This window comes from Monodon monoceros, unplaced genomic scaffold (assembly GCF_005190385.1).
Source record: "Monodon monoceros isolate NGI ecotype Baffin Bay Population unplaced genomic scaffold, NGI_Narwhal_1 Super_Scaffold_12, whole genome shotgun sequence".
Lineage (NCBI taxonomy): Eukaryota > Metazoa > Chordata > Mammalia > Artiodactyla > Monodontidae > Monodon > Monodon monoceros.
In genome coordinates, this window is record NW_021703768.1 from 33,588,683 (window position 1) to 33,732,861 (window position 144,179).

At 37.5% G+C, this 144,179-nt stretch overlaps 1 long non-coding RNA gene across 1 annotated transcript; it reads right to left on the reverse strand.

The window, feature by feature from the left end:
- Positions 1-2,430: 2,430 nt before the first annotated feature.
- Positions 2,431-59,089, reverse strand: LOC114893216. The gene is made up of 3 exons (XR_003792851.1): positions 58,775-59,089; positions 7,304-7,378; positions 2,431-2,548 (listed from the first exon to the last, which is right to left on the reverse strand). It is a non-coding gene; the product is annotated as an uncharacterized LOC114893216 (long non-coding RNA).
- Positions 59,090-144,179: the final 85,090 nt, after the last annotated feature.

Here is a 144,179-nt window from a genome sequence, read left to right on the forward strand (position 1 = left end):
CAAGGAATCCAATTTGGAAAAGAAGTGAAACTGTCACTGTTTGCAGATGACATGATAGTACACATGGAGAATCTTAAAGATGCTACCAGAAAACTACTAGAGCTAATCAATGAATCTGGTAAAGTAGCAGGATACGAAATTAAGGCACAGAAATCTCTTGCATTCCTATACACTAATGATGAAGAATCTGAAAGAGAAATTAAGAAAACACTCCCATTTACCATTACAACAAAAAGAATAAAATACCTAGGAATAAACGTACCTAAGGAGACAAAAGACCTGTATGCAGAAAACTATAAGACACTGATGAAAAAATTAAAGATGATACCAACAGATGGAGAGATATACCATGTTCTTGGATTGTAAGAAACAACATTGTGAAAATGACTCTACTACCCAAAGCAATCTACAGATTCAATGCAATCTCTATCAAACTACCACTGACATTTTTCACCGAACTAGAACAAAAAATTTTACGATTTATTTGGAAACACAAAAGACCCCAAACAGCCAGAGCAATCTTGAGAAAGAAAAACGGAGCTGGAGGAATGAGGCTCCCCAACTTCTGACTATACTACAAAGCTACAGTAGTTAAGACAGTATGGTACTGGCAGAAAAACAGAAATATAGATCAATGGAACAGGATAGAAAGCCCAGAGATAAACCCATGCACATATGGTCACCTTATCTTTGAGGAGGCAAGAATTTACAATGGAGTAAAGACAGCCTCTTCAATAAATGGTGGTGGGAAAACTGGACAGCTATATGTAAAAGAATGAAATTAGAACAGTCTCTAACACCATACACAAAAATAAACTCAAAAGGGATTAAAGACCTAAATGTAAGGCCAGACACTGTAAATCTCTTAGAGGAAAATATAGGCAGAACACTCTATGACGTAAATCACCGCAAGATCCTTGTTGACCCACCTCCTAGAGAAATGGAAATAAAAACAAAAATAAACAAATGGGACCTAATGAAATGTAAAAGCTTTTGCACAGCACAGGAAACCATAAACAAGACAAAAAGGTAACCTTCAGAATAGGAGAAAATATTTGCAAATGAAACAACAGACAAATGCTTAATCTCCAAAATATACAAATAGCTCATAGAGCTTAATATCAAAAAAAGCAAACAATCCAGTTAAAAAATGGGCAGAAGTCCTAAATAGACATTTCACCAAGGAAGACATACAGATGGCCAAGAGGCACATGAAAAGATGCTCAACATCACTAATCATTAGAGATATGCAAATTAAAACTACAGTGAGGTATCACCTCACACCAGTCAAAATGGCCATCATCAAAAAACCTACAAACAATAAATGCTGGAGAGGGTGTGGAGAAAAGGGAGCCCTCTTGCACTGTTGGTGGGAATGTAAATTGATGCAGCACTATGGAGAAGAGTATGGAGTTTCCTTAAAAAACTAAAAATAGAACTACCATACGACCCAGCAATCTCACTACTGTGCATATACCCTGAGAAAACCATAATTCAAAAGGAGACACTATTTACAATAGCCATGACATGTAAGCAGCCTAACTGTACATCAACAGATGAATGGATAAAGAAGACATAGCACATATATACAATGGAATATTACTCGGCCATAGAAAGAAATGAAATTGAGTTATTTGTAGTGAGGCGGATGGACCTAGAGTCTGGCATACAAAGTGAAGTAAGTCAGAGAAAAACAAATACCATACACTAACACATATATATATATGAAATCTAAATAATAAAAAAAAAAAGGTTCTGATTAACCTAGGGGCAGGACAGGAATAAAGACACAGACATAGAGAATGGACTTGAGGACACCGGGAGTGGGAAGGGTAAGCTGCTACGAAATGAGAGAGTAGCATTGACATGTATACACTACCAAATGTAAAATAGATAGCTAGTGGGAAGCAGCCGCATAGCACAGGGAGATCAGCTCGGTGCTTTGTGTCCACCTAGAGGGGTGGGATAGGGAGGGTGGGAGGGAGACGCAAGAGAGAGGGGATATGGGGATACATGTATACCTATAGCTGATTCACTTTGTTATACAGCAGAAACTAACACACGACTGTAAAGCAATTATACTCCAATGAAGATGTGAAAATAAATAAATAAATAAAATGCAATCTGCAAATTAATTAATTAATTAATCCAAATCCAGAGGCAAAGACTATCTTCCATATTGATCAAGCTGCTCTGAATTCTTGATGGATTTTCAGAACCAAGGATTAATTCAGTGGGAATTTCCATAGGAATAGAGTACCTGTGATGGGCCACCAAAATTAAGCCCTGGATGTGACAGCATTTGAAGAACACTTTCTAATCAGGAATAAGTCGAAGAGACAACTGTAAATCATGTTGCAATAAAGACCTAATTCCTTTTGCAATAAGTACATAATTTATTGAGGTTTCATTGGCTTACCAACTATTGCACAGCATTAATATAGATGACCTTAGGGAACTCTCTGGTGGTCCAGTGTTTAGGACTCCGTGCTCTCACTGCCGAGGGCCCAAGTTTAATTCCCTGGTCGGGGAACTAAGATCCCACAAGCTTCGCGGTGCAGCCAAAAACAAAACAAAACACACACAGATGACCTTTGAGCAAAGTCTTTCAGGAAATAAACTAGACTGAACTTAAACGCAACTACTTTTCTTATTATATTTAGATATGATGATATTAATTTATAAGTGGCTATATCCATGTCAAGGAGAGTCTGTTTCACATTGTCCTGTGGTCATTTAGGATAGGATAGGATAAATGACATAAACTCTTGGATAGAAGCACAAATTTCATATTCAAAGATCAAATCAAGAATCCAGGAGTCATGACAGACCGAAAGACAAATTGTAAGGTTAAAGTTATTAAATATTAATATCAATTCTTTCTCAAACTTAAATTTTACTATACTCTATAGTTTACAAAAGTAACATTTTTCATGTTTTTTTAATTTAAGTATTACTAAACTCTATGAAGCTTTTATTATGTACACTTTATAGATCATCAAAAATCCGACTCTCATAAGGGTTGAACTGTGCAAGTTTAAGCTCCATATTTCAGTTTATTATATACTTCCTAGGTGTCTCCAGTATGCCAGTCAGCATGCTAGATGCTACAGAATCAAAGATGAGCACGACTGGATTCCTGATAAGATCTGATGAGGGAAATAGATGGTTAAATAGTTCAATTAAATATAATAAGTGCTGGAGTGGAGGTTATCACAATTAACTGATCACATATCTCTGTATAAAAGTTCTATGTCATTATGTAGGCATGTGAACTGTATTACGTACTATTTAGCCATGTGATTTGGTTGAAAGTCTGATATAATCCATATTCTGAAAAACAAACGGACTCATATGGAAGGGATATTCTTTCCAAAGAACGATCTCATATTAATAAGAGAGGATTAAAAACTATTTCTGAGAAGGATTCTTAGAATCAGAAAGTCAAGGTAGAGTCACCAGCCATCCTGGTTTTCCCAGAACTGAGGGGTTTACCAGGACATTGGACTTTCATTGCTAAAATTCAGAAAATCCTGGACAAATTAGGGTAGTTGGTCAACTTAAGTCAAGGTTAAGAAATCATTAAACAAGTTTGTTATCCCAAGAACCAAATTCATTTAGGCTCAAGCCCATGGTTGAGATCCATTTATTTTTGGATTAGGTTGGATTATAAAAACCAACAAGGAAGAGGAAGTCAAATAATTTATATTTGTAGAACATTTAAATTTATAAAAATTGTCACAATCTTTATAAATTACCCATGTGCGTTTCATGACACTGATAAGAACAAGTATCCTTATCTCCATTTTACAGATAAAGAAACAGACTCAAAGAGATAAGAAATTTGGCCAAGGACATAAAACTCTAAGGGTCAGGAAAAAACCTAGAAGCCAAGACTACGTAAGGATCCTAGATTACTTCAATGCCTGGCGGTAAAAAGTCCAATTATATAATAGCTTAGCTCACCCAGTCAAAAATGTTATTCATGAGTATTAGTATATTAGGGTTGTACTTAAAGTGCAATCCATCAACAGGAGAACAAGGAGTGACATAAACTCAAAGTCAAGTGGAAGTTTATAAATACTAGGAACACTCAACTCCTGGGGCAATTTAACCAAAAGATTTGTGCACACATAACTTCTCTGAAGTGCTCAACTTTATAACTGTCTGACTATCTTTATTGCTGTGTTGCAGCGGTGATAAACATCAACCCCAGATGGTTCTTTGGAAATCACAAAGCACTACACAGATATAATATTTTACCATTGTTTTTTAATTTATGTACCTCAGGTCAGGATCTCAGCACCTGGTGTTTTATCGCTCTTAGGCTAAAGTAATAATTCCGGTTAGTTTTTCAGCCTTGAGTAGATGAGTCAGATATTGCTCCTGCTCTCAATGTTTCTGGGGCTAAAGCCACATATGCCAGAGCTAGGGTGGCAGTATGTGCAGTAATTTCTCTGCTTTAGTAGTCTTCTCACCTACTTATCTGATCTCTAAAGCTCCTTTTGGGCGGACCAAACACACATACACTTTTGTGGTATTTCCCATTATAAATTTTGACCATAAAAAACTTTCACATTATAAATTTTACCGTAAAAAAAGGTCAGATGAACCAATGAGTTTTTAAGAATGATAAAAATAAAATACCTCAAACTGAACCTTTCACACATGCAAATTCTGTTTAGTTTCCTGTTATAACTGAAGAGGTTTACAGTTAGAAAGGAAATTGCAACTGCTTATTCAGAAATGTCCTCTGTGCTCACTTGCATTCGATTTAGGATCCATCCATATAGTTAGTTGCTCAAGGCTTGAGAAAAATTATTAAAGACCATGTTTCTAAACAAGATAAACAATTCTAACTAATTTCTCTCCTTCTGCTAGGGAGTGATTTTTCCTCATAAATGTATCATAAAAATATCTATGATCATAAAGATCTGTATGCCTCATTCCAAAATGCCAAATAGCATATGTGTTTATTTTTCACATTGAAAAATCAATATGTTGTTTTGAAAGTTTCACAGAATTGCCCAGAGAGTTATGAAATTCAAGGTCGGGGGTATAATGACATAACCAATCAGTAGTTTGCAGTCATTACATAAGTATGGCAAAGATGCTAGCCGTTCATGAAAAAATTTATGTTCCACTTTCTAGAATATGGTAGGTGTTTCTCAGAGACATCTCCCCAGGCAGTAAGTATATTCCCCGGCACCCCCTTGCATAAAGGTACAGTCACATGACCAGTTCACAACAATAAAATATGAGCAAAATGATGTGTGTTACTTCAGAGCCTGGATTTTTAAAAGAAGTGGTTGTGCCCTCTTCACTCTGTCTCCCTCCACCTTTTGGAGGCTAGTGAATGGTGGAGCCGCAAGATGGAAGGACACCGAGTCTCTGAAACACTACGTGGAAGGCCACCACCAAGCAGTAACATCCTCAATAGACTGTTCCAGGAATGAGAAAGAAAATTCTATCATGTTAAGCCACTGGAATTTTAAGGTTCATTTTTTTCAATATCCTAATTGAATACTCTAGGCAAATAAATTCCCACCACTAGTATCCACTCGTTGTTCTGTCCAGGAAAATATGATGCTTGAAAAAGCCAGTTCTTAACTGGGTGTAGACATAATAGGCCTTATCTACCCCTGATGTTTAACCACACTGCCTGCTGCAAGGTGCCATGCACCTGAGCTATTTTCTCAGGCCGGAAAACCTCTTACCTATCTCTACCCTTCTGATTTTAGCTATTACTACTTGTCTTTCAGATTTCTGTTTGAATATTACTTCCAACGAAAGGAGTCTTTTCTGCTTCCCACCTAAGTCACATCCCTTCTTCATGGCCTCCACAGTACCATGCATCTGTTCTTAGCACTTATTACCAATGCAATTTTACATTGACTTTTTGGAATTATTTCATTGACGTCTGCTTTCCTTACTCGACTATAAACTTTTTAACTTCAGAAATAATGCCTTTTTGTTTTGCTCAGTATTGTGTCCACCATATCTAACACAGATCCCAAAACAGAGAAGTCCCCGAATATACATTTGTTAACTGGATATAATGAATAATTAGCTCAGTGTGCTATTGTGACAGATGAAGACCAAAGAATGCAAAGAACTTGATAAAGGTACTTTTATGGAGTTCACACTTTTCTCTTTTCCTTCAGGTTAATTACTGGTCTTTTAGTATCTCAATGGAGAAAATAGTGAATTGCCCACAGATAAATTGGCATTAAGTAGAAGAGAAGTTGACTACTTACAGCAACAAATTTAAGATTTTATTCCTGACAAAAGACCATGTCTATAACCTTACTCATCGAAAGCTTCACTTTTTTTTGCCCTGCTAAGAATCATAAATCACAGTCAAAGAATCTGTGCACCTATTTTATGATATTTTGGGTGTCCAAAATATCATAGTAACAGTTACTGATTTTATAACCTGTAAAATTTCCCAGAATGTTGATCATTGTAACAAAATGTGGAAAATACAACTTCACTAAGACCCTATTTTGGTCCATTTGTGGAGTGGTTTTCCCTTAACTGCCCTCTCTGGGGAAGAGGTATGACTCTCCTAAGGGTGAAATTGAGAAAAGAGCTTGAACATATACAATTCAGCCTTTTCCCCTCTCTGCATTGTGCACCCCCTGCTTCCAAAAAGTAGGCACACCAGGGTCACTGCCTATAGGGTCAGCATTCTGGAGATATTTTTGGCTCATCTTGCTTTTTCTCTCTACTTACCTTACGAAGCTTCGTAGCTGTAAGGCTGGAATTCTGGGTAAACGCATGTTACTCCTTAGGGTGAGACACCTCTTACCTATTCACAAGTTTCCTATTTCATCTAGTTAGTCCTAAGTATCATTTAGATCTGAGCTCAATTATTAGTTCCTTACAGTAGCCTTCCTAACACCCTCCCAAGTGAATTCAAGATTTCCTCCTCCTCCCCGTAATAAGGAGACCTCAGGAGAGGCACCTGGAGTTGACCTCTGCCTAAGGCCTCAGATAAAGGAAGCTTGAATGCAGGTGCCCACCGAAACCAAGAATGCAAATATATGAAGGACGTGACTGGCCAGGGGGCCTGAGTCCTTGGCTGCAACTCCCTTCAGAGACCATAATGCATTGGCTGTACACAGATCTGGCCTGGAGAGGACAGCTTTCTCTCATCAGGTCTGCCAGGCAAAGCCTTGGAAATTACCTGTGATCAGGTCTGAAAATTACTCACGGGCTTTTAGACAGGAGCCAGATTTCTCAGTGTTTGCTTCCAAGAGGCTCCCTCACATAGCTGTGGGCAGGAAGTCCAGTTCCTTACCATGTGGATCTTGCCATGGATTGGCTGAGTGTCCTCATGACATGGCAGCAGCTGTCTTTCCTCAAAGTGAATGGTCTAAAAGAAAGAACAAGGAGGGAATAAGGGTGCCTTTTATTGACTGAGTGTCAAAAGTCACAGTCATCATGTCTGCCATATTTTCCTTTTTAGAAGCAAGTCACTGAATCTATCTACACTCAAGGGGAGAGGAAGTAGATTCCACTTTTTGAAGGGAGAAATGTCAAAGAATCCGTGCACCTATTTTTAAACAACAATGCTTGAGTAGATCATCGTAAGGTTTAGATTTAAACAAGATAAGAGAAATTCTGCTCATGGTCATACATTTAAGTCACACAGCTTAGCTGCTACTTTGACCTCCATTTTTTCAACTCCAGTTCCAAACTTAGGATAGGGAAGAAGATTTAATTAAATATCAACCTTAAGCCCAATAAGTTAGGTTTTAAATACAGTTTTTGACACTATTAACTGATTTCATTTCATCTATAAGTTTACACAATCTATCAATTCAATGGTAAAAAGATGATCAAATTATTCATGTATCAGTTGACTGATTAAGATTATGGCAGATGCAGAAGTTTGTTATAATGGTCTAAAGTGGGGTCATTTTCTCTTTTAACCAACCAATACAAAATATCCACCATAGTTAACATAGCAATTCCAACAAAGATAGAAAGGCTACGTCTAAAATATTAACCTCAGAAAACATAGTGATCACCAGCATCTTTTTCAACCACACTTTCAGATGTCAAGACCAAAAACTATAATGTTAGAATTTATTCTTCTTACTGGAATGCTAGCAAACAAGTGAACTGAGTTTAATGTATTTATTACTGAAGGAAAGATGGCAACAATCTTTGAGGATTTGGAGTTTTGTTTTATTTAATGTTAGGAAATGCTAGGGAACTGTCGTTTCCTCTCTACTTACTACTGTTGCTGTGTATTTACTGGAACAAAAATTCAGTTTATAAACTCTGCTGAGGAAATAAAAGCAACTTTACATTGGTGGTGGCATTACTTTTAACACAAGATTTCCAGAATAACATTGTGCAACAGATTGTTACTTGAGATCCTCTTCCTGTATTAGTAAGTAATCCAAACAGAATGCACCAAATCCCCTACAGATTTAGGGAAAATTACTGGCCTATGGACTGCTCAACATTTTTCTTCCAAAATGATGATTTTTTTCTTAATTCTGTGGTTCATTGTTCGAGAAATAATTTTTCTCTGTTTCTTTTAGTTGAGTAAAAATTAGAAATATTAGAAACTGACACCAATTCTCAAGTAAGAAACACAATAGCTGTGGGTCTTCATAGCTTCTCCCTGAAGACCATCTCTGTGTTTTCCAACTGCAAGTTTCATCAAAGAAAAACTGGTCTGTCTTGTTCACCATTGTCTCACCAGGATCCTGCCCCATGCCTGGGTGACTGGAGTAAATAATTGTGGAAGAAATTAGGGAAAGCTACACTTTAGAACTAAATTACTGACCTGTCATGAAAAGAAAAAAAGGTGTCTTTACTATAAACTCCCCCGTGTAGGTGGGAGGAATTTTCTCAAACTGAGCTTTGAGAAGAGGACAACTGTTTCCTAACTACTGTGTGACTTTTAATTCCTTAAACTTTCAGGACTGTTTAGATATTTATCTACTTAATGACTGCAAAGCTTTCTGAAAATGGAAAATCCCAGACACATACTGAATTTTTAAAATTTAGGTAATGAAAACTTTTTATGTAGTCAGATACTTGGTGAGTACCGGGAGGGAGGTGGGGAGATCAGTGATGAACAAGATCGACCCAGACCTTAAGAAGCTTGCATTCTAGCAATGGATAGAGATTGTTTAGTATTAAACAATTAACTACACAACCATTAGCTTAATTATAAATGCGACGGCTGAACATCAAGGAGAACAGAGGGAGTACAACAGTGTATAGGGTCTGATCTGGTATGGGGAGTTAGAGAGGACTTCCTTGACTAAATATTTGAGCTGAGTTCTAAAAGATAAATAGGAATTCATGGATAGGCAAGGGGTTCTAGAGAATAGAAGATGGGAGATTGTGAAGGGAGAAAAAAAAAAATGGTCCTGGGCTGAAAGAAGAGCAGTAGAAAAGTATCTGAGGAGAAATGGAATATGGTGTATGTATAAATTTGAAAGAAGACCATGTGACTGGAATTCAGAAAGCCTACTGATGATTTTTAATGATGCTGATAAAGGGTAAAGCAATCCAAACACATTTACTTTCTTAAAAGATTATTTTGGCTCCTGTTCTACAGCAAGATGGTATAGAATTCTTTATTCTGTGCTCCTCTATAAATACAACAAAATACCCAGGAAATTGTCCATTAGACAATGAAGAAAGAACTCCGAAAGTAAGCTGAGAAGAGTGTCAACGGCACTGGCTGGGAAGGAAGAAAGAAGGCAGACTGCTGAGAACAGAACTTGAGGACATGAGGACTGACTACGTGGTGAAATTTCCTAGATTTTCCTTTTATCTCCTGTATGCTCCTAGACTGGGCACAGGAGAGGTCTAAAGCCCAGAACCACCCACAGGCATAGGCAAAACAAAAACAACCCAAAAGAAAAGCTTGTCCTTTCCGGCCGAGGACTGGAGAAGGAAAGCATGACAGACACAGTGGACAGTCGTAATCCTCATTCTACAATCTGGACCTGGCAGTGGTTCAATCCACTGGCAGCATCAATAGCAAGAAGGCCCAACCACCCCAGTCCTCACTGCCCCACCCAGCTTCCAGTGGCAGTCCTGTCCATTGCAGGGGCAGCGTCAGCGGCTGCCTGTGTCTCCCTGCCATTCACTCAGGATCATAGGAGGGCCAGACGCAGTGGCTTCCACTCTCCTATCCCAACGCAAAAGCTGGTCGAGTGACACCAGGTGGACAAGGGGAGGGCCTTCTAGACCTGTAGGTGGCACCAGCAGGGACTAAGTTGGGGTGGCTTAAACAACAGATATTTTTTTCTTACAGTGCTGGAGGCTAAAAATCCAAGATCGAAGCACCAGCAGTATTCTGTGAAGAACACATGAGTGGTTGCTAGGGATTCAATACAGGGGAGGGGACGGGTATGGTTATAAAGGGGTAACATGAGGGAGTCTTGTGATGGTACAGTCTAGTATTTTGACCGTGGTGGTGGTTACACAAAGCTTACACATGTGATAAAATTGCGTAGAACTACACACACACACACACACACACACACACACACAACTGCGTGAATAACTGGTGAAGTCTGAATTAATTCTATGGACTATATCAATGTCAACTTCTTGTTTTTGATATTATACTCTAGTTGTGTAAGGAGTTAGCATTGAGGGAGGCTGAAGGAAGGATGCACAGGACTTCTCTGTACATTTCTCTATAAGCGCCTATGAATCTATAATCACTTCAAAATAAAAAGTTGAAAGAAAAAGATGTTTGGCTTTTATGAGAAAATTGGAACAAAAAGGGCAAGAACAAGTAGAGGAAGACCTGTAGCAGGTTGTTAGGGAAAGATGATGTGTGACGGCAGTAGAGAAGGAAGTAAGTGAATTGATAAAATATTTAAGAAGTGTCTGTATAATATCAATAAGACATAATAATGATTTAGGTATGAAGGTGATGGAGAAGAAAACACTGAGGTTTCTGACCTGTAAAGCTTGTAGAATTTGCTACCACTCGCTGAGACAAGAAATAATGAATGAAAACCCACTTAGAGTAGGTGAATATAACGAATACTATTTGAGACATGTTCATTTTGAAATACCTAGAAAGTATAGTAATGTAAATGTTATTGGTTGAATGTATGGGCCAGTGCTCAGAAGTCAGGGTTAAAATACATACACTTGAGTTGTCAGTGGAGAGATGACTAAGGGTGTGGCTATCCTAGATTGCCTAAGAAAAGAAAGTGTGGAGTGACAAGTGAAGAAGACCTAGGATACAACTTTAGGAAACTACATTGTTTTGAGTTCAAAAAGTAAAGAAAAGAAGGATGAAATTACAAAAGAAATGAGGAAAAGAGAGGTCAGTAGGATAAGATATCAGAATATATGAATTTAAGTCAGATTGAACTCAGCAAATGTAAGGTCTTAGGATGGTTGCATTACTCTTCAAATCAGGTAGAATTTGAGGAGGATTAAGGAGAAGGTGGGAAATATATCCTCAGCTGGAAAGGAATTGCCCATTCTCTTCTATTTTACTATAAGGCAGTTAGAAAAGAGGCTCTTCATGACTCAACGTGGTTGTCCTGCATTGTATTACACCCAGAAGAATGCTGCAACTAGACAGGGGAATGTCTGTGCTGCATCTCAAGGTTAGTTTGAACATTTTAAGTAGCACTGTACTGACTCTTTATTGTTTTCCAGGTCCTTCAGTAGATTCCTACTTGACTTAAGAAAAACAACAGAAAACAGGACCTTATTTGGCTATAACTCGTTTTCTTTTCTGGAAGGTCCTAAGTATTCTTTGGACTTTATTCTATAAACAAGACACATATATAAAAACTCATATATAGAAATATGCTCATAATTATATGCCAGTTCTGCAAAGAATTTAAAATATACCAGGCCATACCTAATATAAATATATTAATCAGTCTTCTCATTAGACTCTGCTATACAGAATTTTGATATTTGATATTTATTTATTTATTTGATATTTATTGCAGATAACATCTTTGAAATGTTTTAAAAATTACTATAAATGAAATCTCATTTTCCCTTATTACACATGATTACAGCAAATCATATTTCAAACTAAACAATAAATAACTAACTTTTTATGTCAGATTACAAACAGAGAAACAGAAGCTGACTTTACTCATAACCAAGGGTATTTAATGCAGGAGATTGGTTACACAGGTAATGGAAGTCCGAAGCCACCAAAGATTCCTAGGCTGGAGGTTCAACTCGAGAAGATAATGTTATTTGAATCCTAGAGCCAGAGTCACTCCATGGAATCTGGAACCCAGTGACCTTGATCAAAAGATGCTGGAGTCACAGAGCTGTATAGCAAAATACTGCACAGGCAAAATAGGAGGAAAGGAACATCTGGGTTTTTCATTTGTTCACCCTCAAATATCTGTGGGTGCCTCCTCTTGGCCAGTCCCAGCGAGAAACTAGCTGTTATGGGAGCCAGGGAATTGCAGCCTATAGGGGTCAGCTTTCCTGTGATACAGAAAGCCAAAGAAGGAAGCATCTGAAGGCTAACAGGCTGAAGATAGGCAAAAGTCATGGGAGCAAGCGCTATATTCAACCAACCATATTGTTCCATGTCATGGTATATGTGATCAAAAATTAAGTCACAGAATTCAGAAGTACATGCTTGAGAAGATTTTGGCAAGTATAAAGCAAGAGATATAAGCTTTAGAAAAAGTCAGATCAGTACTTCATCCAACAAGTGTTTTGAGTAACTTTAGTGATTCTAATTTTAGAACCTGTAAATACAACAAATAAGTAAAGAATAAATAGTAAACAGTAAACAATAAAGAGGAAACAAGACAGAGAATTTTGCTGTTTTGCAGATAGTAAAGCCTTTATGGGTATTTATTTTGATATACTCTGATTTAAATCATACATTACCCTGGAGCTGATTTCAGCTTCAACATTCAATTTATTGATCGTTAGGCTCATGTTCACAGATGCATTCCAACCAAATTGCATCCGTGGCTTGCATTTACAAAGGCAGTGAGTCGGAGAGGAAGAGAGAGCATTGACAGCTAACAGCATGGTCCTTCTGTGCCTTCTCTACGTTATTCAAAAGGTAAAGCTGTTAGCACAGCATTTCTCTTATTCTACTCTCGCCCGTAAGACTTCTCCTCACAATTTTATGACTTCTCTTTTTGGTCTGTCTTCAATGTTTATTATAATGATTCTACTCCCATAAATATTTTTTGGTACTCAGTGTATATTCTTTTGATGAATATATCATTTTGCTAAAATAGAATCATTCGTACTGTACCACTTTTTACTTACCAATATATTTTGGATATCCTTGCATGATACTTTTAAACAGATAAAGATATAGATATGTATACATAATTATATAAAAGCATATATATGTAAATATATACCATAACAATTTTGATGACTGCATAGTTTTCCATTGTATAGATGTGTTGTCATTTAATGAAATCACTGTTAAGTTTTGGTTCTAATTTTCCGAAATTTTTGGAACAATGTGATGAGCGTCTCTAATCCTGTATGTTTTCTCACTTGTTAAGTTATTGCTGAGAATAAATTCCCAGAGTTGTAACTGTTAAGTCAACGGGTTTTATTAGTCAATTTAGTCTACATTTTTCCATAATAACAAACAACCTGAAAGATGTCAGTGACTTACAACAGTTTTCTCTCTTGTTCTCGCAGACTGAGGGTAGCCTCTATCTGGGATTTGTAGGGAGAAAAGAGATTGATAACTACAAGCTGATTTGGAAAACTTCTGGTCAGAAATATCCCACATTATTACAACTCACAATTCACTGTCCAGAGCCTGTGCCAGAATAAACTGAAAAGGACAGAAAAGCAAAATCCTCCTGCAGAAATGAGCTCTAAAGTATAATCCCAGGGGAAGAGAAGCAAGAATTTTGAAGAACAATATACCAGAGGTGCCTATAACAATACATACTGCTATGATCGCTACTATTATTGTAAAAAAAAAGGGGGGGGAGCATGGATAAATAGAAAACAAAGATTCTGAAAGAGAAAGAATATCAAACGTCCCAATCAATTCCTAGCAGATAATTTAAAGCCACATTATGGAGAAGTAATATGGATGAAAGACCCTGTAGATACAAATAACACAGGATAATCATGTCCATTTCCACTTGGCAAACAAACTCTCTCCAAAATATGACCACCACATATTTCCATCCCCACCATTGGATGACCACAAGCCATAGTCACTGGCTTCTCATCCAAATTTGTTCAGAAGAGATTTGTGTGCAACAGAATTTAACCATGAAATGAGAGGCTTTGTATCAAATAAACCAAACTAACAACCTACTGATATGTTTGGATTTATAGCTTCAAGTTACGTTTTTACTCTTGAAAAGATATGGCGGTAACGTCAGAGTAAACTAGGTAAGATTGTTAAAATAACTGACAATTGATAGCCACACCTAAATGTAGGTAGAGACATCTGATCAGTAGAGGATAATTAAATTGGCTATGGTTTAACAAGCTAACCACTCTGGAGAAAGAAATTTTCCTATTTACATTTCAAAGGCTAACACAGAGATGCACAGAGAAAGAAATAGTGAAAAAGAGAGATGCGGGGATTTTAGACTTATGTTAACAACTTGGCTGTTAACCCAATATGGCCACAGTTGTCGCTGTAATAGAAGGCAGCATAAATTTTGATTAATAGGAGACGGCGTATTTTCACATTAAAGTAACCAACAGGAAAGCTCTCTTCAAGTCTGTGAAGCGTTATGTTGAGAAAGAAGTGCTTAACCAAGAACAGGTGTGTGGATGACATACTCAAGGACATCCTTTTGATTGATTGGTTTTTGCTTATAAACCATATCTAAACCCTCTGAGAGCAGATTAATACACGGCTCCCAAATCATTCTCTAGGCAGCCACTTCCAAGTATATTGCTTCCTACAGGTCAGAGGTTAGAGAAGCCTAATTTTTCACTACTTATCCCCTTTGAGTTCCAACTACTAAAGGACACATGCAAGGGTCTAAGTGAGGATTGTTTAGGTATCAACTGTCTAAAGCTGTAGCAGGAACCATGTTTTCTTGTATAGCTAGAGTGGAAAATACAGTAGGAGTTCTATTCCCCCCCCTAAATACAACTAACTCCCCAGCTGCAGTCATAGAAGCCTGAGACAGCCATAGATCTTCCAAACAGAAGGATTTAGATGGGTCAGACATCTAAATATGCCACTGTAGTTTTGTATTTGATAATTGGAAATAGAGAAAAACAGCTGATTCTGCTTGAGAGCAAGCTGGTATGTGTGTGTGTGTGTGAGAGAGAGAGAGAGAGAGGAAAGGATAAGGAGAGGAAGACACAACAGTGAAGATACAAAGGAAGCTGGAGATAATAACAAAGGGAAGAAAAGTTTTCTATTCCTGATTGAGTGATGTGGGTGAAGAGGAAGATAAGAATTTTACCCAGTACGGCTCTTCATGAGGTTGGAGAGGAAGTCTCCTTGTTAACATAGGGGAACAGGATTTTCCATAGTAGAAGTTTCAATATCCAGAATCACTTTATTCTTGAAAGAGGGAAGACGTTGTTCTAGAAAAATATTCAGTGAGAACTTAGTAGTGTCACTTGTGGAAGAGTCACTTGTATCACAGTAATATATACTAATGGCACCAGATCACAATTTCATTTCCATATCTAGGTCCAAAGAGAGCTGTTTCCACAAATGTAGGAAATTAGTATTCCAGCCAGCCCTCTCTTTCAGACCACATTAAACAGCATGTTGAAAGCTCTTTGGGAGAAGCAGAGACTGAAAATCTGACAACATAATTTGAATAAGGGAATAGTAACTGAATTATTTACTTCTTCCAATTACAATTAAAGTTTGTGAAGTAAAAGTGACACTCCATGTTCCTTGATGATTAACCACCTTGCACACCTGTTAGTTCTTTGACATCTTTATTAGGAGATCCACAAACTATTGTTACCCTGAACATAACAACACTGGGCAGAACCAGCTGAGAAATCAAAAAGTCACCACCACAGCATCATTCAAGTTGATGCTTCCAATGTGCAAGCTGTCACTAGAGGCTGGAATGAGTTAGGAATGGGGGGCCACCACTAATAGTGTCCCTCCTAAAATGCATACTTTGCCCAGGCTTGAGAAAAACCATAGTGACAGTTAAAAGTCACTGCTAACGCCATTGAACCATTTTTTTGGTTACTTAACAATGTATCCCTTAGAGACATTATAGGTCCATTTGGAGGTATATTGGGAAATTTATTTGTACCAAATCCACCATCTTTTCTTTCATCATCTGATACTTGCTAAAACTACTAGATAAAGAATTGGTACAATTTGACATGAATTTATTGAATGTTACTGAATACCTATTACTGTGTCAGGTTTTTTTGGTGATTAGAAAGCGATATAAGGGTTATTCCTGCAGAAGAAAAGACCTCTCATGGTATCAGTTATTTAAAGAAAATGTAGCTATTGGTTAGGCAGATGGATCAAGATTGTAAAAATGAGAATTGATTAGTCAGCTCCTTAGATGCCAAATAAGACCACTCTTATATGTTCTCACAAAAGCTGCAGAACAAGCTATATGGAAATCCATTACCAAATGTGCAGGAGTTTCCCTATCATTGGTGAATTTGTAAGCTATTTTACAAAAGAACAATTTCTCACCACCTCTAATCATCAATTTTCACATCTAAGTTAAAGGGAGATGCAGAGAGGTGTTTCTAGTAGGATGTCATGCCTCCAAACTCTTGTTTGTCTTAGTTCCTGGAGGAGGACGAACCCATATAACTCAAGTCACAGGAGAACTTTCACAAACCCTAACACCCAAGAGGCAAGCATCAGAAGAGACAAAGCCACATAGAAAAGTTTGAGTATACCTAGAAGAAAATAATTGAACAGCAGTTAGAAAAGGAGTATACTCATTTTTAGAAACTCCATTATAGAGTGTTCTATCAAATAATCAATGTAGTATATGCAGTGCTAGGTAGTTGAGCTCTGGAATCAGACTGCAATAGTTTAAATCTAAGCTTTATCTCCTACCATGTGTATAGTCTTAAACTAATGTTTTCTTTTGGTTGTCTTCTCTCTAAAATCAGAATAAACAATATCAAACTAGAAGATTGGCAGATTAAAAGAGTGAATCCATAGCCTGGCTATAGGAGTATAACAGCACTTAGAAATTGAATGAAATGATGATACAAATATCTTCTTGTCTAGATTGCTAGCTGCTCAATTGAAGGAACTATACCTTTTTTAATTTTTGCGTTCCAGGGTCAAGCATCACATCTATAGAGCACAGCTGGTGCTCTATAGATGTTTTTAAAATGAATGAATGATGTATTTATACAATTATATGCAATATAGGTGACAAAATACAGTGAATTCAGTGAAAATGTAAAGAAACCCAACTTACTTTATTTTTTCCATTATTAATTAACATCCTAGGACCAATCCAGGTTTTTACTTTTTATGCAATATGGTTAATTTGACATACACAGAAATTTGAAGAGAAATATAGTCAGTCAAACTCTCTGGGTAGGACATCTGATCTTAAGAGTGACTGTGGTAGGCTGAAAAGAAAAATGGCTTCTTAAAGATATATCCACTTCCTGATCCCTGAAACCCATGAATAGTATGTGACAAGAGAGTGAATATTACCTTATATGGTAGACAATGTGATTAAATTAAAGATCTTGAGATAAGGAATTTATCCTGGATTACCCAGGTGGGTTCTAAATGCCAGCACAATTATCCTTATAAGAGAGGCACAGAGTAAAGTTAAATACAAACAAAGGAGAGGCAACTGAGATGAACGAGGGGTTGGAGTGATACAACCACAAACCAGGAAATGCTGAGCACCTACTAGAAGCTAGAAGAAGCAGGACTGGGTTCTTTCCCAGAGACTCTGTAGAGGGTACAGCTCTGATAACACCCTGAGTTCAGACTTCTGGCTTCCAGAACTAAGAGAGAATACCCCAGCCCTAGTAAACCCACACACACACACACATACACACACACACACACACACACACAAAGTCCGGGGGCTCACGTTTGAAAATACTTCCTCTATATCTGATATATGGATAAAGAGGGATTCTCTAGGACTCAAGTGTTCCTGAAATGCTGCTAAGAGCTGAGAAATTCTGGATATAAAGACTGTTTATAATTTATCCCCATCCTGTTCAACCCCGGGAAGGCAGTATGGAGACTTGTCCATGGTGAACACACAGGGTTTGAGAATAATGGGAAGAAAAAAACACAAACTTTTATGGAATTTTTTAAATGTACTTAGGATTTTACAGAGGCATGTATAAAAAATCTGGAACTGATTTTCTTAGACACTGGTTCTTGACACTTAACCAAGTCACGAGTAGAGATTTTCTAAATTACACACTTAATGAATTAGAATCTCTGGGAAATGAGGCCTAGTCCTTTGTGGTTCCAGAGGTAGGACTTGGGTAAAGGAACAGTAGCTATTCCTTTGATTGTTGGAAATAATTATCTTTATATACCCTTAGCTATAGAAAGTCAACTCTAAAAGTGAGTGCCCTAGAGAAACAGGATGGAAAAGAACAAATTGTATCATGAAATTTCAGTGCCATGCCATCTACCTTTACTTGGAAACCAAATACAGGTTCAAGTACAGAATATTCCATTAGTCATCTCAAACAAAGCTGTGAGTCTCATTAATTTCCCATTTTAGTCCTTCAAAATATAGTATAACTTTCTTTCTAACCAGAGAATATGAGAAGTTACGGTTAATTGAGAAAAGAAAAATAGAAGTACCCTTAACTCATAACAAGAGCCTCTTATCTTTGACCAGACTGAATAAAAACTTCACTTTCCTTTTATTCATGATTACAAATGTAGGGGAAAAATTCTTTTGTTCATCTGCCATGTTCTATTTCAAATCAACAGATACACAATTGAGACACTTTTTGTTTTGTTGGTATTAAACAAACTGACAAAATGTATCTTCATTGTTCAGCTCTAACAATGAATTGAACAATTTAATCAGCATCTTGAGAAAATTTTCCTTTACTAAGCATCTACCCTGTACACAGTAATCTTGTACCAAAGCTTGGGCTTTGAAATCAAACAGAACTGGGTTCAAATCCTGGCCCATCCATTTGATGGATTTGTGACTTTGAGCAAGTTGCTAAGATATCTAAACTTTTATTTCTTTTCCATAAAGTGAGATTATTAAATCTCCTTTATTAAAGAAATTATGGGTATAAAGCACCTGGTGCATAATAAGCACTGAGTCAGTCTAAGCTCTTGCTCTTGTTATGAGCTAAACGAACAGAAATCTAGTCACTCTTCCAAGATGATAGTGGTGAAAACTGACAGTCACTGGAAGATAATTAGATAAGCTCAGAGAGAACCTATTCAGGCTAAGGATATTATTATTCTTAGTGTCCATTGCCAGCCTGTTGGAAGAACTGAAGTCATAAAAGTACTCAGAATGCAAGTTAAATTAAGAATCAGACTCCATAGGACACAGAATTAATATTCAGTTCTGTTGTCTTCTTGGACACCCAACAAGACTGTCACAAAATGAGACAGTGGCTTTTGACCCTAGCTGGCTACTTGAGACATATAAACCAATTTTGTTTATAGAATGAGTCACCCTCTGGAACTAGTTGATCTTTTAATCTGTAAGCATGAATCATAAAGTCATTTGTAACAATAGTGAAATCAAGACAAAATTAAAACTCAAGAAGTTCTCTCATACATATATAGAAGTCTTCTCTCTAAATAATAGCAATCCTGAAAACCACCATTCCTAACTTGAAAATATCCATTTCCTTATTGGAGAGAAAAATATCGTTATCCATCAGGTAGTAACATGAATATATCTTTCCCTTTCCCTGTAAATCTTTCCCTGCAACTTCTTGTTCCCTGTAACTTCCCTTTCCCTGTAAATGTTTTCTCAGCATGATCTCCCTTTAACCAAAAACTAAAATTGTGTTAGCTAATGCAATGAAGTTAGAAAGTACACAGTTCAAACCCCAGATGCATGCTCTTCTCCAAACTATAAAAAGAAGGAAATATGTTGGTGCTGAATTATGTACTATCTGTGCCATGAAGAATCTAGTTCTATGGGTAGATGTCCATTCTTTTATAATTTGTTGGAAATTGCAAAGATCAATGAAGAAGGCCAAGAAGGAAAGTGAACACGGATGTAGGATTTTGAGAAAGAGCCCAATGATTTAGAGACAAACAAAACTCATAACAAGAGAAGGCATTTTATAACATGAAATAGGAAATATTATACTTATATCTTTTTATTAATATAGGTAACATAATAAGGATTGTTTGACAAAACTAGCTGGTAGGTTTGGCATTAATTTTATATCTCTACATCTTTAGACTTTAAAAAACACAATTTGCTGTATATACATAGAAGTTAAGAAATCATAGCATCTCCTAGATTTTTATCATAAGATCAGTAATTCATCTGTGGATACGTCTCCAATAAAAGCTAAGCTATGTTATTCCATTACCCTCGCCAGAGACAAATAAATCTGTTATGACTAAGCATGAGAACTTTTCATAATAAGCAAGCAGACAAAAGTCAAAGTCTTTACAAATTGGGATCTGACACCATGGCTCCCACCCTTACCTCCTCACCTCTCTGCCATCATCTCCTGCGGTCCTCCTCACTCACTCTGCTCACTTTACTCCATGCACATTGGTTTCTTGGTTGCTGCTCAGACATTTGGAACACTCTACTACTTCCCAGTGCTACCGCACTTGCTGTTGTTTTCCCCTGGGCCACTTTCCTCCCAAATATCTGTATGCCTTGCTTCCTTACCTCCCTGAGGTCCTGACCCAAACACTGTATTCTTGATGTCCTGATCACCCTACGTAAAACAGCAATGCACCTTCCCAATAGTTCCTGTTCCTTCTTCTCGGCTCAATTTATCCCTCTGATCCTTATTGTCTGTAAGTTCCATGACATCAGGGATTTTAATCTGTTTTGTTTACTAGTGTATCCTCAGTGTTCAAAAAGATTTTGGCACATGGAAGCCATCAAAAATATCTGTTGGGGCTTCCCTGGTGGCGCAGCGGTTGAGAGTCCGCCTGCCGATGCAGGGGACACAAGTTTGTGCCCGGGTCTGGGAAGATCCCACAAGCCGCGGAGCAGCTGGGCCCGTGAGCCATGGCCGCTGAGCCTGTGTGTCCGGAGCCTGTGCTCCGCAGCGGGAGAGGCCACAACAGTGAGAGGCCCGCGTACTACCAAAAAAAAAAAAAAATCTGTTGAATGAAACAGGTTGCCTAGTTGTGCTTCCAAGTTCAATTGTCTGCATAAAATATCTGAGCTACTCTTACCCTAAACAACATGTAGGTACAGTGCTGAAACTCAAGGAGGCCTTCAAAGAATGCAGGACAGAGCATGTGTCAGGTACTTGCAAGCAGAGGCTGGGACTAAGAACAAATTCCATGAGCCTCTGCTGTTGCAGTAAAGATGGGCATTAGGAGCATCTGCAGCAAGCCCAAAATGGCCTGCAGAGTGTCAGCCCAGGCTCTGATGAGCCAAATATAACACATTTGCACTGGATTTCTGTAGGGCAGCAATTATGGGGTGGCAGAGAGCAGGGTGGACTGGGAGTTTGGAGACCTGGGCTTTTTCTCTGATAAGATGTGAGATTAAGGGCCAATTTCTTAAACTCCCCAGGCCTCAGTTTCCTCTGTTAAACACAGAAGTCAACCAGATGAGTGATTTTAAAACTTTTTTTAAAAGATAGGTAACCGGTACTCCTCTTCCCTGCCCCCCCCAATGAAATATACAGAAGACTGAAAGCAAAGAGAAATGAAGCTGTCTAAGGGGATTGTGGGGAGCAGTGAACTGATGAGCTGACTTTCCCCCCTCACCTCCCTTTCTCACCACAACACTGAGCCACTTCCATGCAACCCCTGGAGAACACGGGAATGGAGTCTGGAAACCCTGGCTTGGAAGTCACCTCAGACCACATCATTTCAATTGTCTTCTTCTAAAGTAAAGATAGTATTAGGTGGATGGGAAAAGAAGACAAAGAATTTATTACAAAAGCAGGCTTAGGCAAAGGTCAGAAATGTCCTTTTTAAGCTGCATTACCTCCTACATGGTATAGCTAGTAAGTTACTGCATCAGTACATTTTCTTATGACCTAGAAGTCGAATGAGCTAGGGTTGGTGAAAGATGGCATGATGAACTTGAATATCAAGACTCTCTTTTAGGGTGCTACCGCTTACTATGTGTCACGCAAGTTTCTTAATATTCTTCATTTGCACAGCCAGACAATGTCTACCTTATACAGTTGTTTTGAAAATCCAATGAGATGATATAAGAGAGTTTAGAATAGGACCTGACACACAGTCAGTGCTCAATAAATTGTTCTTATTGGTGTTATTCCTTCTAAAAATATGCTGTGCTATTGCTGGAAATACCACAATAGCCATTACTCCAACACGGCAATGAAGAGGATAGAAAAAGTTAACTACTGAACTAAAAGTTTGGTTAAATTGTGGCTCCAAAATAAGGTAAAACTTTTACTAAGATAGCAAAGAGGACCAAGAGTTAAATAAGGATTTCCACTATCAATATGTAATTCCGCTAATGTCCCTTCCTTCCTAAAATATATTTTTATTAATATACTACAGATAGACAGTTGGTTATTTTCAGATTTATTAATATATATTAGATACTTCTGAAATACAGAGCCATAGGTTTTCATATGGCAGCTCACAAAATCCTCCCATGTCTGCTCTCTAGGTAACACACACCATAAAGCTAAGAATGTCATACAGAGAAATTTTTGACTTATTTATCTAAATCCAAAGCTTTGAAATCGAGTTATACGAAATCATTCTGCATACGTAATGCTACTTCAATTCTCTCAAGTTATTTTAATCAGTAAACCTATAAGCATTTATTGCATCACTTTAAATCACTTCCGAGTATTAAAACACAGAATAAATTTGTCAGGTATAAACCTAAAAACTACTTGAAGGTGAACGCCTATAGGGTAGATTCTCTATCACATTCACCGTTGTAATCCCTCAAGATCCAGTTTTCCAACTGACTTGAAATTTGAAGAGACTCCGAAGGGAGATTGGTGGTTTCCAGGAAGGGCCTCTAAGTAGCCTCGTAATGTGGTATTTGTTCTGTCATTTCCCATATGCTAAGTCCTTGGCTTCATGGTTCAGAGCTCTGACTTTGTCAGTATAATGGGAGAGGTTCATTGCTTAAACACTGTCTTAGATGAACTAGGCTCACAAGAGATGAATGAACAAAATTAGGTTACTTAAGTATTAATCCACAATAAGTACTATAGCAATCATGGATCCAGACAACCAGGTTAGCATGACCAGTATATTCTTTCCTTCCAGGCAAACTGGAATATTAGATAGAAAGTTAAATTCTAATCAGAGGGTTGCTTTGAATGTATGGAAATCAGTTGTACATTTCAAACACGCAGCATGTAGAGGTTACCCTACATGGAGACATTGAGTAGTTGTGTAAGTTTATCCAGCCTTCGGGTGATAGAACCTTAAGTAGAGTCCACATCTGTTTAACTCCAAAGACTACGCTCTTTTTTAATGAATGTGACACTATATTTGATGTCATGAGAGATAAAAGAGAAGTATGTTGCCTGCAGAGAGCTTGTAATCTCACTGGGTAGCCAATGCTAATATTCTTGTACTATCAGAAAATAATATAAGGCAATATGTAATTGATGCCCAAGGTTTAGATGGTAATGATGGTAAGAGAAAGTACAATGAAATCCAGAAGAGTCAAGCAAATGCTTCAAAAAGAAGGCAGAACATATTTTGATGAGGACACTAAAGTTATTAAAAATTCTGGCTAGAGATCTATCAAAACCCTTTACTTTTGCTCATGTTTGAGTTCACGACCACTCACGTGAAGTCAGAGCAGGAATCAGTTTGGGAATGAAAATTCTTGAACTGTAAGTTTGTTTTTACAAAGGCTCATCTGTATACAGTAAACATTAGTAAAAATGCTATATTGGGATACTGTGGTCTTCCCCAAAATACATGGCATCTATTATCTTTAATGATTAATGAGCAGCAATCAACTTTAGTTGTCTGTATTCTGTTTTTCAATCACAAACCCAGCTGAAAAGCAAAAGGTATGTGTAGTTTTCATTGCAGCAAAGTTATCCTAAAGTAAGAGGTTCTCAGTCTGGGAGATTTTGCCCTCCAGGAGCCCTTTGGCTTTATATCTGAAGATATTTTTGTTAGTCTCTACTGGGGTGGCAGAAGATGCCACTGGAAAATAGTAGGTCCTGACACCAGGTGAATGATTTTAATTACAAGTCAGGGGGTTCGAGTCCCAGTCCATGGGCTCAAGTCCTAATCTGAGTTTTGGCTGGGTTCAAATCCCATCTGAGGTGCCAATCTGAGACCAGGTGTGCAGTTTCAATTATATTTAAAATTCACATTAAAAGAAAATGTTACCTACATTTTACAGATTTTTTAAAAATAAGGCTCAAAAATGACATGCAATCTGTTCAGTCATGAAATTAGTAATAGGCCGAGTTAGGGTTTGAACTTAGGTCTGTCTGAACCAATAATGTACAGCCTCTCCAAAGGATAATTTAGAGGGTGATGGGGGTACAGATGGCAGAGGAGATGACCACAGAGACATCATAATTGAAATGTGATCTGATAGAGGCCTTGAGGAAAGTGTCAAGAGGTCATGAAAAAAGATAACTGCAAGAGTACCATCAGCAAGGCAAGTTCTGAATCACTCTTATCTCAAACCATGATTAAAATCTTGATTTTAATGGGAAAAGCCATGAGTTCATTTCACTTGTCGAGTAGCTCAATAGTAAGAGAAGAGATCAGAAAATTAAGCTCTGGCTAAACTGTACTTTATCAGCCTAAGAAGTTGTTACTATTGTTTTTAATGCAAGGCATATAATGGGGTGACAGGGTTAAAAATGATCTGTCAGGTTTTGTAATATCATCCTGTTACTGAAACAACACTAGGCTGGTATAGACATAAGTATTTTATTAGGATCAACAGAATAATCTCAGGTAGCTAAAATAACCTAGGCCTCTTTTTTTTAATTAATTAATTTATTTATTTTTGGCTGTGTTGGGTCTTATTGCTGCGCGCAGGCTTTCTCTAGTTGCGGTGAACGGGAGCTACTCTTTGTTGCAGTGGGCGGGCTTCTCATTGTGGTGGCTTCTCTTGTTGTGGAGCACGGGCTCTAGATGCACGGGCTTCAGTAGTTGTGGCATGTGGGCTCAGTAGTTGTGGCATGTGGGCTCAGTAGTTGTGGCTCATGGGCTCTAGAGCACAGGCTCAGCAGTTGTGGTGCACAGGCCTAGTTGCTCTGCAGCATGTGGGATCTTCCTGGACCAGGGCTGGAACCTGTGTCCCCTGCATTGGCAGGCGGATTCTTAATTACTGCACCAGGGAAATCTCTAGCCCTCTTAAAAGCTGAAATTATTTTATAGTCAAAAATACCTACAGAGGCATATACTGCAAGTACCTAAGTAATTTATGAGCAAGTCGTTTTATTCAGGTTAAAAAAAACAGAACCAGAAGATCACTGGGAAATTGCCATCAGCCTTTCTGGTTCCACTGATGTTGGAGATTGTAATTAGGTATTTCTCCTGAAGAAATTGTCTTGATAAGTAGATACCTCTCAGAGATAATGTCCACGAATTTAACTTTTGAAGATGGAAAAAGAGTAAGGAAGGAAACGGCTAAGACACCTAAATATCAACAGAAGGAGAACTAAATTTACCTAAATTGTTATTTGGGAAACAAGGGCACAATCAGTGTGGACAGTGAGGAAAACCAACAGAGGGATATCACCGAAATGTCCAAAGAAAATTTCTCCCAATAACCCCGTGACTCAGCTATTCCTTAAGCCTGTCGCCAGCACTATAAATAGGTTTTTTTTTTTTTTTAATGGAGATGCTTAGTTGTAATTATTTCTGTTTCTGGAAATAGGGGAATACTGTTGGCAATGAAATTCCATGATAATGGACAACGGCAGGTGAGGAGAGACTAAAGAGAAGAAAAGACCCATCAGATCATGCCTCGGGGGAGGAATTAAAATGACATGTTTATGTCATTATCTGCACTGTATATGGAAAAGAAAGGAAAGCTTATTTGAGAGCTGAGATGCATTTTAAACTATATTTACGTTGTTTGGAGGATATAAGTTTGAAGTCCATGTAGTAAAAAAAAAATCACTCAAGAGGTTAAACACTAAATTAAAATTTACAAATGGAAAAAAGTGAATTTTCAGTTGGATTTTGGGGGTTTTTCTTTCTTTTCATTAAATAGAAATTAACTGGAGCATATACTAATGTCTGTAAGTCCAAATCAAGGCCAGCCTTAGAAATATGTGGTACAAATTAAGGAGCTTTGTAAAAATCGTCCTCAAAAGAAACTCCTCTATCTGCTTGCCACTGATACAGGAATTCCGTAATTACAGATGTCATCATTTATCTTCACAGAATCTCTAAAAGATTTCTTTTTGAAATGGGAATTTTCCTGAAAGTGACTCACATTATTACCTTTTTATCAGTCATTCACATTACAGAGAGAAAAAGATCCTAAGGAACAGCTACACGAAGGGAATGAAGCTTAGCAAAGGGACAGTATACTGCTTGGGGACAGTATAAATGGAAAAGGGGAAGAGTTGTGGGTTCAACAAGACGAGGAAAATCCTGCAGACTCTGACCAGAACACATGATTTTGCGATCATTTCTTTAAAGTTAATCCTCACTTTTTTTTGTTTGTTTTGTTTTGTTTTTTCTGGAGTCTTCTGGGATTTGTTTGCCTATTCTTCTTCTTTTCCACAACAAAACTTTCTTCCCCGGGATTCCATGTACTTGAGAAATGAGGTTCTAAGGCATAAATTTTCCCTAGATCCTCACGTCCTACAATGAACCTATAAATCCTGTCTGCGTTTGCTAGGGGTTTTTTTACCTCAAATACCTACCGGGGAAAAGACAGGTTCAGACAATATACCGTGAGGAAGTTACAGAACATAAGAGCTCTGTTATTTAATCAGGAGCCTTATCTTCACTGGAATATCACGGGCTGAGCCACACAGTATTTTAAGATTGAGACTCAGTCCTGCCCAGACCTTCAACTAATCTAGATAAACCACAAGCAACTATTTCTCAACTTTGTACCAGTAACCCACCACCTTCAATACTTTCCAAAAAGATAACTCATTGTCAACTGTAGAATCAAGGGGAAATTCCAGACCAGTACCAGGCCTCTGCTTTTCCAAACAGAATTTCACATTTAGCCACTTCCTGCCACCTTCTACTTTGTATAAAATAAATGAGAAACAGAATCTACATTCTTAGAATTAAAATGATTGCAAACTTTCTACACAGAATTGTTCTCATTCTTTTTTCTACCTTATAAACTGCATTTTAGAATAATGTAAGTTTTTTTGGTCTGTTTTTCGAGTAAAAATTAGCACACCTTGACTAGTACTGGGGACCTGGAATTTTGGAGTGGGATATGATTCCTGTGCTCTTTGGGCTTAGTTCACGATGATCTTATAAAACAAAAAGCACCCCTGCTGTTTCAAGCAAGCAGGTCTGAAGGATTTATCAAGCATTTAACAAGCCCCCCATCATTCGGCATAGGCCTGCTTTCTATTCCCTAATCAGCTCCTCTGCAGAGACCAGCCTGAACCGTGGACACATAGTAGAGAAAGAGAATGGTCACCACTGTCAATCATCAATGTCTGTAGCTTTCCTTATTTCCCTATTTCTTGGGGACTTGAGGAGAACTTTTAGGTGAAAAAAATACATAAATACATCTGGAAAGTTTATAAATCAGAAGTTTTGGTAACGAGAGTGTCATTATCCATGTAATTTCTGGGCTTAGACAAAGGTGGGATTGAAATAGAAGGTCCTGGAACCTCCACAGTGTACTGGTGTCTGCCCCCCATCCCCATCTCCAGTCTTTTCAACCGAACCCTTCTATTTTGGACCCTAGATTGAGAAATTTTTATAAGTTATGGGCTATTAGCCTCCTCCAAGTGACAATCTATACATACATACATAATTTTTGGCATTGAACGGAAAGTCATATTAGGGGTTTCCAGAACAAAGATCAATGGAGGGAGGGGGAGAAAAAAGATAGACAATAGATAAAGAAGGGAAATTTCACAGGCGAAGTGAGACTAGCTGAGTTTCACCTCTGTCCATCATAGTTTCTCTGTCAATAAAAGATGTCTACATTTACATGTAGTGGTATGCTGGATCAGTGGTATGCAGGATCTGGCTCAAACCTGCTTCCAAGAGACATGAAAGTGTGCACCTATTCCCAGTTTCCAGTTCTCTAATGTCACATTTGCAGTTTGAAATAAGGCATGGTGGGAGTATTCATACCATGGAAATCGGCAAATGTTTCAAATCAGGCTGTTTTATTTTTGGATAGCCAAATTACCAGCACACTGCAAAGTATAATTCATTACAGAGAAAAGGAAATGCAAAAGAATTCCTATCCAATACACATACAGAGCTCTTCCTGAAAGGAAGTCTGAGGAGTATTATTTTTCTGATTTCCAGCAATGTCTTATTACTGGAATGTGTGCCTTATTCCCTGGTGAATCCTTGATTAGAAGGATTAACATCACCTACAAATTCATGAATCAGAAACTCTGGATTGGAAAGCAACAGCAAAACCCTCCAGGGGAGTCTGAAGCTTGCTAAAGTTTAAGAACCTCAACCTTGTACATTGCATCTGGAGAATCCCTTTAATCTAGTGGTGTGTGTGTGTATTTGTGTGTGTGTGTGTGTGTGTGTGTGTGTATGTGTGCGTGTGGAGAGGGAACAGCACATGTCAAGGTGAATTATTTAAGGTTTGATTTTAAGGTAGAAGGGACATGAGCAGATATCAAGGCTTATTTGTGGTCTGTTTTTAAGACAGAAAAGATGCAAGCTAATGAGAAAGAAACAGTATTGCAGAAAATACAATATATATAAGAAAGGACAAGAGTAATTCAACCAACTTCCTTGAAAGGCAGAAGATGGGACCTAAAATATAGATAATGAAATTAACCATGGACATAAAACAAGGGCACATTTTTCACCAAGACATTAAGTCTCATCCTTTAGAGACTTGCCCCACTCCCACCCCCACCTATCTTTTTAAGGGTAGGATGCCTACATCACCTAAAGAAAAATAGTTTTTTTTAAGCAGATGCAAACCTATTCAGGTCTATGAACAACTTGTCTCTTGAATGCTGAGATAACACTAAAAGTTAGTTGGATTCACATGAAAGCTAGATGAAAGCTTCTTGTCATAGTCATTATTAAGCAAACTAATTTGATAAGTCATTTCTTTGATATTTGAAGTAGAACAAAATTTATAGAGGGCAAATATGAAACTTGTATAAGAGCTGTCATTTAGTAAATACTTAGTAATTGTGAGCTAGGCATATTATGTGTATTATTTTGTTTCTTCATAATACTAGTACAAGTTGGGTGTTATTAGCTATATTTTCTGAATTAACTAAGTAAAGTTCAGAGATATCGAGGTTAATCAATTGCCCATGATTGTGTCATATACTCCTTAGTGTAATGGATGGCAAAGTTTGCATACTCCACTTACTTATTTTTATTGATATTTTTGGCAGAATTGGCAATCTTAAGAAAGAAAGAAAAAAGTAGCAAGGGAAAAACAACAGATAATATACAAGGGAATCCCCATAAGGTTAACAGCTGATCTTTCAGCAGAAACTCTGCAAGGCAGAAGGGAGTGGCAGGACGTATTTAAAGTGATGAAGGAGAAAATCCTACAACCTAGATTACTCTACCCAGCAAGGATCTCATTCAGATTTGACAGAGAAATAAAAACCTTATAAACAAGCAAAAGTTAAGAGAACTGAGCACCACCACACCAGCTTTACAACAAATGCAAAAGGAACTTCTCTAGGCAGGAAACACATGAGAAGGAAAAGATGTACAATAACAAACCCAAAACAATTAAGAAAATGGTAATAGGAACACATATATCGATAATTATCTTAAATGTAAATGGATGAAATGCTCCCACCAAAAGACATAGACTGGCTGAATGGATACAAAAACAAGACCCATATATATGCTGTCTACAAGAGACACACATCATACATAGGGACACATACAGAATGAAAGTAAGGGGATGGAAAAAGATACTCCATGCACATGGAAATCAAAAGAAAGCTGGAGTAGCAATTCTCATATCAGACAAAATAGACTGTAAAACAAAGACTATTACAGGAGACAAAGAAGGACACTACATAATGATCAAGGGAACAATCCAAGAAGAAGATATAACAATTGTAAATATTTATGCACCCAACATAGGAGCACCTCAATACATAAGGCAAATACTAACAGCCATAAAAGAGGAAATTGACAGTAACACAATCACAGTAGGGGACTTTAACACCCCACTTTCACCAAAGGACAGATCATCCAAAATGAAAATAAATAAGGAAACACAACCTTTAAATGATACATTAAACAAGATGGATTTAATTGATATTTATAGGACATTCCATCCAAAAACAACAGAATACACTTTCTTCTCAAGTGCTCAGGGAACATTCTCCAGGATAGATCATATCATGGGTCACAAAGCAAGCCTTGGTAAATTTAAGAAAATTGAACTCTTATCAAGTATCTTTTCCGACCACAACGCTATGAGACTAGATATCAATTACAGGAAAAAAACTGTAAAAAATACAAACACATGGAAGCTAAACAATACACTACTTAACAACTAAGAGATCACTGAAAAAATTAAAGAAGAAATCAAAAACTACCTAGAAAAAAATGACAATGAAAACACAATGACCCAAAACCTATGGGATGCAGCAAAGGCAGCTCTAAGAGGGAATTTTATAGCAATACAATCCTACCTTAAGAAACAAGAAACATCTCAAATAAACAACTTAACCTTACACCTAAAGCAATTAGAGAAAGAAGAACAAAGAAACCCCAAAGTTAGCAGAAGGACAGAAATCATAAAGTTCAGATCAGCAATAAATGAAAAAGAAATGAAGGAAACGATAGCAAAGATCAATAAAACTAAAAGCTGGTTCTTTGAGAAGATAAACAAAATTGATAAACCATTAGCCAGACTCACCAAGAAAAAAGGGAGAATATGCAAATCAATAGAATTTGAAATGAAAAAGGAGAAGTAACAACTGACACTGCAGAATTATAAAGGATCATGAGAGATTACTACAAACAACTCTATGCCAATAAAATGGACAACCTGGAAGAAATGAACAACTTATTAGAAAAGCACAACCTTCCGATACTGAACCAGTAAGAAATAGAAAATATGAACAGACCAATCAGAAGCACTGAAATTGAAACTGTGATTTAAAATCTTCCAACAAACAAAATCCCAACACCAGACAGCTTCACAGGATAATTCTATAAAACATTTAGAGAAGCGCTAACACCTATCCTTCTCAAACTCTTCAAAAATACAGCAGAGGGAGGAACACTCCCAAACTCATTCTACAAGGCCACCATCATTTGATACCAAAAACAGAGAGAGATGTGACAAAGAAAGAAAACTACAGGCCAATATCACTGATGAAGATAGATGCAAAAATCCTCAACAAAATACTACCAAGCAGAATCCAACAGCACATTAAAAGGATCATATACCACGATCAAGTGGAGTTTAACCCAGGAATGCAAGGATTCTTCAATACACGCAAATCAATGTGATACACCATATTAACAAACTGAAGGAGAAAAACCATATGATCATCTCAATAGATGCAGAGAAAGCTTTCAACAAAATTCAACACCAATTTATGATAAAAACCCTCCAGAAAGTAGGCATAGAGGGAACTTTCCTCAACATAATAAAGGCCATATATAACAAACCCACAGCCAACATCGTCCTCAATGGTGAAAAACTGAAACCATTTCCACTAAGATCAGGAACAAGACAAGGTTGCCCACTCTCACCCTTATTATTCAACATAGTTTTGGAAGTTTTAGCCACAGCAATCAGAGAAGAAAAAGAAATAAACGGACTAAATCGGAAAAGAAGAAGTAAAGCTGTCACTGTTTGCAGATGACATGATTCTACACATAGAGAATCCTAAAGATGCAACCAGAAAACTATTAGAGCTAATCAATGAATTAGGTAAAGAGGCAGGATACAAAATTAATGAACAGAAATCTCTTGCATTCCTATACACTAATGATGAAAAATCTGTAGGTGAATTTAAGAAAACACTCCCATTTACCATTGCAACAAAAGGAATAAAATACCTAGGAATAAACCTACCTAAGGAGACAAAAGACCTGTATGCAGAAAATTATAAGACACTGATGAAATAAATTAAAGATGATACAAATAAATGGAGAGATATACCATGTTCTTGGATTGGCACAATCAACATTGTGAAAATGACTATACGACCCAAAGCAACCTACAGATTCAATGCAATCCCTATCAAACTACCCCTGGCATTTTTCACAGAACTAGAACAAAAAATTTCACACTTTTTAATGGAAACACAAAAGACCCCTAATACTGAAAACAATCTGGAGAAAGAAAAATAGAGCTGGAGGAATCAGGATCCTTGACTTCAGACTATACTACAAAGCTACAGTAATCAAGACAGTATGGTACTGGCACCAAAAGAAAAACACAAATCAATGGAAAAGGATAGAAAGCCCAGAGATAAACCCACACACATATGATCACCTTATCTTTGATAAAGGAGGCAAGAATATACAGTGGAGAAAAGACAGCCTCTTCAATAGTGGTGCTGGGAACACTGGACAGCTACATGTAAAAGAATGAAATTAGAACACTCCCTAACACCATACACAAAAATAAACTCAAAATGGATTAAAGACCTAAATGTAAGTCCAGACAGTATCAAACTCTTAGAGGAAAACATAGGCAGAACACTCTATGACATAAATCACAGGAAGATCCTTTTTGACCCACCTCCTAGAGAAATGGAAATAAAAACAAAAATAAACAAATGGGACCTAATGAAACTTAAAAGCTTTTGCAGAGCAAAGCAAACCATAAATGAGACCAAAAGACAACCCTCAGAATGGGAGAAAATATTTGCGAATGAAGCAACTGACAAAGGATTAATCTCCAAAATTTACAAGCAGCTCATGCAGCTCAATATCAAAAAAAAAACAACCCAATCCAAAAATGGGCAGAAGACATAAATAGACATTTCTCCAAAGAAGATATACAGATTACCAACAAACACATGAAAGAATACTCAACATCATTAATCGTTAGAGAAACGCAAATCAAAAGTACAATGAGATATCATCTCACACCGGTCAGAATGGCCATCATCAAAAAATCTACAAACAATAAATGCTGGAGAGGGTGTGGAGAATAGGGAACCCCCTTGCACTGTTGGTGGGAATGTAAATTGATACAGCCACTATGGAGAACAGTATGGAGCTTCCTTAAAAAACTAAAAATAGAACTACCATACAACACAGCAATCCCACTACTGGCCATATACTCTGAGAAAACCGTAATTCAAAAAGAATCATGTACCACAATGTTCATTGCAGCTCTATTTACAATAGCCAGGACATGGAAGCAACTTAAGTGTCCATCAACACATGAATGGATAAAGAAAACGTGGCACATATATAAAATGGAATATCACTTAGCCATGAAAAGAAATGAAACTGAGTTATTTGTAGTGAGGTGGATGGACTTAGAGTCTGTCATAAAGAGTGAAGTAAGTCAGAAAGATAAAAACAAATACCATACACTAACACATATACATGGAATCTAAAAAACAGAAAGGAAAATGGTCATGAAGAACCTAGGAGTAAGATGGGAATAAAGATGCAGACCTACTAGAGAATGGACTTGAGGATACGGGGAGGAGGAAGGGTAAGCTGTGACAAAGTGAGAGAGTGGCATGAACATATATACACTACCAAATATAAAATAGATAGCTAGTTGGAAGCAGCCACATAGCACAGGGAGATCAGCTTGGTGCTTTGTGATCACCTATAGGGGTGGGATAGGGTGGGTGGGAGGGAGGGAAACGCAAGAAGGAAGAGATATGGGGATATATGTATAACTGATTCACTTTGTTATAAAGCAGAAATTAACACCCCATTGTAAAGCAATTATATTCCAATGAAGATGTTAAAAAAAAAAAGAACAAATCAGAACAGAAGAAGACATAACAGAAATGAAAAATACACTACATGGAATCAACAGCAGATTGGAGGATGCATAACAGATTAGCAATCTGGAACATAGAGTAGTGGAAATCACCCAATCAGAGCAGCAAAAAGAAAGAAGAATTTAAAAGTTAAGAAAGTTTAAGGGACCTCTGTGACAACATCAATCATACCAGCATTCACATTACAGGGGTCCCAGAAGGAGAAGAGAGAAAGAAAGAGACAGAAAACCTATTTGAAGACATAATGGCTGAAAACTTCCCTAACCTGGGAAAGGAAACAGACAACAAGTCCAGGAAGCAGGGAGAGTCCAAAAAATATGAACCCAAAGAGGCCCACACCAAGATACATTATACTTAAAATGACAAAAGCTAAAGATAAGAAAGACTCATAAAGCAACAAGAGAACAACTAGTTATATACAAGGTAACCCCCATTAAGACTATAAGTGTATTCTACCAAACATAAAATAGATAGCTAGTGGGTAGCAGCTGAATTGCATGGGAAGATCAGCTCAGTGCTTTGTGACGACCTAGAGGGGTGGGATAGGGAGGGTGGGAGGGAGACACAAGAGGGAGGAGATATGGAGATATATGTGTATGTATAGCTGATTCACTTTGTTATACTGCAGAAACTAACACAACATTGTAAAGCAATTATATTCCAATAAAGATGGTAAAAATAAATAAATTATTTAATTAAAAAAAAAAAAAGACTATCAGTGTATTTTTTAGCAGAAACTTCACAGGCCAGAAGGGACTGGCAAGATACATTCAAACTACTGAAAGGTAATAACTTACAACCAAGAACCTTACAATGGAAAGGTTAACATTCATAACTGAAGGACAGATAGAGAGTTTTACAGACAAGCAAAAGCTAAAGGAGCTCATCAACACTAAACTAACCTTTCCAAAAATGTTAAAGGGACTTGTTTAAAAGGAAAACAACAGGCCTAAACTAGAAACAAGAAAATTATAAATGAAAAAAATCTCACTGCTGAAGGCAAACATATAGAAAAGGTAGTGGATCCACTAGATGATTTTACTAGTTTTGTCTTTATCCTTCATACTATCTTTATATCTAAAATAAGTAGTTGTGATACACAAAATAAAAAGATGTAAAATATGATGTCAAATCATAAAATGTGGTAGTGGTTGGGCAGTAAAAGTGCAGTATTTAGAATGTGCTTGAACTTAAGTGACCATCAATTTAAAATAGACTAGTATATAAATAGGTTGTTATATAAGAACCTCATGATAAACTACAAACCAAAAACTTAAAAAATATACAAAAAATAAAGAGAAAGTAAAACAAACATTACACTAAGAAAAAGGTCGTCAGATCACAGGGGAAGAGAACAAGAGAAGAAAGGAACAGAGAAGAACTAACCACACATTGAAAGAGGAAAGAATTAACAAAATGGCAGTAAGTACATCATTATCAATAATTACTTTAAATTTGAATGGACTAAATGTTCCAATCAAAAGACATTGAATGGATTAAAAAAAAGATTCAAGTAATGCTGCACACAAGAGACTCACTTCAGATCTAAAGACACACAGAGACTGTGTGAAAAGATGAAAAAAGATATTCCATGCATTTGAAACAAAAAGAAAGCTGGGGTAGCAATAGTTATATAAGACAAAATAAACTTTAAAACAAAGAGTATAACAAGAAGCAAAGAAGGTCATTACATAATGATAAACAAATCAATTTAACAAGAGAATAAAACAAGCAGACATGGAATATTCTCCAGGAGGGATCACATGTTAGGGATAACAACATGGCCTAACATGTGATCAATAAATTTAAGAAAATTGAAATTGTATCAAGCACCTTTTCCAACCATAATGATATAAAACTAGAAATCAACTTCAAGAAAAAAACTGAGAAAAATTTTTTAAAAAACTAAACTAAACATATGAAGGTGAAACAACATACTACTAAACAAACAAGGGTGAATGAAGAAATAAAGAAGAGAAAAAAATACCTTGAGAGAAATGAAAATGGAAACACAATGTTCCAAAATCTATGGGATGCAACAAAAGCAGTTCTAAGAAGGAAATTTGCAACATTCCATGCCTACCTCAGGAAACAAAAAATTCTTAAATAAACAATCTAACCTTATGCCTAAAGGAACTAGAAAAAGAAGAGCAAACAAAGCTCAAAGTTAGTAGAAGGAGGGAAATGATAAAGAACAGAACAGAAAGAAATAAAACAGACTAAAAAAATTTTTTTTAATCAATGAAACTAAGAATTGGTTCTTTAAAAAGATAAACAAAATTGATATACCTTTAGCCAGACTCAGCAAGAAAAAAAGAAAAAGCTCACATAAATAAAATCATAAATGAAACAGGAGAAATTACAACAGACAGCACAAAAATAGAATCGTAAGAGATCACTACAAACAATTATACCCCAAAAAATTGGACAACCTAGAAGAAATGGCTAAATTCCCAGAAATGTAAAGTTTTCTAATATTGAATAAGGAAGAAATAGAAAATCTGAACAGATAAATCACTAGCCATTAATCTGAATAAGTAATTTTAAAAACCTCCTAACAAACAAAAGTCCAGAACCAGATGGCTTCACAAGCAAATACCACAAAACATTTAAAAAAGAGTTAATCCTTCTCAAACTATTCCAAAAAATGAAAAAAGAAGAAACACTTCCAAATTCATTCTATGAATCTAGCATTACCTTGACACAAAAACCAGATAAAGACACCTGAAAAAAAAAAAAATTACAGGCCAATACCCCTGATCAACACAGATGCAAAAATCCTCAACAGATTATTAACAAACTGAATTCAACAATACATTAAAAGGGCCATACACCATGATCAACTGGGATTTATTGCAGGGATGTAAGGATAGTTCAATACCTGCAAATCAATCAATATGATATATCTCATTAACAAAACAAAGGATAAAAATCATATGATCATCTCAATAAATGCAAAAAAAAGCTTTCGACAAAATTCAACATCCATTTATAACAAAAATTCTCAACAAAGTGGGTGTAGAGGGTACATAATTCAACATAATAAAGGCCATATATGACAAATCCATAACTAACCTAATACTCAACAGTGAAAAGCTAAAAGCTTTTCCTCTAAGATCAGGAATAAGACAAGGGTGCCCAACATAATATTGGAAATTCTAGCCACAGCAATTAGACAAGAAAAAGAAATAAAAGTCAGCTAAGTTGAAAAGAAGTAAAACTGTTACTATTTGCAGATAACATGATACTATATATTAAAAAGCCTAAAAAAATTATGAAAAAACTATTAGAACTAATAAATGAATTCAGTGAAGTTGAAGGTTACAAAATCAATATACAGAAATCTGCTGTGCTTCTATACATGAATAAGGAACTACCAGAAAGAGAAAGTAAGATAACAACCCCATTTACAGTTGCATCATAAAGAATAAAATAGGAGTAAATCTAACAAGGAGGTAAAAGACCTGACTTTGAATAGTATAAGACATTGATGAAGAAATTAAAAACTACACAAATAGAAAGATATATACCTTGTTCATAGATTGGAAGAATTAATATTATTAAAATGTCCATACTACCCAAGACAATCTACTGATTCAATGTAATCCTTATCAAAATATCAATGACATTTTTCACAGGAATGGAAATAATTGTAAAATTTATATGGAACCAGAATAGCCAAAGCAATCTTGAGAAAGAACAAAGGTGGAGGTATCACTCTACCTGATTTCAAGTTATACTACAAAACCAAAGTAATTAATACAGTATTGTACTAGAACAAAAACAGACACATAGATCAGTGGAACAGAATAGAGAGCTCAGAAATAGACCCACACTTATATGGCCAATTAATGACAAAGGAGGCAAGAATACACAATAAGGAAAAGCCAGTCTTTTCAATAAATGGTGTTAGGAAAACTGAACAGTTACATGCAAAAGAATCAGACAGGACCATTTTCTCAAAAATGCACAAAAATAAAATCAAAATGGATCAAAGACACAAATGTAAGACGTGAAACCATTATTATTGTTTCTCAGAATCCTTTGCATGCTAAAGATTTTGCAGTCAAGTTGATGGAGATTTTGCAGTTTATTTCCAGTAGGAGTACAGCTGCTCACCTATCCTTTCATACTCTGACCTTATAACTGGAGCTGAAAGACTCAAGCTACATTTCCCAGATCCTTTTTCATCTGGCTTCCTGGTAATGGAAGAGTCCTGCTAATGGGAAGCACTGGTAGGAGAACACAAGGTGTGAGGAAGAGAGAAGCTTCCAGTTTCTGATACTGATAACAGTGGCAGTAGTTAGAGGTTGCTTAGCAGCAGCGGTGCTGGGTTATGTAAACTCTTGGTGCCCCAGCACTGGCAACATTTCCTGTTGGTCCAGCATTTCCAGCAGTGCAGCAGCAGGAACAGCCTCAAGAGCTCCAGCCTAGGGGGGTTAGTTGTTTCTAATGCAGGGTATCATCCCTTCTTCCCTTTTTCTCCTCCTATTCTCTCTTTTATTCCTCTAGCCCTTCCAGAACTTTGTTAGAAAGTTCCTATACAAAGTTTTCCCATTTTGAAATACTTAGCTCCCTTTCTATTTCCTTTACCGTGCCCCCACTGATATGGTACCCAAAATACTTTGTTTTCTTCCTCTCTTTTGATGACCACAATTTATCTGCCCACCACACACATCCATTACTTACCTAAGGCCCTCAAAATCTTTATTGCTATTCTTACATTCATATCATGAATTCTGAGTAATTCATTGCCACTCAGGCTTCAATGTGGTATAATGTATAAAGAAAAAATAGGCACTCAGAGTCAGTAAGAGATACTGACTTCAGTGATCATGCTTCAGTGATTTATGAAATTGTAAGAATACAGTCCTTTGGCTTTTCCTTTTAGCTACATTGGAATCTTGCTTGATACTAAATTTAGAAGAGAATACTCTGGAAATGTATAAATTAGAATTGCAAAGTAAAAATTGAATATAACAACAATAATAATAAAGCAAGTAAACAAACAGCACTAGCATTGTAACTGTAACCACTAAACTAGGCATCTTGTCATTCTAATTTAATAATAGCTGAAAATTCTGTCTGCAGTATTGTTAATGGTCCCCGTGCTCAACATGACACTCCTGTCTTTTTACTTCTAACTCATCATAAAGAATTAAGGGACCTAGATGCTTCGGCCCCCTAGGTTTCCTGCACTACTTGGATATTCTGAGCACATTTCCTGTCTCTAATGACACATACAAGTTTGATCTTTGGAAAATCATTTCTCACATTCTCCATTTACCTACAAAATGTTTCTATCTATCTTGTTCCCAAAAAGGATTTGGAGGAGAAGAAAATTACCATTAAAGTTAAAAATTACTATGACTTTAAGAAGATCAAAAATGAAGTATACTTTACTGTATACCACATTATATCATTAGACTAAAAATAATGTACATTTTTTCCTTTGTGATATTTTTTCCTTCTGTATAAGCTGTTCTTCATTCTACCTCAAACCATATTTTAAAGATCTGCTTGGCTACTCTGTAAATCTATTTAGGTCTGAAGTATAAAAGTCACAGCTCTTCTTACATTCGGTACAGTTTGTATTTTAAAAAACTTCATCAGTACTTTCCTGCCCAAAAGATGGGAGATTTTTTAATGATCCCAACTAGATTCAAACAAAGAGAGGGACTTTAAACAATGTGGTAACATACTCCTAATAAAAGGCTAACAACTCCAGGGCTGTAAGTCATAACAGAATCCGTTATTTGCATTTTCTTATTTTATTGCATGATGCTATTTCTCCTGTGAAATACTAGAATGTAGCATTTTTCATTTAAAAAGTTATGCACTTAAAGCCATTCATCATGTTTACTCCCCTCTTCTCGTTGGATTCAATTACACTTCGCACATTTACATAATGCTGAACATTTGCTCTCTAGAGCCAGGTGGACACCAATGTATTGAAACCCTTGCTGTGCACACCTTCCTATCTGTGCGACCTTGGGCAGGTAATTGAACATCTCAGTGCCCGTAATCTTGTCAGCACAATGGAGATAAGAATAGCTTAACGTTTTCAGTTTCTGAGATGCTCTAAGCTTTCTAGCACCTATAGTTACTATTTGAAAAATTAATCTCTCAGAAGAAAAGAAGAATAAGGAAATCAAGCAAATTCTGTAGTACAGTAGAAAGAGTATCAGGCTGAACAGGGGAGCCTGGTTCTAATTTGACCATTAGGGCATTGAGCTAAGCCCTTGCTCTTTAGGCCTGCAAGACAAAAGTTGGATAAAATCATCACAAAGGACTCTTCCAGGTGTAAAATCCTTTGAATATGACTAATTTCAAATACAGAAATATATTTGCCTCTTGGCCATTAACTGTAACTAGGCTTAATTCTATTCTGACACAGATACCATTTCTGCCTCTTCTCTGATTTTCCAGCTTGAAGTCCCAAAGAATCAATTTTTGACCAAATTCCCCAATGATTAGCGTGTGATTTTCTCATCTCAATATTTTACCCTTGTTTTCATCTATCAACTAAAACAGAGTATTAATATTTATAGCATGTAATACCTGTGGTCAAATTATCCATCTCTCTAATGGATTTACTATAAGCACATGCATTTATTTCCAGGAAAACATCCATTTCAAATCTTCAGAGCAGAATGTTTTTAAGGTGTGTTAATGAGACATTGCTTATTCCAGGGTTCAGTATATGGCTCTGGCCTGAACTAATGCCAATATTACTGATCCAAATGCAGACCTATGCCTGGATGGGGAATAAAATGCAGAGGAACCTAAAACCATGTGAAGTTACCATTCTACGGAATTCTGATACCTTAACCATTTTAAACTCTACCAGTAAGTAAATCCCACGATTAGAAATATTCTGAAACTAAAATAATGCTGGCTTTCACCTGACGGCTCAATTTAATTTAGTTCCCACCTCCCCATCCTTTAAAATGTTTGAAAGCTCCCTTATATCTTATTTAAGACATAAGACTAGGACTTGAGACACTGCTAACTTTACTCTGCCAAGACATGTGGATTCTACTGGTAAACCCATTTAGGTTCTCTGAAACCAGTCACTAACCAGGTGGTCGTGTCTATTCTCACGGGACACCTGCACATTCACCCTAATAGCACTCTGCCTGCACACATGACATTCAAATTATGCCCTCCAGGTCTCAGTAGCCTTGATTGATTGACTTAAATGAGACAGAACAAGACTCCTGGCTTTGTTCTCACTGATTTAATTTGATCAGGAATTCAATCAAGGCTGCAGAGATTAAACCAACTTTTGTGACTCTGTAGCCTAACAGCTTTGGGGTGGTTTTGTTGTTCTTTAGGTCTGAAGTGTTGCCAATGTAAATCAGGTGCCCTCTCACCACCACCAATCTCAGTCTCCACTAATCACTCCTCCTCTGGGTCTTCTCAGAGCCCCACAGACCTGTAGAGTTTATACTACAATGAATTTTAATTTGCTTTTTGGCAGGCCCCAAAAAGGTCTTTTAAATGTTAGTGGGATAGCTGTCTATGGCCAGCTACTCTCAAAATATGACAGTGTCAGCCGATACCTCAGATGAAATGTACTAGGACCGCTCTGCTTGCTGGGCCCTGAATCCCGGATATGTAGTTGCACTTGACCCTGGTAAGTCTAGCCTCATTTCCTTCATATGATATTACCTGTTTCATGAATCCCTGTGTCTGTGACACTGTGTGTTCTCATATTTAACCCATTAGACCCTGGCTCTGCTCTGTCTAAAGGCCCAGCTTTTTCATACTGTTCATACAACTACTAGTTACAGGGTATGTTTGTCATGAGCCATAAACTTGGATCAGCAAAAAATGTGATCTTCCTTATTTTTCTTTTCTATCTTATAAATCCTACTGTACCTGAAAACAAAAGGGTTTCCCTAGAACTTTCCAGGTATACTCAGTAACTGAAGAGATATTTCAGTCATTTCAAGTTTAAACTCAGTCAAAAATCATAATTTCCTCTCTGACATCAATTATCTCTAAATTAGAGCCCAAAACTCTGGGTCTTTTACCAAACTGAAGCACTGATAGGAGATCTGTCCACTTCATAGTCTCTGCATATTATCTGCTACTGTTACTGAGATGTTAAATAACTCCATCATGGACTTTGCTTCATGGCACGTCTAGCCCAGTGCTATCCAATAGGAATATAATATAAGCTACAGTTGTAATTTTTAATTTTCTAGGAGGCACTTTAGAAAAGGTAGTAAGTCTTTGAAATCTGGTGTATATTTTACACATGCAGTCTATCTCAATTCAAACTAGCCACATTTCAAATGTGCTAGTGGCTAAAATACTGGACAACAGTTCTAGAGTGAAGCCACTCCTCCAGGCGGCATCTGCTGGCACGTTCATTTACAATGTTCGCTGAGCCTGCCATCCAAGGCTGGGGAGAATGGGCCAGTCCCAGTGATTGAAGGGCTTGGGAGATCCCATCATAGTCCAAGTGACATGGGACACTCACATTTCTAATTAGGGAGGCAACATACCAGTATCAGGATTAAGATTTTAAGATAGTCATTGTAGGACATCGTATGTGGTTTTCAGGACTCCAACTGTCAGGGCTACAATTCTAAGCAAAAGTAAATCAATAGGAGATGCTAGGTAACTCCCTCTGCCAGTTTCTGTGGGAGCCCTGAGGCTATCACTGGGCCTTCTCTACCTCTGTTCTGCGTACAGCCTCTATATCGTTGTGGCAAAGAGCAAATGCAATGTCTTCCAGAACTACACTCAGGTACTACACCTATCTCCTCTACTCTTAAGCCCCTACATTTAAAGGTTGATATTTGGCCTCTAGCCTCCACTAGGAAACTAGGTACAAGAAGAAAGGGGCACCTACCTTCACTCAGTTTCTTTTCCTCCCCATTCCAAGCTCAGATTTTCATGTAGGGGGATGGAGAGAAGCAGAGAGGCAGAATATGTGGACAACCCTGCTTGATCAAATATTCCTCTAATCGTTTCTTCCTTATACCTGGAACAATGCCTTCTGTGGTTAAAACTCAAGATATTTGAAGTTTCTCTCCTGTATTCCTCTATGATTCTTCCCCTGTGATATTTCTAGTATCACATCTCCAGGCAAAAATGTATGGTATGTACATGTGGAGAGAATCCTGGGAGCAGAATATATACCCCTTACTACTTCACATGCAGTCCTGTCACACGTATGTCATGGTGGTTTCTCCTTCCAGGCTATGCTTCATCTTTCTCAAGGTGAGTCCTTCCCCAAGGCCCTGGATGCCTCCACTACCACGTGGCTTCCTGAGGTCTCCCAGCACATTGCAGGAGCCCATTTCTGGGTCTTCGGATCCAGGTCCACTGTTATAATCACCTAGCAACTTATGGCACAGTGTTCTTACTCCACAGGCTTAATTCTTCCAGTGAGAATGACACACTGGGCTTGACTCTTCCAGGCAATAGTATGTCTACACTGCCTTCCTCACTCAGCAGTACACTCCTCAGGGTCAGCAGCCGTCAGGTATTAAACTAAACTGAGGCTTAACAGTGAGCCTGAGGAAACTCACAGATGGGAAAGAGAGGGACACTGCAGAGAACGGATATTTTGAAGGGCACAGGAAGTCAAGTACTATGATAGAAGATGCTGAGATGTTTGAGATGCAAGATATTTACCAGGGATCAAGGCCTCTGAGAAGAAGGAAGAGGATGCAAGATTGGGCACAGGGAGAAGGTGAATTGTCATGCAGACCCTACAATCTTCAGCCAACCATATGGGGAGCTCTGGAGCAAATGCTGCTCATCAGAGTTATCCTGTTATCAGGCCAAAATGGTCAGATGGTTAATTCCCTACCTCACTGCATACAGGCTGTTCCAGGAAGGAAATGGTCTTGGATGAAGCAGCTCTGCACCGCTGAGGCTGACCTTGAAGGAGATGGCAACTGGAGGAAGCTGCTGACCACACTCCCTGCAGCTGGGTAGCAGGTCCTTTCTTAGAGGGGAATTGGGGAGGGGCATCTCCTTGCTTATCAGAGTTCTAGCCACAATTCACTTTTTGGCACATAGGTTGCTAGCTGTATGGACAAGGTAGCATGATAGAGGATTCAGGTCTTGAGGGTCAGATAAATATTACAGAAAGACTGTCCTTGGAGTTCAGGATCCCAGCTACTAGGATTGATATTTTTGAGAAGGAAAACTAACAAAACCAAGGCAGAGTAGTAGAGTGCCTGGTTGTGTGGCTGGCTTTTAGGATGTGGCTCTTGTTCTAGACAAAGGTTAGAGAACAAGGGAGACTAGAACTTAAGAGCAGAGACCAATGCAAGGCTCAGTCAAGTAGAGCAAACCAACAGCACAGGCAGGGGAGCAAGGCAGTGAGTAGAGAAGAAGACCCAGTACTGGAAATGACTGCACAGAAGAGGAGTTAATGAAGGACAGAGGTCTAGAGAACCACACCATTACTATAAGCAACAATGCTAAAGTAGGGCAAGTAATTCTTCCTAGTACTAGTAGTATTAGTAATTCTTCCTAATACTACTCAAGGAGCATCCAATTGAGTAGTATATTCTATTACTTCAATATTAAAAGGATATAAAGTCATTACTAAGATTTATCAAGTATTTATCCAAGATTTTGGTTTTTTCCAACAATCTCTCAATAAACAGACACGCTATCTCTCAATGAGTACTTGTGATTCATAAATATTTTCACATTTTGTGAAGGTTTTAATGGCACAAGAAGACTGCAGTCTTTCAAAGCATCAAAATTAATACTTTGGAGAATAGGTGCAGGTCCTGTTGCTTTAACTTAATTCTAAGAACCCTGACTTAATTTTTAAAATAGCAAAATTGGCTCTGCTTTAGGAAATACAACCAGGCATGCTTAGTCAGTTCAGCTGGCTTGGACAGTCATATAGAGGGAAAACAACATCCTGAAATTTTGATTAAAATGCTTATTTCCACCCTCACATTGCTGGGGGGAAGAAAAGACAACACTTTATTTTCAATTTTAGAGAAAACCGAACTGATACAAAACACTGAAAGCTAAAGCAATCTTTTAAAGATAAATCTGTTCATGCATGGACAAAAAGATTAACAAGAAGATTGCTGCTACTGGTAACATGCATTTTATGACCACGTGAGGGGGAAGATAGGATTTTTCTCTGCCTAGAATACTGAAGAGATCATAGCTCTCACAGGATAAGCAAACAGCTGCTGATTTTTCACAGGAAAAAAAAATCATTTGATTTTCTATGTTGTCCACCAAACTACTTATGCATTCATCTTTTAAGGAAAAGATGCTAGAGTAGACTCTTTCAAAATATGAAGCAAATACCTTTTCTTTTTGTCAAATAAAATCTCATGCACAAGAGTGTTATTATAAAAAGCTACTAAAGCAAAAACCAGGAGTAAACATCACCAGATGGTTAAAAAATAAAGACATCAATATTTTAGGAATTAAATGGCTTAAGAAATCTTGATTTTGCGACTTCCCTGGTGGTCCAGTGGTTAAGAATTGCACGTCTCTCAATTTAAATCAAAAGCTAGAAACGATTAAGCTTAGTGAGGAAGTCATGTCAAAAGCTGAAACAGGCCAAAAGCTAGGCCTGTTGCACCAGTTAGCCAAGTTGTGAATGCAAAGGAAAAGTTCTTGAAGGAAATTAAAAGTGCTGCTCCAGTGACACACAAATGATAAGAAAGCAAAACAGCATTATTGCTGATGTGGAGAAAGTTTTAGTGGCCTGTATAGAAGGTCAAACCAGCCACAACATTCCCTTAAGTCAGTGCCTAATTCAGAGCAAGGCCATAACTCTCTTCAATTCTGTGAAGGCTGAGAGAGGTGAGGAAGCTGCAGAACAAAAGTCTGAAGCTAGCAGAGGTTGGTTCATGAGGTTGAAGGAAAGAAGCCATCTCCAAAACGTAAAAGTACAGGGTGAAGCAGCAAGTGCTGATGTAGAAGCTGCAGAAAGTTACCCAGAAGGTCTAGCTAAGATAATGAATGAAGGTGGCTACACTAAACAACAGATATTCAGTGCAGATGAAACAGCCTTATCTTGGAAGAAGATACCATCCAGGACTTTCATGGCTAGGGAGGAAAAGTCAATGCCTGGCTTCAAAGCTTCAAAGGACGGGCTAACTCTGTGGTTAGGGGCTAATGCAGCTGGTGACTTGAAGTTTAAGCTAATGCTCACCATTCCAAAAACCCTACGGGGCTTCCCTGGTGGTGCAGTGGTTAAGAATCCACCTGCCAATGCAGGGCACACGCGTTCGAGCCCTGGTCCGGGAAGATCCCACATGACGCGGAGCAACTAAGCCCATGTGCCACAACTACTAAGCCTGCACTCTAGAGCCCACGAGCCACAATTAGTGAAGCCCGTGCACCTAGAGCCCACGCTCCGCAGAAAGAGAAGCCACCACAGTGAGAAGCCCGCGCACCGCAACGAAGAGTAGCCCCCGCTCGCCGCAACTAGAGAAAGCCCGCACACCACAATGAAGATCCAACGCAGACAAAAATAATTTTTTAAAAAAACCCTACAGCCTTGAGAATTATGCTGAATCTACCCTGCCTGTGCTCTATTAATGGAACAACAAAGCCCGAATGACAGCATATCTGTTGACAATAGGGTTTACTGAATATTTTAAGCCCACTGTTGAGACGTACTGCTCAGAAAAAGATTCCTTTCAAAATATTACTGCTCACTGACAATGCACCTGCTCACCCAAGAGCTCTGATGGAGATAGACAACAAAATAATGTTGTCTTCATGCCTCCCAACACAAAATCCATTCTGCAGCCCCTGGATTAAGGAATAATTTCAATTTTCAAGTCTTATTATTTAAGAAATACATTTTGTAAGGTCATAGCTATCATAGATAGTGTTTCCTCTGATGGATCTGGGCAAAGTCAGCTGAGAACTAATCGATTCACCATTCTATGTGCCATTAAGAATATTTATGACTCATGGGAAGAGGTCAAAATAACAACATTAACAGGAGTTTAGAAGAAGTTCATTCCAACCCTCATGGATGACTCTGAGGGGTTCAAGACCTCAGTGGAAAAAGTAACTGCAGATGTACAAATAGCAAGAGAAATAGAAGTGGAGCCTGAAGACGGAACTTAATTGCTGCAATTAAAACTTTAATGGATGAGAAAACGTCAACGGATGAGGAGCTACTTCTTACGGATGAGCAAAGAAAGTACTTTCTTGAGATGGAATCTACTCCTAGTGAAGATACCGTGAAGGTAGTTGAAATGACAACAAAGGATTTAGAATATTTTAGAAAGGTAGTTGATAAAGCAGTGACAGGGTTTGAGAGGACTGACTCAAATTTTAAAAGATGTTCTACTGTGGGTAAAATGCTATCAAACAGTACTGCATGCTACAGAGAAATTGTTCATTAAAAGTCAATCAAACTCAGCTGACTGCTGTCAGTCACCTCAACCTTCAGTAACTACCACCCTGATCAGTCAGCTGCCATCAACGCTGAGGTAAGACCCTTCAGTGGAGAAAAGATTACAACTCTCTGAAGGCTCAGAAGATGGTTAGCATTTTTTTAGCAATAAAGTATTTTTTAATTAATGTATCTACATTGTTTTTTAAGACATAATGCTACTGCACACTTAACAGACTACAGTATGGTGTGAACATAACTTTTATATGCACCGGAAAGCAAAAAAATTCATGTGACTCGCTTTACTGCAACATTCACTTATTGCAGTGGCCTGGAAATGAACCCACAGTATTTCTGAGGTATGCCTGTACTTGTTCAAGGTAATTAGACTTATTGGTTGATAGATTTATTATGAGGTAAATTACTTAGTACCTACTAATAAGATGTCTTTAGAGGTGATGAGACCAGATAGAAACTTCATTTGCTTTTTTTCTAGTCTGCTTACATAAATATATGTATGCATATGTGTATGTATTTTGTGTGTGTGTGTATACAAGTACAATCAAAGTTTATTTGGAATTCTTTCAGCTGGAAATCTACTGTAATCAGTGTTTTCCCCTATTTACAATACAATGGCAAATAGCATCCTCGGCAATACCAAGAAGACCAGTAAGATACCAAAGCACTGTCGGAATAATTAAAATTGATTAACTCATGGTCAATAGATTTGTAGTGTTTTGAGTGTTCTTAAATAAATTTTTTAATCCCTTAAATTAATAATACATAAATCTTTGCATATCTAAAATCTTTATTAAAATATCCCATCTCCTAACTCTAATATATGTTTATTATTTGTTAGAAAGTAAAATTGGTTAAGTATCAATTCACTTAATATTCCAAGTATATAAGACAAAAGAAATTTTTAAAAAAATTTATTTTCCCATTTTAGGTTAGACTTCTAGGAGTCTAATGGGGCTGATTAAAAAAAATATTTGTTTTGCACAACTCAGGCTGAAATCCACATATTCAGATTTGACTTTCAAAGACATACCTTGAGCCAGGAAAAAAAATCACTTGACACAAGCTATAAACATAGATCTTTAGGGAAAATGGAAATTTTATATCAGTTCTTCTTTTATTGTGTTAGAATAGAGGAAAAACAGATCTGAGGTGGGGAGTTCGTGGGTAAAGATGAAACATACAACTTCAGACAAAAATGAATGGAATTAATATTTACTGGATGCAAAAAGGGCCAGACAATGTGCTGGCTATTTTTGGTACCTTGAGTACAATTAATGGACAACTGAACTCAGTTTGAAATTCAAAATTGTAGTGCTGTGGTCATCCTAGTATTTTGCAATATAATTACTAGTTCCATCTAACACATATTTAGTAATAAATTCTAACTTTAATCATCAAATCTTATTTCCAGACTTTCTTTCTACAGGTTACTGTAAAATCATCAAAACTTGTCTTTCCCAAGTCCTACCCTCATAACTTGGCCTCAGAGTAAGACTTAAGGGACCTCAAAAGTTACAATTCTCTCAGAAAATTATCTTTGTAGAATAACAACTTTGTCTTTTGCTTATCCTTTTTATGATCTGCTATAAAATAAAAACTTGGTCACTGGATGTCCCTGGAAAAACAACAATAAAAAACTGATTAAAAGTTCCAATTCCTTTCCGCCATCACTTGGAGGTGATTTGTGGAAGGCCAAACAGAGTGTGCATTTGACTCAGGAAATGGTGACTAACTATTTTAACAGGATGTAATAGAGCTGAGTCTCATCACTTCATGACTAAACCCTTCGACTTACTAATACAGACTGCTGGACTATAAGAAGATAGTGGTTTCCCCTTAAATGGACTAAATAAAAAAGATAAGCATTAGTTGGCTATACTTATGATCCATTTTTTCCTCCAAGAAATACTCCCCTTTTCAATGAGTCATTTGATTGATCATATAAATGATCAATCTGATAAAAATAAGTATACTATTTTATTTTGTCATTTTTTTCCATCTGCTGTCAACGTATACTGAAAAATGTACTGTAATAATCCATGGGTATTATGTAAAATGGATTTCAAAAAAACGACATAGCAAACAGATCCAGAAAAGAGATAGCAAAAGGATCACAATAATGGTACAGACAGATTGATCCCCAATTTCAGCATCCTCAAAATGTGAAATGAGAGATAATAATTAAGATTTCTTATAACAAAATTTTCTATCACTGTGACTTTTCTTCATACTCCCGTGGTTTTAATTTAATATCTATTGGTCTAAACTAAAGAATATAAATTAATAAAACTAATAAAACCATAAGTATAGGTATGAGATTTATAGAGTTTCAATAGCTCCTGAAAAAATTTCAATTCAAAACTCCTAAGATCAACACCTAATCTGACCAGGCATCTTGCAGATGTAGTCTTCACCCAGGTACTTCCATGTCATGGAGGTAAATTACTACTGGTCACAAGTGTGACTGGCGGAAAAGAACTGGGATGACTCATTACAACCTATTACCACTGTAAGGAAAAGAACACACAAATGTCTTTTAAAAATAGCTTATAGGGCTTCCCTGGTGGCGCAGTGGTTGAGAGTCCTGCCGATGCAGGGGACACGGGTTCGTGCCCCGGTCCGGGAGGATCCCACATGCCGCGGAGCGGCTGGGCCCATGAGCCATGGCCGCTGAGCCTGCGCGTCCGGAGGCTGTGCTTCGCAACGGGAGAGGCCACAACAGTGAGAGGCCCACGTACAGCGAAAAAAAAAAAAAAAATAGCTTATAGAAGCTATCTGGATGAGGACTTTTTAAAGGCAGAAGCAGATAGCATGATCTTCAAATACTAACCCTCCCCCTCTCCCCGCCTCAGTTGAGGTTTAATTCAAATGAAGGGATAGGGAGGATGGTTGTTAAGGACTACGCTAACTCAAAACGCATGTAGGTTCCAGAAGGCACTGCTTGTTTGGTCAAAATATGGTTCTTGCAGGTCACCAACTATTTGTTTATTCAATAAACTTTCACTGGGTGGCCTGTAGTGCCAGTTACTGTGCCAAGTAATGGAAATACAAAGATGAATAAAACAGAGTTCTTAGCCTTAAGGAACCTTTATTCAAGTCAGGGAACCAGATTAAAAAAGACAATGACAACACAGTGAAGTGAGTGCCATGATTCACTTAAGCTGAGGGCAAAGTGAGAGGTCAAGGAAGTCTTCATTGAAAGGTAACATAGGGACCAAATTTGAAAAAATTGAGATAGAAAAAAAAAGTTACATATGAGGAAAGTACTCCAGATGAATGAAGAAGATGCTCAAAGTGTGTAAAGAAAGCCTAGCACTGGGGAGACTTTGTTCAGTTCATGATGACTGGATTGCGTAGTGAAGAGCTATATTGTCAGAGCCCTTGTAAGCCACATTAGTTCAGAAGAAGGCTTTGAGGAGCAAGTGAAAGATGTCAAGCAGGAAATATTTTTAGAAAGTTCATTCTACATTAGAGTGGAGGGAACCATAAAAGAAAAACATCTTGGAGATATAGCAAAGGCCTACTCATGATAGGGGTAAAAAGTGCTGGATGTGAAAAATATTAATGATGTCGAATTAAAATCCTGCTGCACACAGGTATGCTGTATTTCTGTCCTGGTTTCCAAAAGTGAAGCAGCTCTTACTATTTACGAACGCTTAAAGACTTCCTAAAATGACTCTTTTTGCTGCTTGCTTGGTAGTGTTCCCAGAGCATGAGTAAGCCCTGAGTGCAAGTGATACTTCTCTCTCAAACCTTCATGAGTCACAATTAATCTAAACATACAAATTATGTTAAATAACAGATTTATCTTCAGCAATGTGTGACCCAAGTAAATATTTTATTAGATACACTGTTCACATCAGGTTGTAGACTCAGAATTATAAATGCTTTGTCAGAACTCCTCAACATTCAAAATATGAATCAGCTTTGACAATATAGGATTTTTTTTCCTCTCATTTTTTTAACTACTCACTTCTGTATTCTAGATAAACAAGCATTTTTTTTTTTTTTTTTTTTTTGTGGTACATGGGCCTCCCACTTCCGTGGCCTCTCCCGTAGCGGACCACAGGCTCCAGATGCTCAGCGGCCATGGTTCACGGGTCCAGCCGCTCCGCGGCATGTGTGATCCTCCCAGACCGGGGCACAAACCCGTGTCCCCTGCATCGGCAGGCAGACTCTCAACCACTGCGCCACCAGGGAAGCCCCAAGCATATCTTTAAATGCTCTGATTTATGATTATGTCCTATCTTAATTTTTCCTTCCTGGTAGAACCTTAATCTGACATTATCTCACCCTCTCTTTCGGCTTTTGTTCACCCATCTCTTGCCTATTATTGACACCCAAACTCCGTATGTGTCCACTTCTTTCTAACTCATCTCCTCAATCACCATTCATCCGTACATACCCTAAATTGTGATATGCACACGTGTGTTAGCATATGCACATGTGTGTATAAAGACAGCCCTTGTAACCAATCAAAATCTGTTCTAGCATCCTAGACCTGAGGCTATTCATTTGCTAGCAGAGTCTGGGACTCTAAAGTGACCCTGATATTAAAATATTCACCCATGACATTAAAGCTTCTACCTATAGAGAGATACTGATATTCTACCATGTCTGATCATGGCAGGAAAGCGAAAAATCAGACTCAAAATAGTTACCACACATAGAACAAAAGATTTATCAGCACAGGATACCCTACATCCAAGTCTAACAATGCTGCCAGGGAAGATTCAACCCTTGCCTGCCATCTGATCTTCTTTCTAAAATTACCCATATGCCCCTCATCCTTTGGCTTTGTACCTGGTTACTTTTCATTTTTACCTCATCATCACTGCATCCACTCCCTTATAGTCTCTTGCCACCAAGATTGTTTTTCCTGCTTTTCCTTCCAATTTCATGCAATGTCTCTCTCAGCTTAGTTAGCACTGAGTTCTTCTAGGCATGCTTTCTGGTTAACCCCAGAGATCTATTCATTCCCTCATTCTGAGAACAGAACTCACTTTCTCCTCGTAGCCTTGTGTCATTCCGCAAGAACTGACGCACCCTGACAATCCAACAATTTTTATGTGTGCACATACAGCAAAAGTCAGTATGAGCTGCCATGATTTTTCACCTCGTAAATGGGGAATAACGTCAAGCATTGGTCATGGAGATGATTTACAGAGATTTTTTTGTTTTGCTTGGATTGTTTTGGTTTGTTTTTTTATCACAGCCTTCAAGGTCTTTGACTTTCTGCTGTTTGTCAACTCTATAATTAATTCTAGTTTGCATCAAGCTCTTAAAGAAATGTTAGAAAAATCATTTCCATAGTGTAATTCATTATTTTTCTAATAAATTAGAAGCTGCACAATAAAGAATGTTTATTTCAATAACTGTATTCTATAAAAAAGGAAATTTTCTACTCAAGTGCAATATTTTATCATCTTAATACTCCTGGAAGGTATCTGTATCTCTTTCAAGTCAAAGGACAAGAGACGTTAATGCCTGAGTTCAAGCAGATGAGCGTGCTGTTTTTGTAGTAGGCTGTGTCTTCAATGCAGTTACAGTTTTAGTCATGGTTCCACATTCACATATGGAATGCACTTCTACATCTAAACCTTGTTTGGTTACTATATGTGTGTTTATGTTATACAAGTCTCCTTGTTCCCCTAAGAAGGCAAACTAGACCAAGATCATTATCTGGTGGCAACTGTGATGAAAGGCATAGGAGACTTAATCTGAAAATAATTACTTTGGGGAATATATATTTAAAGGGAGAAATAGATTGTCCTTTTCTTTTTTCCTCTGGAGCAATTTGGTAATCCTCCATTTGCTTAATATAGCCACTAATCCCAACATTATCTGTACAGAGAACAAATTACTAATTCTATATAATTATAAATTGTAAGCAATTCAAAGTAACTGTGTCTTTAAGAGTTATTTTAATATTCTTCCTTTATTGTCCCAACCCCAGCACTCAGAGAGCAATCCCTTAGCCAGCTCTACCAGTTCCTGAATTACAAAGACTTGCTTATATCAATTAGTCAAGTAAATGACACTAGGCAAAGTTTAACTTAAAATTACATATGTTGAAAAAAATGTGTTCACCAAGATTATTTTAAGAATAACTACTTTACTTTAAAAAGGTCAGAATTTAGATTTAATATGACATTTAGCTAGCATCCCACATTATAGTCTCTCCTAACTTCCCATTAAATACTTATGACAAAATAGAAAAATAAAATTGCAGTTTTATAATCAATTGTGAATGCAAGAAAAGGATATAGCCAGCAAAATAAATGGAGATGAAGCCATCCATGTACTCTCTTTACTGTTTGTTTGTTTTTGTTTTGGCCGTGCTGCGCGGCATGTTGGATCTTAGTTGCCCAACCAGGGATTGAACCCACGCCCCCTTCAGTGGAAGCGTGGGGTCCCAACCACTGGACCACCGGGGAAGTCCCTATGGTAAGGTTTTGATGAAATATTAGGCAACTATTTAAAAGATTTAAAAGTCTTATGGAAAAACCAGTGATAGTTTCATAGCAACACAAATATTAAGTCAAAAGCAGAATATATAATAATAAAATAGCTATGTATTCATACATTAATATTCATATATGAAGTCATGCTCATAATTACACAAAATACTAGAAAGAAATCGGTCAAAATATTAGCAACTTTTTTTATGGATGATGACAGTCTACTGTTTTCTTTATCTTTTACTGTTACCTACCTTTTCTACAATGAGAATATATTAATTTTGTAATGAGCAAAATAATAGTATTTTATATGACTGTTATTTCATTTTAAAAATACTGTTTTCATGGGCTTCCCTGGTGGCGCAGTGGTTGAGAGTCCGCCTGCCAATGCAGGGGACACGGGTTCGTGCCCCAGTCCGGGAAGATCCCACATGCCGCGGAGCGGCTGGGCCCGTGAGCCATGGCCGCTGAGTCTGTGTGTCCGGAGCCTGTGCTCCGCAACGGGAGAGGCCACAACAGTGAGAGACCCGCGTACTGCAAAGAAATAAAAAATAAAAATAAAATAAAAATAAAAATACTGTTTTCAGATATTATTTTAGGCCACACACGAGCTGGTCTGCTTCCTTCTGACTCCAAGTAATCATAAGCATATGAAATTGGTAGCTTTTAGATCTAGATAAGAGCTGAGCAAAATCAGTACGAATAGCTCTAGCTAAGACAATACAAATAAATAGATTTAGTGAGCTTTGTTTGTGATGTGGTGGGATGAATCCCTGGGTAGATCATTATTTCTTTACATTCCACCTTCCAGAGCTGTCTTAGATTCTAGTATAGTGTTCCAGTATGTGTGGTCAGTAGTTACAAGGTGCCATTTGAGGGCTGCAAAGAAAAAACTCAACCAAAATATTTACTGTATTCATGTCTAAAATGTTAACAATCATTTGTTTCTATAGGTTCCTTGAAGCCAAGGACCATTTTTATCAACCTTTGAATGTTCAACACTGGCACATATTTTGGTGAATAAATGGATAAATGAAATACTAGGAAACCCCTAGCACTCACTGATCCTCTAACTGCAAGTGCTTTTCCAAGGGATAACACAGCATTCTCTAATACCTAACAATAAATAGTTTATCAGATTAACTTCCTCTGTGTTAAGAGACTGTGAAAATGTTCCCTATAGTCACTCCAGATTCAAACCTGGCATCTGCTCCACAATCTTGATGCACATTCCTCAAGATCCAGGGAGCAGGAGAGAGGGCTGGGTCTTATCAGACTATGGAATTTGATACTGAATTTATTTAAGTCAGACATGCACAGTGTGCAGGAAACTAGAGGAAATATATCATTATGACAGGAATGCTGCTTCTCACTCCAGATCCTCCATCACGATTGCCAAATTCTTTACGTACCCCAAAGTCTGGGAGGTCACATTTTCACATCTGTCAAGTTTTCATGACACTGAAAGTAACTAATGAATCCACTGAAATATAAGCAAAGCATCAGTCTGCTATGGCTGACTATAATTTGGTAGTTCTCTGTATTCAGTTACTTATTCACCCATATTATTAAACAACACTGAGTATCCACTGTCAGCTAAATCTTGCAAGGATATAAATGTGTATAAGACATGATCTCTGCTTTTCAGTATCTCCATAAAGAAGATAATTTCTCCTTCTCTTCTTGCTTTCCTCTTCCTCCTTCTCATGCTTAATATTAAAGATTTAATGACTGCCTATAATTCAACTGCACTGTTCAAATATTTCAAGTCTATGAACTCACTGAATCCTCACTATTCCCCACTTTACACATGAAAAAACTGAGTCATCCAGAGGTTAGTTAAAGAACTTGCCAAGGATTAACAGCCTATAGACAGAAGCTGAATCCAAGAAATAGGTCTTCAGAGCTTGAGCTTCTAATCATTACATAAGTGTGTGTATTATATTTATATATAAATATATGAGTAAATATATTTGGAGCTCTCACCAATGTACCACTCTATGCCAACACAGATCTCAACAGGAAGAGACAGACTTTGCAACTCTGGCAGAAAGTGACACTATTACCACCAGAAGGAAGAAGAAAGACTTTCTCCCTGCTTGGCAGCAGCTCATCCAATGAGAGACTGTCACAACTCAGCCAATGAAAAGCCACTTTGAGCTCCTAGTTTCCTCCAATGAACTTTTTGTTTCTATTAGTCCTTCCCAACTTCCCCTTCTCCTCTATAGAAGAGCATTTTCTTTTATAGGAATTTATTTCTCCTTTCCTTACAGGACTTGCATGTGGTTCATGCATAGTTGCATGTCCTGAATTTCAATTCTTTGCTGTTCCCGAATAAACCGTTTTTGCTGGTAAAATAACTGGCTGTTTTAGGTTAACTCTAGTCAAAGGGTTTCACATCCCATTTACTCCTCAGAACTACCCTATTATTCACACTGCTTTCATCCCTCAGCCTGAAGGTGATAACCTCACTTTTCAGAAGGGTCCAGAGTCTCAGTGTGGCCTTGCTCATTTCTGTGACTGTGGATCAAATATCTTTGATAACGGAGACTGGGAACATGATGATGACGCTGGTCCCTGGGCACTTATAGAAGAGACAAAGGGCTTGATTTATCTTCCTTCCCAGCAAGGGAGAAGAAGGTACTTTCCTAGTTATAGAAGCTTGCCTGGGCTAAGAGTAACTAAAAATGAAATTTGAGCACAGACTCCCCTAACTCTAATCTCAGAAGAAATTGCCCAGGGAAATTCCAGTCCTTGCCCAGAGAAATCCCATCAGGCTTTGAACAAAGGGAATAACTTCTCCCTAAATAAATTAAAGAAGCATGCATTCAAGGAGAATATTTGCATACATTATTCATCATCCCTCTTTGTGGCTGCCTTACTCTACACAGAATGATGGCCACAATTTAATACATGTATTCAGGGTTTTTCCTGAGTTTTCCCAAGAATTTCTTATAATATCATACTGTATGGGAAAAAAAAAATTTTTTTTAAATAGGGAAAATGAAAGCTAAGCATATAGGGCCCAGAGACAAGGAGATAGCACATTTTGATCCAGTAGGTCAGGAAAGTCCCCCTGGTTGAGAATAATTTCGGTTAGAAATAGAGGGTAAGAAATTAGAGGTAAGTGACTAAGTAAGGAGATGGCTACCACCGGCTAAGGAAGAAGTGTAATGATGTGACCTTGGATAGAGGTGGTGGAGATGGAGAGGAAAGTATAAGATCCAAAGATACCAGTAATATACAGTCAAATGACTAGACAACTGATTGGCATGTGGAGGGTCAGAGAGGTGAAAATATAAAGATTTCGCCCAAGTGTCTGGCCTGAGCGTTTAGAAGAGCTGATAATGCCTTAAACAGAAGTAAATTCCCTTTTTTTGAGGAGAAAAAATTTGGACTTGTTAACTTTCAGGCACTAGTCAAATATGCTTATGGGGATATCCAGTAGGTATGCACACAAAAAGTGATGAAAGGGTCAAAGCCAATAATTGCGGTGCTGGGTTTTTTTATAATGCATTAGAGTCTTCCAAGTGCTTATTTGATTTGACTCTCACAAATAACCCCATTAGGCAACCAGGAAAGCTATATTTACTCTCAATTTACACATTTCAAAATTGAGACATTGTGATAAGAAATTTTACACTGTACACGGCAGAACTGGCAACCTAAATACTCTTGGTACATTCACTACATCTATGACACATGCTACCATGTCCCAGAGTCTGAATATACCATCAGTTGAGATATTATTCAGATAAGGAGAATAGACCATTCAAAACAGAAAACCAATAACTTAGTGCTCAGTACATTTCATATAGATTATTTAAATGCAAAGTAAAATGCTGACCATTTTCTCTACAAATGGTTCTACATTATTAAATCATTTGTAACCAATGTGTTTGTCCAAACCCTTAGTATACCACTATAGTAATGACGCCTTTTATTTTCTGATGCTTTCATATCTTGGGGTCTTGCTGATTCTGGAGGGCTTCCCCTTCCCCGAGCTATCTAATTCCTGGAGATAGCAAACTACTTTCCTGGAGCATGCCTTTCAGATGCAAATCAAGCCAGACCCCATACCCCAACCACTTCCTTAATCAGTTTCTCACCTTCAGCCACTATCCACCTTCCCAATTACCCCAGGGCCAGGTAGCAGACCACTAGGGACAGCCTCAGAGCCTAGTGAAATTATTCAAACCATCCAACCTAAACCTGCTTCCCTGCTTCACCTGTTCCTTCCTTTGGAAACCACAATAAAGGCTCTTGTCAAATGCTTCCCCCCTACACACATGTACCTCTTAGCAGATCCTGTTGCTTCCCTGTGTAGTTCTCAATGGCATGGCATACCACCTTCTCTTTGGATCTGTGAGTTTAACAAACTATCATTTTAATGGTTGTGATCTCCTGACATGTTGGCCTTACCTACCTAAATAATAATAAAATCTGCATTTTAAAACAACCAGTCAGAAACTAGAACCCAAAATAATTAAGAAAACCCAAAGTGAACAGATGCCCATGTGATCGTGTTATTGAACCAAACTTGGATCAGCTCACCTGACATGCAGCAAAGCCAATCTACTGACACGGGGTTGTGGTGAAGGAAAGTACAGCATTTATTGTAGGGCACCAAGCAAAGAGAACAGGCAGCTACTGCCCAAAAGACTCACACTCTCCGATGGCTTTCAGGCAAGGTTTTACAAAGGCAACATTAGGAGTGAGGGTCACAGGGTAGTGATCAACTCACGGTTGGTTGATGGTGATGTAACATGGTAATGTTTCTGGAATCTTAATCGTCAACCTTCTGATTCCAACCAGTCTAGGTCTGCTTGCTTGTGGACAGCAGGTAGCCTCCATCCTCCACCAGGTAGGGGTCGTAGTTTCTACAGAACAACTCAGAGATATGCCTCAGATTGTTATCTGTATCCCTTCAGAAGGAACTAGGAGTCCTGTCACTGTGTTGTTCTAATCATTAACTGTTTGAGTCTGCTCTCTGAAATCTGGGGAAGGTCAAACAAGAAGTGGGGGACACAGAGGGACTTGTACCTAGGAAGGTCCCACAGCATCTTGCTCGGTTTCAATCCCCGCTTTTCTTTGATACTCCTCAATCCTGAGGAGAACAAGGGTGGGACAAGAAAAGGAATAAAGTTTTGGATAGAGAGGTTAATCCCAAACTCAGCAGGGGAACTCGCTGTTAGGGGGACTCGGTTACAAATGGTAACATGAAGAACACAGCCATCATTAAAACAACAACCAAGGGCTTCCCTGGTGGCGCAGTGGTTGAGAGTCCGCCTGCCGATGCAGGGGACACGGGTTCGTGCCCCGGTCTGGGAGGATCCCACATGCCAGCGGAGCGGCTGGGCCCGTGAGCCATGACAGCTGGGCCTGCGCGTCCGGAGCCTGTGCTCTGCAACGGGAGAGGCCACAACAGTGAGAGGCCCGCGTACAGCAAAAAACAAAACAAAACAAAACAAAACAAAACAAACAAACAAAAAAAACCAAAACGGACATGATGATACTTATAATAACTACATAAAAGAAATTATGTATATCTTATGTGACTATTATGCAGAAAAAGATTACTTCAACATTGTTTTATTCATCTAAATGCACTTATTAAAATTTTTAGTTTTTAAATTGTTTCCTAATACTAGATATTTTTTATTTTTAAATCATTTTATATTTGTACCTTGATATACATATATGTACAATATTGCAAAAGATAATTTCACCAGCAATAACCAGTGTTCACATTTTAACACTTTTCTATGTATCTTTCAGTCATATAGTTTTTATGTAATCAAATGATATTACACATACCAATATATAATGAGTTTTTCATATAATAAAATATTTCAATACAGAGAACCTTCGGAACATGGGCAAATCTGGCCTGCTGCCTATGTTTGTAGATAAAATTTAATCGGAACAAAGCCACGCTCTCTCATGCATTGTCTACAGCTATTTCATTGCTGTAATAGTAGAGTTGACTAGTTGCAACAGAGATCACAAAGCCTGCAAAGCCTAAAATATTTACTATCTGACCCTTTCCAAAAATGTTTGCCAACCCTGATATATTGTGTACATTTTTCATATTGTTTCTATTATAACATAGTATTATTTTAAATCCTACAGTAATCGATTACATGTTATAATTTCATCTATTAAATCTTAATTTTCAGATCATAATCTGGCTTCGTGATTGTCAGAGATAAACTTTTTCAATTCGATTATATACCATGAAGATTTACAGAAGTTTGAAAAGGCTACTTCTTAAATAATAGAATTATTTTTGTATTCTTAAACTTAAACCTATAATTAAAAATCAAAATATTGATTCTGTGTATTGGGGCTTAAAATCCATTGCACTTTCAGAGAATATAAAACAATAGCAGAGCCAATACTGAATATGAAGTGGAGAAACCATTTCAACACACACAGACATTCAAAATTCCCATGTTCTGAGAATCGGAACGAAGATGGCGGAGTAGAAGGACGTGCTCTCACTCCCTCTTGCGAGAACACCAGAATCACAACTAGCTGCTGGACAATCATCGACAGGAAGACACGGGAACTCACCAAAAAAGACACCCCAGATCCAAAGACAAAGGAGAAGCCACAATGAGACAGTAGGGGGGGGCGCAATCACAGCAAAATCAAATCCCATAACTGCTGGGTGGGTGACTCACAGACTGGAGGACACTTAGACCACAGGAGTCCACCCCCTGGAGTGAAGGTTCTGAGCCCCATGTCAGGCTTCCCAACCTGGGGGTCCGGCAATGGGAGGAGGAATTCCTAGAGAATCAGACTTTGAAGCCTAGTGGGAATTGATTGCAGGACTTTGACAGGACTTGGGGAAACAGAGTCTCCACTCTTGGAGGGCACACACAAAGTACTGTGTGCATCGGGACCCAGGGGAAGCAGCAGTGACCCCAGGGGAGACTGAACCAGACTTACCTGCCAGTGTTGGATGGTCTCCTTCAGAGGCCGGGGTGGCTGTGGCTCCGTGGACACTGGCAGCAGAAGTTCTGGGAAGTACTCCCTAGCATGAGCCCTCCCAGAGTCTGCAATTAGCCCCACCAAAGAGCTAGAGTGTTGGGTTGCCTCAGGTCAACCAACACAGAGGGTACCCAGCCCCACACATCAGCAGTCAAACGGATTAAAGTTTTACTGAGCTCTGCCCACCAGAGCAACAGTCAGTGCTACCTACCACCAGTCCCTCCCATCAGGAAACTTGCACAAGCCTCTTAGATAGCCTCATCCACCAGAGGGCAGACAGCAGAAGCAAGAAGAACTACAATCCTGCACCCTGTGGAACAAAAACCACATTCACAGAAACATAGACAAGATGAAAAGGCAGAGGGCTATGGACCAGATGAAGGAACAAGATAAAACCCCAGAAAAACAACTAAATGAAGGGGAGATAGGCACCCTTCCAGAAAAAGAATTCAGAATAATGATAGTGAAGATGATCCAGGACCTCGGAAAAAGAATGGAGGCAGAGATAGAGAAGATGCAAGAAATGCTTAACAAAGACTTAGAAGAATTAAAGAACAAGCAGAGATGAATAATACAATAACTGAATAGAAAACTACACTAGAAGGAATCAATAGCAGAATAACTGAGGCAGAAGAATGGATAAGTTACCTGGAAGACAGATGGTGGAATTCACTGCTGCGGCACAGAATAAAGAAGAAAGAATGAAAAGAAATGAAGACAGCCTAAGAGACCTCTGGGACAACATTAAATGCAACAACGTTCGCATTATAGGATCCCAGAAGGAGAGAGAGAGAAAGGACCAGAGAAAATATTTGAAGAGATTATAATCGAAAACTTCTCTAACATGGGAAAGGAAACAGCCACCCAAGTCAAGGAAGCACAGTGAGTCCCATACAGGATGAACCCAAGGAGAAACACGCCGAGACACATAGTGATCAAACTGGCAAAAATTAAAGACAAAGAAAAATTATTGAAAACAGCAAGGGTAAAATGACAAATAACATACAAGGGAACTCCCATAAGGTTAACAGCTGATCTCTCAGCAGAAACTCTACAAGCCAGAAGGGAGTGGCATGATATACTGAAAGTGATGAAAGGGAAGAACCTACAACCAAGATTACTCTACCTAGCAAGGATCTCATTCAGATTTGAGGGAGAAATCAAAAGCTTTACAGAGAAGCAAAAGCTAAGAGAATTCAGCACCACCAAACCATCTATACAACAAATGCTAAAGGATCTTCTCTAGGCAAGAAACACAAGAGAAGAAAAGGACCTACAAAAACAAACCCAGAACAATTAAGAAAAAGGTCATAGGAACATACATATCAATAATTACCCTAAACGTGAATGGATTAAATGATCCAACCAAAAGACACAGGCTTGCTGAATGGATACAAAAACAAGACCCATATATATGCTGTCTACAAGAGACCCACTTCAGACCTAGGGACACATACAGACTGAAAGTAAGGGGATGGAAAAAGATATTCCATGCAAATGGAAATCAAAAGAAAGCTGGAGTAGCAATACACATATCAGATAAAATAGACTTTAAAATGAACAATGCTACAAGAGACAAGGAAGGACACTACATAATGATCAAGGGATCAATCCAAGAAGATGATAAAACAATTATAAATATATATGCACCCAACATAAGAGCACCTCAATACATAAGGCAACTGCTAACAGCTCTAAAAGAGGAAATCAACAGTAACACAATAATACTGGGGGACTTTAACACCTCAATTACACCAAAGGACGGATCATCCAAACAGAAAATTAATAAGGAAACACAAGCTTTAAATGACACAATAGACCAGATAGATTTAATTGATATTTATAGGACATTCCACCCAAAAACAGCAGATTACACTTTCTTCTCAAGTGCGCATGGAACTTTCTCAAGGATAGATCACATCTTGGGTGACAAATCAAGCCACAGTAAATTTAAGAAAATTGAAATCACATCAAGTATCTTTTCAGACCACAACACTATGAGGTTAGAAATCAATTACAGGGAAAGAAACATAAAAAACACGAACACATGGAGGCTAAACAAAACGTTACTAAATAACCAAGGGATCACTGAAGAAATCAAAGGGGAAATCAAAAAATACCTAAAGAGAAATGACAATGAAAACACAACAATCCAAAACCTATGGGATGCAGCAAAAGCAGTTCTAAGAGAGAAGTTTATAGCTATACAAGCCTACCTCAAGAAACAAGAAAAATCTCAAATAAACAATATAACCTTCCACGTACAGGAATCAGAGAAAGAAGAAAAAAGAAAACCTAAAGTTAGCAGAAGTAAAGTAATCATAAAGGTCAGAGCAGAAATAAATGAAATAGAAACAAAGAAAACAATAGCAAAGATCAATAAAACTAAAAGCTGATTCTTTGAGAAAATAAAACAAAATTGATAAACCATTAGCCAGACTCATCAAGAAAAAGAGGGAGAGGACTCAAATCAATAAAATTAGAAATGAAAAAAGGGATGTTACAACAGACACCACAGAAATACAAAGCATCCTAAGAGACTACTACAAGCAACTCTATGCCAATAAAATGGACAACCTGGAAGAAATGGACAAATTCTTAGAAATGCACAACCTTCCAAGACTGAACCAGGAAGAAATAGAAAATATGAACAGACCAATCACAAGTAATGCAGTTGAAACTGTGATTAAAAATCTTCCAACAAACAAAAGTCCAGGATCAGATGGCTTCACAGGTGAATTCTATCATTTAGAGAAGAGCTAACACCCATCCTTCTCAAACTCTTCGAAAAAATTGCAGAGGAAGTAACACTCCCTAACACCATTGCCCTGATACCAAAACCGACAAAGATACTACAAAATAGAAAATTACAGACCAATATCACTAATGAATATAGATGCAAATATTCTCAACAAAATACTAGCAAACAGAATCCAACAACACATTAAAAGGATCATACCCATGATCAAATGGGATTTATTCCAGGGATGCAAGGATTCTTCAATATACACAAATCAATCAATGTAATACACCATATTAACAAATTGAAGAAGAAAAACCATAAAATCATCTCAATAGATGCAGAAAAAGCTTTTGACAAAATTCAACACCCATTTATGATAAAAACTCTCCAGAAAGTGGGCATAGAGGGAACCTACCACAACATAATAAAGCCCATATACGAAAAACCCACAGCAAACATCATTCACAAGGGTTAAAAACTGAAAGCATTTCCTCTAAGATCAGGAACAAGACAAGGATGTCCACTCTCGCCACTACTATTCAACATAGTTTTGGAAGTCCTAGCCATGGCAATCAGAGAAGAAAAAGATATAAAAGGAATACAAACTGGAAAAGAAGAAGTAAAAGTGTCACTATTTGCAGATGACATGACACTATACATAGAGAATCCTAAAGATGCTACCAGAAAACTATGGGAGCTAATCAATGAATTTGGTAAAGTGGCAGGATACGAAATTAATGCACAGAAATCTCTTGTATTCCTATACACTAATGATGAAAAACCTGAAAGAGAAATTATGGCAACACTCCCATTTACCACTGCAACAAAAAGAATAAAATACCAAGGAATAAACCTACCTAGGGAGACAAAAGACCTGTATGTAGAAAACTATAAGACACTGATGAAAGAAATTAAAGATGATACCAACAGATGGAAAGATATACCATGTTCTTGGATTGGAAGAATCAATATTGTGAAAATGACTATACTACCCAAAGCAACCTACAGATTCAGTGCAATCCCTATCAAATTACCTATGGCATATTTTACGGAACTAGAAAAAAAAATCTTAAAATTTGTACGGAGACACAAAAGACCCCAAATAGCCAAAGCAGTCTTGAGGAAAAAAAAGCGGAGCTGGAGGAATCAGACTCCCTGACTTCAGACTATACTACAAAGCTACAGTATTCAAGACAATAGGGTACTGGTACAAAAACAGAAACATAGATCAATGGAATAGGATAGAAAGCCCAGAGATAAACCCATGCACCTATGGTCAACTTATCTATGACAAAGGAGGCAAGGATATACAATGGAGAAAAGACAGTCTCTTCAATAAGTGGTGCTGGGAAAACCGTACAGCTACACATAAAGGAATGAAATTAAAACACATCCTGACACCATACACAAAAATAAACTCAAAATGGATAAAAGACCTAAATATAAGGCCAGACATTATAAAACACATAGAGGAAAATTTAGGCAGAACACTCTTTTTTTTTTTTGCGGTACGCGGGCCTCTCAGTGTTGTGGCCTCTCCCATTGTGGAGCACAGGCTCCGGATGCACAGGATCAGCGGCCATGGCTCACAGGCCTAGCCACTCCGCGGCATGTGGGATCTTCCCGGACCGGGGCACGAACCCGTGTCCCCTGCATCGGCAGGCAGACTCTCAACCACTGCGCCACCAGGGAAGCCCCGGCAGAACACTCTTTGACATAAATCACAGAAAGATCCTTTTTGGACCACCTCTTAGAGAAATGGAAATAAAAACAAACAAATGGGACCTAATGAAACTTCAAAGCTTTTGCACCGCAAAGGTAACTGTAAAGAAGAGGAAAAGACAACCCTCAGAATGGGAGAAAATATTTGCAAATGAATCAACGGACAAAGCATTAATCTCCAAAATATATAAACAGCTCATGCAGCTCAATGTTAAAAAAAGAAACAACCCACTCTAAAAATGGGCAGAAGACCTAAATAGACATTTCTCCAAAGAAGACATATAGATGGCCAAGAGGCACATGAAAAGCTGCTCAACATCACTAATTATTAGAGAAATGCAAAACAAAACTACAATGAGGTATCACCTCACACCAGTTAGCATGGGCATCATCAGAAAATCTACAAACAACAAATGCTGGAGAGGGTGTGGAGAAAAGGGACCCCTCTTGCACTGTTGTTGGGAATGTAAATTGATACAGCCACTATGGAGAACAGTATGTAGGTTCCTTAAAAAACTAAAAAGAGAATTACCATATGATCCAGCAATCCCACTACTGGGCATATAGCCAGAGAAAACCATAATTCAAGAAGACACATGCAACCCAATGTTCATTGCAGCACTGTTTAACAAATACCGTATGCTATCACATATATATGGAATCTAAGAAAAAAAAAGGTCATGAAGAACTTAGGGTTAAGACAGGAATAAAGACACAGACCTACTAGAGCATGGACTTGAGGATACAAGGCGGGGGAAGGGTAAGCTGTGACAAAGTGAGAGAGTGGCATGGACATATATACACTACCAAACTTAAAACAGATAGCTAGTGGGAAGCAGCCACATAGCACAAGGGAGATCAGCTAGGTGGTTTGTGACCACCTAGAGGGGTGGGATAGGGAGGGTGGGAGGGAGGGAGACACAAGAGGGAAGAGACATGGGAACATATGTATATGTATAACTGATTCACTTTGTTATAAAGCAGAAGCTAACACACCATTGTAAAGCAATTATACTCCAATAAAGATGTTAAAAATTAATTAATTAAAAAAAATAGCCAGGTCATGGAAGCAACCTAAATGCCCATCGACACACAAATGGATAAAGAAGATGTGGTACATATATACAATGGAATATTACTCAGCCATAAAAAGGAACAAAATTGGGTCACTTGTTGAGATGTGGATGGATCTAGAGACTGTCCTACAGAGTGAAGTAAGTCAGAAAGAGAAAAACAAATATTGTATATTAATGCATATATATGGAACCCAGAAAAATGGTACAGATGAACCAGTTTGCAGGGCAGAAATTGAGACACAGACGTGGAGAACAAATGTATGGACACCAAGGGGGGAAAGCAGCGTGTGGGGTGGGGTGGGGGGTGTGATGAATTGGGCGATTGGGATTGACATGTATACACTGATGTGTATAAAATGGATGACTAATAAGAATCTGCTGTATAAAAAAATGAATAAAATAAAATTCAAAAATTAAAAATAAATAAAAGAGATAAAAGGAAAAAAAACAAAATTCCCATGTTCTCCTAATCACAAGGTATTCTCTCCTGTTGATTTTTATCTATTTAAAGGAAGCTGATACAGCACATTAATAGTTCCCAAACTCCTCTATAAAGCTCCCTCACATTTTTGATCAATTTGATATGGTAGAATATGTTTAAGAAGGAAGAAGAGTAGGAGAAGGAGACTAATGCTCTGTACCCTAAGCAATTCTTCCTCGAAATATTCATCAACGACTCTGTTAAAAATCTAAATATGTGGGATGGCATAGGGAAGACTGGTGCTCTCACTCTGGACCCAAGTGTATTCCAAATGAAACTCTCAACTCAGCTCTACAGAATGAGGCAGGAATGTCAAAGGTAACATACAGATGGGCTGTACACCAAGAAGACATTTATACTATGATAATAGTAATAAAATATTTGGGACTGTGCTTATTTTTTAGATGAACTATAGGTAATAAATACTGAGTTTGAATATGCCATATTTGGATAAACTGACTTACTGTACTGTGGAGACTCTAACTCATGTAAAGTAACTACAGGCTCATAAAAATCATTTTACTATAAAAGTTTATCTACCTACCTATCTATCTATCTATCTATATCAAACCACACTATGTTTAAACAAAGTACTGCACCTGTGCCTCTCTCCCACATTCAGATTTTGATGAGATTCCTTGGCTTTATCATTTCTTATAAACCCTATATATCATTTTTCATGAAATTAATAGTGGAAGAGTAATATGATAAGGGTAAATAAGGGAGTCAACACTGTCATACATAGGCTGGGCAGGAAAGAGATGATCAAGGCCACTGAGCAGACAAGCTGTGAGAGATTCTGAACTGTCATCCATGTCCTTAGAGGCAAGATTATGGAATCATCCATAATCAGCAGGGCGATTAACTTAGCCTTGAGCGAATTAGTGGGTCATTGGCTCATGATTTGTATAAGTATCTACATTTTGAAAACCATAGCTTCCCAACATTGATAAATGCAAAGATAAGTAGGCATTATATGTACCTGTAAAATAAAGTTAAATAAATATAATCAACAAATGAATCAACATGTAAGAGGAGAACTAAAGCTTTCCTTTCCTTTCTCTGCCTTTTCACATTTTTTCCTTAATCTTTTTTTTAACATCACTAATATTTAGGAGACAAGGTAAATTCAGGGCGGGAATGATTCTATAAAACCATGCTTCTTGTTTATATTATAAGACATACTTCTTTAATCTGTCACAAGATGTGCTTCAAAGTGACGCAGAAAGCATTACCAAAGAGGTCAGCTGAGGTTAGACTGTTCATAAATACTTATAAACAAATGAATTGTTTACTTAGTCTGTAATGCTTGGGGACTCAATTATGCTCCAATTTTCAAAGCCCTGAAACCTCCCAACCAGTCTACCTCCAGATTCTTTTCCCTATGCAAATCACAGGTTCTTACTGTATCACACTCATAACTCACAACTAAAGATTTCAGTCCTACATATGTATGCTCTACTTATTTGCAAGAGCACACAGCAGTAATGAACTTATCAGTAAATCACTGTAATATCAGACTCCAGTTGGGTAGTAGTGCCTTGGAGAAATATATCCAGGGCTTAGCTTAGTAAATGGGTCTAGCCGTGCCATTATTTCAGCGTGTGTGAAAGAAGCCACTTAACATACGCACAGTACACAGGTAAGAGGCAGATTTCTTTCCCTTTACATAATGTATTCACTGGTATGTAAAGAGGAGCATTACTCCTATAGGTTATTTAATGTCACTTAAATACTCTCCTGACCTGAAAGAAACACAAGTCCATTTTTTCCTTAAGGATGCGAGTGAGTGAGCTTCCAAGATCAACTTGGAGATATTATGGGTAACAGTTAATATCAAAGTTCTTCTTTATTACCGAGGAGCTCCTGCAGTCGTCAGCATCTTGCCTCTAACTCCTCATAACTTTACCTTATTTACTACTGTATTCTTTTCACCCCAGATCTTACTAGATTTATGCTATTTTTAAAAATAGGTTTGCTACCTGAAAAATAATCAAAATATTACAGAAGTGAAAAAAGGAAAATAAGTTTTTCCCATGGCTCCTCCCTGCCACTGCCACCCGTGCAACAATGTCAGTCCTCAGGAGAAACCACTCAACAGACTGGTGTTAAAACACCAAGAGATTTGGGACACACACATATAACATAGATTTTTTAATATTTCAATAAAAACTATATCATCCTGTTGTATTGTTTAAATATTTACTTAAAATATTCACCATATATCATAGGTGGCACTTATGGACACACCTCATATTCTTTAACAGTAATATGCTCCTTTGTATGGCTATAATGTAATCTATTTAACTAGCCCCTCATAAAGGATTTTTTAAATTGTTTCCAATTCTTTAATTCTATAAATATGTTGCAGTGAACATCTTTGTACATATGTCAGCAGAATATTTATTAGCAATCATTTATATAGTGTTTATTATCTTCCCAGCACAACTGTCTCACTTACTCAATCCTCATAACAAGTGTTTGGATTCAGTACTATTATTATCTTGTGTTTGGAATTAGAAAAAAAGGAATCACAGAAAAAGCAATCTTCTCACATCGCTATTGAGTGACAGAGTCAGAATCCAGACTTAGGTTGTCTGTCTCCAAAACCAAAATCCTTAACCACTGTGCCACACTGCCTGTAGGTGCCTTTGATTTTGGTGAAGATCCAAAATTTTTAAATGTACCTCTGCTTTGTTCTGAGTGTGCTTAGACCCTTAATTACCAGTCCATTGTCAGGTTAAATTCTCCTCCTTGATATTAAGCTTAGATGGGCAAACCATTCCTTTGATTGTATCCCTATTCTTTATTCTCAGCCCAGGCCTTGCTCTCCTTCTCCAGAATTCCAACCTCACTTACATGATTTAAGCCCATCCATAGCCTTCACTTGGAAACAAAAGATAAATTTTATCATAGTCATCAATATGAAGAACTGTGAACAGTGTCAGTTGTGGGGAAAGCCATGAATATTTAGGACACTAAATAATATCTCTGTCACAGAATCATTGACCTGAGCCTAATATGTGGGTTTGTGACCTTGGAACTCCATTTCCTCATCCATATAATGATGGGATTTACCTAAATTACTCTGAGATTTCTTTCAGTATGAAAATTCAGTGGTAAGTCTCTAACTTTCCTGATTCAGACATCAGTTTCCCAGATTGCAGATTTCTGCTGAGCCTATGAATCTGAATCTCCTAACCATCTCAGCCATCCTAAATATCAAAACAAGAAATACACACAAGCCATCAGTTCTTTTACTGATCTGGCCGAGCAGACAGTGCAGTGTACATGCATTGGCCTTCTCCTTCCTCTACTTAAAAGGATGTTACTCAAGAGCATTCACATGAAATAAGAAAAAAAGTATCTCTGATATGGCGTTTTCAGATGATTTATAATGAGCTTCAGGGAAAGATGCATTTGGTGTATAAGTTGAAATTGCCTCCTGTATTTGTGCAAGAGATTGGGCCCCTGGGCTAAGACCAGGCGTGGAGGTGGGAGCCAGCCAGGTCTTCAGACTACAGAGCATGAAAATCAGGGAGCTGTAAAAGTTGTAGAGGAGGAAGTCAACAGTTGAGAACTAAAGAAACAGTCTACATGCAATGGCATTCCATAGAAAGAGGGTTAGGGGCTCAAGGGCAGAGACCAGAGGCTGAGCAAGTGGGTTTGGGTGGCTGGCAGGTGATAGAAAACCACGACAAGGACATTTTGTAAGGGACGTTTATAGCTTTGCCCAGGGTTCAAGATGATGTATTGGTCAGACTGGACAGAAACTATTCCTTAAGGTGACCTTCTAAATGTTATATGGCAGATGAAGTCCAAGAAAAAAAAGTAAGGATGAAAAAGATATCTTATTTAGTAGTCATTTTTCTTATTCAAATCCCAACTCATTAGTTGTGTGAGCTCAGAAAAAGCACTTAACTTCTATGACCCTCCACCTCAAGTTTATGAAAGGAAGAGATTGGTTTCTGCCTCGTAGATCTTTTTGGAGGTATTAGCTGAGTTAACATATTGTAAAGGATTTGTCAACTGTCAATATCAAGCAAGTACAGGATTTGTTATCTTGTTATCACTGGATTGCAAGTTCTCAAAGTAGAACTCCAACTGTATGAAAACTTATTGCTGGGTTTCTTTTCTACTGTCCTTGGCCTTTTGCCTTTGCTTACCGTATGCAAATGACATACTACAGCTGGCCCATAAGTAGCTACCAGAGAAAATATTACAATAAATTTTATTTGTTCCTTGGTATTCTCAACCACCTGTTCTTCTCCTAGATTTCAAGACCTGATCTTAGCTCTTTCAGTTTTCATAACCCATTCATTGAATTACTGGAACATGATCCTTGTCTTTGAACCTCCTGACAGTTTCGTTTTCTTGGAATTTTTTCCCGAGCTTTGTCACAAATAATTATAGAACAAGGGGGAGGCGAATTCCTTTAAGTTGTGAAGAAATAAAATCCAACAATTAGCAACCTAGAATTTTTTTTCTCAAGAATTGTGCAACCATTGAATGTTAGTGGTCTACAAGTCAGCAGCATTCACAGAGATTAATTAGAACAAATTTGGGCTTTAGAAACAAAGACATAAACAATGCATTTTTTTTTTGAGTAAAGGAGGATAATCACAATGATAATATACACATCAAAGCTACTTCTATCATAGTTAATCTAAGATACCTCAATAAGACGAGTGGTCCCCTGTTGCCTTTCCTGGAACCGGTACTAGGCCAGTTGCATCAAAATTATATTGGGAGCTTTGGAGAAAATGACTAAAGTCCTCAGCCTTGATGATGATGTACTGAATCATGATCTCTGGATAAGGAACTCAGGAAACTAAGTAGTGTCTGAAGTTTCTCAGGTTATTCTGAAGTTTCTCAGGTTATACCGCCAATTTGCGGTAGCATCTTTGAGTACCAGATTTGATGATGGGCATATAGCTATGGCTTTGATTCCCTAATTCTAGGTATTACAACCTCTTCACCTTAAGTAGCTGTGAAGGACAGTTTTTTCAGCCACATAGGTCCATCACATTGAACAATGTGTAGTACATGGTACTTAGTGCAGCATTCAGTGCACAAAGACTGAATTCTAATGTTTGATCCAAACATTATTGAAGAACGAAACTCAGAGTAATGTAAGAAAAGAGAGGGGAAATGAGTGACACCACTGAGGCAAGTACATCTTCCACTGCTGTTATCTAAACAACTGAATTTCTGCAGCTACTTAAACTTATCTGCTGTTTTTTTCCAGTGAAATAAAAAGTAGCTAAAAAGGAAATATCAAGATCCATGGAAAGTCATGTACAACTCTGGATGTCAGAGACAATAAAACTTTCAGACAATGTGAAAAAGGATATGGTCTGTGAATAAAGTCATTCAAAAATACATCAGGGAACAGTTAAATTATTTAATCCATATAAAATTAAAATCAAGTCCACTATTAGCCACAGTGACTGCCATAAAGTAAATTGAGTTACATAATTTCACTTAAGAAATGGTACTTTGGAGACAAATTTTCTCAAAATGCCCCATTTCTCTTTCTGGTCCTTTTGGCCATAAAAAAAAATTTACCCAGGCAAATAATTTCTAGTTTTAGGTGACTCAATTCCTCTTCCCCAATACTGGAACAATTCAATTAGGTTTCATAAATTACTGAAAGAGGGATAGAATCCAATGTACTCACGGCTCAGAATATGAAATATATGTTGGCTTTACTCATTTAAAACAGTAATTTGTTAAATATCCTATTCTTCCCATTATCTAATAGGTCAAGAAAGAAATATATATATATATTTCCAGGTCATTAGAGCAATTTCATTGCTTTTCTTCTTAGACAGCTTTTAGCATCTACCATTTCTCCAAGGTTAAACCCATTCTCTCTTAAAGAATATGTATTAGGTTTTGTAAAGTACTAATTTTATTCATGATGAGCACAAGATCTGGAACATAGTTGGTTTTAAAATAAGTTAATTAATACTTTAAGGGTTTGAACAAGTAGAGCTCCAGGAAAAAAAATTTTTTTTAGTTGAAATAATGTTATTGTAGAACCTCAGTTTCCAAGCACCAAAGAATAAAAGCAGAAAGATTCTCCAATACTCTACTGACAATGAATAATATTACCCCCCAAGACATATAACAGTCAATAGTCTCTCCTTATGAAGCATCTTTTTTTAATCATCCAGGGAAAATCCTATTATAACACTATTGCTAGATTCTATCAAAGGATTAAAATGGATCTACCTGTGAAGCAGTAGACAGAAAAGAACTGCTTTTTCAGTTTGTTTTCAGCAGTGTGGTAGATTGTAAAAATGACCATAAATTTTTCCCTTCCTACATCCACCCTTGTTATGTAACATTGCAGCAGCTCTCATCAAAAGGTGGAATCTGTATCTTACCCCTTGAGTCTGAGTTGACCAAGCAACCTCCTTTGTCCGACAAGACATGAGGAAGCCTTTTGCAAATAGAGGCATCCAAAATGCTGTACACTGGTCTTCCTTCTCTCTTGCTCATCTTGGAAACACTGAAACTGCCACCATGTGGACAAGCCTGGATGTCCTAATGGGTGATGCGAGTCATGTGGCCCAGTTCCCCTCATCCTGCTAGCTGTCATCCCAGCCAACAGAGACAGCTGCTAGACTATAAGGCCATGAACTACCACCTGAGTGCAGCAGCATGAGTGATCACAGATAAAGAATGGCCCCACTAAACCCAGCACAAATTGCAGCTACAATAGAACTGTGAGCTAAATAAATGGTGGCTGTTTCAAGCCATCAAGTTTCGGAGCAACGATTAAGCAGCAAAAACTAACTGACAAAAGAAGATAAAGTCAAATTCGTTAATAAGGAAGAGGCAGAGGAAAAAATTAAGTTCTGCTCTTGTTTGATTACTCCAGGAAAGCCTTCAGAGTCTATCAAATGGAGAGGTTATTCCAGTACACTAGACCTTGAATGGTTCTTTGTTTCTTCACAAAAGAATAAAGAAGGGAGTTAAGATTTGATGCATGTCTTCTATGTAATATAGCCATAGTTTTATATCCATTATCTCATTTAATCTTTGAAGGAACCTGTGAGTTAAGATCCAATATTGCTATTTTAAAGATGAAAAGAGTACTGCTTATAGCGATTGCCCCAAAGCGACATTCTTAGAAAGTGGCATAACTGAAATTCTAATGTAGTTCTGCCTAACTCCAAAGCCTATTAAATCATGCCATAAATGCAACCTCATCAGGAGAAGCAAACATGACTTTTTAAAATGGCAACTAAATGCCTGCCACAAATCCAGTAGAGGTTTGACTTAGCATTGGTCTCTCTGGCCACACTATTAACAGAATTAAGCTTCTGAAAGACAGAGCTGGTCTCACTGCTTTTACACGAAAGACTCCATCACTACCATGAGGTACCTACCCCTGTCTCACTTTTTCTTCTGGATGACTACTCTAGTAATTCATATCTGTCTAAAGAAAGTTTTTGAGGTTGTCCAGGGTTTACAATATACACCTTTCATTAATCACAATCCACTTTCAAATAATTTTATACTGTTTCACATGTAATATAAACACATTGTACCAGTAGACTCCCAATTCCTCTCTCCGTTCCTTTTGCTACTGTTGTCATACATTCCTACACTCACATATGTCATAAACATACAATATATTCCCACTATTTTTGCTTTAGAGGGTCAATTACCTTTTAGGACAATTGAAAATAATAAAATAATTTTTATTTCCTTTTTAAATGCCATTTACAATATTCTTCATTTCTTTGTATGAATTCAAGTTTCTGTCTGATATCATATGTCTTCTCCCTGAATAACCTTATTTTAGATCTCTTATAGTTCAGATCTGCTGATAATGAATGTTCTATGTTTCTATTTGTTTGGAAATATATTTCTTTCTACTCAATTTTTGAAAGATAATTTTTCTATGAATAAAATTCTGGGTTGACACTTTTTTTCCTTTCATCACTTGAAAAAATGTCAGTACCTTATTTTCTGGCTTGCATCATTTCTAACAAGAAGTCTGATATAATTCTTACCTTTGTTCCTCTGTATGTAATGTGTCCTATTTCTCTGGCTGACTTCAACATTTTCTTTTTTACCTTTGGTTTGAGCAGTTTGAATACAATTTGTCTAGTTGTGGTTTTTAATTAATTAATTAATTAATTAGGCATTAAGCCTGTTTGGTGCTGTCTTATCGTCTTGTATTTAGTGTTTGATGCTTTATTTTTATAAAATTTTTTGCCATTGTGCTTGCAAATATTTCTTCTGCCCAACTTTTACCTTCTTCTCCTAGGATGTCAGTTAAATATATGATAGAGTAGTTCGTATTATCCCACAGCTCTTAAATACTATGTTCTATTTTCTTCACTTTTTTTCTCTTTGTGTCAGTTTGAGTAATTTCTTTTCTTTTTTTTGTTTTTAAATAAATTTATTTATTTATTTTTGGGTCTTCGTTGCTGCGCGCAGGCTTTCTCTAGTTGCGGCGAGCGGGGGCTACTCTTCGTTGCAGTGCGCAGGCCTCTCACTGCAGTGGCTTCTCTTGTTGTGGACCACAGGCTCTAGGTGTGCGGGCTTCAGTAGTTGTGGCACGTGGGCTCAGTAGTTGTGGCTCACGAGCTCTAGAGCACAGGCTCAGTAGTTGTGGCGCACAGGCTTAGCTGCTCCACAGCACGTGGGATCTTCCTGGGCCAGGGCTCGAACCCTTGTCCCCTGCATTGGCAGGCAGATTCTTAACCACTGTGCCACCAGGGAAGCTCAGTTTGAGTAATTTCTAATGACCTTTCCTCAAGTTTATTGATTCCTTCCTCAGCAGGGTTCATCCTACTGATGAGTTCATTGAAGGCATTCCTCATCTTTGTTACCATGTTCCTATTTGATCCTTTCTTAAGAGCTTCCATATCTTTGCTGAAATTCCCCATCTAATACATTTCCATATATTAATTACAAGTATTTCAAATTCCCCATCTATAGTTCTCCACATGTGGACAGGATGATTGCTTCGCCTCTTCGCTGGGTGGTGTATCTTTCTTGCTTCTCTGTGACTTGCAGCTTTTGGTTGAAAGCTACATATTTTGTGTAGGACAGTAGAGCCTGAAGAAGATAGTGTTTACGGCTAGAAAGGGACATACTTCCTTTTCCTTGGCCCTTAGTTTGGGGAGTTGATTCAATCTAGACAGCTGATGAGCTGGATCTTGGTTTTGCTGTTTCTCAGACCACTACCAGTTTCAGATTGCTTTAGCATTACCTGTAGGTAAGGGCTGTTTTCCAGAGAGGTCTCCTCAATATTACTCTTCCACTGTCAACTTTAGGTTTTTCCCATGAGTATATACCTCAGAGAAGTTTTTTCTCCGTGTTCTAGACTCTCTCCTAGCAGTAGGCTGCTGCTGTTTGCTACTCACTGTTTGCTCTGCTGGCAGTCTGGAGTGAGGGGGCGGGGAGTGTTCTCTGTTGTCCTGGTTCACCCTAGTCTTAAGACAGATGCTGTGTCTAAGTCTTGGTTGTGGGCCTTAGTGATTCTGCCCTTCTTCCAGTGGCAGGTGATTTCTAATGATTTAGGCCTATAAGGTATTTCTACCCCACCCCCAGGAAAAGGAATTTCCGGGGTTTTCTTGTTTTCCTGCTCTCCTCCGCCGGCAGCAATAGTCTTTAACTCTGTGCCAGACAGACAGTTTGCCCTTCTCCCCTTAGTGGTTTAAGGTGTTTGTTTCATAGAGGGGTTAAGGGAAGAAGGATATGTGTGGAGCTTCATGCTTTTCCCATAGTGGCTGCTGTTCCCACACCGCTAGGCCTGTACACAAGACAGGCTTTTTCTGTACTGTACTCCCCTTTGCTCCCTCTCAGATCTTTCCTGTGATCATCCAGTGAGCATCCATGGAGAATACCCTTGAGTCTGCAGCCCCAGGAGTTCTATTCTCTCACACTAGCTCACACTCAACTTTCAATAATTCATAAAAAATTCACCCGAATTATTTTAATGTGTTTGTATGGTGTCTAGTGTCTCTTCCTTCTATGCTATGCTTCAGGTAAGCAATTGTTCGCATGTCCTTTCTCCTTGAAGACGTCTGTCTTTCCTTAGATTGCAGGCTAGTTGATTGCCCTTTGATGTTAGCTCCTAATTGGATTCAAAAAAGGTTATTATTCTGTAGATTATCTGGCTTTTTCATGTCATAAAATGAGGAGTTATACTCTTTGCAGCTTTCTACATTGTCAGTGAATTCTACCTTAGTAATTTCTACCAACATTCCCTATTTTTGCCTGCCCTATTAAAGAATGGAACATTGCAAATCTCCTATCTCCCAGAAACTTGAATAGAAAATGCCAAACTATTTTCCAAAGTGGTCGTACTAGTTTACAGTTTCAGCAGCAATGGATAGGAGTTCTCAATGCTCGTAATCCCTACCAATACTTATTATTGTCAGACTTCTAATTTTTGCCAACCTTGTATAAATCTGTATGTCATTTTGATTCTGATTTCCATTTCTCTCATCATTGACGAGGTTCAGCATGTTTCTGTTTGTTTATTGGTAATCTGAGTTTGTCTTTATGTGAAGATCCCATTCAAGTCTCATTTTCATTTTACCTTTGGACAAATGGATTGCCTCTTCTTTGGTACTGGTTGACTTTCTTTTTCTTATATAGTTTAGAAATTCTTTATATATTCTGGTTATTAAACCTTCAGTTATATGTGTTGAAAATAATGCCCCCCCATTATGGCTTATTTGTTTGTTTTTGCTTTTTATTATTACTCTGATGGAAATAAATTACTAGATTTAATATAATCAAATTTCCCAAACTTTTACTTTACTATTAGTACATCCTATGTCTTAAGAAATCCTTACCTAACCAAATCCATGAAAATATTATCCTATACACACATTATGTTTTTTCACACAAATCCTTCATCCACATAGAATTAATTTTTTTCACAGTAGTCATGTTCTCTACTGATCAGTAAGCACATACTATTTGTTATGTCCTCTTCCTACTCATTTTACAGTTCATTCTTCAAACGTTACCTCATGGTGAATCTTTCCACTAAGTCATAGATTATTGCTTCAGGCTTGTTATTTTCATAGGCAGAAGTTATCCAACAATGATTTTTTTTAGAACAAACGATGTTCTAGGCACTAAATTCTGGAGACACAAAGAATAAGTTAACAGCTACTACCTTTAGCATGTCATAGCCCACTCACAGTTTCTTTCTTTCTCTTTCTTTTTCTTTCTTTCTTTCTTTTTCTTCCTTCCTTCCTTCCTTCTTCCTTTCTTTCTTCCTTCCTTCCTTCCTTCCTTTCTCTCCCTCTCTCTTTTTTTCTCTTCCTTCCTTCCTCCCTCCCTCTCTCTCCCTCTTTCTTTCTTTCTTGGTGTCCTGGGCCCTTGGGCAGTCTGGTGACTATATGATTATGTTCTTAAAATATTATTTTTATTAATATAAAAATAAAGCAAACAATATAACAAAGGAACCTAATGTACTGGAATAGTTAGCAAAATGTTAAAAAGTATGATACAGTAATATATGTGCTTCTTAATGATCACATTAAATAACAAGATCTAGGGGCAGTTAGAGTAACTACTGTAATTCTGTAATGTTGAGCCTAAACAATATTTTGAGATATTTGCCACAATAATAATATGATATAAAATACCCTATTTATTGGTGACAAAGTCACAAGTACTGCTAATACTACAGGAGTGTGTTGCCTGCAGTCTTCATTGAAGGCAGTGCTAAATTTTAATTCAATTTTAGTAAAAATAGAGATGCCATTTTTTTCCATTCAAGTGTGTGACTCAGTTTTCTATAGCCTCAGGTTAAGGACCTCTGGTTTTCTGGAGCAATTTGAAACATTCGTGATCATGGCCTGCAGTTAGATATACATTTGACATCACAAAGAAAGAGAAAAAAATAATAAAAAACTTCAAGACTTATTCTTCGTATATGTAATGCAGTCTGTTGTCTGTTCTATTTCCGTTCATTTTTTTAAATATTTGGATAGAAACTACTAAATTATTTCACTATTTACTAATAAAATATATGAAGTTTGAAAACAGTAGTCTAGTGGAGATGATAGAGTTCAGCCTCATGTTATTCTTTAAAAAAAACAAAAGAGTTTCTTCTATATACCAGGGTTATTTTTAACAAACTCTTTTAGAATTTTTTTCTTTGTATTGTAATTATGGGTTTTCATGTCTGTTGCACTGAACCATAACGATGTATTCATTAACTGTTTTATTTTTATGACCCTTTGGACCTAATGACGAGGTACGGACCTGTTACAAAGCCTATATAATACAATATCCTCATCTCGTGTTATCAGACACATGCAGAGTAGACACATTAGCCACGCTGTCAGCTGCTTAAGTGTGATTTGGCTTATTAAATGTGCATTAGTCACACATTTTCCATAATCACCTACCACATGGAATAGAATCTCCAGCTATTCCAGGCTTGCTCCCTACTGTTAACCAACCTGAGAGAACACATATATGTAGTCTTAACAGAGGGAATTTGCATTCCCCCTGTGATCCCTTAATCCCACCAAAAACCAAAGGCTTATTATCTGTCCCTCATTGGGCTCTAGCGTCGCTTATCACAGTGGGATTATGTACGTACTAAGATTTCCAACTTTTAACTCATAGGTATTTTAAGAAAAGAGCTGCTCCAGAGACATGAAGGTGAACTGAGTCTTGCAGTGCCCATAGTCTTTTGATCCTATTCTCATCTCTTCCTCCTCTGCTTAATGGTGGCCCCCCTCCTGCTTCATAGAGCATCCTTCTTCACCACTGCTCCTTTCTCTCCTTTAGCATGTCTTTCTGACATTCTTTCACATAAATGTAAAGTATTAAAATGCAAATACTCTTACGAGAAATACAACTGTGGAATTTCAGGTATAAGTAAGCAGATAGGGAAGTTTTAGGCAAAAGGTGAATTCTTGAGTTTTTGGACAAATTCGTATCACACAACAAAAACATGACTCTCTGGTCCCATCACACATACTGAGAGCCAAGGTTTCTTATCAATGAAAGTAAATAAATCTCACAGACTTGGATATATAATAGTTTTCATAACTGAAATCAGAGCCAAGCTTTGTGGGTTAAAAGATAGCAACATGACTACATTATTATTGTGTACATTTACCTCTCTTGCCTTCAATGAGAGGTTCTATGAGAACAATCACATTTTTAAATATACTAATATGGAAGAATATTTTAGACAAGTGAAAATTTAAATTTTCAAAAACTTCAGCTTAAAAATGAAGAGACTTTCATTGTTTTGCCTTTTTCTTTCTCAGGAATGAATGTAAAAGGAAAATTGCTAAGTGATCCAAAGTTCTTTTAATTAGACTCTTTATGGCTGTATTAAAAATTCATTTATTTAATATACATTTATAAAGAGCCTACCGAATGCCAGGAATTTTTTTAAACACTGGGGAAACATCAAGGAACAAGACTGAGGGTGCTATTGTACTCGGAGAACACAGTAAATAAATATATATGCATTTCAACATATATATTTAAAATTATATATTCAGTTAGTAAGTGCGAAAGAAAAATACTGTTTTAAAACATGAGAAGATGGGGGCTTCCCTGGTGGCGCAGTGGTCGAGAGTCCGCCTGCCGATGCAGGGGACACGGGTTCATGCCCCGGTCCGGGAAGATCCCACATTCCGCGGAGCGGCCGGGCGCGTGAGCCATGGCCGCTGAGCCTGCGCGTCCGGAGCCTGTGCTCCGCATAGGGAGAGGCCACAACAGTGAGAGGCAAGCGTACCGCAAAAAAAAAAAGAAAAAAAAAAAAAAAGAGAAAATATATATTCACCAACAGACATAACCATATGAACGGGATTAAACTTTCTTGCTTCTAAAATAATTTGTATCATTTTTCTTATTATTACTATGTTCATATTATTACTAATTATGTTCATTGTAGAAAATACAACGAAATGTATTGAGAATAATAATAATATCATGGTTAACCTTTACTGAGAACTGCACCATATGCTTTTAATGTAGTATCTCATATAACCTTCATAAATGTCCAATGAAATAGATATAATTCTGATCCCCATTTTATACATGAGATAATTGGAATATGAATGAATTAACTTCCCCAAAGTCAACATATATTGGGTTGCAGCTTTGGGAATACAAACAGGGTCTGTCTGTCATCTGTCTTCAAAGCTCATGCCATTAGCCATTACACTACTTGTTGCAGTCCAGACAATTTCCTCCCCCACAAAGATGTTTCTATCGTAATCCATAGGTCCTCTGAATATGTTACGCTAAACTAGAAAAAGGACTTTGAAGATGAAATTAAGGTTGTTAATCAGTAGAATTTTAGAAAATCTTGGATTACCCAAGTGGTCCCAAACTAATCCTTCCAAGGCCTTAGAAGCAGAGAAATTTTTCTAGTTGGATTCAGAGAGAAGCCATGGGAAAAAAAAAAAAAAGGCAAAAGAGATACAAAGCACGAGAGATTTCACCCACTCTTCATCTTAGAAGATGAAGGGGGCTGTGAGCCAGAAAAAGCTGACAGTCCCTAGAAGCTGGGAATAACTACCTGTGGTGACAGCTAGCAAGGAAACGGGGGCCTTAGTCTTATAAGCACATGCAGCTGAATTCTTTCAACAAAGTGCAAGAGCCTAGAAAAGTATTTTCCTCCAGAGCCTTCAGGTAAGAGCCCTGGCTGGCAGATACCTTGATTTTGGCCTTATGGGACCCAGGGCAGAGAAATCAGCTGGGCCTACTAGACTTCTGACCTATGAAACTGTGAGATGATAAGTTCATGTAGTTTTAAGCTGCTAAATGTGTGGTAATTTGTTATACCAGCAATAAACAATGAATATGATATTCTACCTCTCAATTAACAAATAATCTCTAATCCTACCACCCAGAGATAATCACTGCAAGCATTTGAGTGTATACCTTTTTATCCTTCCTTGTAGGTATCTAGATATATTGGCATAAAGTTTAGATTATGCTGAACATACTATCTTTCAAACCTAGAATTTCATTGTGACTATCTTCTCATGTTTTTAAAACATTCTTCTAAAAGAATATTAATGGCTAATACTATGCCACTGAATAGTTATGCCACAGTTTAATGCCCTACACTTGAATATTTAAGTTGCTCTGAATATTTTACTAATATTCACATAAACTCGATATTTAATGGACCATCTTATCCCCTGAGATTCAGACTGGTTTTCTTGAAAACACTATTTCCATAGCCTGAAAGAGCGAAGATTCCAAGAAACAACCAGGAACTTGTAGTTTTAAGGTGACATCTACTTTTCCGTGCTATCTCTAGGCTACGCGGCCTTTTCCCTCAGATATGACAGTTACCTTTTCAAATTCTCCAGAATGAGTGTTCTGAGCTTAAATCATTAATGGCTAATTTAGACTTTATTAAAAATTTTATATGTGAACTTATATAGATAATAAGCTCAATTTCCCAAATTGTTCACCAGTTAACATGATCCTCCTTTCTTAAACTAAAGTCAGAGTTACAGATTAAATTTTTTCCATGTTTCACAGCATTGCGATAAATATTCTTATACATATATCTTTATACATATTATTGAGTAGATTTTTAGTTTGAAGGCCTTGATGTGGAATTACTGAATCCCAAATTATGCATGTTTAAAGCTTTTTATTCTTCTTCAGAATATCCCAGCTTCTTTTTACAGATGTCTTGAGATAAAATCAAATGCTAAAAGATTTATTGAAGCAATCTTTGCATTAAAACCCAAGAGAGCTATTTTTGACTCAGGTCTGTAAACAGTTATGTTTCTCCAATTTTCTGGCTTCATCTTTTCCTCAAGCAAAAAATGAGGGTCTTAGTTGTAATGCTTTCAAAAGCAAGCTGAGGATTTTATGTTCTAAGCAGTATGTGAAAATAATGAGTTGGGATTAAATGTATTTCTTATAACAGTTGCCAGTCTCATGTTGAATCTACTCAGGGAGAAGTAACAAATATGCCTCTGCTGAAACCTCTTATCTTATTAAAGCATATTTCCTTCACAAATGTTTACCATGCAGGAAAAAGAAAGGTTGGACCTATCAGAAAATTTTGTGCATTGCTCATTTCCCTAATTATTAATGAATATTGTTCTCCCAGATCACAAATTCATTTCTGAACTCATAATTAAATGACTAATAAAGGTAAGGTTTGTATCCGGTAAAGGAAATACCAAATAATTTCCTATATTTGATGGCATTTGGGTTTATTTAAAGCACACGACCTCATTCTTCCTGATGCCGACATCAGGGTGCCCCACAGAGAAGTGGTGGGAAGAAAGCTTGTCATTTTTTGGTTAGGATTTTAAGTATGACACCCCAAAATTTACCTTTTTGTAAAAGAAACCTTAAGAACAAAAGCCAGTTTTTCTGAACTGAAAGAGGAAGTTTCTAATCTGTTAAACAAAGAAATGTAATGACTAAACGTTAAACTTCATGGAGAAGTTTCCCAAATATAAGCTGAACTTTAATCCTTTCCCTGCTCCAGTAAATAGTTACCAGAGCTATTCCCGCCATTTACAAAGACCTAGGAATTTCTTTGTTTCTTAGTAGATTATCCTCACTGGAATATTCTCACAGATGTAGTATTTTTTCTTATAGTTTTCTTGTAGGAAAAAAAATGATCTTACCATGTGCTAGATATGTTTTCAGTTGACTGAAATTCTAGGGGTCATAAAATCCTCGTGACTTTGTAATTGTAATGGGTGAATTCCAGTTAAAACAGCACACACAGTTTGATTCTGTAATACAACCAGAGCTTTCAAGAGAATACATCTCTTTAATGTGTACAAGTTTTGAGCTTATGGGTCCTGAGTAGGAGAAGCATGTTCTAAAATAGTGGTTCTTTAGCTTTGGTCAGTATCAGAATCTCCTGGGGAACCTGGTAAAAATACAAAAGTCCAAGCCTTATTCTACCCCAATGAGTCTGGAGCTCTAACTCACCAGTTGATTCTGTTACACATCAAAATTGGAGAACCACTATTCTAGAACCTGGTTTTAAAACTGTTATTTCTTCTTTAATGTGTGTATGAAAAACCTGAGGACCCTACTAAAATGCAGGTTCTGATTCAGTAGAACTGGAGGGGGCGGGGTCTAAGAATCTGTACCTCCAACAAATACCCAGGTAATGCCTATGCTCTGTCCACAAACCACATTTTGAGTTATAAGGCAGAGTCTAGGGGCACTGTTTCAACCACTTTACATATGACATCAGCCTCAAGCCAATGTGAATAAAAATTTTCCACTTCCAGCAGCACTTGCCTAGGAGATATCAAAACTGACTATTGTGTTTTATCACAGCTGGCTCTAAACAAGTGAAGTTTCCCTGAACTTTGGGTGACCCGGATGCCAGATCTTTACTGAACCTAATTGAAGACACTTTCTGGAAAAGAGAAAAATGAGACTATTTTAACCAAGTGTACACAGACCTATGGACTTACCCTGTCAGAGTGCTTGTTTTCTATGCTTAGTGGGGTTATGAACTCTTCCTCTCTAGCATATAAAGACCCTTGATTTTCTCCTTCAGCAAATGACACAGTGAATTGAATTTCTTCACTGTTCTGTGTTCTCTTGCCTGGCAAGTTAATGGGTTAGACTTGGTCTATTGTTGTTGGTTTTGCTCTGGAGTTCTTTGTTTTATTCTTTGACGCTAGTTTTAAGACATTGTTTTTCCATAAAATCTTTGTTAAGTCCATTATGCCTTTCTAAAATCATCTGCCTAAGGAACCCCTCTTTTCACAAAAGGATTTTGCTCTGGTGTTATCACTTAGCGAAAGCTTCCATCACCTCCCGATTGGGGCAATGTGACTGACTATTCTCCTCTCTGTGCCAGCACTGGACCTCATTCTCTGCCTGAGGTGCACACCTAGCCCACAATTGGCCATTTGTGAGTTTACATCTTGTATTCTGCACTGCAAAGTGAGTATCTTGAAAGTAAGGGTCATTCTGGTTGTATTGTTTTTGTTATTGTTTTTATATCTATATCTCTGTTGAATTGAAATAGGTGGTGGTAAATAGTAGTATTGTCCTTATTACTTGGTATATCAGAATTCACAAAGTACTTTTATATAAATTATATAATATGACCTTTGTAACAGGAAAGGTTTTTTATGACATAAATTAGAAAGCAAAAACATTCGGAATATAAATTATAACCTTGGAATCCCATGTAATTAAATGTCAGAAAAAAAGGATTTAAATTCACATTGTTTTCCTCTAGATATACATTAATCCATTTTCAATCACAAGCAAAGAAACAGAACTTTTCTTACCAATTTTTATTTTTAATTTTTTATCAAGAGAGAGTGAAATAAAGTTCTGGGAGAAGATGAAAGCCAAATAAGATTTGATGGGGCATAATGTATCCCCAAGCTATCATGCACAGGGGAAGCAGACTGAGCTAGAACAGAAGCAGGTACATGGAAGAAATGGGAACTCTAACTACCCCAATATGTGTGTAAAGATTAAAACAGAGCAGGAGAGAAGAGATACCACGGTCTGCAAAGAAGTCAAGGAGAATTTTAGCCTGAGTTCCTAGCAATAGCTTCTCTGGGCTCCAGTCTACTTCCTATTATTCAATTCTACCTTGCAGCTGTAGAATTTATTTTTTCACTGATTTTTATTTGCTTGTGTGTTTTAAAGCATTTAAGACTGAGTTTTATTTAAAGCATTGTGGTAGATTATATATTTTTAAAGCATCCAACTATAGAACACTAAAAAAATGATAGAAACAATACAGCAAAGTTTCTTCTTTTGTTTTGCTTTTTTTTTTTTAAAGCCAAGTTCACAGGAAACTAAAAGACTGTCCTGTGAACAAAAAAATGCTGAAACTATAGTGGTGGACAAGCTCAGAAAAGATGGGTTTACCTAGGGAGTATTTATCAACAACAAAAACTTAGTGCTTTGTTTTGTAAAATTATTCAGGGAAAAAGGGAAAACGGTCTTGGGCCCTTTGGGTAAGCCAAAGGAAAAATTACCTGTTTCTGAGAAAAGAGAGATGGCAAAGAAACTTAATCATCTCTGCCTCAGCTCCAGGTAAAGAAAAACATCTTCCCTAAGGATTAGCTGCATCCTCATGGATTACATTACCTACTTGGTCAATGTATAACCAAAACAGGGTGGCGGGATAAATTAGGAGTTTGGGATTAACATATATACCCTACTCTATATAAAATAGGTAACCAACAAGGACCTATTGTATAGCACAGAGAACGATACTCAATATTTTGTAATAACCTATAAGGGAAAAGAAGCTGAAAAAGAATATAAATTTGTATATATGTTTGTATGTATAACTGAATCACTTTGCTGTATACCTGAAACTAGCACAACATTGTAAATCAACTATACTTGAATAAACAAAGAAAAAAAACGTGTAACCAAAAGAACTCCAAAGCAAGAAATAAGCTTCACATGATTCTGAGTTTAATATCCTGAGCATCTTGCAAAAGCAACGGTAAGTAGAATCTACGATCAAACCAAAGTTGCCAAACTATAGCAAAAAAAGTCTCAAAGAGGGAGAGCTAGCAGAAACAAAAACTAGATTTGAAAGGACTTTAGGTATTATAATTATCAGAATCAAAGTACAAAATAAATATGTTTTAAATGTTTGGGGAAACAAATGAAGAAAATAAAAACAAGCAAAACGTCAAGTAAGAAACAAAAAAAAAGCAGGTGAACTAAATGGATTAAATTTACAGGAAGATAGAATTGATGTGGTAGACTGATTACAAAACGGACTTAACACTTCATGCCTCCCTATAATTACACCCTTTTTGATGTAACTTGCAGATCTTCCCATCAAATGGTGGAGTCTATTTCCCCAGCCTTACAGTCTGGGCTTGTGCAGAAGTGATGGTGTACAGGGCTGACTTATCCATTAGGTATGGTGGTCACAATGCTGAGAGTCCACAATACTTTTAGAGGCTCACAAAAATGTTTTAATCTTTATTTCTTTTAAAAGCAGAATAAAGATAAATAGAATAACAAACATATAGTAATTAGTCCAGTCTGGATTATATTCATCTTTATGCCAAGGCAGTTGTAAAATATAATTTTTAATACTTTTGTATGGCATGCGATCCACAAAGGCAAAAGTACCTAGGGCTTTCAAAAGTAATAATGAAACCTGATAATGTGCTCATTTTAGCCTAGGCCTCAATAGGCCTTGTGTGCTTCTGTTTGTTCTATTGTAAACCTGTAACCACCACAAAAAATATTCATGGCCTAACCTGCTGGAGGAGGAGAGGCACCTGGAGCAGAGCTGACTCATTCCAGATGAGGCCCCATACATTTTGGCTGAAACCAGCAAAATCAGCAAAGCCACACAGACAACCCACAGCTGCCTATAATGTGTAAGTGAACCCAATCAAGACCAGAAGGATCAGTCTACTGACCTGGTTCATGAGCAATAACACATGCTTGCTGTTTTAAGGCACTGAGATTTGGGGTGGTTTGTTATGCAGCAGTAACAAACTGATACAATTAGTGAACTGAAATAAAATTCCTAGAACGAAGCCAAGAGACACAAAGCGAAATTATAGAACTAAAAGCATGGAAGATAAGAAGGAAGAGTTTAAAATACATCTATTGGAGTTCAACATGACAGCAGTAGGGAGACTACAGTTGAAATGATGATGACTAAATATTGGTAAAGGACTTGGATTATAAATCCAGGAAGGACAATAAATTCTAAAAAGTAGAATAAATGGAGTCCATATTTAACATGTCAAAGTGAAAAAGCAAAACATCAAAAACAAAAAACATTAAAGCAGCTAGAAAGAGAAGATTACTAAAAGGAGGCAATGTCACAAAGGTATGGCAGATAATATAAAGCTTTCTATATTCACTGTATGGGTACAAACTTCATGCAAATCACCTGCTCCATTTAATCTTCCCTCATTACCTAACATTGGGAAAGTTTTATTCTCTTCTGAGTTTTCAGGACACTCTTTGAGAACCACTTATATAGTATGTATCTCATAATTCTTAGTATCATCATTATTTGTGGACAGGTCCAAACTTTTTATTTAGTAAGGGAAATTACCTTCTTTAATTCAAAAGCATCTTGGAAAATAATAGTAATACAGTTGGCCCTCAATATTCAACCAACTGCAGATCAAAAATATTTGAAAAAAGAATCCAGAAAGTTCCAAAAAGCAAAACTTGAATTTGCTGTGTGCTTGAGCAACTGTTTACATAGAATTTATGTTGTATTTATAACTATTTGTATATCATTGCATTGTATTTACAACTATTTATATAGCATTTACATTGTACTAGGTATTATAAAATAAACTAGAAATAATTGAAAGTATACAGGAGGGTGTGCATAGCTTATATGCAAATACAACCCACTTAACATAAGGGACTTGAGCATTCAAGGATTTTGGTATCTGAAGGAAATCCTGGAACCAGTCTCCTGCAGATACCAAGAAATGACTATATTAACACACTGTTATTTGCTTTTGGATAGTCAGTCGTATCAAAATATTGTTATTTCTTCTCATATTTTTTCACAGTATTCACCTAGTCAAAACCTTAAAAGATTTAATTTGCAGGAGCCCCATGTTTTATTATATTTCTCAATAAATGTCCACATTTAAAACATATTACAATTCTAGTTAATAGCAGTACATCAATAGAAAATGCAAATAAACAGTAGAGAACATCTAGAAGGAGAGTGCCTGCTAAAGATACTGAAAAAAATCTTACTGTATAGGGTTCAATATGTCTTTAATAGAATTGTAATTTTCCCTATTATACAGACACATACTTCCTGTCTCTTCATCTTCCCAATATATTTATTTTGCAATTTGGGGATAGGTAAGTATTCACTTTCTACATTATTATGCACATGAAATGCTGTTCACAGTTCACAGCTGTGTCATGCGGTACAAGGTGATTACCTTCCTTTTTTTGCATATTTTATTTTTCTCTATAGATTATATTTGTCTTAATTTTTTAAAGAGACTTTATTTTTTAGAGCAGTTTTACATTCCCAGCAAAATTGAGTAGAATAATTGTCCTAAGTTTTCACTTCTTAAAAAGGTTTTGTATGTTTTTATAATTCAGACCCAAGGTCTCCCCAAAGCGTTTCAATACCCTCTCAAAACGTTTAAGTACATTACTCTATCATTTTTGTCATTTGGAAGAAACCTCTCTTGAACTTTTATGACTTCTCCTATCTTGATTGTCTCCTATCGTGACCAAACAATCCTCTAGATCAAGGACTGTATTTTTTTTATGTCTTTGAAGCCTTTGCCGCCAGCATAGTGACTTGCATATTGTGAGCCTTCAGTAAATTACTAAATAAATAATGACCCTACTACAAAAAGAAAGTAAATGGGAAGAGTCTGTGTGACTGAACTACTTACTCTGGAATATTCAGTCAACTGACCAGACAGAGCTTTTAGCTCCATTCTGTAGTGACAGGGGTTACCAGATCTGGAACTTTGCCTCACTGATCAGTTCAGTCTAACAACTGACAAGACCATTTGTTTAACTGACCTATTGTTTGGGTATCATATAGCTACTGCCTATAACATATTTATTTGAATTGACAACTAGATCATTCAGTATCCTTCTTGGTCTCCGAGTCTTCCATTTTATAGAAATAGATAATGAAAAACAAAACACGTAAGTACCATTGCATTATTGTGGTCTGCCGAGCATATTTCAATGTCCCTGAATATAATCAATGCAGATAAGTTGATCTCTGAAATCAAGAGAGAGAATCTCATTTCTTTCAACTTGACTGAAACTGTCCCACAACTCAAATGTACTAATAGCTGAGAAATGCAATTATATAATTCTTCTATGAATTTCATGTTTATGTTTTTCTTCCTTGATGTAGAAACTATTGTGTTTGTAAGTAGTTCAACAGAAAAAGCAACGAGCAGATCAAATTTTAAAGCTCTAAAATCCATTCATGAAAACTCGGCAAACACCTAATTTCTCTGGCTCTATTTGATCACATAAAAAATAATGATAAGAATATCCACTCTCACTTTCCAGGATTGCTTTGACTATATGGCAAAACAAAGAGTAGAATAAGGCCCACTGAAAATACTTTTATTAGATATTTAGACAAAACCATTTGTTAAAGATTCACAACATAGGGCTTCCCTGGTGGAGCAGTGGTTAAGAATCCGCCTGCCAATGCAGGGGACACAGGTTCGAGCCCTGGTCTGGGAAGATCCCACATGCCGCAGAGCAAATAAGCCCATGCATCACAACTACTGAGCCTGCGCTCTAGAGCCCACGAGCCACAACTACTGAAGCCCATGTGCCTAGAGCCCGTGCTCCACAACAAGAGAAGCCACCAAAACGTGAAGCCTGTGCACCCGCAACAAAGAGTAGCCCCTGCTCACTGCAACTAGAGAAAGCCCGCACAAAGCAAAGAAGACCCAACAGAGACAAAAATAAATAAATAAATAAAATATTTTTTTTAAAAAAGATTCACAACATACATAAGAAAATAATAAAAGACCACAGATAGTAAAATACAGTGTAGGGTAGCAGTGAAGGATCATGGTTAATGAGCATGGGATCTAGAGAAAATCAACTCTGGTTCAAATCCCAGCTTTACCACATACTATCTGAGTGACTATAGATAACTTACATATCCCTTCTTTTCTCGGTATTTTTATCTGTAAAATACGAATAATAATAGAATAATAATAATAGCATCTACCCCATAAGAATGTAAGTAAAAGAAGTATATAAAGCATGTAACCCAGTGTCTAGCATATGGTAATTATACAGTGTAGATTAGATATTTTTCATTTGTTATTATGACTGCTGAACACTAACTATAACTGGTATTAGAGTTCAATTTACCTTAATTCTCCTGCCAAAATGTACACAATTCTGTAGGACTATTTTATAGTTATAGGGAAACATACAGTTATTTCATTAAAATCACTGATGACATTATACAATAAAATCATAGAATTTTAAGTTAAAATAAAACTTTAGAGGAGATTTAATCTAACAATATTTTGCAGATAAGAAAAAATGGAGGCACAGTGAGTGCAACCACTTGATTAAAATCACACCACTTGTTAGTGGCAGAGTTTACAGTAGACTCTAGGGCCTCTGACATCTGAGTACCAAAGACTGCTGCCTTCTGTATACCTTTAGTTATTTCCAAAATTGTACCAAAAGCATAATCTTCTAAGCCGTAAGAATTACTAGTTATATATCCTGTTTTAGCAGCCAGCAGGCCTTTTCTGCACACTGCTCTTTTGTGCACTTGTTCACAAAATGTAAAAGAACAGATAGAATGTAAAAGAATATTCAAACTACTATGTATTATATGTGCATGTGTACATGTATTATTGAGATATATGCATATATGGGAAGATAGAAACTGACATTTTGCTACAGTTCCCTGTTACCACTTACTGGAAGTAGAGTTGCCTTGAGAAAGTAAACAACAACTCATAATGTATTTTCAGTTAGCTCATGCAACTTTTCATTTTCAAGCTTTAGAATACCAGCTAAATCCACTTACACTCATCTCTGGTTTGAATTATGATAATCCCCATTTGAAATGTGACTACAAAAACAGCTGGCTCTGCAAAAAAAAATAATAGCTAGCTTTGCACTTACCCTACAATCTGTTGTATACTTCAAGGTGGTCTGTTTAGTAGCACCCATATACAAAAATAATAAAATTAAATAGAATAAACAAAAGAGAGGCAATTGAATAACAGTAACCTGTAAGTAGCCTCAACGGTTTTCCAGACTTTAATAACTTCTATCTGGTCTAAAGAACCCATACAACCTCAAAACATTTCTGCCCAAATCCTGAGTTTCCCTGTGAGATAGGAGGATGACAGGTATATCCATCCTAGAATAGAGTTAACCATGACAATTGGCCCAGCACAGTCCTCTGGGGACTTAATACCAGCCACTGCTGCTAGGTGAACAAGCAGAAACTGAAGCAAGCAACCAGTGAGGAAAGCCATATCTCAACAAGCTCATCCTGCTTTCATGGGAGCTCCCTGGTGTTTGTTTCAACACGGTTTTATTTGGATACCACAGGGTGGAGACCTGAAGGAGGAAAATTCAAGAGGATTTGCACTGAGTTCCATATCTCCCTCTCTGTATTTTTTAATCTTTGAAATCCCATAGGAAAGTACAGAAAAGTAGACAGTTCATTGATAAGCAATGAAAGCAAGGCCATGGTTTTTCTAACTGTAATTTCATAAATTAATTATAATCTTGAACTGTGACTAAATTCTAAGATAATCTAGAGCAGGACTGATACTCCTTGCTATCTTCTTTCCTGACTCACTGTGGGACCTATGAGAGCCCTCAGTAAACTGGAACTGGACCTCATCCCTGTGCTGTTTCTGTTCCACCTGGACCATCTCCCGGATGCAGCAGTGTGCGCTCTCTCCTAAGCCCCAGTGCACACTGTCCTCCATGTTTTCAATGTATTACTCTTTTTGTCATAAATTCCCTTTGAGTTCAGCTAAGGTAATGGAGTCAGTTAATAGTGGTTGTGCCTCTGTATTAAGAAGGTCTTTTTCTTTATTTTCAGTATGTGGTTGGTTTCTGACAGAAGTTGCTTTACTTAGTCTATTTCTCAAAGGATAAGCTCATGCCTGTTGAATGGAAACCAAGAGTACAAAGCCCACATGTTATTTATTACACTTTGTATTACAGGAAATTTTAAGCATATATACAAAAGTGGAAAGAACACTATGACTCATTCCCATATGCCCATCACCCAGCCTCAACAATTATGAACTCAAAGCAAATCTTGTTTCATCTTCATCCATTACCTACTCATCCTCCCCATCATGATTTTGAAGAAAACACAATTGTGAAAGTATTTCAGATATTTCAAATATTAAAAGATAGGGATACTTATCAAAACATACATAATCATAATACCATTAGTCTTAAAATAATCAAGAATAATTCCCCAGTACCAGCCAATATCCAGTCAGTGAGAACCTCTGCTTGTGGCTACAACAGAGTAGCTTGTAACAGAACAGTGCAGCTCACCAAGGACTAGAAAAGACGGATGAGATACATCTCGGATGCTTGAGGTCGTCCGGGAGCCTTTGGGGCAGACAGGACTTGAAAGGTCAAGGCCCTGGGAAGAATGCTTTTTGAAGGAAGTCAACATTCTTCACGCTGCTACTTCTTTCGCAGTATACACCAGTTCTTCAGCTTCAAAAGCGAGAGATTGAGAAGTTAGGTAAAGTAGATAGAGGCCCCTGCTAAGAAGCAAACAAGCCAACAGAGACTGGCATCTCCCTGGACTGGAAAGAGAAAAGCTGGAGTTCAGATTTGCCGAAACAACCAGGACTTGAGAAGCTAAGATCCTCAAACAAAGAGAGAACAAGAAAATAAGCCAGCCCAGCCCTCTCTGTTGGTTTTCTCCTTGAGGCAGGTGCCACATCTTTAGATGTGCAGGGCAAGAAGCTAAGAACCCATGTAAAATGCAGCTGGAAAGCTGAGTAGTACTTTCAGCATTCTTACAATGCTAGGGAGAACAAAAAAAAAATGGAGTTTGGAGTCTTACCAGACTTCTGAGATTCTCAATCTGAACCCCAGAGGGCTACACCCTAGCAGGGGTAAAACAGAGGTAAACTGAATGATATGGGGTGATCTGTTCATATTTAGCCAGATAATAGGTTGTCTCCTTTTGAAAGGAAGAGTGGCAGCAACTTTTTATAAACAATGTTGGATGATATGCCAAGAAACATGACCAAACTAAAAAGAAAAGAAAAATGCTCACAGGTGTTTTAGATATTGGAATTACCAGAAACAGTTTTTTAAAATAGCTGTGATTAATACATTCACAAAAATATACAAGTGGAAAATTCGAGAACTGGAAAACATGTTTCCTTAGAAAAAGAATTATATATTCTAGAACTGAAACATGCGATAGGTAAAATTAATATCCAGTTGTATTCAGATTCCTTTGTCTTATAACTGTTTTGTGGGTCTTTTTAAAGTAACGTGTTTGTTTTTGTTTTTGTTTTGCAGTACGCGGGCCTCTCACTGTTGTGGCCTCTCCCGCCGCGGAGCACAGGCTCCGGACGTGCAGGCCCAGTGGCCATGGCCCACGGGCCCAGCCGCTCCGCGGCACGTGGGATCCTCCCGGACTGGGGCACGAAGCCGTGCCCCCTGCATCGGCTGGCGGACTCTCAACCACTGCGCCACCAGGGAAGCCCTAAAGTAATGTGTTTTAAATGGGATTTAAATAAAGTGCATAGGCTTCGCTTGCTTGATATATCTCTTAAAGGTCTTTTAAGCTATAGGTTTAAAACTATAGGCTTTAATCTATAGGTTTCCTTTTTATCTCTTTTCTTTATAAGTTTTCTTTATAAAGCCAGGTTTTTTGTTCTACAGTTTCTTCAGTTTGCATTTTGCCATTTATCTTCCCAAGGTGTATGTAGTGTGTTCCTCTGTCCTCTGTATTGCTGTGTATTGGTAGTTAGATCTGGATGTTTCATGAGATGTGGGTCCAATTTCTTTGGTGAGGCTATTTCGTATGGGGTGGTATGTGCTTCCATCAGGAGGTACATGATGAAGAATTATCTTCCGATTGACAATGTTATCAGCCGTCAGTTGGTATTGCCTAGATCCATTATTTCATTAAGAGTTGCAAAATGGTGATATTCTAATTTTGTCATTCCTTCCTTATTATTAACTAGAATACTTCAATAAAGAGAGGATTCTTATCACTACTGTTTGGCTACCCTGAGGTATATAGTTCAGACGAAAAGATAGGCTAAACAGGTGATGTTTTTCTTTATTTACAAATTTCGAAATAGTAGTTTGGTTCACTAGCATCCTTCAACAGTGGCCATTTATATTTGAAGTATCATTATGAATTAATGGATTTTAAACATTTGATATGTCTAACCCATTTTATTTATAACCTATTTTGGTGCTCCAATTAACGGAAGCCTATTCAAGTTGACTCCTGAGCCTTTTTGCTATAATCTCAGTTTTCACTGATAACTTCCCAGGCCACAGACTTTTAGTCCAAACCATTTTCAAGGAAATAGATAGAAGCATTATTAGAACATACACACGTGCATACACACATATGTTTGTGTGTACGTATATATACATATGTGTGTATATATATATATATAGTGGAAAATTATCCAGGTGAGTCACAGTTACCGACTGAAAACAAATGAAGAAAATCTAACATTAAGGATAGATTAAATCCCTTATGCCTAAGGCAGTGAAACAAAAATTTCCATCAACTACCTGCTATTTCCCCTAATTACCATATATTTTGTAGCCCAGTATATGTTCTACAACAGAACAAGAGAAGAGATGCCAATGTTATTTCTCCTTTGAGTAGTGAGAAAGAGGAAACTGTCTTAAGACACAATGAAATAACTATTTTTCAGCTCTTGCATCAAGCAGTCCGGGTTTGGTCTATGCAAAAAATTTATGTGAGTATAGGAAGGTAGGGAAAGTGGAGGAAAAACAGAATTTCTGAAGAAGATTATAGCATTGCCTTTTAAAGAAGAAAAATGTTTCTTGCATGCCTATGATGGTGTGGAGACAAACCCTCTGGAAAAAAAGAAGATAAACAGGATGATTTTTAAGCATGTGGTTCTTTCCAAACTTCTAATTTCATAGGATCAGTTCACCAAAAATAAAATTGTCATAGTTTCTTATTGTTTGTCATGTTAAGGCTGGATAATTGGCATCCTATTGTTTGTACAGGACAAAATATTACAGGAAAAAACACCATGTGACTTGGGTGCCTCTGGGTTCTCGTGGGAACGAGCAGTTTCTTAGCGAGAGGGGGAAAATATTCAAACAGTATAACCACAAGCTCACTAATGGCCATTTTCTGTTTAAATGTGGAAATTGAGGGTATTTTGCATGTTTCATTTATTTTTTCAAACATTTGAAAATACATATTTTTTTCAAAAGTAAAGCAGGAAGACTGGAATAGTTATTATAATTCTTGTCATCGTTTTTGCCTTGGTATAAGAGGCTGCAGTGTTCAGAGAAGTGTAATTAAAGCTATGCACTTTGTAATCTGTTCTGATTCAGTTTTATATATTTGCCTTACTCAGGTAAACCTTTCTCAATTATTTGTGGTTGTGAAGAATAATAATAGTAACATTTATCGAGTATTGTATTAGTTTCCTCTTACTGCTATAACAGATTACCACAAACTTAGTGGCTTAAAACAACACAGATTTATTATTGTACAGTTCTGGAGGTCAGAGGTGTACAATGGATCTCACGAGGCTAATATCCAGGTGTCAGGAGGGCTGCACTCTCGAAGGCTCTACGAGATAATCCATTTCCTTGCCTTTCACAGCTTCTAGATGCTGCCTACGTTTACTGGCTCACAGCCCTCTATCACTGTAACCTCTGCCCCCCCGGTCACGTCTCCTTCCCTGGTTCAACTCTCCAGCCTCCATCTTTCACTTATAGAGACCCTGTGGTTACACTGCGCTCAAATGGATAATTCAGGATAATCTTCCCATCTGAAGATGCTTAATCTAATCACATCTATATTTACAGGTTCCCAGGATCAGTACACAGACATCTGTGGTAGGGAGTGGTTATTCTGCCTATCACAAGTACTTTGTATATTCCGGACACTCTTATAAACTCTTCACATGTATTAATTTAGTTAATCTGCACAACAGACTGGGTAGTAAGGTAATTACTATTATTATTTCCATTTTACCAATGAGAAAATAGAGGTACAAAGGCTGCATTTCTAGGAAATGGTAGAGCTGATATACAAAATTACCTAGGCTCAAGGACCCGATCTCTTTTTTTTTTTTTAACATCTTTATTGGAGTATAATTGCTTTAGAATGGTGTGTTAGTTTCTGCTTTATAACGAAGTGAATCAGCTCTACATATACATACATCCCCATACCTCTTCCCTCTTGCATCTCCCTCCCTCCCATCCTCCCTATCCCACGCCTCTAGGTGGTCACAAGGGGACCCGATCTTTAACCTTTAAACCACACTACCTCTTTGAGAATAAAAATAGCATGGAAAATTAAATACATGGATACTCTCAAACCCCACTTTAATCACAAATGTCAAATATTCCATGCACATCTTTTACAAGACGTGCAACCAGAGCCTTGCCGTTTTAACTCTCGGTCACTCGGCTATGTTATTAAACACCCAGAATTGTGAGAGTTCACAAAATTCCGCCCTTTCCAAAATTTACTTGGAAAAACAAAATGAAAACATTCAGGAACCATTAGAAAACACTACAGAAGTATATATACTCAAATGCTAGATGGAATGATATATTCCTTCAAGTAATTTTTGGTAGAATTCAAGACACAAATAGCACCGTCAGTGTTTGAGCTCAAGTGCTCCAAAGGAAAACAAAATCTGAGAATCAGCCAGGGACTGGGCAACATAGAATGAATATCCACATCTAGGTAGTTGTAATGTTGATTCATTCTTAACTTTTGTTATAATGGAAGTTATTTCATAGTCAAATTAACCTCATTTCTAATGGTTACATGATAGAAATGCCTCAGTTTAGACAACTTGGTCAGTCATTTTCCCCCCATTGGTGTGTAATGAGGGTGTTTTCAACTACACCTTGATTGTTTTGACTGCTTCCAGACCTTATTATTTTTCAGATACACTCCTTTCCATAACAGAATTATAGAAGCATTTTATCACCATTCACCAGGAAAGGATCCTAGGGAAAAGAATATTGTGTTACCACGTTAAAAAGCAGATATTCAAGTTATTAGCAGCACATGAATTTTACAGTCTACAAGTAAGTAATAAAGGAATAGATAACCAAAAAAAAAAAACAGAAAACAACTAAACTAACTAAAAAAGAAGTAGATGGTGTATTAAGTCAGATTATGGTAATGCAACTGATTGTACAAGAGCTGAAATTCTTGGAAACTAGGGATAACTTGCCCTGAAAGTCTCAGAAATGAATTCCGTTAAGTTTGGCTTCAAAGCAGGTGATAAAACCTATTCATCTGTACACTTTGAAGTAATTATATATTCCTTATTAACACTTTTAATATTCAGGGTGAATGATGTGGGTATTTAACATGCTATTGCATTTCAGAATCACTTCTATTCTTTCTTCTTTTGGAGGGGTCTTCTTTAATTATTTCAGTCAGCTACCTTTTACTACTCTCTACCTAAACTTTATAGAGTATGTTTTCTTGAATTTTTATTGAGAAACAAAATTGTCTTCAGGTTTTATAATTTTCTCTATTATATTCTTCCTTTGAGTCTTCAGGAAACAACTCCCTTTTCCTATACTATATATATATATATATATATATATATATATATATACATATATTTTTTTTTTCCTGTTTACTCATCCTTAAACACAAAACATCCATCCAGATGTGGTATATTGAAAATGGCCATCAATTCTTTGAAATCTTTTCCCACCAAGAGGTTGGATATGTTTTCCTTCCTTTGAATCTAGGCTGGACTGTAACTGCATTGACCAAGGGATGCTATGCCAGTTCTGGGCCTAGGCTTTAAGAGGCCCAGTAGCATCCTTCTTTGTCTCCTGGAGTCCTGAGCCACCATGTAAGAAATCAAACTCTACTGAGGTGGACATGCTGTGAGGAAGCCCAAGCTAGCCATGTGGAGAGGCCTGTCAGTTTCCAGATGCTCTAGGTCCCAGACATTCAAGTTATGTTACCTGAGCCCAGCCTTCCAGCCATCCTTTCCTATGTGCCAGGCATAAGAATTAAGCTGTCTTTGACTCCAGACCAAATCAATACCAGCCAAACAGCAATGAGTGACTCCTATCTATGCATCATGAAGAAGAAGCACTTAACTAATAACTGACTGAATTCCTGACACACAACATCATGATGTAATAAATATGGTTGCTGTCGTAAACCACTAATATTTGGAATAATACATAATAGATGAACTAGATCAAACAACAGACACCAGATTTAACACTTCTCAACATACAGGATCCATAAGGAGATCCTTAACACTTCTTAATCTCTGTTAATCTCTAATGGCTAACAGAAATTATCTAATGGTGTACTATTCACAGCAGTGAAGTGCTACAATGAATCCCCGAATCTCACTGACTTAACAGAATAAAGGTTTATTTTTTCCCTCATCTCACAGTCCTGTGAAGCCCTGAGAAGCTCTCTGTTTCACAGTCTAAAGTTACTGCAGGCTATTTCCATCTAGTGGTCCATCTATTTCCCAGGGTCTTTGAATCCTTCAATGGATCTTCTGTATTTGGCCCCCAATAGAAGGGAACAGAGACTAAGGACAGGAGACAGTGCAGAAAGTTTTGTGGTTAGGCCCTTGGGTGGCTTATATTACTTTTATCCAACGTCCGTTGCCTAGAATGTAGTCATATGCAACTGTATGAGGTTAAAAAAAAAAAAAAAAGCAGTCTACTCTCTGCTTAGGATGAAAAGGAAATAGGGTTACTAAACATATAACAGTCTCTCCACATGTGTCCACATTAGCATGGAACGGCATCTTCTGATTTGACTGTCAAGTTTGCCTCTATGCAAGCAAGCCAGGCGCACAATAGGGTACTTTTTTTGTGTATGTACAGAAAATACTACATCCCCATATGCCTGCTTTCCAGGAACTTCCTGTCTCCCTGACTACAAATCCCAGGAGTGATGTTCATTATATTTTTTTCTCTCTAACATGCTACCTACTCAAATGTAACTTCTCCAAATAGGCATTAAAAGAGAACAGCTCATGTGGTCAGAATGTGAGGGGAGAACAGAGCAGGACTCTGGCCAGTTCAGAAGTCAGCTGCCTGAGTTTCCATCAGGGGTCAAAGACTGGACTTGAGCCAAAGCCATTTCATGCTATCCCTCAGGTCTATATTTTTTTCTGACTTGTTTACCTTGTCAAATCCATCAAAGCTGTAGTCTCCCAAATACCTATGAGTTGGGCCTGTGGTCTTCTCTGTAGTTTTCAGTATTGCTATCCACTTTGGTGTGAGTGTCGTGTGTGTGTGTGTGTGTGTGTGTGTGTGTGTGTGTAAGTATGTGTGACTTCATACATCTTTAGTTGGAAGTTGAGAGAATGATCATGAACTGCCCCCAAGACAACTCAAAGTCTTCCTGTCCTCTGAGTTTGAGTCGTTGTTGTCATTACTGTTTTTTGTTTTGTTTTGTTCTGTTGTTCAGTTTTCTGAATGTCACTTACACTTTAGGATTTATGTTCACTGTAAACAATATATCATGGAATCTAAGGCTAGCATTTCTTCAAGACATCTCTCTGTTCAGTGTAAACAAAATCAAAGACAAGTTTTAGAGCAGGCACAACACTTCAGACATCACTGTTTGATTCAGGTTCTATTTACCACTGAGCTCTACTGCAACCTCAAAGTCCTTCTCAACCCATCCTTTTGCGTAGCCACTACCAATCAGTGTGGGCAGGTGATATAAAGTTTGTGTGCTATCGTGGGCAGAATGATCTCAGTTTGCTTGAATGGTTTGTTCAGTTAACAAGCACTTATTAAGCATTTACTATGTGGCAGGCACTGTGATCTTTGCTGGAGATAAACAGTAAAGAAGAGCATATCCCATATCGTCAAGGAGCACTCAGCTTATTGGTGGAGACAAACAAAGTTACACACAGAGTGAAAGGTACTAGAGTAGATGTAGGCCCAGGATGCCCTAGGAGCACCTGGACCAAGCATCCATCATTGTGCTGAGGGTCAGAAATGTCCTCTTAGAGGACACAGAGACTGGAAGAATAAATGGGAGTAAATCAAGCAAAGAGAAGGGGCAGAGCCATCCAGGTATTCCTTAAGCATTTACCCCATTGCTCTATTTAACCACTTCCCTGGGAAACTCTTTCTCCCAAGGACTCCTGTGCCTCAGGTATTACATGGAAGCATGGATGCCAGAAATGTTATTATCTCATGGTGAATCACTTCTCTTTGATGATGGTGCTGAAATTGCAAAGGGATGACATCAACTCGCTGTGGTTCTTACTTGGGAAAACCTCCAAGATGCCTCTTTACTCTTCTTTCTTTTTGTAGAACTCTGCCCTCCATTTTCTCCTTTGGCGGAGGCATTCCTGGAGCCAAATTCTTCAGCCTCAGTAAACTTTTCTGAACTCCTTCACTTTGGTCTAATATGAGACACCTCTACCCACCAACATCTGCTTTTACTGGTGACTCCAAAGCAAAGAGATTTTGAGACTTTAAATCAGAAAGACAACCTCTTATCGCATCCTCATTAGTGTACATATTGATTTAGTAACCATGTGGGAAGAGATGTGCTTTGAGGGTATGTTTTTCTCTAATAGTTTCCCCATGGAAATGGCCATAAGGAGAGTTTAGAAGAGTCAACGACATACAAACATATGGAATAATGGGCACTGCAAGGATCCACTGCCCTCAAACTTCTTTTTCTCTGCATCAGCCTAGCTTTTGATTCCTTAATTCAATATCGCTACTTTTGAGTTGCCCAAATGAATGTTGCTAAAATGAATCATACCAGATCTAGTACAACCTTAGTAACATCAACTTCTATTAATATTCTAGCTTAGATGTCGCCCAGTTTTATTTTTGTTTTTTAATTAGCTACAACTGGCTGAGAAGTGGTCTTGTGAAAATAGAACCCTGGACAGAAATTGTCAAGTAGGAAGTGTTTAAAAGTATTTGAACAAAAAAACACCATCTGAGCAGAACATTTCTGGATGGGCACTCCAGTTATACTCTCCGTTAAATATTAAATATGCAATGGGGAAACAAATTGAAATTATAAATATATAATAATTATTAGGTGTTTAGAAGCCAAAAAGACACATAAATAGGTTTCATATTTGAACTAAATATCTCCTCCCCCTCTATTTTCACTGCCAGGAAATACATTAGTATATGCTATTTCAGCTTAAGCATGAGAAGAAAAGGGAAGTTAGACCAAGTAACATTTTTAAAAGATGACCTTGAATAAGTTATAGGTTGTAGCAGTTCTCTGAATCTTGGACTCAGTCTACCCTATTTAAGTGTAGCCTCTTTACGCTTACGCTTAGGTATTTTAATAAAGCATCATGTCATTTTTTGCAGTGTAATCACATGAACAAACACACTGCTTTTAACTCTCATTTAATCATCTGTGGGAAGGCTGGTTGGTGAGTCTAGGAGAGTACAGCCAAGTTATTAGCCTAAAACTGATGACGGTTTTACAGTAACTGCAAACCAGAGAGTTAAAAAATAATAAAACAGGGCTTCCCTGGTGGCGCAGTGGTTGAGAGTCCGCCTGCCGATGCAGGGGACACGGGTTCGTGCCCCGGTCCGGGAAGATCCCACATGCTGCGGAGTGGCTGGGCCTGTGAGCCATGGCCGCTGAGCCTGCGTGTCCAGAGCCTGCGCTCCGCAACGGGAGAGGCCACAGCAGTGAGAGGCCCGCGTACCACAAAACTGCATCGGCAGGCGGACTCTCAACCACTGAAAAAAATATATATATATATATATATATATATACACACACTGAGATACTAAAACCTTAATTAACTGAATCTAAACTGCTAGATCCTTCAACTATTAGCAGTAGTTTTAGTATTTAACTTTTTACAAGGGGTGGGGCATGAGAGAGTGAGAAAAACAGGCTATATTAAGAGATTCATAAACATAGCAGTTTTCAGCATAAATCCTGTGGACAAGAACACATTCAGTCTATCCTCCCAAGCTTCTGTACTATAGTGCTCTGTGCTAAATATGCAGGCTTCAAAGTCAGGAGAGTGATTAATGCATTTCAGAAACATTCTGAATAACAGTTTTAAAGCAAAAAGGGGCTTTCCACATTAGCCACAGCTGACCACAAAATACAAATTAACTATTTGCCCCACTTCCCAGCAATTCTGGTTGAAGTTTTAATGTACACGGCTAATGAAGCATTTTCCATGTTGTATCTGGAGCATCCCAACCCATTTATGGACCGCTGACTTAGAAACAACCTCAGTCTGCCCTTGCTTCTGTTGCACAAGGTCTTCTGATTATCAATTATCTAGTAGGGTGACTCACATCTCACCAGCTCAATGTGGTTTCACGCTGCCGAGAGAACACAGTGCCAGCACATGCCCAGTAGTTCACAGCATAGTCATTTCCCTGAAATCTTTATAAGGAGTGCCCCTCAATCAGGCATAAACACCCATTATTCACTCAATACACATCCTATTCACTAAATAGGGGTAATATCACCCCTACACTTCCATTTATACCCAAAACATGTCATTTGGGCAGTATTGATTTCTCTGGTTTTATACTTTGAGATCTTGCATGCATTTTATATCTTCCTTTTGAAAATTACATTTTATTAAATATTTGACCAGTGATTTAATTGTCCATTTCCTTTTCTCTCCGCTGAGTCTCTGTATCATGCTCACAGTTCAGTCACAGGTGCGCTTGGAAAGCTTAACTTTACTTCTGAGTCATGTTGCTGAGCAACTAAAATGTCCCTCCCATCCCAAGAGGCTCACTCCTCTCCAGTTCCTCTTCTCTAAGGACACCAGAATAGAATGAGTAAACTGCACTCACTGTGTTTCCAACTATGTGGGGTTTTAGTGTTATCTGCTTCCAGGAACATTTATGACAATACTTAGATTCTAGGATCCACTCTAATAGATATAATCTAGTAAAAACTGGAAGAGTCTTTAGGTGTTCATATATATATATATTTAATATATACATATATTTTATATTACATATATTTATATATTTCATTCTGATAGAAAAAAACTAGTACTCAGGTTAGGAGATCTGGGTTTAAAGTTGAGAATCTACGTGACCTTGAGTTTGGGAAAAAGAGACCTTCTGCTACTGCATCACCTGGTCTCTGGGACCAAAGGCAGTGGGAAGAGTTTGTGAATACAAACCCCAAAGAACCCCATGAAGAGAGTAAGACTACAAGAGCAACATCAAGAGGAAGAGTCCTATAGAACCAAGAAATGATACAGAAGAGATTTTGTTTATTAATTTCACCGGGATGATTTACTATATCTAGGGATCTGAGTATCTCACAGATCCGTCAATTTCTCTTCATTCCTATTGTTAGTTTCCTAATTCAAGCTATCCACATGGCCTTCCCAGATTACTGCAATGTCCTCTACATGGTCTCCCTAACTCCCAGGTCTGATCCCCTCTTATCCACTATCCACTTTATAGCCTGAGACATTTTCCTCATTATAATGCTTAAGTGGCTCCTCACTGCCCTCAAGATAAAGCCGATCTCCTTAGTATGGAAGACAAGAGCCTTCTTCCTTTGCTCCTGCCTTACTTTCCTAGCCTTACGCATTGACCACCTCCTACTGCCTTGCCATCTAATCTCCAGTCTGACTGAATTATACACACACACTCCTACTTCCAAGATCTTTGCATAATCTATGCTTTCTACCGGGGATAGCACCTCACTCCTAACACCTCCACCATTACCTAGACAAATCTTATTCATTTTCCAGATTAGATGATACTTCTTAGACGTCACTTCCCTTACATCTGAAAACTGAGTTAGGTGGCCCTCCAAAGTCCACATACCAAGATAGCAACAGGTACTGACGCACAACGCAGCTTTTCACTCTGTGAGTTCCAAACAACTCACTAAACTCTGAAGTCCATAAGGGAAGGGACTATAACAGTCAGATGAGTGTTGAGACCACATGTTCAGACCCTAAAGCTGCAACAGCTATATTTTCCTTCTCCCTTTAGAGGAGTCGAGAGATAAACTCCTGTACTCATTCAACCATCTTTAGTGAGAAGTTCTGGTGTCACAGCTTTAAATGGCTTTTTCTCAACACAAGAGATGACTTTGACAGTAAACCCACAAACTCAGGATACAAGAAATGTAACATCTTTTTCTTTTTCATGTTCATATTCCACTCTGTGGTAGAAACTTAATCTTGTCAATTCTGGGTCATCTCATTCAAGTCAGTTCCATCTTTTCCCTGGAGTTGCACCGAGCTGAAAGGGCTGATTTTGCACTTAGAAGATGGGAATAGGGGTGGAAATCTGATCCTTAGTCATCACCAGATACCCAAACATGCAGCGGCTCCTTTGGTCATTGGTCTATACCAGGGGTCCCCAACCCCCCGGGCCGTGGCCCAGTAGCGGGACACGGCCTGTTAGGAACCGGGCCGCACAGCAGAAGGTGAGCAGCGAGCGAGCGAAGCTTCATCTGCTGCTGCCCCATCGCTGTCATTACTGCCTGAACCACCCCTCACCGTCGCCCCCCGCCGTCCATGGAAAAATTGTCTTCCACAAAACCGGTCCCTGGTGCCAAAAAGGTTGGGGACTGCTGGTCTATACAGTCAGTAGCATCCTCCTTATTCCATCCCAAGGCCTCTCCGGATCTGATTCTATCTCAGTTACGTTGAAACTCTCTCAGGCATACTGAAAACAACTCGTTGTTCCCTGAACCAGCAGAGCATGGGTAAATTCTGTGAAGTTTCCTCAGGTTTGTATGCCTAAACATTCTGTAAACTATCTGACTCAAATGTTTCTATGCCATTCTGGGTATAAAAACCTCAACGAGTCTTACCAGCCCCCTGACTTTACTTAGTAAGCAAGATACAAATAGCTTTCTTGCAGGCCATCCTGAATCTAGTGAGATTTTTGTTTTGTGTGTTTCCTAGATGTTTTGTCCAACCCTGTATTCAACACAAGGCAGAAAGTTCACAGGGTCTCCTTTCAGTGACCCATCATTGTCTAGCTTACTCTCTAACTTCAATTTTCTTCTTTTTCCTAGTCAGGAAAAATTTCTCCGCTCTGGGTGCCAATCACATATTCTTCTCTAACATTTGTCTTACATCTTGAACTCAGGGGGTTTTCTTAAAAGCCATATTTAAACCCATCTATGTTCTCTGCTTTCTGCTGTGTAATTTATTCCCTGAGGCATAGGTATAGAATGTCATAGTTTTCTGGGTATGAAGAAGAGTCACAAGACACAAGGAGCTACGGGAAGGGGATATCAGTTAGTATCTGGAGATATTATTCTACCTCATAAATCACTAGATAAATGCCTAAACTTCTAAAAGCAGAGTTTTCTAGTAAGTGTTGGTAGAGTTCAGTAGGCGACGTCATGGAAACGTCCTGCTTTCTCCTTGCTCTTCCCTCCCAAATTAAAGAAGAGTTCAATTTCACCTGCTTATTTTGGGGAACGGTGTTCTGATGCAAATCCACAGAATTAGAGGGAGATGACTAAGATAAATAGCAAGAAAGAATGAATTTGTTCATGAAGCCTCTTGTGTCTACGCAGGCCCTTTTTAGACTCAGTCCTTGGCCTGTGACAGGCCAGAAGCCCAGGCCATGCTTCCACGACAAAGAGGAGAAAACAGAGAATAGATTTCTGCACAAATCTTCTGAAGAATCCATGAAGCAGAAAGGGAAAGAGGTAGAAAAGCATTGCCCCTCGAATTTCAATAACCTTTTTTCATCAAAAAGTTGAAAGAAGAAGTAAATGAATAAGTGACTCAATGAATAAATAAATCAGTGGCGGAATAAAAAAGTATAAAAGGTAGGAAAATGTAAAAGGAAAGGAAAATGAGAAAAAACTGGAATTTGGGGTTCCTAAGACATACAAACACATTTGCTTGGAAATTCCATTGGCTTTGATCAAGACTTATAAATTGTTAAACAAATATTGCTCTAAGTCTGTTTGAATACAACAAAATAATGTATTTGAAAGTATGTCATAGGCTATAAAAAGCCATAAAAGGATAGTTGTTGCTATTTTCACTAGTGTTACCATATGTTAATTCTGTTGATTTCAAAAAAGAAAGAGCTCCATCTCAACACATGAGTATTTGTGGAGTGCCTAATGTGGCTGATTTGCTACAGAACTTAGAGCATTTTCCAAACACAGGAGAACGTGGGAAAGAAGCCCATATGGGCAGTTGGTTTGTCAAGCAAGACTTTCACCAGATGAGCAAACAAGAATCCAGTCATCCAAAAGAGCAGAAATACCACAGCTGAAATTTCCAAACCAGCCATTGATGCTGAACATTTACAAATGGCTGTGCAACCGGGAATTAATTCACTCAGACTTTTTCCTGTTGTATCTAAAGAAGCAGACATGTATACAGATTAAGGCTGTGCCCAGCCACTTGTTCAGGGACACAAATGCTTGTATTTGTTTTCATTCTTTTCTGTTTCTCCTTTACTCTTTTTTTCTTTGTTTCATTCTAAAAAGGAATCTGAAATTGGTGGCCAAATGCTCAAGATACAACAAAATAGAAATAAATACATGAAGAAATCAACACAATTCAAGCCTCATTGATAGTGATATTTTGGCTCTGAGCATCTTAGCAGCCCATTGAGGCAATATGATTGTTACAAGAGCCACAATGTCTATAAGACAACCAGCCAAGTTTTCAGGAGAAACGTGTCAGATAGAAGCAGTGTTGAGACATTTGTCTTCGTCACTCTACACACTGTAGACCACTGCAGAAGAAACTTCCAGGCTTCCCTGCCACATATTAGAAACAAATCACAGCCTAATCTGAATCTTATGGACAAAATCTCTTTGCTGATGTACCATTAAACACAAGGGACATTGACAGAGAATAATTCTTAACTTGCTAAGGAATACGTCCATTACATCACTAAGTTGAAGCACCTGCTGCTTTAATAGAGGGTGGAGGTTTTTGGGTTTACTTTATTTCATTGAATGTTTTTTGCTTGTCTCATGATTTATACCCCTGTGATGAGTCTATTTTCATGCTATGACCCTGCTTTTGTGGGTGTTAACTGATGAAGTTTATTCTTGTTCAGTTTACTGTCTTCTATTCCTACCCTCTTTTATTGTCTAAATGTCAACCCTTTCTTCATCTCATCCCTTCCCAACTGTTCTCAGTACCCTTATAGGGGCCTGAGGGCTGGGGTGGGCTGAAACTGTCCCAGATCAATGAGAAGGCCAGAGGCTACTATAAACTAGGCTCCACTGAGCAGCCTTCTCATTTCAGAAAATTGGCCTTGCACTACCTGGTGGATGAGTTAGTTCCTTCTCTGGGTATGTCTTATGTTCTTTGCTGTGTGTGCTGAAATCCTTAGGGAGGTCTACCTTGCGGACACCTTAGATTCCCTAGTTCCCTCAAACACTGCTACCCTAAGGGGAATTCCACCTCTACCACTTTTAACCAGGTGCCTTGCTTTACTCCTCACTACTCTTTAAAACCTCAGGAGATTTGCCTCTCTCACTCTGTATTAATTTTCTATTGTTGCCATAACAAATTACCACAAATTTAGTAGCTTATAACAGCATCCATTTATTGTCTCACAGATCTGTGTGGAAGTATAGCACAAGCCTCACCAGGCTAAAAGCAATATGTCAACAGGGCAATGTCCTTTACGGGGGGTTCTGGGGAAGAATCCGAAGAATCTGCTTCCAAACCCACAAAGGTTGTTGGTAGAATCCAGATCTTTTCAGTTGTAGGACTGAGGCCCTATTTCCTTGCTGGCTGTCAGCTGGGGGCTACCCTCAGCTCTTGGAGGCCTCTCTCCAGTCCTCCCATGTGGGCCCTACGTCTCAAAACCAGCAAGAGCACACCAAATCCTTCTCATGCTTGGAAGCTCTCTGATTTCCCTTTCTGTCACATCTCTTTTCTGACTCCACAATAGAAAGTTCTAGGTATTTAGCGATTTATTTAAGATTGGACTCACCTCAAAAATTCCAAAATAATCCTCTATTTTAATGTCTGTAACTCATTAAATCTGCAAAGTCCCTTTTGCCATGTAAAGTAACATATTCACAGGTTCCACATGATTAGGGCATGAATATCTTCTGTGGACCATTATTCAGCCTATCACACACTGTCTCTAATCCTGTTAGAAGTCTGCAAACAATTCCTATTTAGAGTTTCTCAAACTGCCTAAACTCTCAAAAGACTTCTGTGCATTCCTGCCAGTCTGCCTGTAAGCTCCAATCAAACTAGGTAATAAAGCCATTAGCCATTTCTCAAAGTGATGTGGATTTACCTTTTTTCCTGTGTTCCTGGGAGCAGCCCCACCACCTCCCAGAAAAACATCTGCCTCCCTGCTGCACGAGGTATATTAACAAGTCTCCCCCACCCTCCTCCTTCACCAACCACCAAGCCAGCTCTTTTGACACTTGTTTTTAATAAAGAGGCTAGGAAAAGAACATACATCTTGAATTTGCCTAAGTAGCTATTATTTCCACAAAAATAAACACGTTATAGCTCATGACTTTCTACGGAACATTTTATTACAAACACCAAACCAGGTTATTCAAGCACTCCCTAACAGGAAAGGAGACAATAAATTTGAAGTCTAAGAGATCTGGAATTGTTTCTAGGCCGTGTTTGGTCAGAAAAGTTACCAAGTATCTCAAGAAATGTTGTCCATTTAGCAAGGCCAAATGTAATTTGATATAACGTGATTAGATCTAAATGGCCCAAATCTACACAAACAACATCAAAACAACTTATCAAATTTTATGAGATACTTATCAAGTATAAATCATGTGATTCTTAATTATTTGTGTGTGTGTGTGAATCCGTCTGTAGATGGAGTGCAATAAGATAAGGCAAGCAAACACTCAGATCACCTCCCGCAATAATTCCCACCGCCTCCTCTTCATACTTTTGAGTTTAGCTGGAATGACTGATTAGCTACTAATAAGCAGAATACAGCTCACCTGATGGGAATTTCCGTAATTAGGTTATAAAAGACCACAGCTTCTATCTAGGTGCTCTCTCTTTGTCTCTCCTGGAGGAAGCAGTGGCCATTTCATGAAGCCTGTCTATGAAGAAGTCTATGTGAGTGATTTTGGAAGAAGAATCTCCCTCAAGTAAACTCTGAAATGACCCTAGGCTTGGCCAGCTGCTGACTGCAAGCACGTGAGAGGCCTTGGAGCAACCAGCTACATACACCACGTTAAGATTCCTGCCCCATGAAGCTCTGAGATAATGTTTTTATTTCAAGCTGCTAAGTTTGGGGTAATGTTTTACACAGCATCTGATAACTAATATAACAGATACAGTGCAAATCGATCCTCAAAACCAGCACTTTATGGAGAGTAGTTCCTTATAGTCTTTTTATCCAAAGCACTCCAAACAGCTTGACTAAAAGAAAAAAATTAATGAATATCTTTTCACACATTTGGAATTGATGAGTCAGTCTCTATACTAAAGTAGTATTTGCTTGACCTACTCATCCATGACATCATACTTTTCTTTCAGGAACTGCAGGATCTGCTTTAAAAATTTCTTAGAATCTACTACAATAAATGAGCAAAGGTGATTTAGAAGACTTGGAATTAGACTTACCTCCACTCTGTATAGTTGCCTATACTATTTAATGCTTCTACAGTTAGTAAGTCTAGTCCGTTGTAATTCTTTTACAAGAATTAAAAAATTGCTGACTTCTCAATTAAGGAGTATCAAAACATGCTAGGTGTTAAAAGGGCTATATCATAAAATATCACTTATAGCAATAAGGAATAAAAAACTAAAGTCACAATGAGAAATTATGACACATGATTAAAATGTTTTACCAATTCCCTTAGAACTGTTAATAGAGCCTTGAAATAATAAGAGGTACAGTAAGAATCTCACAGATAACTGGACTGAAAGGATAAATAAAAAATCACAGAAACAGAAATTTGAATACACAAGAAACATGAAAAGTATTAAAAACCTCATTAGTAATCAAAGAGATGCAAATTACCCAATGATTAAGGGAGTACCCTACCAAGCTGGCAATGATAAAGATTATAATGAAATACTGGTGAAGCTGCAGTGGTGTGAGCACTCTAATAGGTTTCTGGCGGCAAGGAATTTCTGGAGAGTTATTTCGCACTGTGTGTAAACTACCATAAGAAGTTCAGCACTTTGTTTCCTGAAGGCCGCTACTAGAAATCTTTCCTAATGATGTAATTTGAGATGTAGTCAAGCATTTATGTAAAAAGGTATCACAATTAAAATTATGTATGTAGTGGAATGGAATTAATAATAAAGAAAAAAATGGAAGGCAGGAAAGAAGGCAGAAGCCATCTGAATGTTTATTTAGGGAATTACAGAAGGAAATATGACAGAAGCATACCATGGAGCATTATGCAGATATTAAAAGTGATGTTTTTAAAGACCATGTAATAGAAATAATAATAGCATACTTTAAAAGATTATTATTTTTAAAGAATATAATATTTTAAGTACTATATGATAGAAATAATAGCATGAAAATGTTTATGCTCTATTTAATGTTAAGCAAAAATGATAGCACATAAAAATATTAAATATCCTAATTTTGTGTAAATAAAAGACTTAAAAGGTATTATCCCTGCTGATGGGATTTCAGGAACTTTAAAAAATTTTTATACCGTGTTATCTGTATAACCTGAAAAACAAGGTTTCCAATAAATGAATGTAGACACTTATTTCTTCTTTCTTTTCACTGATTCCATCTCAGAAAGTTTTACTAAAAAAGAGCACTTGCTGAATTTCATTAAGCTGTCATTTAGTTTGTCTTACACATCATTTTATTCTCTGAAATTAATATCGACATCAGGACTTAATACTTAGATCATATCTGCATCGTTATAAAACTGGTATGCCACTTCCTTAAATGTAGTTTTTCACTACGCTTATTTTTTTTAAGCTACAGGATTTTTGCAAATTAAAATGCATAAAAGAATGGGGAAAGTAAGACATAAAATGGATTCTTCAGTTTTCACTGGGAAAAACATTAGCCATGATTAAAAGAACTGGTTAAAGGGCAATTTACAAATGGCCATATATGAAGCATTTCAGTCAACTATGGCTTTTGAAAAGGAAATACAGGTGTGTGGATTATTTGCTGTTTGACATGTACACATATTTTATGCATCTGTGGATTGCTGGAATAAAGCTCGTTCTGACTTTATTGCTACCCTCATCATTTTTATCTCAGTAATAACTCTTGATAATTGACCAAGAAAAATTTATTATTTTGAAATTCAAATTACAAGTTTAGTAGAAGTAAATAAACTCTTGAGCTACTGAACATAAGAGGCAGAAAAAAGAAGCAGACTTGTCATCATCCCCAGAAGGATAGACTCATATCAGTCTGACTTAATACGCTTACCTGTTGAAAAGCAAATAGAACACTAATGGAGGGAAAACAAAGTGAGGCCATGCCAGAGTTTCTGAAACATGGCATGCAGGTTGCTATCAGTAAGTGGAAACATGGTCATCTATTGATGTGAGGGTCACTAAAAATTTTAAATGAAAAGAGACTATTATAATTGCTGAATCGCTTCTCGGCCTTTTGGCTAAGATCAAGTGTATAATTGCTAAAAAGCAGCAGCAATACTAAAATGCCAAAACAATAGCCTCAAAAGAAAGAAAAGAAAAAGAGGGTGAGAGAGACAGAGAGCATGAGAGAGAGAAACATTATGTCTTTCAAAATGACAGCATGAAAATGTTTTATGCAAGGATAAAGGGGGCCACAGAGGTGAGTTTTTGCTGTTTTCCTTTCTGGTCTGGTCTTCTTACGACTGGATAAAGTCATGATGAATCACATTTAACTGACTTTTTCTTTGATTTCCAAAGACAAGAGCCTAATAAGGCTGCCAATGCTATCAATGCAGATAGAAGGCATATACAATGAGGGGGATTTTGCTCTTTACGAAATGTGATGGACTTGGAGAAAAACAATGAACATTCTAGAACACTGAGAAATGAAAGAATTCAGGATATATTTTGAGATTCACAACTCATATATTTTTAACAAGTCATTCTAAGCATAGCTTACATACACACACACACACACACACACACACACACACACACACACAGAAACTTAATTGCTAACCAGGACTTAAACTACCAACCTACTCAACTCACGGGAAAAACACTTGAGTACAGATAGTTTATTTGTAAGGTGATCTCAAAAAGGAAAAAAGTAGGGTTGAGGAATCATGGAGAGAGAGAGATGGAAGGAAGAAAAACCAAGGTAAGGATGTGTTGTCAAGGCTACTGCTATAAGCAATGGGAGTCCTCTCTGTTTTTGTTTGGCTTTTTGTTTGTTTGTGTTTTAGGTAGTCCAGGGGTTTTTTGTTTCTATTCTTGTTTTAGGTTTTGATTTTGTTTTAGAAAATGTTCCAGGACCTTGGAGAAGTGAGCACAATATTTCTCAGAAATGTCCATCTGAGGATTGGCACTAGGGCATTTAGACACTGATTTCTGTCTGCTATTTTTGAAGAGTAGCTCCTAAGGACACAAACACGCTCTCATGTGCTCCACAGCTTCAGAGAGGGCTCTGGGTAGAAGAGTAGACTGGTCCCTGAGGTTAGACTGTCATCCTGCACAGGTGGCCCATCCTTGCAGAGGTAAGCGAGGAGATAGGTCTTGGGACACCAAAGCACCAGCTACACAGTGCTCATCCTGTCTTACACATTGTCACTCCCATCCCCCTGCTGGGACACTTCATAAATAGGTGAGGAAATAGTACATAAGACCTAATAACAGGGCTCATTCAATAAGTGACAAGCCAACCAAACTTTGATCTGGAGCAGCAGCAAACTGTTTTTTCAGAATGTATCTCAGGACTTCCTTGGTGGCGCAGTGGTTAAGAATCCGCCTGCCAATGCAGGGGACACGGGTTCAATCCCTGGCCTGGGAAGATCCCACATGCGGCGGAGCAACTAAGCCTGTGTGCCACAACTACTGAGCCTGCGCTCTAGAGCCCGTGAGCACAACTACTGAGCCCACCTGCCACAACTGCTGAAGCCTGCAATCCTAGAGCCTGTGCTTAGCAACAAGAGAAGCCACCGCAATGAGAAGTCCACACACCACAACGAAGAGTAGACCCCGCTCACCGCAACTAGAGAAAGCCCGCAAGCAGCAATGAAGACCCAATGAAGCCAAAAATAAATAAACAAAATTAATTTATTTAAAAAAATAAAGAAAGAATGTATCTCAATCACAAAGAACCCAATAACCAACACTAGTTTTACTTAGAACTAGGAAACAAAAGAACCTTATACTGCTGTTTTCAGAATCAATCTATATTTTGGGGAAGCCAAATAGGTAAAAAGTCTTAAGGCAGAGATTTCCTAATTCACCTCTCACAGTACCTAACACCCCACATTATAATAGTACCATACGTTGGAAATGTTAACAATTGAACAAAGGATGATTTGAATAGCCTAGCTCATGAAAGTCAGTGATGATGCCCTAGCTACAGTTCATTCCTCCATCTTAGTACTTATCATATTATAATTTAAATATCTCATTTGTCTCTTTCTCCCACTAGACTGTGAGCTTATTAAGAGCATAAAGTATCTCATCTTTGTACTCCTAACACATAACCCACTGCATCCTGCTTAATGACCTCTCAGTGAATATTAAATTAATGAACTAATGTTTGAGATCTGTTCTTGGAGATGACTTTATTTGCTAAGGCTTTGCTCCCCAGAGAAATATTCTTTTTATATCAGGTCCAAATCACTTTACAAATCTTGTTATATCACTAGTGTTTTTAATATAAAGCATGATGTTTCAGCCTACATAGTATTCAATAAGTTTTGGTCAGGGTTATATGGATGTCAAGATGTTATGAAAATTCTCTGTGTTTCAATATGGTAACCATTAGCCAAATATGCACATTTAAAATTTTAGTTAATTAAAATTAAATATAATGAAAAATTCAGTTCCTCAGTCACACATTTCAAGTGTTCAATAGCCACATGTGATTAGTGACTACCCTACTGAACAGCACAGATTATAGAACATTTCTTCCATCATGGCAAAAAGTTGTATCATATAGTACTATCATAGAGTTTTGGGGAAAAAAAATCCCAGTTCCTACAGAGTGGACCATTCAATTCTGAGGTAGGTCTGGGCATTGGTTCTCCCCATCCTTCCCACCAAACAGATCTCTTTTGCCCACAGGGTGGCCAGTGAGCCTGAGCAGCTTATGGCCCCCTACCCTTTCCAGAAATCTGACCCAGGAAGCAGAGAATGGGGCTAAGGCAAGGTCTGCAGCACTGGGATGGCATGGAAGCCAAATTCTCCTCTTCACCTCTGTCTCAAGAACAGTATCACTTCTGATTAGTTCCCTTTTGTGCTTTTAGAAAATGAAAGTGAAGTCCCTAGGACAATCCTTCCTATTTATATTCCGTGACAGATAAGGAGAAGCTGATCAATTGGTACTAGCTTTAAAGAACTTACAGTAAATGTTATTAGCTCTGAACAGACTCCCCGATGCATTTTGTGGCTCTGAGGTTCTCTGGTTGTGTTCATTCCAGTGGTAAACACCATGCTGTTGTCTGAACTATGTGACTTTTGGAATTTCATTTACTAACCTTAGGTCTTAAATGGGACAGTGCAATAGATTTCTTTGATTCTAGATTTCTTTGGGTGTGTATTGCCTTTTAGGTTGACTTTTGTGTTAAGATATTTAAATTCAAGTGACCTTTAACTTAACCTTTAGAGTCCTAAATCAACCGTTTCAGGATAAGAAATGCCGGGTTAACTTCCCTCTTAGTGTTTTAATTCTGCAAACTCACCTGGTGCTTATCTTACTACAGGCCAAGACATGTCTCCTTTAGTGGAGTAAATTATCAATGATGATTGAGTTAGCACTTTTTCAAAGTGGCATGTAGACAGTGCCCATCCCTTGCTGCAAGCAAAACTCCTTTTTTTAATTAGAAGAGCCAAAAACTATAAAACATCCAGACACTTATGGTAAAGCCTGGAGTCCTGCTGTGGTGAGTGAAGTCCCATCTGTAAATACAAATGAATCATCCTGCAGTTTATACTCACGTGTTCCCAAACAACTTTGTGTTTATTTCAGTTTAACTAACACTACATTTAGATGCTATTATTAAGATAGTTAAAGACAGCATAAAATTGGAGAATGGGAACTTTACTGTTGTTGTCAGTCAAATAATTCTTTTGTTGAAAATCCTAGTAACTCTATTTCCTTGCGTTTTGTTTTGTTTTGTTTCGTGTGTGTGTGTGTGTGTGTGTGTGTGTGTGTGTGTGTATTTTACTTGAGACTCTCATCCTAATTCTTTCTATTCTCACAATTCCACATCCCTCTCATATTCTGGGAAATTATTTAAAATCTAGATCTTTTTGGAAGTCTTTGTTGATTTACCAAGTTAAACTTTGATTAAACTCTCGGTTTTGCTGAAGCAATTTCTGTTAACAAGTGAGGGGCCATTCACTGCGTCTGATATATATACACATCAGTTTCTGTACGCCATACAAATACATCACAAGACTTATCAGCTCGTAACCAGATAATGATCACAAAATATATTTTAAAATCATATATAAAATATCTAACAATTCTAATTATAAGCAAGTCACCAATTCAGGATATAAACAACAAAAGCAACCAGACATATATGATAGGGTAAATGCTTCTTAAGATCATTTTAATCTAATGCACAACCTCTCTGACTCCAATACATAAGTGTAAGAATTCTTACCTCAGATGAATGAAGGAGAAAACTAAATCTGTGACTTCTAATTTAAACAGGTCATCAGGGAAAATGTTAAGAAAAATTTTAAGAGAAAAGGATGAACTTACACACACATTCATGAATCCCACAGTTTCTCTCTTTAGAAAAATGGAACAAGATAAATGTGATCTGAAGAACTGGTGCTTTTTAAAAAGCAGATTATGACTGGTCAATTACAAGAATGAATCAATTACTTACCATGATATATGGCTGATACTACAGAGGCCCCAGGAGTGTGTGGAGCACGTTTATTGCTTTTGATTTTCCACCTTGTGGACATCAGTGCTTATTTTATTTGTAAGCTTCTGCTTGGATTGGAGTTACCCAGAATGAAGTCCAACCCAGCTGAATTAGGGTAGCTCAGTATCTTTCTTAGAGCGAAGTTACGCTGAATTTTTTTCTCTAGTCCCTCGCATGGGGCCTACAGTTAGTGGAAACAGGGAAGAAAGAAGGACCTATGTGTTGGCAATATCATAAAGAAAGTAATAGCACCCCAGGCTAATCACAAACATCCTATAAACCAAAAATGTCATATGGCCAGGGCAACATGTCTGCTTTCTATAACAAAATACTGAAAAATCTCAATTTCTTTCTGTTGTTGTGATAAATGATGTTCTTTCTTTAAGCTGTATCCCAGGGACCAAGTTCAGCCTTCAGACAAAAGTATGACTACAGACTAATAATATCCTCATTTAGCTACTGGCTCTGTGAGTTCTTCTAATATGTCTCAACATTCAGACGGTATTCTTTCCACCTTCACACTACCTGAAATCTTCTAACAGCTTGCCTCAGCTGCTCTAAAGTTAATTCCACTTGGAAAAATAACTGTGGAACTGCCTCCCCTTCAATAAATTCTGATTCTTGTGAGTACTCTTTTCAACTTTTGACCGTGAGTATAAAAAATTCTGGATTCTAGACTTAAATATGTCACCAACTTCTTCTATCCTTCAAAAATTATTTAATCTTTCTGGACCTCAGGTTTCTGATCTTTGAAGTGAGGGTAGCCGTTTGAATTCCTTCCAGTTCTACATTCTATTATTTTCTACTTATATTTAATCTGTATTATTAAATAGCATCTTTATCTGCTCTGAGAAGGCTGTAAACTCCCCAAAAGAAGTAATGACTCCCAGCCTAAATTATATAAACGTTGCAGCACCTAAACCAGTGTTAGGCAGCCTGTGGAAGTTCCATATATGCATAATGATGGTTCTCAGAGACCACTGGTTTCAGGATTGAGCTCCTACTTAAACTGCCTCATCATGTCTGCTCAGAGTCCCTGTTTTGAAGTGAGGTGGTAGGAAAAGGATCAAACAAAAACTGTTGGAATAATTGTGCAATGTTTTAGTCTTCAGTCAGGAACTTGCCTTGTGACTTACCAAATCAATATTACATGTAGATATGGTCACCTTATCTTTGATAAAGATACATATATGTATATGTATAGCTGATTCACTTTGTTATAAAGCAGAAACTAACACACCATTGTAAAGCAATTATACTCCAATAAAGATGTTAAAAAAAGAAAGTATTTCCATAATATGCTATCTAATCCTATAACTGAGAGATAAAACAACATACATAATCACACATTTATATGTCTCTGTATGCAGAGAAATGACAAAAACCACATCAAGAAAAGTTTGAGTAGTTGCCTCTAGAGTTGTGACTTGGGATGACTTTTATATTTTACCCCTTTTATTAGATATATATTTTCTTTGGAAAGCCAGAGTTCTTTCTTGAGCCGTTTCTGTTTATAAATTCTGTCTTCATTTAACCCCACCTGTCTAGTAGCCCACTGACATTCCTTGCCATCTATTTGGTCTTTGACTCAAATCAAAGAGCCCCCATTTGAAGAGGAGGGAGACTTGAGGGTCCACAGACTCAAAAGTCAAAGTATGTATTGACAGATAACTTCAGTCAGTCACACCTTTCTTCAATTTCTATATGGCAACAAATTTCACAACAAACTTTATTAATAATTATAAAAGATACATTAATTTGAAAGCTTTTAATTTCAAAAATAAATACAATTTTTTTAAACAAAAAAAGAAAAAAAATATTACATGTAGAAAGAGAACAATTTTCTCAAGGAGGAATATAAAATTCTAATTTTGGTCTTCTGTCCATTCAGTTGGGTAAACTACTAAGCAAATATTGAATTATTAAATTATCATTCAATAAAAATTCACTCTGCCTCTCCTTTCACTCTAGTTAGAGTACACTTCCCTGCCCCAGTGGTGTTAGGCTTAGCCATAGGACCTGCTCTGGTCAGTGGAATGTTGGTTCTGATGTCAGCAGAGCCCTCACACATATTTGCATGACTTGGCAGTGACCAGCCATGAGTAGAGTATAACCTAGACAGCCACTGTTTTCAACCAATCTGGGCTCTAGAAAAAAACATATGAAGAACAGAACTGAACCCAACCTACAGCCTGAAATAAATCCATCCAACCTGCAGCCTAAAGCAGAGCTACCTAGCTGAATAAAGTCTAGATGAGCAGAACTCCAGCTGACCCACAGATTATTGAGCATAAGAAAGAACACTATTGCTATCAGGCACTGTTTTTTTAATTGGTTTATTATGCAGCATTATTATGGCAATACCTGATCAACAAAGTGTGGTTTGAACACAATATATGTGCCTCTAATATTTGGCAAGCAATTATTCATCTCTGCCTTTAGAACAACTGCTAAGAACGTTAAGTTTCCCAAAGCCCTGGACAGAACCAAGATGTTTTAACCCAGAAAGATACCAGGAACAAAATTAGGGGAAAAAGTCAAACTAAAAACTACTTAGGGCTTCCCTGGTGGCGCAGTGGTTGAGGCTCCACCTGCCGATGCAGGGGACACGGGTTCGTGCCCCGGTCCGGGAAGATCCCACATGCCGCGGAACAGCTGGGCCCGTGAGCCATGGCCGCTGAGCCTGCACGTCCGGAGCCTGTGCCCCGCAACGGGAGAAGCCACAACAGTGAGAGGCCCACGTACCGCAAAAAAAAAAAAGAAAAAAAACTACTTAAATGACAATGAGATGCAGCGGGGGTCAGAAGACCAGGACTCCCACTATAAATCTTGTAATTTCAGCAAATCAATACATTTTTTCTGAAGCCCATCCTTAGTTTACTCATTTGTAAAGTAAAATTAGGCCTTGTTTCCTACCTCACACCTTTTATAAAAGTGAAAAAAAAAAATACTGCACTGGGCATATGTGAATTTCAGTTAACCCACGGCCATGAATTGGGCACGTGACAAAGAACGTGTATAGCCAGTGAGCAGACTGTTTATCTTAAGAGTCCACGTGTCTTCTCAAAAAGGACTACCTCTTTTAGTTTAAGATAAACTAGTAAAACTTATTTCTTGCAGAGAGCACAGGCCTTTAGATGCAACAGTAAGACCAAAAGCAAAGGCATTATCTTTGGCTCCTGATCTCTGGTAGCCAGCCTGCAAGATGGCCCCAGTGATACCTGCCTCCTGGTATTTGCACTATTTTTAGTCCCTTTCTTTATTGTACCAGGGACAGTCTCTGACCAACAGCATTTGAGAGAAGTGATGGCATGTCACCTCTGATATCAGGTTATAAAACACTTCAGCTTTTTATTTGCGTGTGCACTCTCCACTCTTGAATCGCTTACTCTGGGGGAAGAGCTATGTCTTAAGTAGTCCTACGGTGAGCCTCATGTACCAAGAAACTGAAGCCTCCTGCCAACAACGGCATGAATAATATTGTTGGATTCTCCCCCAGGCATTCTTTCATATGAAACCACAGTCCTGCTGACAGTATAACTGCAACTTCTTGAGAGAGCTTAAGCCAGTATCACCCAGCTAAGCAGCTCCCAGATTCCTGACTCACAAAAATGGCAAGATGATAATTTTTCATCAGGGGCAATTTATTATGCAACAATACATGACTAATACAATAATATATCCCCACACATATACTTAAACAAGAGATGCTGGGTTGTTGGCCTTGCCAAGATCTTTCACCTCAGTGAACTCTGCTAAGAATTCATACCACTTGGCTACTTTTAGCCAGCATTTTGTTTGTTTGATCAGTTTTAGCTTCTTATCATTATTGAAAATGTGGATATCCTATTTTTCTAATTACTCAGTATTCTGCATTGATAGAAGGTTTTAATAGTTTGTGTGTCTGCTTTTAGTTTTCTTCTGCATTCTTACCACATTTTAACATCTATTTTACCACATGTGGCAGATTAAAGATGGCCACAAATTTTTTGAAACTTCTCCCTTCTAGATATGATGTCTATTTCTCCTCCCCTATTACTTCCCCCCCAAATTTTTTTATTATTAAGCATCAAATCAATCTTTTCCTTAAGATGGACCAACTTTAACATGATATAGTGAAACTAGTTCATTTACCTATAGCTACATATAAATCTAAAGAATATAAGAAATAAATCTACTTTTTCTCAATCTTATGAAAATTAAAATTTTGCACATTTTCAATCAGAGGGGAGATTTTGTATGAAGAAGTTAAAATAAGTCAATGGATAAAAAAAAAGGCAATAAAATATATCCAATGTTTTATTTTTTGCAATTAAAATTGGGTCACATAGAACACTCAAATATCTGAATTTCTATATCACAGAGCACTAGTCAATGCAATTTTTTTTTTTTACCAAAAAGATCTTCTAATAAAAAAAGAAAGGAATATAGAAGTTGAAGACGTCCTTAAATTCCAGTCTCTCTAACCAATTAGAGAAAATCTGCCTAATCCGATCAAAGTCCTCAGCTACAACTAACATAAATGAATATACGAATTTAAGTCAATATTTTTATAAAAATACATACAGTTAAAGCTAAGGAATAAAGACGCAGACATAGAGAATGGACTTGACGACATGGAGGCAGAGGGGAAAGCTGGGGTAAAGTGAGAGTAGCATCTATATAGATACACTACTAAATGTAAAATAGCTAGCTAGTGGGAAGCAGCTGCATAGCACAGGGAGATCAGCTCCGTGCTTTGCGACAACCTACAGGGCTGGGATAGGGAGCGTGGGAGGGAGGCTCAAGAGGGAGGGGATATGGGGATATATGTATGCATATGGCTGATTCATTTTGTTGTACAACAGAAACTAATACAGCATTGTGAAGCAATTCTACTCCAATAAAGATGTATAAAATACACACACACACACACACACACACACACACAGATAAAGCTAAGACAAAGGCCATTACAGAAAACATCCTATTTCCATAAGAGCTGAGGTTAGTACCTTTTTGGAATGCTACTTAGAGTACATACAGAAAAGATGCCACATCTTCAGATAAAAGCCTGGAAAGGGAAGCAAGTGTGGTCTGTATTAGAATTGGTGATGATGGGAATCAAGGGTCACCTGATATACTAGTTAAGGCAGAATAGTGAATTCAATCTTGCTACTGACTTAAGAACAGCAAAGCAAAGTCTAGCTTTCTATAATCCTTAAAATAAGGATTAGAAATAAAGTCTCAGGGCATCTTGCAATATGAATGTTTCCAGAGAACTGATCTTTATCATACTTCTACAGAAAAATCAGGTTTAAAAGTCTGAGAGGCTCCTACAAAGAAAGTAAAAATGAGTCAGTAATTGAGATACAAAAAGCATTCAAGACTCTGTACTCCAAGATGTTGAGACTTTACCCGAGTTCCTTCTATAGGATAAAACCAGTTATACTAGTGTTTGATCCTGGGCCTCCTAATGTAAAACATGTAGAACCAGAAACACATGTAGATCCCCTGCCGTCATTAGCCTCTTGATTTCCCAGAACACTTGGCTGAGCTAGAGACCCATAAATGGTAAATGGTGAGTTTGGGCTTTTAACCAATTTTCTGCTTCTCTGTCCATTGTTTTCCATCTGGCTCTATGAGTATTTACTTCCCTGTTGATATCAGAAATATTTATCCACACATTAGTCTGTGCTGAGAATGAATGCCGTTTCCCTGAGGTGCCTGTCTCCCCATTTGGAGACAACAGGAGTACATTCGTATGGTCCAGATCAAGGCATCCGCATTGAAAGAGACCTCTAGCCTGGAAATCATTAAACTTCAGCTCCAGTCCTGTCTTTTCCATTAGCCTAGGACAAGTTACTTGACTTCCGTGGGCATGAACATTTCATAGTCATTCTGAGGACTTTGGAGTAAATCATTTTTTTAACAAAGAGTATGGACTTGGGAAGGTTGTAGTGATGGGAGAGAGAACTGCAAACATCTGGAAATGTAGTAGAACTTTTTTTTTTTTTTTTTTTGCGGTACGTGGGCCTCTCACTGTTGTGGCTTCTCCCGTTGCGGGGCACAGGCTCCGGACGCGCAGGCTCAGCGGCCATGGCTCACGGGCCTAGCCGCTCCGCGGCATGGGGGATCTTCCCGGACCGGGACGCGAACCCGCGTCCCCTGCATCGGCAGGCAGACTCTCAACCACTGCGCCACCAGGGAAGCCCAGGAGAACTTTTAAGTTGCTCTTTTTGCTGACAAGTTTAATCAGATTTTTAGAGGCTTGTGACTTAAAATTGAAAACCACTGGACTAAACACTTTTATTCTATAGACATAAGTTGAATACGCTCAAGGCACTGGGTCAGGCAAGGCAGAAAATACAAAAATGAGTGGGACAAGTAACCAAATCATCAAAATCAAATGTACAGCACATTAGTGCCACAGAGAAGAACAGACTGTAGTTAAGTATTTAAGGAAGTGAGAGATTACATCTGTCTGGAGGCAGGAGAGTGGGAATTAGAGAAAATAATTCAGGTTTGTGCATGTTAAGGGAGCAAAGCATTTTAAGTACAGAGCATAACATGAGCCAAACACAGCAGCCAAAAAAAAAACGTATGGTATGTGAGGTAGAGCATGCAGACACATTTGGCTAGATCAGTGAGGGAAGCAAAGGATGAGAGGAATAAAGCAGAAAGCAAAACAATGTAAGAATCTAAAAAATAAAATAACACGTACACCTGAAAATAGGATCCTGGCTATGACTTATGCTAAGTCTACTGCAGGGCTTGGCTCTCCCAGTGGCTTTTGATTTTGTGGGAATATGTGCTTAGCTTCCACTAATGGGGAACATCTCACCCCTTAAAAAAAAAAAAAAAAAAATATATATATATATATACATTCTTCTTTGCACAGAAATGCAAATCATGCACTAACTAGATCATGGAAGGATACTTGTTTGCAATATGAGAGCTGAAACGAGAAGGCAAAGCATTGCTTTGTTTAACCCCAATTGGAAATGTGTGCAATTCAAATTTTTTGTCACTTTGCACATCTTGGTGAATGACTGAAAAATTGCCCCAAGTATTGGTTTGGGACTACAGATAAATTTTAGTGAGTAGGTGAATTTGCAAATGTGAAATACATGAGTAATGAGGATTGACTGTGTATATGTCTGTATGTATGTGTATGTGTGTGTATATACATATTTTTTTTACATATATACCCTACTTGCAACTTAACAGAATTACTAAATAGAAATATTTGTGTATTGTAAATGATTATGTTATTTGATTGTCTTCTAAAGACCTTCATTAGCATTGTGACATTGTCATTTTAGCCATCAGCCTCCTAGACACAGAAATATTTTGTGAGCAGATAGAAACAGGTCCCTCTCTCAGGGACAGACTCTCATTAACCAGCTCACGACAGATGACTAAATTCGGTACATTCTTTTATGAAGAAAACTACTCAGGGGACAAGGCATTATACTCCTCTAGCCAACATATTCTTTTTCTAAGCCATTCCAAATGGGAGACCAAATAATACTCTGAAGGTGGCTTGGTAAGGATGGAACTAAAGAATGCTAGTTATATGATTTGACTATTTACTAGTATCAAGCCAAAGGAGCTAGGCCCTAAGAGCAATGAAGAATTAATTATTGGGTAAATTAATGTAAAGGAATATGCTTTGGGTAAAGTTACCCAAGTACCTGCGTGGCTATGGTAGCCTGGATTTTTTTTTATTAGCATATGGTAAATAAGTATTTTTGTAGCAATGTTTTAAGAAAGAGGGCTTGTTTCCAAGTGGCACCCACATCTCCCATTTTATAAGTTAAACTTTTTCTTAGAGAACGTCCATAGAGAAAAATAAAATCATTTCCTACTTTACCCAGGGGAGAAAATATTGCAACCCACAAGGAGAAAGTACAGCTGAGTTCTGGCAGAGATGAGTAGAGAGAATCGGGAGGCAAGGTACTGGATTCAGGTACTGATAATTGTCCATTAGCTCCAGACTTCTACTTGGTGATAGACAGGTACCATCCAGAGTGAGTCTCAATTATTCCCTCGTCCTTCTCACCTAGCCCTACCAGTCTTACCTTGAAAACATACCTCAATGTACACACATTTCTCTCTACTCCCTACTCTTGGTACTCCAGCCACACTGAATTTCTTTATTCCTTGAATGATCCAAGTTCTCTCCTTCTCATCATTCTCTCTGCTTCAAAAGGATATCTTTTAGCTCCTCAATGGATGACTGATCACCCTCCCTCAGGCCCCAGCTTAAATTTCTCCTCCTCAATGAGGCCTCTCTTATCTTGTCCATCCAATCCTAAATGGCCTTTGCTAGGTCCTCTCTCTTCATTTCCTTCTTATACTTATACAGGCTATAGTGGTCTTGCTTATCTACTTGTTCACATGATCATCATCTAGCTCCAGCCCCTGGCATATAAGCACCAAGAAGATTAGAAACGTACTCCCTCATTCACCACTGTGATCCCCAAAATCTGAAAAAGTGTTTGCTTCACATCAGACACTCACTGTTTGTTGAATAAATAAACATAAAGTCTACCTACGTCACTTATTTTTCTTAATAATCCTACAAAATAAAGATAAATGAATGAAATCATAGTTTTTAATTATAAGATTTTGAACCTCTTGTTGTTTCTTATGGCTTTTCAAATTGAGTTCAGGAAAGTTTAGCACATAATCCTAATCATGATGGTAACTCTGGGAAGTAGGCTGTTGAATTCCAGCTCTCCAAAGTTATTTTTCTTGCTGACAAATTTTCAACAGATATAAGATCTTATTTGACTTCTAAACTCAGGTGCAATAAAAGTAAGTATAAAAATCATTTGATATAATGAAATTTTTGTAAGTAAATTAAATGTAAAGCAGATAAGAGCTTTTAGGTAAACTTTTTAGGAATAATTATGTTTTAGAAATGTCTACTTTAAAATAGTCTTTCCAGATTTTGGTAACTTGAAACTTTAGAGTTTTGCTACATTAAATTAAATGATGCAATACCTAGGTCATTTCCAATGAAATAAGACACTGGAACATTAATTACTGAACATAAGCTTCCTTTTACAGAGAAACTAAAGATATTTAGAACTATTAATAAATATGTTTGGTGTCACACAGAAATTTTCTATAAAAAAAACACGTGTTATTAGGAACTACAAATAGTATTTATAAGTTTGTCAATCTACAGAATACTAATGTAAAAGTTCATAATTGCTTACTCAGTTTTAACTAGAAATTAAAGTTTTTAAAAGTTGAGAATTTAATGTATGTAATTAAAACTGAAAATTAATGAAAAATCATCTTTGTATGCAAGATAAGAAGGTATAATGAATGGAAATGCATTTTCTTAAGGCAAAAGTCAGTAATTTTTTCTAAAGCTATTTATTTCTAAATGGGAAAAAATAAATAATAAATTAATATGGATATAGAAAGTTGTAGGTTTGTGAGGAAAAATTATCTTCAGAAAGAAATTTTATGTCTGGGCAAGAATGACTAAAATTAAAATAAATTTAATTGAGTGAATGAATTTTAATATTAAAGGTAAAGAGATGCAAAACCTGAATTTTGTTTTCTCTTGGTTAAGAGAACAAAGTTTTCTTGGAATGTTGAGCTGCCTTTGATAAGAAATTATGAGTTACCTTGCCTTTTAAGTGATCTGTTGTAATTTTCTTGTTGTTGTATTTGCCCTTGAAATCTTTTATTGTCACTTTGGTTAAGTGAATAAGTACTGTTTCACAGGGATCTATAATCCTATCTGACCAAGTGTTTTAAAGCCTTTTTGATATTTTTGACAAGCTTCCCAGGGACCAAATTCTAGGTGAAGTTCTTTTGACCTCTGGCTAACTTTGGGATGCTTCAAATGACCTCTGAAGCATCTCAAAGAAATATTAAACTAATTAAGATGATTTGGTATGATAAATTACATGGGAAGCATTGTCAAATGACTGGTGATAAACTTTCTTAGGTTATACTATATGAGTAAATGTTATTAATATAAATGTTCTAGAAATTATATGAAGTTTTTAAAAATCTGGTATGTACCAGTAAAATTTATCAGTCATGATTCTAGTTATTATCTTAAAATATTGTATGCCACAGGAGTAACCATGTTTTTTTGTCAAGTGCATTGTAATCAGGTTTTTAACTGTGCCTTTAAGTCATTTTTCATTCATAGACAATTATCGTTTCACTGTGATGCTTTTGCAAAAATGCTTCACCTTCCAGAAGATTCATAGGAAGAACTTTTTGATGAGTACAGGTTTCTGATAACTTTCAGATCATACCACTGAACTGGGTAAGAAATTAAAGCCTGATGGCTTCACAAACTGCTAACAAAAGATTAAGATCAAGGATTAATTATATGAGACTGAGTGAACAGGTAAATACAGTTATAATTTTTATATTTTCTTTTCTGAAATATTGCTGGCTTTTAATCTGTGTTTTCCAGATATAAGGAAACCTTTTCCCTTAAGCCATTTATAATACTACAATTTAGTAAATTATACCTTTGTAAGCAGAATTGAAACATTTTTATTTTCTCTCTACCTGATCCCTCCAGAAATTGGAAACTCTTAGGTTGCCAACAACATTATCAGGTAAATAAGGAAGGCCACCTCCTGACTGGTGTAGGAATCTCAAGATATTTTGGGGATCTTGAGAAGAGAGGAATTCACCCAAATCTATGAATATTGCAAGCAGAATCTGATGGCCAGTCCTTGACATGTGTTTCCTAGCCTGGAGAAGACTTTCAATCGGAGATTCCCTATAAAAAGTTTCAGCACAGGTAACTTAAAAGAGCCTGGGGGACTTCCCTGGCAGTCCAGTGGTTAAGACTTCACCTTCCAATGCAGGGGGTAGGGGTTCAATCCCTGGTCAGGGAGCTAAGATCCCACATGCCTCGTGGCCAAAAACCCAAAACATAAAACAGAAGCAATATTGTAATAAATTCAATAAAGACTTTTAAGATGGTCCACATCAAAAAAAAAATCTTAAAAATAAAAAATAAAATAAAATAAAAGAACCTACATGATCAATTCTACTTATGTATATAATATCAAGCCAAGCTTAATGAAACCAGACTTATTTTGCAAACAAATTAGTCTTAATTTGGCTATATTTGGTAGGAATGAGGGTAATTTTAGAGAGAAAAAAAGATTGTTTCAGTGGATGTTTTAGTGCCAATTGTTTTGAGGTTTTGTATCTACTGAGGTCTTGTCCTTATTACCTACATCCTAGAATGCTCCTTATTGCTATGTTGCATTATTTTAAAGTTTAATTAAATTAATAAAAGGACATTCTTGGGCTTCCCTGGTGGTGCAGTGGTTAAGAGTCTGCCTGCCAGTGCAGGGGACGCAGGTTCGAGCCCTGGTCTGGGAAGAACCCACTTGCCATGGTGCAGCTGGGCCCGTGTCAGGGCCCGCAAGATGCAACTGCTGAACCCATGTGCCACAACTACTGAAGCCCATGCGCCTAGAGCCCGTGCTCCACAACAAGAGAAGCCACAGCAATGAGAAGCCCATGCACCGCACCAAAGAGTAGCACCCGTTAGCTGCAACTAGAGAAACACGCGTGCAGCCAAAAATAAAAATAAATAAGTTTTTAAAAACCAAATAACTAAAATATTTTTTAAAAATTAATAAAAGGACATACTAAATTTGCTTCTGAAACTCATCTATCTTTGGATGAAGATCAGATGCCCCCATGACCCACAACTAGGTGATCATGTGTACTGCAAATGACATCATTTAAAGGACTCTGTCTTTAACCTAGATGTAAGGACCCTAATCAGGTACTCTTAACTAGTTTGTGTTCAATAAAACTGAAGGAAATTGACTCTTGAATTCATACTTCCCACTTAAGAAGGGCCTCTGCACTGGACTGGTCTACAGAAAGGACTACTGACCCCAAACAACACCCACACCAGGATGAGAAAAAGATGACAGCAGTGGTGGTAGACAACTGATCCAAGAATCCAGACCAGGCCTGTAAGAATCATCCTACTAATTCAACAGATTGTTTACCAAATGTTTACCTCCCGATCAAAATTGAAAGTTACTGTTTTGCTCCTAAACATACTGTTGCCCCTAATGTTCAAGATGAGAAGAAAATTCTCTAGTGTAGTTGTCAGAGAATAACTACTCATGTATCACTGCTTGCTTTAAGTCTACTGCTAAAAGCACATGCACAATGTTTGTGTGACAATTCAGTATAACTGATAAATTGTATAGCCTATAAAATGATTGTATAGCCTATAAAATGTTTCCCCATTAGCATACCTCTGAGCTTGTTCACTATGTCTGATTAGTTTTCCTCCAACATAGATAACTAGGCAAATAAACAAATAAACAAACAAACAAAAAGGAGGCCTAGCACCAAGGGACATGAATCCATGGCAACCACTCTGACATTAAAGGATAAGTATTTTGATCATCAATGCTTTCTTTTGAAAGATTTGCAAACAAAGGGGAAATGATAGAAGAAATTCTCACATTTTGAGGTATGGGAAAGTCATTCTGGCTTATACGTGACCTGACTTAAACTTTATGCTAACCAGAACAACCTGTTTTGTGGCCTATCAAACATGCATCGTACATCTGCTTTAACCATTAGGAAAAAGAATGCATTTTAAAAATCAAAATAGAGAAACTGTGATTCAGGTATCCAAAATAGAGCTGGGTGGCCATTGTAGATGTGGCTTCAGATGTGTTCCTGTATTACTGAGTACCTGAATTTTCTGAATTGTATCAGAATCAAGGACACCCCCAGCCATTTTCAAAACAATAGCTGCTAGTAGCTGCCAACTGCAACATTTTGGTCTCAAGGTCTCCTCTTGTAACTATCAAATTTTTTTCCTACTTTAGGAGTAGTAATAAGCAAGATAGCTTAAGCCACACCCTCCCAGCAGAAGGCATTATATTTTTCAGCAGGACTAGTACTAGACACTAAAATTGCTTTTTACTAGATTTCAGCAGAAAAAGGAGACATATATGTTGTGGCCAATAGCTCCTGTAATGTATATATTAATAACACATCAGAGGAGTTCTCTGGTGGACCAGTGGTTTAGACTTTGCCTTCTAGGGCAGGGGTGCAGGGAGCTGGGATCCCAGGTGCCTCATGGCAAAAAAAAAAAAAAAAAAAAAAAACATAAAATGGAAGCAATATTGTACCAAATTCAATAAAGACTTTTAAAATGGTCCATATAAAAAAAAAATCTTAAAAAAAAAAACACATCAGAAGTTAAAACCTACTTACATAGAATTAGGCAGCTGGCTACTTGGCTATAAGTCTACACAGAAGTGCCAGGTCCAGGCTAGTTTTCAGGAATATTCTCCTGGATTCCCCAGAGGATAAGATTTATTTTCCAAGGTTTATTAAAGTGCACGCCGTCACTCTTCCTCCTACTTCTAATTGGGTACCTGATTATAAAATGTGCTTTAAGCTATTGCATCAAAATGGTGTACCAAGGGACTAAGATCTTAATCATGTAAGATTCAGATCCAAAACCTGGAACGTGGGAATATTTGTGGCTTGGTGTACAGAATTTCCATTCAACAAATTGAGGCAGAACTATGCTGTGTTTCAGCAGGAAGTAACCAGAGCAGTCGTCACCCCTTTCTTTCTAAGATTTGGGGAAAATTAAAACATAAGGGGGGATTGAAGCCGAGTGCCCCTAAGATTGAGCTCCCCTGCTGAGTTTATGATTAACCTCTCTATGAAAAACTTTATTCCCTTTCTTGTCCCCTCTGACCCCAATCCTATGCTAACTGAACACCAGTCAACCAGAGTCAGATGACTAAAATTACTGTTGTCGATAACATTGTTAAAGGACAAACTCAGGTTGTTTCTCCAGGGCAAGATGATCTCACAGACCTCCAAGCCATAGACCACCATAAACCACAGACATTCTGACTCCTGAAACTATGATTAAGAAATGTCACATGACGATGATTAATCCCAGCCTCTTTGTTCATCCCCTTTTGAAAACCCCTAACTCAAAGACCAGGCTTGTCTCCCACTCACTTGCTTGGCACCCTGCAGTAAACCCTTACTTTGCTTTACATGCCAGGGGCACACAATGCTTCTTGCTTGGTTACATTACTTGTAGTCATAAATTAGGATATTCAATCTTCCATGTCAAAAAGTCTCAAAGGAGATTTTTACAGGCATCCATAAATCCTCTCAATATTATAATAATTCAGGTTGAACCACATGATATAGGATTTCTGAAGGCAAAATCAGTCAAATATTGCAATTTCATACCATACATTTTAATAGAATTTGAGAACTGGATGGGATCTTAAAACTTCTATGGTACCACAGAACTCCTACTGGAAGATAAACTTATCAGAGAAAAACAGTTTGCCAGAGTCACCCAGTCAGCTTGTGGCTAGACATGGCTCTGAGAACCAGACCTTCTGACGTTTGTCCCACTGCATTCTGCTCATGAAACGTGCCTTGAATTCCTGAAAACTTTTTAAAAGTAAAGTATTTTAAAAAAACAAGAGTTGCATTTTGGACAAGCTACTGATTTATTCAATATGTTTAGCTTGGAGATGGTTGGATGACAGTACACCAATTTTTGCTTCAGTTCTTAATTAATAGGATATTATTTCACAATAAAGTGAGACTGTCATGTCACTCCAGCTGGGGCTCACAGGCCCCTTGGGAAATTTATTTTGGAACAGCTAATCTTTGCAGTAGACTCACTGTTCTTTAACTAAGATTCACTGTGCCCAGCCACATAAGAAGTAGTTTCTGCTAATTGGCTAATGATACACACACGACTCACTTCAAAGTCATTCACAACACTTTTTCCGGCAGTGATGTCTGTAGAGCATTCAGTTCCCTAGGGCATTTAAACAATGGCACATCAAACTGATACTTCTCCAAGAATTTCTTTTATAAAGTTCTTTTAACAGGCTGGAAATCACTGCATAATTCACAAGACAGTCCTTTTTGCAAATGTTAATGGGGGTCTGGTTGTGCCTATGAGCTAAACTTACATTAGACTCTGGGCTTGAGTCACACCACAGATCATGAGACACTCAGAGCAGCATTCTCTGCATCAGCCCTGTGTCCTTATGGCTTCACACAAGGATGGAAGATTGTAACTGCTACAAAAGGAAATGAATACACTCAGTAGCCTCCCATGCCATTTGACTGCATGTTTATAATAGTGCATTAGAAAGAAAATCTCCCTATTTATGTCTACTACTATTCCTGCTATTTATGGCTCTCTAATGCACTGTGTTTTAACTATCAGTGTTTAATATCTACCATTTTTCATGACACTCTACTTGACTTCATGTAATGAAAACTCCTGTTAGGAACTTTCGAGATGGCAGAAAATATGTCTAGGGTGACAATAAACAAGAATTCCCAGTTGATGGTCTTGGACCATCAATATTGTAGCAAGTTATAACATTCACAGCAAAATAGTTTATAAGGGCAATGTCCAGAAGAAACTTTTCCCTGAAATCTGGAGGCAGACATTAAAATTGCTTGATGCCCAACAGTAATGTTATTCTTAGTAGTTCTAAGGTATTTTTGTGGTTAATAATTAAAAGTGAAATTAAGGAAATGGATTACACATCACCTTTCAGAGCTTTTGCCTCTACCAAGCCACCAAGATACCTTTACCCACTAAAATTGATTTTCAAAACTGAACTATTTGTTTTTCGCTGTTTTTGTCTTTTATTTCTTCTTGATCTTTATCTCATGTTTTATTTGCACTTGCTTTATACATAGATGGACTGGGAGAATTCTGAAGTATAAGAGTTGCTGACACTGCAACCCCACTCAGTCTTCCTACTTTGCAAGCTCAAGGTCTCAGACAAAAGAATGGGGATGGTAATAGAGCAAAGTTGCAAAAATCTGCTCATTAATGTGCTGTAGTGCCCCTCTCCCCTTCCCTGTCTCATTTCCTCAGGTCCTACAAGTGCTTCTTAGGATTAGCCCACATGTAAACTACGTATACTCAAATCCTCTTGTCAGGGTCCACTTCAGGGTAAATCCAAACGAAAACATGTATATGTATTAGATATGATGTTTTGTCAGTTATATGTGTTGTAAATATTTTCTCTAATTCTTTATCTTGATGTTTCAATTTGATGTCTCTTGATTGACAGAAGTTCTTGTTTCTAATGTAGACAAGTTTATCAGTCTTGTCCATTAAGGACAGTGCTTTGTATTTTACTTATTTTCCTACTACAAATTCATGAAAATGGTATCTTATACTATATTATAGAATTTTATTGGTTTACCTTTCATGTTTAGATTTAAAATTCATCCATCTAGAATTTATTTTTATGTATGGTATGAGGTAAGAATCAGACTGATCTGCTTTTTTTCCCTTATGGCTATCCAATTTTCTCAGTATCACTTGTTAAGACTGATCCTTTGTGACTTTGCCATAAATCGAATGTCCTTATGTACACTGGTCTGTTTCTAAGCTTTCTATTCTATCCCAATGGTTTACTTGTCTATGTTTGCAAGACTCACTTGTTCCCCCTTACCCCTTTAATGCAACAACATTTGGGATCTCAACCCAGTGTAACTGAAGTCATCAGGGTTTACAAATCCCACCTGGGAAATCTGGACGCCGGTGTATCTCTTATTAACCTCACTGTCAAAAATGCTGCTGGGCCTCATGTTTGTCCACCACAGAATCAGCGACTATACCCAGGAGAAAAATATCCTTATGTGCAGATCCTTTATTCGCTCCCAAATACTGGCCTGGTAATTCTCATACCTTGTTAGCATTTCAGTTACTTTAAGTACACTTTTAAATGTATTTTGACCAGATTTTCCCATTGTCCTCAATAGAAAGATTGCTCCACATTACCTATTTTGTCACCATATTTAAATCATCCATATTTGTTTTATAGAACTCTAAACATTGAAAAACAATAAATAGTATTTCCATTATCATGACTGTGTAAATATTTACTACAGAACCCAGCAAGCTTTGGGATAACCTTTTCTTCTCTTTGTTTTAAATGTCACAATCTTTGTGCCATGTAAAGACCTTCCTAACATACTAGGAAAACTATGGCTCTTTCCTTTCCTTACACTGCTTTTGATCTGTAAAACCATATGATCATTTTCTTGAAATCTGAACCATGTATTTCTCATGGAGCTTTTTATTTCCCCTTGGAAACCAACTGGCTTTTTCTCCCTTTTGTGAGATAAGAAGCAGATGTTATTTCACCGTTTCATTAATGCCTCCCAGCTCTTTAGTTGATTTTTCCATTACTAGAATCCACTCCATTCCTCTTGTTAAGGACATTCTTCTTGGAGCCAGTTGACTTCCTGTTCTAATTTGGAAGAATTCCTTTCTTATTTATTAGTTTTATTTTGAGAAAAATGCATAAAAGTGTAAATCATAATATAAAAAAACAAATACCCTACACCCAGAATTAATAACTGCTTGTCACATTTGCCTTATCTTTCTTTTAATAAGTAGATTAAAGCATACTAGATAAACATAAAACCTCATTTATTTTCATTTCCTAGTCTCCTTCTTCTACCAATCCTGCACATACCTACAATAACTGCATGAATTTAGCGTCTGTATTTTTCCAGCGTTCATACTTCTCATACATAGGCATAACAATATATTGTCTGAAAGCCATGTATATCTATTGAATATATAAAATGAATATTGACTATTGAATATAATGAATATATATATTGTAATATAATGAAGAGTAAAGTGTTCTAGTTTTTACTTTTGTGTTTTCCACTATCTGTTGCAGACCATGTCTGATGCTACCATAGGTTTGTGATACGTAGCTTGAGCCACAAGCAATCCACTAGTGAGTTCAACTACACTAAACTAGTCTATATCTTAATTGTTAAATGAGACAAATCCACTGAATGCATACTTGGATGTTGTGGCAATATCAAATAGCCATAAAATTTCTGAACTCATTCCTGATTTCTCATAATGGGCCATAAGGAACAGTCCACACACCCACAATGATTCTCAGAACACATTTTGAGTAGCAATGTCTAGAGGATGCTGCTTTTAAATTTACATTAAATGGTTTAATACTAACCATACCATTTGACATTGACAATTTGATTTATTTCACTTAGCACTATGTTTTTTACCTAGTGCATACTCTTTAATTTCTAGTTATTTTTATATCTGATATAATGGCATCTAATATTGATGTACATTTAATTTGTCTCCAGTATTTTGCTTTAACAAGCAATATTATCACTCATTAAATATTTGAGTGTCTAATATGCCAGGCTCTGTTAGAGGTCCTATTTACAAAAGGAGGTAGAAAAGGTCATTGCTCTCCTGCTAGGTAGGAAGAAGTTCTAATTTACATTGGATAGTTAGGGAAGGCCTCACAGTAGAAGCAATGTTTCTACTAACACTGATGAAAAGGAGAGCCAACCATATGAAGATCTTTTACAGATTCAGGAAAGTGCAAGTAGAAAAACTGCAAGGCTGGTATAAGCTCCTTATTCAGATTTCCTATTATAGAGATACAAAATTTTTCATAGTATATGCCTAGAAATGGAATTGCTGGGTCATATGGAACGGACATATATCATTTTCAAGATCCTCTTATACTGTTTTCTAAGAGTATTTTTCCAAATTACATTCCTACCCTGAAGTCTTAACTTTTCCACATTTTACACAACACATATTCAAAATTTTTGTCAATAGGATATGAAGTGTTACCCAATATTGTATAAAGTTAAATATTACTGACTATTCTAGAGTTTGAATACTTTCTTATTTTTGTGGGTAAGGGAGAGCCATTAAAGTTCTCTCTCCTATAAATTGTCCTTTTTATTTTCTTGCCCATTATTAGTTGTGTTGTTTGTCTTATTATTTAGAAGGCATTTGTTTTTCTTTTTTTTAAGTCTAGGTTATTGAAGCATATTTCCACACAAAAAGTTTACCAGCTTTAAGTGTACAGTTGAAAGAGTTTTGACAAATATACAATTATTTAACCAACACTACAATCAAGATATAAAATATTTCCATTATCCCAAAAACTTTGTGTCCATTTGCAGCCAATCCCCTTGCTGCCGTCCAGTCTATGACAACCTGGGATCATTTTGTTTCTCTGAGGGCTTTGATTATTTTCCCCTGGAGCCTGACAATCTTCCAAAAGAAGTTTTGTCAGCATTTCCTCTTAAATGACAAATGCGTTATGGCAAGAGCTAGACCTACCTCTATGGGTACTGTTGTCTTAGATTTGGACACATCCTGGGTTCCCAAACCACCTGGCTTCCAGCTAGGTTTGGCTAATGGGACGTTAAAGTTCCTCCTGGGTGACCCCTTCTTTATGGCTCCAATTCTCACTAAGCTCCAGTAATACTTTACCACAATTAGCCCAGCACTTGAAAACTCTGTCTTGGCCTTTACTTCCTGCTTGCACAGAGACTCAAAAAGAACCAGAAGTGAAAACCTAGGACCTTCTTGGGTCTTTTCTGAGCATACTCGCATCTCCATGCAAGTACATGGCATTATAGACTCCCAGGAATATGTTAACACTTTTCAAATCCCCTGTGGAAATCTTATTTCCTCAATTTTCCTTTACAGCTTTATGGCTGATATATTATTTGCCCCAATAGTTACCCACTGCATCAGGCAGCTGTGCAATTAAGAAATTTCCTGTGTTTTTGACAAGTACCCTCAGAGAAGAGGCTTTTTTGCACTGGTGATCTCTGACTGAGCTCAAATAATGACAATTTTGCAGGCAGGATCTCCTGGTGAACAACCAAATAGGAAAAAAAATGGCAATGCTCTGGAAACTAGTTCTTGAAGGAGCTACTACCCATTTATACCCCTTCCAGTTGCTGTCAGGCTGCTGATTTCACTGGGATTACACAGTGATGGTTTTCAAGTCTACCACAGAGCTGGAGATTAGAAGGTGGGATTATGATAAGTTAAAACATCACAGAGTGCTCTGTTCTTACTGAGATTCAGCCACGCTTCTTGAATAAATGTACTCGGATTGCCTTTTATTAATTTCCAGAGTTCTGAAAATTTTGATTCTGACAATTTTTGTCAGTTTTCTCATTGCCTTTTGGAGGAAAGAATTTTCAAAAGTCTTTAAACTGCTATTTTCACTAAAGTACTACAAATCAAATTTAAAGTCCCCAATTATCCGAATAATTCAAGTTAATAAGCATATTGCCCCACTCTAAATTTATTTGACAACTGATAAAAGGATTTTTCCTCCCTTTTTATTTTATTTTATTTTATATGTGTGTGTGTGTGTGTGTGTGTGTGGTACACGGGCCTCTCACTGTTGTGGCCTCTCCCATTGCAGAGCACAAGCTCCAGACGCGCAGGCTCAGTGGCCATGGCTCACGGGCCTAGCCGTTCCGCGGCACGTGGGATGTTCCCGGACTGGGGCACGAACCCGTGTCCCCTGCGTCGGCAGGCGGACTCTCAACCACTGTGCCACCAGGGAAGCCCTTCTCCCCTTTTATATAGGAATTATTATTCTGATTGATTATGCTGCCTGAAATCTCTGGTTAATAGCTAACTGTGCACCTGTCATGAGCTACATAGTTTATAAAGATTGTGTTTGAAGTATAAACTCTTTGGAGTTACAAAAAACAAGGACATAAATGCTATTTTAAGTATTAAAATAAATTATCTATATAGGTCTTTCTTCAAGAGGAACAAAACCTAACTGATAGAGTGATTTTCATTGTCTTAAAAATCCAGTATTCTGATTTCAGTTGGAACTTTGAAATAATGAGACAGCTCAAAACAAATCAGTTGTTGAAATTATAAATAAGCTATCTTTTATACTGACACATCTGAGTTACTTTAAATTAAATAAGTGTGATTTGATGCATCTTATTCAGGCAACACTTGTTGCTGTGAAATGTGCCAGTACATTCTCCTGTCTTCCCCAACCATGTTCTGAGACGTAAAGCCATCCTGTATCATGGAAAACAAAAATAATTATTGTTTTAATTTTCGTGGCTTCAAACAAAACTTTTATGTAGCCACAATGACACTCGCCATATACTCTCCATTGTCTCTTGCAATGCACTCTGTAGGGTCCAATTCATCAAAGAGACCCTCATAAATGTGATGTATTTCACGAAGATACACTGTATGCTGTATTTTATTACAATTTATGAACCATCTATGGTTGGAAAAAATTACACGTACAGTCACTTACAACCTCCCACATCTGCAGATGTCTTTGATACTTGTACTTTTTGGAAAACTTATATAACAAATGCCATTTGGCTTAGTAGAGAAGATCAAAAAGATCAGTATATTTGAAAGAATCAGCATTAATTTCCAATATTCTTGTCCTTGCCCAATGTATCTAATTTTCCCCTTTTATCTAGGTGAGTTTTATGGAACTAAGAATGTAGCTTCTCTGCACAGGCCGTGCTGGGAAGATGGATGATGGAAGAATGTGCTGATGTTGTCAAACAATCAGTAACCACAACAAGAATGCAATTAAGCACACAAGAGATGCATTTCCACATGACTTTTAAAACTGTATAATTGTTGGATAATTCTGGGAAATTATAGTTTACTGGAAAACAAACTACGTTGGCACTTCTTATGGTCAAAGTACGAAAGATAGATCATGAATAGAGGAATTGAAATCTCAAGAGGAATTTCACCTCACTGACTGCTTTCATGACCTCACATACATATTATGGTTAATGGTGAATACTTCACATCATTTTTGTAAGGTGTGAGAACTGCAAGGTAAAGAGAGGCTACAGAATTTTGCCTCTAAAGGTATGCCAATCTCTATAAAACTATATCTAAAAATTCAGAAGCTAGAAAAGCAGTAAAACCTTTACTCCAAGTAGAAGATAAAGCCTACAGTCAGAGGGAATGGCAAGAGTCTTAGGAGAGAGGTAAGCAAATAAAATTAGCTCTAAAATAGCCATGATGTTTTTTAATACTCTGTTATATCACTGCCAGATTGAATAAACTGAGAAATTATAAACTCCATAAACTAAGAATAATATCCTTATGCTGAGAGTATCTGGGTTCTAGAAATACTTTCTTCATCTCTGAATCTCCTCAGTAAATTCCAGAGCTCTCTTATGTAAGCTGGATGATGTCATGAAGTGGATTGTCTAACAAATTACAGAGATAACCAGGAGCACATCAGAATTAAGGAGTACCTTTCATCTAATTTTCTCCACTTTGGAGTTTTGGCAAAACTTCCAAAATAATTAGAGAAGTCCCATTGCACATCCTGTTAAATATATATTTACTGACAACAGTGAGACAATAATTAGAGTTGTCCAGGCAGGGAAATGGCAACTTGAACCAAGGTTCTGATGAGATAAATAGACTTTGACAGAGCTGCTATACAATTAATATCTATTTGTAAATAAACTAGGTAAATACATTGGATTTATGTTGGGGGATAGGGGAGAGTGACAAGTTAACCCTTAGATTTGAGAGACGCCTAAATGTATGGATGGTTAGAAAATGGGTCTGGCCTAGAAAAACAAATCTGGGAGTCATCAGTATACAGATGCATGGTCACTGAAGCCATGGATGAGGGTAAGATTTCTTAAGATAAGTGTGTAGAATAAGAAGGAAAAAGGCCTACAAATGAGATTTGAGGAATTCCAAAATTAATGGCTAACATGAGGTGAAAAAGTCCCTAATGAGATGTGAGATAAAATGCCAAAGAGGGAGATGGGAAAACGAGGATATATTACTTCCATTACCAAGGAAAAGTTAATTTCAATAAATGAGGAGTAGTCAATAATGTTGGATGATGCTGAAGAGTTTAAAACTAATTGAAACTGAGCAGAAGCAAGAAGAACTACAATCCTGCAGCCTGTGAAACAAAAACTGCATTCACAGAAAGACAGACAAGATGAAAAGGCAGAGAGCTATGTACCAGATGAAGGAACAAGATAAAACCGCAGAAAAACAACTAAATGAAGTGGAGATAGGAAACCTTCCAGAAAAAGATTTCAGAATAAGGATAGTGAAGATGATCCAGGACCTCAGAAAAAGAATGGAGGGAAAGATCGAGAAGATGCAAGAAACGTTTAACAAAGACCTAGAAGATTTAAAGAACAAACAAACAGAGATGAACAGTACGATAACTGAAATGAAAACTATACTAGAAGGAATCAATAGCAGAATAACTGAGACAGAAGAACGCATAAGTGACCTGGAAGACAGAATGGTGGGATTCACTGCTGCAGAACAGAATAAAGAAAAAAGAATGAAAAGAAATGATGACATCCTAAGAGACCTCTGGGACAACATTAAATGCAACAACATTCTCATTACAGGGGTGCGAGAAGGAGAAGAGAGAAAGGACCACAGAAAATATGTGAAGAGATTACACTCGAAAACTTCCCTAACATGGGAAAGAAAAAAACCACCCAAGTCCAGGAAGCGCAGAGACTCCCTCCCATACAGGAAAAACCCAAGGAGAAACATGCCAAGACACATATTAATCAAATTGGCAAAAATTAAAGACAAAGAGAAATTATGGAAAGCAGCAAGGGAAAGATGACAAATAACATACAAGGGAACTCCCATAAAGTTAACAGCTGATTTCTCAGCAGAAACTCTACAAGCCAGAAGGGACTGGCATGATATACATAAAGTGATGAAATGGAAGAAACTACAACCAAGATTATTCTACCCAGCAAGGATCTCATTCAGATTCGACAGAGAAATCAAAAACTTTACAGAGAAGCAAAAGCTAAGGGAATTCAGCACCACCAAACCAGCTCTGCAACAAATGCTAAAGGATCTTCTCTCAGTGGGAAACACAAGAGAAGAAAAGGACCTGCAAAAACAAACCCAAAACAGTTAAGAAAATGATCATAGGAACATACATATCGATAATTACCTTAAAAGTGAATGGACTAATTGCTCCAAACAAAAGACACAGGCTTCCTGAATGGATAAAAAACAAGGCCCAAATATATGCTGTCTACAAGAGACCCACTTCAGACCTAGGGACACATACAGACTGAAAGTAAGGGGATGGAAAAAGATATTCCATGCAACTGGAAATCAAAACAAAGCTGCTGGAGTAGCAATACTCATACCAGATAAAATAGACTTTAAAATAAAGAATGTTACAAGAGACAAGGAAGGACACTACACAATGATCAAGGGATCAATCCATGAAGAAGATAAAAGAATTCTAAATACATATGCACCCAACATAGGAGCACCTCAATACATAAGGCAACTGCTAACAACTATAAAAGAGGAAATTAACAGTAACACAATAATAGTGGGGACTTTAACACCTCATTTACACCAAAGGACAGATCATCCAAAATGAAAATAAATAAGGAAACAGAAACTTTAAATGACACAATATACCAGATAGATTTAATTGATATTTATAGGACATTTCATCCAAAAACAGAGGATTACACTTTTTTCTCTAGTGCACACAGGACATTCTCCAGGATAGATCACATCTTGGGTCAAAAATCAAGCCTCAGTAAATGTAAGAAAATTGAAATCATATCATCCATCTATTCTGACCACAAGGCTATGAGATAGAAATGAATTACAGGGAAAAAAACGTAAAAAACACAAACACATGGAGGCTAAACAATACGTTACTAAATACGTAACAATACGTTACCAAGAGATCACTGAAGAAATCAAAGATGAAATCAAAAAATACCTAGAGATAAATGACAATGAAAACATGACGACCCAAAACCTATGGGATGCAGCAACAGCAGTTTTAAGAGGGAAATTTATAGCTATACAAGCCTACCTCAAGAAACAAGAAAAATCTCAAATAAACAATATAACCTTACACCTAAAGGAACAAGAAAAAGAACAAACAAAACCCAAAGTTAGTAGAAGGAAAGAAATCATAAAGATCTGAACAGAAATAAATGAAATAGAAACAGAGAAAACAATAGCAAAGATCAATAAAATTAAAAGCTGGTTCTTTGAGAAGATAAACAAAATTGATAAACCATTAGCCAGACCCATCAAGAAAAAGAGGGAGAGGATTCAAATCAATAAAATTAGAAATGAAAATGGAGAAGTAACAACAGACACCACAGAAATACAAAGTATCCTAAGAGACTACTACAAGCAACTCTATGCCAATAAAGTGGATAACCTGGAAGAAATGGACAAATTCTTAGAAAGGTATAGCCTTCCAAGACTGAACCAGGAAGAAATAGAAAATATAAACACACCAATCACAAGAAATGAAATTGAAACTGTGATTAAAAATCTTCCAACAAACAAAAGTCCAGGACCAGATGGCTTCACAGGTGAATTCTGTCAAGCATTTAGAGAAGAGCTAACACCCATCCTTCTCAAAGTCTTCCAAAAAATTGTGGAGGAAGGAACACTCCCAAACTCATTCTATGAGGCCACCATAACCCTGATACCAAGACCAGACAAAGATACTACAAAAAAAGGAAACTACAGACCAATATCACTGATGAATACAGATGCAAAAAGCTCAAAAAAGTACTAGCATACAGAATCCAACAACACATTAAAAGGATTATATACCATGATCAAGTGGGATTTAGCCCAGGGATGCAAGGATTCTGCAATATACGCAAATCAATCAATGTGATACACCATATTAACAAATTGAAAAATAAAAACCATATGACCATCAGAATAGATGCAGAAAAAGCTCTTGACAAAATTCAACACCCATTTATGATAAAAACTCTCCAGACAGTGGGCATAGAGGAAACCTTCCTCAACATAATGAACGCAATATATGACAAACCCACAGCAAACATCATTCTCAATGGTGAAAAACTGAAAGCATTTCCCCTAAGATCAGGAACAAGGCAAGGATGTCCACTCTCACCACTATTATTCAACATAGTTTTGAAAGCCCTGGCCATAGCAATCAAAGAAAAAGAAATAAAGGGAATACAAATTTGAAAAGATGAAGTAAAACTGTCACTGTTTGCAGATGACATGATACTATACATAGAGAATCCTAAAGATGCCACCAGAAAACTACTAGAGCTAATCAATGAATTTGGTAATGGTTCAGGATACAAAATTAATGCACAGAAATCTCTTGCATTCCTATACACTAATGATGAAAAATCTGAAGGAGAAATTAAGGAAACCCTCCCATTTACCATTGCAATAAAAAGAATAAAATACCTAGGAATAAACCTACCTAGGGAGACAAAAGACCTGTATGCAGAAAAGTATAAGACACTGATGAAAGAAATTAAAGATGATACCAACAGATGGAGAGATACACCATGTTCTTGGATTGCAAGAATCAACACTGTGAAAATTACTATACTACCCAAAGCAATCTACAGATTCAGTGCAATCCCTAAGAAATTACCAATGGTATTTTTTACAGAATTAGAACAAAAAAATCTTAAAATTTGTACGGAGACACAAAAGACCCCAAATAGCCAAAGCAGTCTTGAGGAAAAATAACGGAGCTGGAGGAATCAGACTCCCTGACTTCAGACTATACTATAAAGCTACAGGAATCAAGACAGTATGGTACTGGCACAAAAACAGAAATATAGATCAATGGAACAGGATAGAAAGCTCAGAGATAAACCAACACAGATACAGTCACCTTATCTTTGATAAAGGAGGAAAGAATATACAATGGAGAAAAGACAGCCTCTTCAATAAGCGGTGCTGGGAAAACTGGACAGCTACACGTAAAAGAATGAATTTAGAGCACTCCCTAACATCATACACAAAAATAAACTCAAAATGGATTAGAGACCTAAATGTAAGACCGAACACTATAAAACTCTTAGAGGGAAACATAGGAAGAACACTCTTTGACATAAACCACAGCAAGATCTTTTTTGATCCACCTCCTAGAGTAATGGAAATAAAAACAAAAATAAACAAATAGGACCTAATGAAACTTAAAGCTTTTGCACAGCAAAGGAAACCAAAAACGAGATGAAAAGACAACCCTCAGAATGGGAGAAAATATTTGCAAACGAATCAACGGACTAAGGATTAATCTCCAAAATATACAAGCAGCTCATGCAGCTCAATATTAAAGAAACAAACAACCCAATCCAAAAATAGGCAGAAGACCTGAATAGACATTTCTCCAAAGAAGACATACAGATGGCCATGAAGCACATGAAAAGCTGCTCAACATCACTAATTATTAGAAATATGCAAATCAAAACTACAATGAGGTAGCACCTCACACCAAATATAATGGGCGTCATCAGAAAATCTACAAACAACAAATGCTGGAGAGGGTTTAGAGAAAAGGGAACCCTCTTGCACTGTTGGTGAGAATGTAAATTGATACAGCCACTATGGAGAACAGTATGAAGGTTCCTTAAAAAACTAAAAATACAGGGCTTCCCTGGTGGCGCAGTGGTTGAGAGTCCGCCTGCCGATGCAGGGAACACGGGTTCCTGCCCCAGTCCGGGAAGATCTCACATGCCACAGAGCAGCTAGGCCCGTGAGCCATGGCCGCTGAG